This window comes from Geotrypetes seraphini, chromosome 3 (genome assembly GCF_902459505.1).
Source record: "Geotrypetes seraphini chromosome 3, aGeoSer1.1, whole genome shotgun sequence".
Taxonomy (NCBI): Eukaryota; Metazoa; Chordata; class Amphibia; order Gymnophiona; family Dermophiidae; genus Geotrypetes; species Geotrypetes seraphini.
This window is the reverse complement of record NC_047086.1, coordinates 122,009,107-122,147,145: the sequence shown is the minus strand read 5'-3', so window position 1 is coordinate 122,147,145 and position 138,039 is coordinate 122,009,107. Positions and strand designations below refer to the sequence as shown.

Genomic DNA, 138,039 nt, shown 5'->3' with positions numbered 1-138,039 from the left:
TTCTCCCCTACTCCCATCTATCCATAAGAAGCATTTCTTCTTATCTCTTCCCTGTTGCTCCATCGCTGTGTATCATCTCCTCCATCTGTCTCCCCCCCCCTCCATCCCTATGCACCATCTCATCCCTCTCCCATGGTCAGACATCTCTGTCTTCCCCCTTCCCTCCCCCTCATATGGTCTGGCATCTTTCTCCTCTCCTTCCCATAGCCTGGAATCTCTCTGAGCTCCCATGGTCTGGCATCTCTCTCTCCTTCCCTCCCTCTTCCAGAGGTCTAACATCTCTCTCTTCTCCTTTCTGCAGTCTGGCATCTCTCTCCCCCTACTTCCCTTCCATTCTGTGATCTGGCATCTCTCTCTCCTTCCCATTCCAGTGGTTTGACATCTCTCCTCCTTCCCAGTGTAACATTTCTACCTCCCTCTTCTCCACCACTATCATGTCCAACAATTCTCCCTCTTTCTTCCTTTCCCCATATACATCATCTCTCTTTCTCTCTCACACCACACACCTCTGTCCAACAATTTTCCGTTCCTTTTCCCTCCCCCACCGGCAGCATTTCTTTCTCTCCCTTCCCACTACTCCATCTGTGCAGCACCTCTCTTTTCCTCCTTTCTTAACCCCCCTCCCCCCCCCCAGCATCTGCATTTGTCCTTCCCAACCCTCTCCCAGTATGTGCAGTATCTGTCTTTCCCAACCCCCTGAGCATCTGTTCTCCCTGCCTTCCCAACTCCCTACCCCTCCACCCAGCCTCTCTCTGCCAGGCTCTGAAACCAGCAACCTCCCTCCCTCTTCAGACTCTGCACCCAGCCCCCTCCCCTCCCAGCCACCTCCCCTGTCAGACTTTCACCCAAAACAAAGAAATTAACCCTGGGAGATCCATAGAGAAGAAAATCCAAGAGAAACCAAAGGACACTGTGGAGTGATGATGTTCCTGAAATGGACTTTATTAAAAATTTAAAAGTTCCAAAAGTCAACATGAACAATCCACATATAAGTAAAATAATCCACATAAAAACCTTAAGGACCTAGTTTGCTGAGAGCGTAGGGGAGGGTTGTTAGTGCTTGAGTCTTACCTTCCAGTAGTCTGTGTTGGATAAATTCATAAATTATTTTACTAACAGTAAAATAATTTATGAATTTATCCAACACAGACTACTGGCTTCTTTTGCGCAGATTTTGTAAGCTTTACTAATTTGAGCTTATCCCTACGAGGTAAGACTCACACACTAACAACCCTGTCCCTTATTAATCACCACCCATTTAAAGTTGGTTATGTGCTTCTCATTATTTATAATTATTTACTATTTTTTTAGTTGATAATGTATGTTATCATTTTCACTTTCAATCCGTTTCTTATGCACTGTTTATTTTTTCTCCTGCGATGGTTCTGAGTTCTTTCATACCTCTCGTCTTTGTCTTGTCATCTTTCCCTCCGGTTTCTCAGTTTTGTCAATATCATGTTTGGTTTATATATGATTTGATCTCATATTGTTTTTACTTTACTCCTTCCTCACCCTTTCCCCTTAAGTATTATATTTCTTTTTATGTCTCACTCCCTTTTGTGTTTTCTTGCAATGTAATGATATTTCAACTTTTTAGTTGCCTTGATGATAACTTTTGTTTCTTCTTTACATAGGTCTTTGCTAACTTGTTTTAGTAATATATTTGGCTCACATATGATTTTATTTCCTACTGTATAGTTTGGTCAGCTTGATTCAGTTATACATTTCCTTTTGACATGCTTCATTCATTCCGTTTCTATTTTTCTTTTTAGATATGAGTTTCTATTGGATACATCTATTTAATACATATTTTATTTTTCCAGGGCTTTGGATGTGCCACATGTGTTTTTAATAATTCAAATTTTAAATTGTAGTTCTTTTGGATTGATTAGTTATTCCACATATCTACTACCATAGGACTATCAGGGTATGTATCTTGTCCTGTATAGTGATTATTTCTTTCCTTTCTTTCTTCTTTTCCACACCATTGTGTTTTCATAATTAATTTCACATAATGGGTACCGTATATAGTTCATCGGAGTTACTTTACATTTTTCATTCATCATCTTTATATGTAGATATTCCATTGGATATATATGTTAAAACCCATTACAAAAGTCAAAAAGAACTGTAGAATGTATTTAATTTTTAAATTTAATATGCAGGGACAAGCCTCAGATTATGAAGATTATGGGAATTCTGGAAATATAAGCAACTGCCTTGGTTTCAAAAAGAGCAAAGTTAAGCTAAGTATTTTAAGCATTGAAAAATACTACATTGAATATAACTGTATGAATTGCAGCGAATTGAATGAATTGAAGTATTTATAGCACACAAGCACTTTTAATGAAGCACTTTAAAGCATTGATGCACTTTAAAAGAGAAAAGCTGAGCCAAGTACTTTAAGTAGTGGAAGAAAACTGAACTGAATAGGGTTGAACTAAATAAACTGAACTGAATTGAAGTATCTACGCATATAAGCACTTATGAAGCACTTTAAAGCATTAGTGAACTTTATATTTACAGCATAGTTCTTTTGTCAGTTTCGAGTGTCAAAATGATATATAGACTTTTTAGAGTTAAATGAATCCCATACCACAATGAACAATTGAGTTGAGGTTTTATATTTGACTAATTAGAGAATGAAATAAGAATGAAACAAAATTGGATAGTATTATTTATGAATTAAAGGAAGTAAGATTTATGAATTAAAGAAAATAATATAATTAATATAGAACAAATAATTAATTAAGTTGGTAGGGAGGTTGGGTTCAAGCCCGTGATGTTATTAGGAATGAGAGAAAAGAAGTTTCCTTTCTCTTGGGAAGATTTGCTCCATAATCTGAGGCTTGTCCCTGCATATTAAATTTAGAAATTAAAAATTAAATATATTATACAGTTCTTTTTGACTTTTCTAATGGTTTTTAACATATATATTTAATAGACAACCATTTAATTTGTAGTTTCTTGTGATATTCCATTGGAACCACTATCCACTTTCCATTTGTCACCTTCATTCTTATTCATCACCTTCACTTTTATAAGCTTGGTCACATTCCTTCACTAGTTTCAATAATTCTTAGATCTCACCAGTAACCTTTTGACTCTTGCACCATATCACTCCTATGCATGATGCCACTTGCATCCTTAGATTCACCAACACAGAGTCTGTCCTTATTTGCTTACATATTATTCCAATGTTACCCTATCATTTATAAGACCCCTGAAGAAGACTATCTTGTCGAAACATGGACCGTGTTAGGTCCTACGCTCTCAGCGGACTAGGTCCTTAAGGTTTTTATGTAGATTATTTTACTTATGTGGATTGTTCACGTTGACTTTTGGAACGTTTAAATTTTCAATAAAGACCATTTCAGGAACATTGTCACTCCACAGACTCTGCACCCAGCCACTGTCAGACTCCACTCTTTGTTCCTTTCTCCACCCCATCCCCACGAGCTCGTCCCTGTCCCTGTGAGCTCCGTCCCCGTCCCATTCCCGTGAGCTCAGTCCCCGTCCCGGCAAACCATCTGATCCCATCCACACAAGCCTTGAGCATGCGCAGATGCTCAAGGCCCAGGCAACAGGAAGGTCTTCATTCACCGGCACATCCTGTGGGCTGTGTACTGGTGCCAGATGGGGTAAGGCTTCTGTTCGGGCAATGGGTGGAGCGATGCCAGTTCTCTGGGAGGGGGGTGCTCGCAAATCGAGTCAACGCTCAGGTTGCGAGTCACGATTTACGAGAATGTTTTGCTCATCTTGCATAACACTCGCAAACCGCGTTACTCGCAAACTGAGGCTTGACTGTACATCATTTCTGCAGTTTCCTTTTTTGGTTCCTGTTGGTACACGTAGGCACCAATGACATAGGAAAATGTAGGAGGTAGGTTCTGGAAGCCACATTTAGGCTCTTAGGTAAAAAGCTGAAATCCAGACCCTCCAGGGTAGCATTTTCAGAAATGCTTCCTGTTCCACGCGCAGGACCCAAGAAGCAGGCAGAGCTCCGAAGTCTCAATGCGTGGTTGAGACGATGGTGCAGGGATGAGGGATTTATATTTGTTAGGAACTGGGCAACCTTCTGGGAATGGGGGAGCTTGTTCCCAAAGAATGAACTCCACCTTAACCGGGATGGAACAAGGTTGCTGGTGCAAACATTTAAAAAGGAGATAAGAGTAGCTTTTAAACCGAGATGCGGGAAAGCCGACAGTTACCCATGAGCGGATGGTTCGGTGTGAGGTATCCTTGAAGGATACTATTGAAACAGGATATTTAGGGAGTCCCAGTAGAGATGTTTCAATAATGGTGAAAGAAAGCCAGGAGAGTTTGTTAAAGGGATATGTTAAAGGGAAGCAGCCGACTAGAGAGGAAGTGGGACCGCTGGACGACGGAGACAGGAAGGGAGTGGTGAAGGAGGAGAAGGTAGTGGCAGAAAGGCTTAACATGTTCTTCTCGTCTGTATTTACTAACGAAAACACGTCCAACATACCGGAACCTGAGCAATTCTTCAACTGAAGTCAGGCAGAAAAATTAACATCCATAGAAGTGAGCCTTGAGGATGTTCGCAGGCAGATAGAAAAACTAAAAACTGACAAATCCACGGGTCCGGATGGCATACATCCAAGGGTTCTGAAGGAATTAAAGGAGGAGATAGCGGAACTACTGCAGCAAATTTGCAACTTATCCCTGAAAACAGGGGAGATCCCAGAAGATTGGAAGATAGCCAACGTTACGCCCATCTTTAAAAAGGGATCAAGAGGTGACCCGGGAAACTACAGGCCGGTGAGCCTGACTTCGGTTCCGGGGAAATTGGCAGAAGCACTGATAAAAGAAAACATCGATCAACATTTTGAAAAACATGAACTTCTGATAACCAGCCAGCATGGTTTCTGCAAGGGAAGATCGTGCCTAACGAACTTATTGCACTTCTTCGAAGGGATCAACAAACGGATGGACAAAGGAGACCCCATAGACATCATATATCTAGATTTACAAAAAGCCTTTGACAAGGTGCCCCATGAACGCCTACTCCGGAAATTGAAGAACCATGGGGTGGAAGGAGACGTACATAGATGGATCAGAAACTGGTTGGAGGGTAGAAAACAAAGGGTAGGAGTGAAGGGTCACTACTTCGACTAGAAGAGGGTCACGAGTGGTGTCCCGCAGGGCTTGGTGCTCGGGCCGCTGTTATTTAATATCTTCATAAATGATCTAGAAACAGGGACAAAGTGCAAGATAATAAAATTTGCGGACGACACCAAACTATTTAATGGAGCTCGGACAACAGAGGACTGCGAAGAATTGCAAAGGGACTTGAACAAACTAGAGGAATGGGTGGCGAGATGGCAGATGAATTTCAACATTGAGAAATGTAAAGTATTACATGTGGGGAGCAGAAACTCGAGGTACAACTATACAATGGAAGCGATGTTATTGAATAAGAGTACCCAGGAAAGGGACTTGGGGGTAATGGTGGACATGACAATGAAGCCGTTGGCACAGTGTGCAGCAGCCGCTAAGAGAGCGAATAGAATGCTTGGTATAATCAAAAAGGGTATTACAGCCAGAACGAAAGAAGTTATCCTGCCGTTATATCGGGCGATGGTGCGCCCGCATTTGGAGTACTGCGTCCAATATTGGTCGCCGTACCTTAAGAAGGATATGGCGTTAGTCGAGAGGGTTCAGAGGAGAGCGACACGTCTGATAAAAGGTATGGAAAACCTGTCATATTCTGAGATTGGAGAAGCTGGGTCTCTTTTCCCTGGAGAAGAGGCGACTTAGAGGAGATATGATAGAGACTTATAGGATCATGAAGGGCATAGAGAGAGTAGGGACAGATTCTTCAAACTTTCTAATAATAAAAGAACAAGAGGGCATTCGGAAAAGTTGATAGGAGACAGATTCAAAACAAATGCTAGGAAGTTCTTCTTTACCCAACGTGTGGTGGACACCTGGAATGCGCTTCCAGAGGACGTAATAGGGCAGAGTACGGTACTGGGGTTCAAGAAAGGACTGGACAAATTCCTACTGGAAAAGGGGATAGAGGAGTATAGATAGAAGATTACTGCACAAGTCCTGGACCTGTTGGGCCACCGCGTGAGCGGACTGCTGGGCACGATGGACCTCGGGTCTGACCCAGCAGAGGCATTTCTTATGTTATGTTATGTTAGTTCAAGAGGAAGGCAGAGTAAAAGACTCAAATTTTCCCTGTTACAAGGAAAACACACAATTTGAAGTGTCTATATACAAATTCTAGAAGCCTAAAAAATACAATTGGAGAGTTAGAGTATATAGCACTGAATGATGAGGTAGATATAATAGGCATCTCAGAGAACTAGTGGAAGGAGGACAATCAATGAGACACTGTATTACCTGGGTATAAATTATATTTCAAGGGTAGAGTAGATAAAATTGGAGGGGGGGGGCTGGTTGCGCTATATGTTAAAGAGGGAATTGAATCAAATAAAATAAACATTCTGCATGACATACTGCCTCTTCTATCAAACTGCGCTAGCAGTTTTTAGCGCAGAGAGCCTGCGCTGCTCCCAACGCTCATAGGAACTCTATGAGCGTCGGGAGCAGTGCGAGCCATTTAGTGCAGCTCACCGCGCTACAAACTGCTAGCGCAGTTTGATAGAAGAGGTCCATAGTGTGGAATCCATATGGATAGAAATTCCATATGTGAAGGGAAGGAATATAAAGGTAGGGTTATACTACTGACCCCTGAGACAAAATAAGCAGACAGATGAAGAAATGTTTTCAGCGATTAGGAAAGCTGGAGAATTGGGCAACAATATAATGGGTGATTTCAATTACCAATATATACAAAAAACTTTTATCTTCTACTATTGAGATAGGACTTCCAAAAATTAGATGACAACCTGATGGGGATAAAAAGAGCTCACAACTAATGAGGTACTTATCAAGCCAGCCAAAGCTGCAAAGTGAATAAGCCCTCAGTTCATCACAGGTCATAAAAGAACTCCCCCGCAGACTAATTCAATGTATCCCATTCAGCAACAAGAAAACACAAAATAGAAGAAGTTTCTTCAGTACATGTGAGACGTGAAACAGCAAGTCAAGAAACACAGCATCTACAAGAAAGCAGCAGTCAATACTCCAGACAACGGTGCATAATCCACAAAAAAACATAAATTCCAACTACTTAGTACAAAAAAGAGGGTCCCTTTGTCACTGAAGAACCACTTCTTTCTGCCAAATCACTGAAGAGTTAGATGACTGTTCATTCATCCAGGTAGAGCTGAATGACGCTACAGACCAGCATCATGAATCCACTTTGACTCCAAGTGCAAAAGAATTGTAAATCCATACGGGAGTACCCCGTTTCGCTTACGCGTCGTCAGGGGTTGAAAACATAAGCACATCTCAATACTGCTAAATCTGAAAAACTGCCAGAAAAAGATTATATAGCTACTCACATCAGTACCTTACAGGAACGCCTTTCACTCCACAGCATAATTCAATTCAGCTGGAATCACAGAGTTTAACATGAAAATCCATCACTGTGATACTGGAAATTAGCCATCTGACTCCAGTCTGTGAGGGACGGTTCCTCCCTCTTTTCTTCTCCAGGTCTCTCACACCCCAATTACCTTATTCACCATTGTTTCAAACAGTTTACAGAAAGATACTGGGACATACAATAGTTGCTTTTTAAAAAAATAAGACTCCAACCTATAAAAGCCCCCTCTCTGCAACACCCCCTCTCTTCTCTGTCTGGAACATCACCCCTCCCCTCTCTCTCTTTCCTCTGGACTCTGTATGGAAGGTCTTTTCTCTCTCATTAATTTTAATGCTTGATATATCTTTATAAATCTTGCTTTTCTGTAATATTAAGCTTATTTCTGCACAATATATATATTCTTTATGCAACCACTCTTAGCTGTCTTTGTCAGTAATTTTACTGCTGACTGAATCTTCAACAAGGGTATTGAACCCAGGACCTGGCGGGTTGTAAGGCTGCCTTGGATTCAACATTACCCCTCCAAACTCTTACATTTGGGGGGCTTGTCTTGGTTCCTCATGAAGATTTTCATCTGGGTAAGTAGATTTTAATTTTTTCTTGTATGCACTGTGCAACAGGTAGGATTATAGGCTGCATAAGCAAGGTGAGAGATGGTATTTTACACTCAAAAGTCCTTGTGCAGTTTTGATTGATGACCGAGTATAGTCAGAGTGAGATAGGAATCGAAAGACCTTGGGAAACCCTTAGACTGGATGACACACTGGTGAAAAGTTCCAGTAATATTGTGGGTTTTATACTTAGTGAGATTTTACTTATCAAAAGGCTTTGTAGTTTTACCTGTGTCGGTTTGCATTTTATGATTTGCTATTAGGGGCTTGCCAGAGTGTGTTGCATGTAAGAAAATTTGGTTTAATATTTGAGCTGCTCTGAAGAAAAGTATGGTCCAAAATTAAAACAGTCACTCAATTAAAACACGCCACATCTTCAGTGTTCCCGCTAAGCTGCGCTGGGGTGCGCTGACGCACAAAATATTACCTCGCAGCGCACAAGTTTCTCGTCACAGCGCACACAGTGTAGAGCACAGTTCTTCAACCGCCGGTCCGCAAACAAAATCTTGCCGGTCCGCGAAGGATTCGGTCCCCGCCGCAACGAAAGGCCGGCGTCAGCTGACTTGCAACTTCCTGTTGCAGTCGCTGTGCCGGGACTCCTGCCTTCGCCGGGACTCCTGCCTTCCACCGCGTTTGCCTCCTGCCTTGTCTCCGCACCTCCAGACCAGCAGCGGCAGCTGTGTATGCTTTTAACTTCGGCACAGAGCTGCCCCTAATCAATAGTTTAGCGCGGTTTCATAAGGCAGCCTCGGGGCCTTTGCTAGGCCGGCCCACATCGCATCATCGAAGCGGGCCAGCTATCAAAGGCCCCGAGGCTGCCTCATGAAACCGCGCTAAACTATTGATTAGGGGCAGCTCTGTGCCGAAGTTAAAAGCATACAGAGCTGCCGCTGCTGGTCTGAACTCTTGGGCCGCTGAAGGAGGGCAAAAAGCAGCTGTCCTGGAGGTTTCCCTTCCTCTCGCCTTTACAGGTTCCTTTTTTCCACCTTTTTTTTTTTCCTTCAAACGGCAACGGGCCCCAGCATCGACATCAATCAAGTAAGTTCCACTGTCAATCAAGCGGTTCTGCTCGGCCAAAGCTTCCCCTGTGACATGAGCCACCCTCAGGGGAAAGAAAGTGACCCACAAAGGTGAGGGGAAGGGGGGCAGATGATGGAAGTTGGGGGGGGGGGGAGAGAGAGAGAGAGAGAAGGGGCAGATGATGGAATGGAGGAGATGAGAGAGAGAGAGAAGGGGACAGATGATGGAAGTGAGAAGAAGGGAGAGAGAGCAGAAGGCAGATGGATGTCAGTTGAGAAGGGAGAGCAGATGCTGAATGGAAGTGGGGAAAGAACACATACTGGATGGAAGGAGGAGATAAATAAAGGGGGAAGAAAATAGTAAGATAATGGAGGGGTGAGGGAAAGGGGTGACAAGCTGTGTGTAGACACAGTGAAAAGAGGGAAACGGGACTAAATAGTAAGAAAGAATTTAATTTAGATGGAGGCAGAAAATAGAGAAGGAAGACCAGAGAAGAAAAGGGAAGAGAGAGCAGAGAATGATCAGATCTGAGTGGAGGAAATGAGAAGAGAGATATGCTAAAAACCACAGGGGGGAGGGAAGGATAGAGATGCCAGACCATGAGGGGAACAGAAGGAAGATGATGGATGCTAGACCAAATTGGGGGGTGGGGGGGGGGGCAGGAGGAGAGATGGCAGGGAAAGACAGACAGTGAATGGAAGGGGCAGATGCTGGACTGAAGAGACAGAGAAGGTTATCATGCTGCTGTACCGGGCCATGGTACGCCCTCACCTGGAATACTGCGTCCAGCACTGGTACTTTAAGAAGGACACGGTACTACTCGAAAGGATCCAGAGAAGAGCAACTAAAATGGTTAAGGGGCTGGAGGAGTTGCCGTACAGCGAAAGATTAGAGAAACTGGGCCTCTTCTCCCTTGAGCAGAGGAGATTGAGAGGGGACATGATAGAAACATTCAAGGTACTGAAGGGAATAGACTTAGTAGCTAAGGCAGGGAGAACGAGAGGGCACTCTCTAAAGTTGAAAGGGGATAGATTCCATACAAACGTAAGGAAGTTCTGTGGTAGAAAGCAACATATTTATTTGGCTCATAACTTGCTGGCGCCCGATATTTTTAGCTCACAGTGAAAAAAGTTTGCTCACAACACCCGCCCGCTTAGAGGGAACACTGGTTCCTAACAACTTTTACTTTCTGCTTTTAATTCTATTCCTTGTCAGTCTCTGTCCTGGTGAAGGACCAGGGCAGTCTGGGCTGGAACTGGCAGCTGGCATCTCTGTTCTTTTAACAAATTTCTTATATTTTTTCCTGCTAAACTACTACCTGTAAATTTCAGGTAGTAACCTTTGCATTTAAAGTGTGGGCAAATATGGGCATAATATGGGACTCTTGTTTAACATGCTTTACCTTCTTTTTTCTACCTATTACTAAAGTTTCCTTCCTTCATAAGTGGGAACATTTCTATCTGAAAGGCTACACATAGACAGGGCGCCATTTAGAAGGCCATATAAATATATGAGCAAGGCCCACGTACCAAGGCAGACTTCTGCAGCCTCAAATATGGATGCATTTGATTTTCAACAACTCACAGATATTGTACAGAAATATTTTGACAGAAAGGGTGGCCCATATGAGGTACGATGGGAGATTTTGTCCATCGGGAGCTGCAAAACCAAGCACAAACTGACAACGTGGAGAATATGTGGTCGACTCTGAAATCCACCCTGCATGAAGCAACAAATCACTATGTAAAAACGGTCAGCAAAAGTTGGAGAAACAAAAGACCCCAGTGGTTCAGTACTGAAATTTCGGACCTCGTTAAGGAGAAGAAAAAAGCATTTATTGCCTATAAACATTTAGGAAAGCAGGAGGCAAAAGAAGACTATCTGGACAGGTCTAAAGCTGTCAAGAAGGCAGTCAGAGAGGCCAAGCTCCGAATAGAGGAGAATCTAGCGCGGAACATTAAGAAAGGGGATAAATCCTTCTTTAGGTATATTAGTGACAGGAAAAGAAACAAAGATGGGATAGAACGACTCAGGAAATCGGACGGGAATTATGCAGAATCGGATTCCACTAAGGCCGAACTACTACATGAATACTTCTGCTCGGTCTTCACATGTGAGGCGCCGGGATCCGGTCCACATTTATGAACAAGGGAAAGCCAGAAAGACCCGCTTTAAGACTTCAAGTTTACGCCCAGTAGCGTCTACTGTGAACTTTCAAGACTCAAAGTAAACAAAGCCATGGGACCAGACAACCTACACCCCAGGGTGCTCAGAGAGTTGAGTGAAGTCCTGGCGGAACCATTATCCGTGTTCTTCAATCTCTCCCTAAGCACGGGAAGAGTCCCCTTGGACTGGAAAACAGCTAACGTTATTCGACTCCACAAAAAGGGCTGCAGGACAGAGACGGCGAATTGCAGACCGGTGAGTCTCACATCCATAGTATGCAAACTCATGGAAACACTGATCAAACAGAAACTTGATACAATCCTGGATGAAGAAGATCTACATGATCCCCATCAACATGGATTTACCAAGGGCAGGTCCTGGCAATCAAATCTGATTAGCTTCTTCGACTGGATAACAAGACAACTAGATGCCGGGGAGTCCCTGGACGTAGTGTATTTGGACTTCAGCAAAGCTTTTGATAGCGTCCCACACCGCAGGTTATTGAACAAGCTGAAATCGCTGGGATTAGGGGAAACACTAGCTGCATGGGTTAAGGATTGGCTGAGCGGTAGACTTCAGAGGGTGATGGTAAATGGTACCCATCCAAAACATCAGATGTGACCAGTGGAGTGCCACAGGGCTCGGTCTTGGGTCCAATCCTATTCAACATATTCATAAGTGATATGACCCAAGGGCTCAGAGGAAAAATATCATTGTTCGCCGATGACGTCAAACTGTGCAACATAGTAGGTAAAAGCATTATGCCTAACAGTATGACACAGGACCTACTACTATTGGAACAATGGTCATTGACTTGGCAGCTCAACTTCAATGCTAAAAAAATGTAAAGTGATGCACCTGGGTAAAAGAAATCTATGCAGGACTTACACGTTAAATGGTGAGACCTTAGCTAGGACCACGGAAGAACGGGATTTAGGAGTAATCATTAGTGATGACATGAAAACTGCCAATCAAGTGGAAAAGGCTTCCTCCAAGGCAAGGCAAATGATGGTTTGTATCCGTAGAGGTTTTATCAGCAGGATGCCAGAAGTCATAACGCCACTGTACAGATCCATGGTGAGACCTCATTTGGAATATTGTGTTCAATTCTGGAGACCACATTACCAGAAAGATGTGCTGAGAATAGAGTCAGTTCAGCGGATAGCCACCAGGATGGTCTCGGGGCTCAAGGATCTCCCGTATGAAGTAAGGCTGAATAAATTGCAGGTGTACTCACTTGAGGAACGAAGAGAGAGAGGGGACATGATTGAGACATTTAAATATATCACGGGCCGTATCGAGGTGGAAGAGGATATCTTCCGTCTTATAGGACCTTCGTCCACCAGAGGGCATCCGCTGAAAATTAGGGGAGGAAAATTTCATGGTGACTTCAGAAAGTATTTCTTCACCGAGAGGGTGGTCGGTCATTGGAACGAACTCCCACTGCAGGTGATTGAGGCCAACAGCGTGGCAGATTTTAAAAATAAATGGGATATTCACGTGGGATCTCTAATGATGTAAAGGCAGGGGGTGGTGAACAAATTCAAGGCGAAGGGTCACTAGAGTGGGCAGACTTGGGCTTTGGCCCTTTTCTGCCATCATTTTTCTATGTTTCTATGATATTCAGAAACAATGGTTAATCATTCTCAGGAGTTTAGAAAGAAAAGAAATAAACGAAACTGCCTTTTCACCCAAGGCCTATGTAGAGGACTTATTAGCATAAGACAAGAGAATACTGACTTGAACACTCAGTGCCATCAGTTGTCCAAAGACTTAGATGAGGCACAAATTAATATATCCATGCTACGAAACCAAATTGTTCAAGTTACAAATTCCTTTTTAGCTATAAATGAACAATTGGAAGAGGCTAAGGCAGAATTAAAGTATTTAAAGTCAAAATGTGTCTCACAGGGAAAGGTTAATGCTGTCTCCTCACAGATTTTGCTTTGACACGTGTGCCTTCACCATATAATCCATGTAGACAATTTATAGAGAAACAGAACAGTTTTTTTAGCAGGCCAAAAAAAAAAGGAGACCAGCTGCAGACTAAGAACAAATGAAGGTGATGAAAATTCACTACCATTCCAGAGCAATACTAATAGTGCCTCTATAAGACACAGCACCAGTAACAGTAGTGCTGCAGGGACATATGAAAGACAGTGACATTGAAAGAATAGTGGAGAAAATGGGCCCTATGTCTTTTAACATAAATGAATGGTGCAAATGGGCTACTGATATACTGATTCACTGGGGTCTAGGGAAATATAAAAGGAACAATGCAGATTTTGATAAGCTTATGCACCTAGCCCTGGGACCACACTATTATAAATTTGGCTCTCTTATTCACCCATACCAGTTTGTAAAGATGGGCATTGAACAACTACTTTGCTGCACTTCTTTGCAAGTACTTAGAACTCTTTCACCCCTGCCAACTGATACACTAGAGCAGTTTGCATATAGGGTGTGGGTAATACGCTGTACTTAAAGAGCAGTTCAGCAAATTATGGTCAGAGAGAGCATAAAGAATTTCTATTAGAATTATTATCCCCTGAGATTCCTAAACACCTTCTGTTGTTTTCTGAGAACCCTAAAGCTACCCCTTTCGACACTTTACTGCTCAGGATTGGGTCTGCGTGGAAGACCCAGCCAGCTCAAATTATTTCAGTATCAGAAGCCAAGAGGAGGCATGCTGATGGGTCTCCCCAATACAAAGAAACCACACACACAGGAAATATAGGGTATGGCAAAGGTAATTACAGAAATTCTTCTACTTACATTCCTTTCCATGAGCTCAGACCACAGAAAGAAGCATTAGAAAAAGAGAAAATTAAATGGGAACAGGATAGACATACAATGCAGTTAGAATTGGACACAGTAAAGAGTGATTTGACAGCCAGAAAAATAGCACTACAACATAGGGATGTCCTGATTCTCTATGTCCAAATAGCAGGGTGACTCAAGCCTTCACAGCCCTGCCAGACTCCTTTTACTTACCTGTTGATTCACTTCTGGAGACACAGGATAAGGGAAAGAAGTCTGACTCCGAATTCAGCTTGAGGTATGTGGCACCTTTGATATTGTACACTTGAGGCCACCCCAATGTTAATACTACCATAGGGGGTCAGGATAAATTAGCTTTGATTGATACAGGGGCTACAATCAGTTTTAAAGATAGAGCGCCTCCTATTGGAGATCAGAAAAATGTGGAAATTTGTGAAATTCAGGGTATAAATGACACAGCTTCAAAGTGTGCGTCTATCCCTGTAGAAAAGGAACAAATAAGAACATAAGAAATGCCTCCACTGGGTCAGACCAGAGGTCCATCGTGCCCAGCAGTCCGCCCACGCGGTGGCCCAACAGGTCTAGGACCTGTGCAGTAGCCCTCTATCTATACCCCTCTATCCCTTTTTCCAGTAGGAAATTGTCCAATCCTTTCTTGAACCCATGCACCGTACTCTGCCCTATTACACCCTCTGGAAGCGCATTCCAGATGTCCACAACACGCTGGGTAAAGAAAAACTTCCTAGCATTCGTTTTGAATCTGTCCCCTTTCAGCTTTTCCGAATGCCCTCTTGTTCTTTTATGTTCTGAAAGTTTGAAGAATCTGTCCCTCTCTACTCTCTCTATGCCCTTCATGATCTTGTAGGTTTCTATCATGTCCCCTCTAAGTCTCCGCTTTTCCAGTAGAAACTACTGCCAGCACGAGTGAGAATACAGGCAAAGAAATAGTTGAGGTGGTTGGTCTTGCATTATGGCAGGGTACCAAAATTCCAAATGCTTCTAAAACTTTGGTTCATAAGGTTATTGCCAGTGCAGCATCATGATCGTAGTGTAACTCACTCAGATGCTGCAGATGTTTCAGTTTGGGCACAAGAGAAGTTAGATTCTGGGAAAAGGTACACAGAAATTTTATTAGAGGGTAAAGGTCCTCAACCACAAACACAGCACCCAGTACTTCCTCCAGCAACAGAACTGGTGCCTAAGATGGAAGAGAGGAGTCTGAGTGGACCTATATCTTCAGCTTGTGGCTCTCCAGCTTGGTCATTTGCTAAATCAGAGGGCTCCAGTAGGCTCACTATAGACTCTCGGGCCCTAAATAAGGTTTCAAAAGTCTGTAGTACCAGTGGCAGCCTCTTACTCTGAAATTACTGTGAAATTTAACCTTAAATGTGCATTTTTCTCTGTCCTAGACATGTCTAATGATTTTTGGAATCTGCCCCTTGCCTCTTAATGCCAGGACACAACAGTGCAGACAACAGAAGATGCATCTAGCCTGCACCTGACCTCTGCACAGCAGTGCCCACTCCTCAGAGTGCAGTGGGACCCAAGTGGCAGACATGTGGACTCAGTCGGCCTGAATGGAACAGGGACAAATTTTGCTGTAAGTAGTCCTGATGATGTTGATTTAAAATGCTTCTTTTTCTTAGCAGCAGTTAGAATACACACATAGCGAGACTTCAGTGCGCTGACAGTGCAGCGCAGACAATTTGGCGCAAGACCCCAACGCGCCGACGAAAAAGTTACTTTTAAAGAGCTCCGATGGGAGGTGTTTTACTTCATAGTCTTCGCGCTGCCATTGGGGGGTGTGGGGGGTGCAAAACCCCCATTATAGAGAAAACTTTTTCCTAAAAAAAAAATTGGGAAGAAGTTAAGTTTACTCTATAACAGAGGGTTCCAACCCACCCCCCCAACGCCAGCGAGAAGAGTATGAAATAAACTGGGGGGGGTTCCCCACTCACACCCCACATCGAAGCTCTTTAAAAGTAACTTTTTAGGTGGTACGCTGGGGTCTTGTGCCGAATTGTCTGCGCTGCAATGTCGGCGCTGAGGTAGGAACTTACACCAAGATAGAGACCTCGCACTCTATATACTAGTATCAATCAATAAGTATATTTATTAGTAAATCAGTAACAGCTTACAAGAATAAATCATTCAGCATATAGAGTAACAGAATGTGATCTTCAGGCCTAAGGATCCTCTGATGTCTGTTCTACCTACTTCCTCTTACATGCCTGTTTTTATACATTTCTTGATGGCTAACACCACGTTGGTCTAAATCACATGACAAATCTTTTATTGGTTATTTCTTACACATCATTACATCTGTTAATTTATTAATTGGTTTATATTATTTGTGTCATGCTATATGTCTGTCCAGTTTACCGTAAGGCCTATCCTTTTCCCGCAAATGTCCCTCTAATCTACTACATCAGCAATTCCAAGCCCTGCCTTTATCACAAGATACTCTTGCTAAATAATTTTCTTTAGAATTCTATTCTTGACCAGGATTTGGTCATCCTTTTATAATATCATAACAGATGTGATGCCTGTTGCCATGCAGAAAAGCTGGATCTTTGCTTGTTTTTTGTTAATCATAAGTTTCACTTCTCCTAGCTCATGACAGCTGATAAGTGTAGTCAGAAATGTCTCATAAATCATTTTTTTAGACTTTTAATACACTGATTTATTATAGTAGGAGAGGAGAGAGGGAATTTTTCCATTGTGATGTCTGTTTCTTCACCTTTAGCTGTATCTAAAGAACTTGCTGTGCTTCACCTGTATCATACAAGGACTTACTTACTTACTTAGTGTATTCTCCTTCATACAAGAGCTTACCGCATTTTCCTCTTCCTCTCAGCGCGCTGAAGTCTCGCGTGTGAATGACTATGAACCAGCCATCCCAGACCAGTTTTGCACGAGATATTTTTAATGTATTCCAAGGATCCTCTTTATCACTGCAGCGATAAAGACGCTCCAGAGACATTAGCTTTATGCCTTTTCTGAATATGAGATGGTTATGCTATGCTTTATTTGTACATATACTTTGCTCATGTGTGCATTTTTTGGCTTGGTTTTTTTTGTCGTATAACAGTGTGTTTATTTGCAGATTTAAGTTCACCCCTGAATCCTAGACAGATGGAAGAAAAGTTTCAAGCCTACTGGAACTTTGTGTTTTTTGTTCTGTCTGTGCCATGTAGCCTCTGTTTTTTGTCTATTTGTTTTAGTTTATGGGGTACCCCAGGATACATAACATTGGCCATTTCTAGAGCTCTTTTTCCACTTTTTACTAGCCCAATTGCGCAATGTTCTTTTAGCTATAGTTTTCATAGCCTAGGTGTAGCTTAGTTAGGGGTTATATTATTAAGACAAGGTTTTATACAGTGTTTATTCCATGGTGATCATTAGACATGATCCATTCAGCACACATTTATGACATTATTATTTTTTTGTTCAATACACTCAGTACATAATTATGGTCTCTCTGAAGTGCAATAATAGTTGTGTGCGGCACACACACACAAAAAAAAAATATATATATATTTTGGATTAAGTACATTAAGTGCCTGAATACGGTGTTATTTATATTCTGCCACTATTCATGAAAATAAAGTTCCTACATGTCGATTAGGTGTGAGCCGTCAGAAAAGATTCATGTCATTTCTGGGACTGTTAGTTTGAGGGGGTGCACACTATTGACAACATATGAAAAAAATATAGTGTTTACTTGTTTGCCAACAGGAAATGCCAAGGATCTATCCCATATCATTTTAAATGAATGTACATACATAACATTTATCTTCAGCGTCTACTATTATTACTACACGCTCTATTTTCAAAATAATAGTTTAAGACTTATCAGAGGTAAAAAATGCTCCTTTTGACATTTTGCTCTTAACATGCACTCTTTCAATAAGTCTGTGTTTCTATGCTGCAGCTGCTGAACTGCTTCACCCATAAAAATAGACTAGACTCTTTTTTGGTCATGGTGATAGGGGGGGTCCTATTTTTAACTCTAGTCCAGTGGTTCTTAAACCTGTCCTGGGGGACCCCCAGCCAGTTGGGTGTTCAATAAATCTCTAATGAATATGAGGCAGATTTGAATATAATAGAAATAACAGGCATGCAATAATAGAAGTAACAGGCATGCAGGACAGGTTTAAGAATACCTGCTTTAGTACTTTCTGGAATTTAATGCAGCTTTTCCCTGGTATATCCACAAAAGCCAGTTTAATTATGTTTGGTTTTAGAGTTATTTTGCCCCCAGATGAACAGACAAGCATTCTCAGCCACTTGCACACAAAATATTTCTTTCCAAGCCAATGGAATCTTGGATAAAATTAAAACCAAACTGAATCCTCACAAGTGATCCCTATTACTAAGCCAAGCTAAGAATTATCCAAAAGCTACTATGTCTAAGTTTGCAAAGGTTAGTAATACCTTCATTCAGAAGGTGATGGAATGACGAACAAAACAAATCCAGGGAAAAGGCATTTATTGGCACAAACTTATTGTTTACACATAAATTCACATGAGTGAATGAAGTTTGGAAGAAAATAAAACCAAGAAAAATGTGTTAGTCTTGAGTCTTAAGGGAACAAAATGACATTTATGACCACAAACTAGCAGACTACTTCAAAACCAGCCGAAATTGAATTATTAAACAAAATCAGGATTAACAAAAATAAATTTCTAAAAAAACAACCCCACACAACCCAGGAAAAACAACTCCCATCTTCTCCTGCTGTTGCCTAAAAGTATTCTGTGACAAGAGGATACATTAGCAAAACGTTGCAGGCTTCAATTCCTCCTTTCTGAATGTTGTGCCTATCTATGTGATGTGAGTCAGGTGTTACATACAATACAAAGGAAAAACACAACCCCACGGGTGAACTATAGGAACAGAAAAAGAGTGAGGAAGGGACACACTTCAAACCACTGTGTGGACAAATACGTTTATTTAAAATGTCAAACAATAGTGTATTTTACATTGTTTGGCAATCCACTATCCTCAGCCTTTGCATTTATGCTGTAGGTGGCCAGTGTAGCATTTCTTTCCACAGAAATAAATAAATTGTATTTTAGGGAACTTATTTCTCCAGGCTGCTCTGTATGAGGACTGGGAATTGTAACCACTTGCAAATATGTATTAGAACACCTGACTCAAAAGAGTGGGGAAGGGACACAGGTCAAACCAATGTGTGGACAAATACGTTTATTTAAAATGACAAACAAATCACAATTAATTAAGATGTGGCAGGCATATAAAGTCCTTTGTAATAAAGCATATACTGGACCCCAGGATATGTTTTATTATAAAGGCCTTTCTATGCCTGCCACGTTTTAATTAATTGTGATTTGCTTCTCAATATCCGAGGAGGGAGCACATTTACAAGTCTCCATCGTGCATGTACACATGATTGTCAGGATATTTAAAATGCACTAGTTGCCTCAAATTAAGAAAACCTGATACTGTCACCCCAGAAAAACCAAAAAGAAAATCCCAACTCTTCTATACATCAGACAATAACTGATAGACTATGGAAGCAGACAGGAGCTGCAGAAGGTTAGAAAGGAGACAAAAATCAGTAAGACAACCCTCATTTTCCTGAAGAGTTAAAACACATCTCAATCTGTTCACTTCTTGGATACAGGATTTAAAATTACCTTTTTCAAATCCAAGTTCAAGGTGAGTTACAGTTCAGGTACAAAGGTATCTTCCTGCCCCCAGAAGGTTTACAATCTAAGATGGTATCTGAAGCAATGGAAAGTGAAGTGACTTGCCCAAAATTACAAGGGGCATCAACAGAAGTGGGATCTGAACCCTAACTTCTCTGTCCACCTTTTAAACCACTAGGCTACTCCTCCATTCATCTATTACACTACAGCAAGACGTTTGCCGAAAGTAAAATTTCCCATAAAATTAAAAAGACATTCTTCTCATACAATCTCAATTAAAATTGTTCTAGAGATAAAAACTTTTCTCAATTTAAAAATGCTAAATATGATTATTTCTGCTTAAATTGCACTCTTTCATGGGGTTTGCTGCTATTTTCCAGTCTCAGTACACCTCCTTTTTGGGTATTCCAGCCACCATTTCAGATTCTATACTACAGTGGTTCTCTCCTCGCACAATCTTGAAATAACCTAGGGAGAAGGAAGAAATAAAAAAACACAACCCAACACTATTACATACACTGGAAAAAAACTAATGCATCCTAGTACACTTTAGAAAATATGATGTCTAAAGAAGCATTTGCCATGGAAAGCTGCTATAAAGTCTTGTCTCCTGTTCACATCCATGCAATGGTTTGCCTCAGTTTCCAGATGTGTAAGAGCAGAGCAGATGATACAGTCCTGCAAATATGAACAGTCATCTTTCATAGCTAGATGGACATCACCTAGGTGACGCATAGCCAGGGGAAAGTTCTTTACTTTGGAAGCAACTGCATAGTGCTAACAGGCAGCGAAGGGCAGAGCGGAGACAGAGAGGAGGCGCTGGGAGGCTCAGCAGCAGCGTGCTGAGACTCGGGGAACCAGCGAAGGCGCGCGGCAAACCTTTCATCGCATCGGGGTAGGCGAGAGTAGCTCCGCCCACCCCCACCGCGTCAGCAGTAGGCGCCCGGGCCCCCCTCCTTAAAAGGAGGCGAGCCGATGGTCCAGCCACTGCTAACAGGCAGCGAGGGCAGAGCAGAGACAGAGAGGAGGCACTGGGAGGCTCAGCAGCAGCATGCTGAGACTCGGGGAACCAGCGAAGGCGAGCGGCAAACCTTTCATCGCATCGGGGTAGGCGAGAGTAGCTCCGCCCACCCCCACCGCGTCAGCAGTAGGCGCCCGGGCCCCCCTCCTTAAAAGGAGGCGAGCCGACGGTCCAGCCACTGCTAACAGGCAGCGAGGGCAGAGCGGAGACAGAGAGGAGGCGCTGGGAGGCTCAGCAGCAGCGTGCTGAGACTCGGGGAACCAGCGAAGGCAAGCGGCAAACCTTTCATCGCATCGGGGTAGGCGAGAGTAGCTCCGCCCACCCCCACCGCGTCAGCAGTAGGCGCCCGGGCCCCCCTCCTTAAAAGGAGGCGAGCCGACGGTCCAGCCACTGCTAACAGGCAGCGGGGGCAGAGCGGAGACAGAGAGGAGGCGCTGGGAGGCTCAGCAGCAGCGTGCTGAGACTCGGGGAACCAGCGAAGGTGAGCGGCAAACCTTTAATCGCATCGGGGTAGGCGAGAGTAGCTCCGCCCACCCCCACCGCGTCAGCAGTAGGCGCCCGGGCCCCCCTCCTTAAAAGGAGGCGAGCCAACGGCGTGCGGCGAGCCTTAGCGAGAGCGTCTTTGCGAAGGGCCTTGAGAAGGGCCTCTAATAGGCCGAATCTATACTCTAAACTCTTTTTATAAAAAAAAACAAAAAAAAAACAAAACATTTCCTCCACACTCTAAACTCTTATACACACTCACTCTCTCCACATACGCTTTTCTTACACACTCTCATCCAGGCAGATAGTCTTCTCCTGACACTCTTCTCCTGACACTCTCTATTCTCTCTCCAACTCCCTATTCTCATTACTTTTCTATTTTACACCTAATCTCTCTACCTTTGGATATGGCAGGGAGGACGCGGAGTACCAAGACTACCATCCAGTTCATCACGCCAACGTCCGGCGGGATCCAGGGGATGGTGCAGAAGGAGGAGGGTGGCACTGGACGGAGGGCAGAGGTTGCTGTGCAGACTGAGGCCGCCCCCCCCAAACCACGCTACAGTTTCTACTCAGACAGAGGAGATGGAGCAGCTGAACAAAGACATCCTACAGCAACTATGGAGCCTCAGGGAGGAGGTGCAGCGCTTAAGGAGCATCAGGGAGGACGAGGCCTTCATCGACGGAGCCATCAAGGAGATTTCCCATTTGGCAGAGCTGACCCATGACGGATCCATCCTCGAGACACCCAAGTCTCCAGTTTTAAATTCCACGATCGGGGTGCAAGAAATGATAGGGGATGCCGGCCCCTGGCAGCTGGTAACCTCCTCCACGGGAAAACACAGAAACCTCCCCCCCTTTTCTCACTTCCTTTTTCTTCTTCTTGTCCCAAACAGGGTAGTTCTACTTCTTCACCACAACTTAGCCTGAAAAACAGATACCACATCTTGCAGGACATTACTACTGAGGAGGTAGCGGAAGAGGCTCGGGTAGACACCCAGCGCACAACTTGGACTCCAAAACACGCTGATCAGCCCCCCCGGAAGGAGCACAGAGTGGTAGTCATTGGGGCTCCATGCTGCGAGGAACCGAGGGTCCAATTTGCAGACCAGATTTGCAGTCAAGGGAGGTCTGCTGTCTCCCTGGAGCCAGGATTCGTGACGTCACCACCTGTCTCGATAAACTACTAAAACCTAATGATCATTTCCCTATGCTTCTTATCCATGTAGGTACGAACGACACTGCAAGGAACACCTCAGAGAACATACCCGATGACTTCAGAGCCCTGGGTAGGAAGGTGAAGCAAACAGGTGCACAGGTGGTCTTCTCATCCATCCTCCCAGTTAGAGACAGAGAAAGAGCCAGGGAAGAACGCATCCAACGTACCAACGAGTGGCTTCGCAACTGGTGCATAGAGATGAACTTTGGATTCCTAGACCATGGAAAGGCACTCCAGGGACTGCAGGGACCGGACGGACTTCACCTGACCAGAAGAGGTAAAAACGTACTTGGCCACCGTCTAGCCCGCCTACTTCGCAGGGCTTTAAACTAGGTAAGTTGGGGGAGGGTATCCACTCACATTCCAGAGCAGTAAGGAATCATCCTGTGGAGGCGAGACACAACCGCTCTTCTGAGCCCAAGGTAAGCACCCATAATAAGCATGACAGCCCTAGCAAACACAAGGGATGGAGGGCCATGTATGTCAATGCACACAGTTTAGGCAATAAAATTCTGCAATTGGAGACCGAGATAGTGAATACCGACCTAGATGTGGTGGCGATATCCGAGACCTGGTTCACGGACTCTCATGGGTGGGATATGGCTATACCGGGTTACAGTTTACTTCGTCGAGACAGAGAGGGCAGGTTAGGCGGAGGGGTAGCGCTATACATTAAAGAAGGCATCAAAACCACCAGAATCACGGACGTTAAATACACCGGGGAATCCCTCTGGGTGAACCTGGCCAGAGGGAGAGAGAAATGCCTGTATCTTGGTGTAGTATATAGACCTCCAAGACAACCGGAAGACAAAGACACGGAACTAATCGAAGACATAGAAAATATCGCTCTACGGGGGGACGTTGTACTAATGGGAGACTTCAATATGCCGGATGTAGACTGGAGCACACCTTCAGCAACAACCAGCGGCAGCAAGAGGCTATTAGCCTCCATAAGGGGAGCACGCCTCAATCAAATGGTAATGGAGCCCACCAGGGCCCAAACGATCCTTGACCTAGTACTCACCAATGGGGAAAGCGTCTCAGAAGTCTTCGTGGGAGATAAGCTAGCCTCCAGCGATCATAACATGGTATGGTTCCACCTGAGGAAAGGTTTCCATAGATCAAACACTAAAACAAAGGTACTCAACTTCCGAGGAACAGACTTTGCACGCATGGGAGTTTTTGTCCATCAGGCGCTCCAGGACCAAACTAAGACAGGGAATGTGGAGGATATGTGGTCATCCCTGAAATCTGTCATACATGAGGCAACCGGCCGTTACATAAAATCATCACATAAACGGCGAAGAGAAGACAAACCCCAGTGGTTCACCACAGAGATCTCACGTCTCGTTAAGGAGAAGAAAAACGCATTTGCTTCCTTCAAACGCACAGGGAAAAGCGAAGATCAACTGCTACACAGGATCAAGTCCACAGAGGTCAAAACGGCAGTCAGGGAGGCCAAACTTCGAGTGGAAGAAACTCTAGCAAACAACATTAAGAAAGGGGACAAATCCTTCTTCCGGTATATCAGTGACAGGAAAAAAAACACAGACGGGATAGTACGCCTGAGAAAAACGGATGGGAATTACGCGGAATCGGATCCCGAAAAGGCTGAACTACTGAATGAATACTTCTGCTCGGTCTTCACCTGCGAGGCGCCAGGGTCCGGCCCTCAATTGAAGCCACAGTCAAACACAAAAGACCCGTTTCGGAATTTTAAATTCACACCTAGCGAGGTTTACTTTGAGCTAACAAAACTCAAGGTGGACAAAGCCATGGGACCGGACAATCTGCACCCCAGAGTGCTCATGGAGATAGGTGATGTCCTTGCAGAACCGTTGGCCGAGCTATTCAATCTCTCACTGAGTACAGGGACAGTCCCCTTCGACTGGAAAACAGCTAACGTCGTTCCTCTGCACAAAAAGGGTTGCAGGACAGAGGCTGCAAATTACAGACCGGTGAGTCTGACATCGATAGTATGAAACTTATGGAAACACTGATCAAACGCCAATTGGACACGGTCTTGGACGAAGGGAATCTACGGGACCCCAATCAACATGGATTCACCAAGGGTAGGTCCTGCCAATCAAACCTCATCAGCTTCTTTGACTGGGTAACAAAAAGACTGGACGAAGGAGATTCACTGGACATAGTGTACCTAGACTTCAGTAAAGCTTTTGACAGCGTCCCACATCGCAGACTGTTAAACAAGATGAAATCGATGGGGTTAGGAGAGACTCTAACGGCATGGGTCAATGATTGGCAGACTTCAGAGGGTGATGGTTAACGGTACTTTCTCTGAGACATCGGAGGTGACCAGCGGAGTGCCGCAGGGCTCGGTCTTGGGTCCGCTCCTCATCAACATATTCATAGGAGATCTGACTCAAGGGCTTCAAGGTAAAGTAACATTATTCGCCGACGACGCCAAACTATGTAATATGGTAAGCGAGAGCAATTTACAAGATAGTATTGCGCAGGACCTGCGTACATTGGAATGCTGGTCCTCAACCTGGCAGCTGGGCTTCAATGCTGGGAAGTGTAAGGTCATGCACCTAGGTAGCAGAAACCCGTGCAGAACTTATACCTTAAACGGGGAGACCTTGACCAGGACTTCAGCGGAACGAGATTTAGGAGTAATCATTAGTGCAGACATGAAATCTGCCAATCAGGTGGAGAAGGCTTCCTCAAGGGCAAGGCAGATGCTGGGTTGCATCCGTAGAAGTTTCGTCAGCAGAAAGCCTGCTGTCATAATGCCACTGTACAGGACCATGGTGAGACCTCATCTAGAATACTGCGTGCAATTCTGGAAGCCACATTACCGCAAAGACGTGCAGAGGGTTGAGTCGGTCCAAAGGATGGCCACCAGAATGGTCTCAGGGCTTAAAGGTCTCTCGTATGAAGCAAGACTAAACAATTTGCAGCTCTACACTCTCGAGGAACGCAGGGAGAGGGGAGACATGATTGAGACGTTTAAATACGTCACCGGACGTATAGAAGTGGAAGATAACATTTTCCTTCTCAGAGGCCCCTCAACCACAAGGGGGCACCCGCTCAAACTCAAGGGCGAGAAATTTCACGGTGACACCAGGAAGTATTTCTTCACGGAGCGAGTGATTGATCAATGGAACAAGCTTCCAGTACAGGTAATCGAGGCCAGCAGCGTGCCAGATTTTAAGAATAAATGGGACGCCCATGTGGGATCACTACGTGGGTCAGGGCAAAACATTGGCTAATCTTAAGGGGAGGGTCTATAGAGTGGGCAGACTTGATGGGCCTTGGCCCTTTTCTGCCGTCATCTTTCTATGTTTCTATTTTGCATGAACTTCACTAAGGTAATAATACCAACCAGCATGAGTTAAGTTTTTAACAGCACTTTGTATAACTTTATAAGTTATTCATACACAGTGTTACTTGCCTCTTTTTACTTTATATGCTCAATTACACTCCTCTCCCCTTAATTTTAAATCCCATCTCTGAAATGTATCTAAATCCAACCCATTCTTGAACAGACCATTTTTGCCTATATATTGACTCAAACAAGCAAAGTTTTAACCTTCTATGGGCAGAAAAAACAATTACTAATCAATGCCAAGCTTTTAAACATAAAACATGCAAATCATTTAAAAATGATTGAAACTATATTTAAGCTATTTGGAAATGCTACAGATAATTAAGCTATTTGGAAATGCTACAGATAATCTATTAGATGATACTATCTCTGAAGATTTTCTGTTGGTATACTAACTAGACTGAAGTATGGATAGTTTTTAATACAGTCACCGAGAAAGAATAAACTATTCGAGAATTTATCTGCAACGGGTTGCCAATGTATGCCCATCATATCTGTATTGTGATATGTCAGAAATAGTACTTGTTTGATGAATTGGTCAATTCTACTGTGAAGAAAGGATGGTTTTCAGAGTCATTTGGTGAAATTTTACTTAACCCGTACCAAAAGGAATAGATTAAAACTTCTCTCATGCCATTAGTTATAGGGCAATAGCAAGCATAACTACTTTTATGATAAAGTTGATTTGTAGTTGCCTCAGCTGAAAAACTGTATTATGTGTTGGAATCTGCTGTTAACTCACTCAACATGATTTTAGAAATTCACACATTATAGAGACATGCTGGGTTGATTTATTGCTTAGAACAGTGTTCTTCAACTGCCGGTCCGCAAAAAATTCCTGCCGGTCCGCGCAGGGCCGGCGAGATCGGATTGAGGCCATCAGCATCTGGGCTGCAATGGCGATGGGCGGCATTGGGCCCCCCCGTGACGCAATTCAAGATCGGCAACAGGTCTCTCCCCCTCCCGTGACGGTACTCAAGTTCGACAATGGGCCTCCTCTTCCCCGGGCATCAACAGCACTTCAGATCGGCAACATGGTGCTCAGCCCAAAGCTTCCCCTCTGACGCAGCTTCCTGTTTCCACCCAGGCAGTTCGAGTCAGAGGGAAGCTTTGGACTGAGTACCGCGTTGCCGATCTGAAGTGCTGTTGATGCCTGGGGAAGAGGAGGCTCGTTGCCGATCTTGAGTGCTGGGGGGGGGGGGCCGTTACCGATCTTGAAGGTCATCGCGGGGGGGTGTTGCCCATCTTGTTGTCAAAATTGGAAAGGTGAGAGGAAGGGAGAGAGAGATGGGCCTGTGGTAGATGGAGAGATTGAGAGAAGGGGCAGATGATGGAAGTGGGAGGAAAGAGAGAAAAGAGGGCAGATGAGGGGTGGGGAGAAGGGGGAGATGAGGGAAGTGGGGAGAATGGAAGAGCAAATACTGAATGGAAGTGGAGCAAGAGAACACATACTGGATGGAAGGAAGGATAAAGAAAAAGGACATATGCTGGATGTGGGAAGAAGTTAGAGTTAGTGAGATAGTGGAGGGGTGAAGGAAAGGGGTGGCATGATGTGGGTAGACAGTGAAAAGAGGGAAACTGAGGACTGCATAGTAAGAAAGAATTTAATTTAGACGCAGGCAGAAAATAAAGAAGGAAGACCAGAGAAGAAAACGAAAGGGAAGAGAGAGAGATGCCAGAGAACGGGGAAGGAGAAGGAGACAGAGATATCAGATCTGAGCAGAGGAAATGAGAAGAGAGAGATGCTAAAAACCACAGGGGGGAGGGAAAGAGAGATGAAAGGAGAAAGATGCCAGCCCATGAGGGAACAGAGGGAAGATGATGGATGCCAGACCAAGGGGGGGGGGGTCTAGAGGAGTGATGGCAGGGGGAGACAGACAGTTTCTGGAAGGGGCAGACAGTGGATGGAACAGGCAGATGCTGGATTGAAGAGACAGGGCAGACGCTGGAAGGAAAAGAGTGAAAAGAAGATGAAAGCAGAAACCAGAGACAACAATTTCTATTTGTCATTAGAATATATCAGATTTCAAATATATATCCTGCTAGAGACATAATTGGAGACTGCTAAGCCCAGGCAGTGCTTCTTTAGCTTCCACCTGGCTTAGGGCTCTCTGACCAGGGGGCACTCCCCTAACACTATTCCTGCCATGTGTGACTTCAGTATACTGTCAGCATGATATTTCTGTGTAGCATTCTGTAATAATTTGGCTTGTTCAGTTTTCTTGATAGTAGAGGGGATATATGTGAAGGGAAGGGGAGACAGGGGTTTTGTTGGTCCTTGCTCTGTATATTTGTAGTTATAAAATCACAATTGTACAGAATATTGTTTCTTTTTATACTTTAATAAAATACGTTCAATAAAAAATCATTAACTGAGGCTTGTGCGGATGGGATCAGATGGTTTGCAGGGACTGAGCTCGCGGAGATGGGGCGGAAATGGGTTTTTAAAATTTCAGTCTTAATAGTTTGCCGGTCCACAAAATAATCTTTTATTTCTGCCGGTCCACGGGTGTAAAAAGGTTGAAGAACACTGGCTTAGAGTAACAGCAGCATTAAGTATGGGTGAGCAAATGCTGTTACTGCACTTCGATATCTCTGCAGCATTTGACACAGTAAATTACTAAATAGACTATCTGAACTAGAAATTTCAAGACCTGTTCTACAATGGTTCCAAGGTTTCCTGTTACTAAAAGATGGACTCCACCATGCGAAGTATCGCAAGGATCACTTATTTCACTGTTACTATACATCATCTTTTATGACCACTCTAAATTCAATTATTCTGTTACGTCCTTTCCAGATTCCATACTACCCCTTGCAGTTTTCAATTTCTGCAAGCAATCCATGCAGAAGTCTTCTGATTTGCTCTGCTTCTTTTTCTTATTTTAGTCGCTTAAAGTTCTTTTTTTTGTGTGTGTGTAGTTTCAGTGCCACAAGACACTTCACGATGTACCCTGCTGGAGGAAAGGACGCAGTCCCATGGAGCCGGACTGCTGCTTCACAAACTTTGGTGGACTAGTGGAGCTAGCCTGTTGTGTGCCAGCCTTCTCAGACTCAGTGTCCATTCCCCTGGGAGCTCACTTGCCTGCTGACCTGGTCAGGGGTTTAAGCTCAGGCTGTATGTGTCCTGTGTAAAAGTCCCTCCAGGTTTCAGGGTGCAAGCTGCATTTTCCACCCTGGTCTTGGGGGGGTTGTGGGGGGGGGTGGAGGCTACAGTCTGACTGGCGGTCTGAAGATCTTCAAGTCTAGTCATTTTGAAGTTCTGAGGAAAATCCTTTTCCTCCATTCAGCTGCAGTGTACAGAGCTGGCAGGCACTTCAGAGACTGAGTACACCTCCATTATTTCCTGTCGGAGCTTAACAGTGGTCATAGGAACTCTGTAAAACTCATTTTTGAGAGTTTCTGAGGGTAGGGGTTCAGGTTTCCCACCTCCCTAAACCCCTATTTTTGGAAAGTGTTTATTTTTACAATTTTTGGCGCAAATCAGCTGGTGGCGGCCAACTTGGATTTTTATTGATCTTTTTTCTAAGCTTTATTTCTGCCTCAATACCCTTCCATTTTGTTAAAAAAAACAATTGGGATGGACTCCTCAGCTACTACTCTATAGACTACATGTATAGATTGCACCGAATTGGTGCTGGAACAGCTTCTGTGTACCGCGTACCACAGCATGCTGGGGGAGGGGGTGGTAATTTTGGGCTTCGCCTCCTCTGGGTCCTCCAGGGCTAGGGAACCAGCCTGGGTCCATGATATGGGCAAAAAGTCTTGCCCGGGGCCTTTCTGGACACTGGCATCAAACATCTGTGTACCAAGTCTGGGGACTCCTTTGGTGCAGCAGGACCCAGCAGTGCAGTGGCCACAGGGTACAACTTTTCCACAGATATCATTTGGCTCCTCTGGAGAGCGTATACTTTGGACTCAGCTACTTTGACGCGACCTTGAGCCTTAGCTTTCCAAATTTAGTCCTGTAAAATATGAGATACAGCTATTTGTGCTTCGAATATTCTGATCTCTCTCAAAGAAACTAGCAACTAAAAATAAGGAAGCTGAATTTGACTCAGAGTAATCATATATGCAAGGAAAAAATTTAATATCAAATTATATGTGTGTAGTAGAAATTGCTTGTAGCTGCTAGAGAATTTTTTTTTTTTTAAATTATAGAATCATTTATTTATATGAGATACATAACTATATTTTATGTAATGAAAACGGAAATATTTTTGTTTGAGACTTCTTGTTTCTACCTTCTTGTTATGTTTCCTGCAATTTTTTTTTTTTTTTTTTTTTTGGGGGGGGGGGATTATTGTGAATAAAAGAGGGGAAAAATGGACTGAAATCTTTGAATTATTTAAATTGGTTTCCATTAAAATCTCAAATGCATATTATTAGAGTTATATATGAAATGTTCCAGATGTCTTGCTGTTGCTCTCCCTCCCCCCATTTAAACAATTAAGTGGATCAAATAATTGTGTTATTTGCATTCACAAGAACATCAAAGGCTTGATTCAGGTCTCAGAAGATACTTAGGGATGGGTTTACTTATAGACTACAGGCAGGCAGAAGTGGAGTGAAAATTTTGGGCTCAGGCCCACCCAAAATTGGTCATCTAGTTACACCACTGTTTCATTTTACTTCTACTTTCTACACTTCTCCCTCCGTATTTGTGGTTTCAGCAATCGCGGTTTCGATTATTCACGGTTTTTAGCTTGCTTGCTGGCTTGCTCCTCCCCCAAAATTACATCAGCTTGCATAGAGAAATTGCTGATTCCAAGCGTTTACAGAGAAAAATTGCTGATTCCCAGCACTTTCTTCACCATGTTTTTGCCTCGCCTTCAGGAACAGGCCAGGTCTCCTACCATGTTATTCGCGGTTTCACTATATTCATGATGATTTTTAATAGAAAACAGTGAATAACATATGAAAAAGTTATTCGCGGTTTTTCTGCATTCGAAGGTCTGTTAATTCCCTATCACAGCGAATACGGAGGGAGAAGTTTACTTACCGAAACAAGTAACACACAGAAGTGTGATGAGTGGGAGTGTGATTCAGCTGGGAAAGATTAGACAGAAGGCAATCAGAGGCATATAAACTGTCCATTCATGTAACAATGAGTAACTGGAAAGATAACGCTCTTCAGGAATGAATTTGATAAGTGGTCAACATTTGTTAACATCAACTTTTAAGTTGTTATGTATGATATTTTGTACTGAATGTTTGTTGTTTGTATTGAATGTGTTGGGTGTGTATTGAGGCTCGTTGGGGGATGCAATGTAAACTGTAAAATGGAGAGAATTGCAAAGATATTAAAAGTACTATAATTAAAAGTAGATTTTATAACTGAATTAATTTGGTAAAACAGTTTCTATAGTGTGTTTCAGTGGATACTTTATTGAAGCTAGTGTTTAATTTGTAAGTAACCCCAATTATTAGTGATTAGGATGCATATTCATTAGGGATATCTTGAAAACCCGACTGGCTGGGGGGTTCCCCAGGACAGGTTTAAGATCTACTGTGCTAAGGGATTAAGCCAATGAGGGTAATGTTGAGTATAAATTCTGGTTGAATGATCTAGTGTAGATCCCTTTGCAATAGCATCTGTGCACATTCTGACTTTCTTACCATTGTCACCCCAATCGGTGTTCCAAGAATTGGCAATCAGCCAGTACTTTGTGCCATCTTCCACACCCCAGCCCAGAACCCTTATGGCATGACCGCCAACCTGCTCTCCAGTGACATGGCGATAAACACCTGGATAGGAGAAAGACAAATTATAAACACACATACATACAGGATAGTATGTGAAGAATGTTTTATATGGTAATTTCATAACAATGGAGATGTAGAAACAGAAATATAAAAACATGACTCCAGATAAAGGCCAAATGGCCAGTCTCCAATTTGCAGCATCCACTATTCCCTCCTCTCCATAAGAAATCCCACATGCCAGTCCTAAACTTTCTTGAATTCAGCCAATCTTTGTCTCCACCACCTCTACCAGAAGACTATTCCACACATCTACCACCCTTAGCTCACCTCTTAACTTCAGCCAATGTCCTCTCACGCGGGACCTTCAATTGAAAGACTCACCTCGTGTGCTTTAATGTCACGTAGGTATTTAAACGTCTCTATCACATCTGCCCTTTCCCACCTTTCCTCCAAAGTATAGGCAATTCCCGAGTTACAAACACCCGACTTAAGTACGACTCATACCTAAGAACTCGGTCGTGGCTTCATCTGATTTCATTGAGCGGTATTTCCAATGACATAGACTCCTACACTTCTCCTGCAGCAGATTCAGGAATGATGCATGGCCACATTAAGAACAGTATGTGGTTGTGCATGCTGTACCTTAGAGGGAACACTGGTAGGGACAGTTGGCCCTTTTGTCAACTGGGAGCAGAGGTAAGCAGCAAGAACCTTAAAATCTACAAGTTCTGAGTTATATAAAAATCCAACTTAACAGCTTTAAAAACGTTAACTCATTCTTAACCTGGGGACTGCCTGTATTACATACTGAGATCTTTAAGTCTGTCCCCAAACACCTTGTGATGAAGACCTCTGACTGTTTTAGTAGCCTTCTTCTGGACCAACTAATATTAGCCAGAGAAGAGCGACTAAAATGGTTAAGGGGTTGGGAGAGTTGCCGTACAATGAAAAATTAGAGAAACTGGGCCTCTTCTCCCTTGAAAAGAGGAGACTTAGAGGGGACATGATCAAAACATTCAAGATACCGAAGGGAATAGACTTAGCAGATAAAGACAGGTTGTTCACCCTCTCCAAGGTAGGGAGAACAAGAGGGCACTCTCTAAAGTTAAAAGGAGATAGATTCCATACAAACGTAAGAAAGTTCTTTTTCACCCAGAGAGTGGTAGAGAACTGGAACACTCTTCCGGAGTCTGTTATAGGGGAGAACACCCTCCAGGGATTCAAGATAAAGTTGGACAGGTTCCTGCTGAACTGGAATGTACACAGGTAAGGCTGGTCTCGGTTGGAGCACTGGTCTTTGACCTAGGGGCCGCCGCGTGAGCGGACTGATAGGCACACTGGACCACTGGTCTGACCCAGCAGCGGAAATTCTTATGTTCTTAATGTATTAGAAAGCAATGCCCCTGTCAATCTGGCGACAACAGTACATATCAAGTTTCAAGTTTATTAAAAATCTGATTGATCACCTAATCATGGTTTCTAAGCGATATATGTTAAAATATGGGAACATAAGAAACAAAAACACATGAAATAAATTACATGGCCAAGGACAGACTGACTATCACACAAAAGAGAAGAAGTTGAACTACAATAAATTCAAGAAAGGTAAGCATAAAGAGGTTAGGTTAGAACAGGAGGAGGAGGGAAAGAAGGGGTTTTCATGGCTCTGGCTTACGAAACTGGAAAAGAAGAGGAGTTATCATAGCTCAAAAGCATCTTTGAAAAGGAAACATTTTAATGCCCCTTTAATTTATCTAAGTTTTTTTCTTCAGCTAAGTATATAAAGCCTGTTTCTTTATGATGATTTTTAATTACAGCCTAGTGCCATTATTAATGTGTTTTGATGACAACTATGGTGCATGCAGTGTAATTATAATAATAATAATAATTTATTTTTTGTATACTGCCCTACCAGTAGTTCTGTGTGGTTCACAACAGTGTAATAAATAAAACAAAAAAACATTTTAGTTAATAAAAACAATCACATACACACTTCTATGAGCAAATTTATACATCATGGTTAAAATACAATTTCAAACATACAGCTATTAATATCTCAAGTAAACCTAGTTAGTGGAAAAGGTTACAAGTACAACCTAATATAAAATATCTTTAAAAAACATATAATAAAAATCAACACTCTTGTTTATCGAATAAACGAGTTTTAATAATTTCCTTAATATAGGGTAAGAATGAGCCTGAGCAATCAGCGGGCTTATCCAGGAATTCACTTTCCCCACCTGATATTCTAGAGCAGTGTTTTTCAACCTTTTTACACCTATTGACCGGCAGAAATAAAAGAATTATTCTGTGGACCAGCGGTTGAAGAACACTGGACTAAGTCGTGGGCCAGACCCCGCCCATCTCTACCCAATCTCCACCCCAGACCCCACCCCCATAATAGTACTAATTGCACCTTGCACGTCCCGTGCCTCATCTGGAAGCCTTCCCTCTGACGTTGCAACGTCAGAGAGAAGGCTTCCGGTTCAGGCGCAGGATGCCCTTGGCTTTGTGCACTGAATCAGTTAGGAAGAGGGAGCTGGCTTGAAGATAACGCTGCATCGATCGCACCGTGGACCGGTGGTTGAAGAACACTGTTTTGGGCCTGATGCACGTGCTGGCCCTGTGGACCGGCAGGAAATTTCTGTGGACCTGCACTGGTCCATGGACCGGTGGTTGAAGAACACTGTTCTAGAGTCCTGTCAAAGAATGTTTTATAGCGACATGCCCTTGGGGTAGGGAAGATAAACATACCCGAATTCCTGGTATGTTTTTTTGAATTAAACAGTTTCACATATGATACCAAATAAGAGGGTAATAGTCCAAAAAGAGCCTTGTAACAAACACACCCAAATTTTAAAAAACACTCTGGCCCCAAACGGCAGCCAATGTAATCTAGCATAACAAGAACTTACACTTCTCTCTCCATATTCGCGGTTTCGATTATTCACGGTTTTTAGCTTGCTGACTCCTCCCCCCTCCAATTATATCAGCTTGCATAGAGAAATCTGATTCCAAGCGTTCACACAGAAAATAGCTAATTCCCAGCACTTTCTTCACCGTGTTTTGCCTCTCCTTCAGAAACAGGCCAGGTCTCCCACCATGTTATTCGCGGTTTCACCATATTCGCGATGGTTTTTAATAGAAAACAGCAAATAACATATGAAAAAAAGTTATTCAAGGTTTTTCTGTATTCGCAGGTCAGTTAATCCCCTATCACAGTGAATTCGGAAAGAGAAGTGTACATGATCATATTTTTAAGACCAAAAATGAAACTAACCGCAGTATTCTGAACCAGTCGGAGTCTTAATAAAATCTTTTTTGGTAATCCTAGATAAACAATATTACAATAATCTAAAGTGGACAATACTGTAAACTGAAAGGATTACATGTCAAAATACTTCTTAATAGTCCTTAATTTCCACAATAATGCATAGCTTTTTTTGATTAAAAGGTCTGTATGCTTCCTGAAAGTTAGATTACGATCCAAAGTTATACCCCAAATCTTCAAATTAGACGCTATCTCAGTTTTGACTATTGAATTGGATTGTTGATTCCTGAATTTTATCATTAGGGCTAGCTAAAATGATCTTAGTTTTTTTCAGAATTAAGGGCTCCTTTTATTAAGGTGCGCTTCGGGGGTTAGCGTGTCTGACATTTCATCACGCGCTAACCCCCGCAGCAAGCCAAAAAACTAACCCCTCGTCAATGGAGGCGTTAACGACTAGCGCGGCAGGCAGTTGAATGCGCGGTATTTCGTACATTAACCGCCTACCGCGCCTTGATAAAAGGACCCCTAAGTTTTAACCTAAACTGCATCATCCATGATTCTACCTTTTCTAAAACATTGGAAATCTGGGTAATTCATTCATTCAAAATGGTCTTGCAGGGTAACAAGATAGTAATATCATCTGCATACTATGTAAAGCATTACGTTCAAACTTTGTAATTTTGTATTGCATTATCTTATTATGCATTGCGTTATCTTCACGGCTCTGTAGCCTCTGAGTAATGTGCATCAGCAAGACCAAGGGCGCGAACACAATGAGCTAATCTACATTTAAAAATCACGTGCCTCTTTCGCCAACAATAAGAACTGGAAATTAACTACTAGAGTAGGAAGGTTGGAAACATCAGAATACAGTATTTAAAGGGGACTGGCCCTTTCTTGATTCACTTTGTGTCCTGGAGTTTCATCATCTATTGCAGGGATCTCAAAGTCCCTCCTTGAGGGCTGCAATCCAGTCAGGTTTTCAGGATTTCCCCAATGAATATGCATTGAAAGCAGTGCATGCATATAGATCTCATGCATATTCATTGGGGAAATCCTGAAAACCCGACTGGATTGCGGCCCTCAAAGAGGGATTTTGAGATCCCTGATCTATTGCTATTGCTGGAGTGAAGAAAGTCTGCTGTTGGTCTGCAGCCTTTTCTGCTCTGCACTAGGGCTGTCAATGGTGAAGCAAACAGCTTCTATACCTGCTAACACCTAATCAATGAAACCGAAAGCAGCAGTGACAGCAGCTCATGAGAGCTGCATCCTGCTTCCAATCTAGGGACCATTTTCATATCTTAATCACCACACACACATATGACAAAAACAGAACACTAAGATAGCAAGGAGTGCTAGCAAAGCATATAGGGGTAGAGGATGACTTTAGGATAAAAGCTGATTAACAATGTCAGGTTTTATACCTAAAGGAAGCTATCAGAATAGACCACTATAGGGGGCGTGGCTTGGACGCGCATGAGGAAGGTCGGCTAATAAGTGAGCTCCAGAGAAAAGACCTTGAAAGTCCGGAAAAAGTCAAAAAGATTTAAAATTGGATTAAAAAAAAGTGCTTAGACTAAATAAAGAAGATAAGATAAAAGGATGGCAACAGGAAAACAAAACAAGAATGACTTTGCGATGTCTGGAAGCAGTAAGAGAGCAAAACCGGAACAGGAGTCAGGCTTAAAGATGGCAGATGTAGAAGTAATAAAAGAAATAAAAGAAATGTTATCAATTTTAACTAAAAAAGTAACGAATATATCGGAGGAAGTTTCCACATTAAACAAAAAAATGGATCTCCTGGAATTAAAATCTAATAACCTAGAAGAAAGAATGATGATTGTAGAAGAAGAAGCATGCTGCAGTCGAGCAGATAGGAAAAAAATAGATCTACTTACTAAAGAAATTGAAGATTATTCGAACCGAGAAAGAAGAAGTAATGTCCGTTTGATTGGATTACCAGAAGGAGCAGAGAAGGGAAATCCGGTAGCCTTTATTGAAAATCTGCTTCCCAAACTACTTCCGATAAAAACAAACTATCCCATAGAGGTAGAAAGGGCACATAGAGTGCCTATGAAAAAAGGAGAAAATCAACATCTGCCAAGGCCATTTATATTCAAACTATTGCGCCACCAACAGGTCTTAGAAATACTTCAGCTAGCAAAACAAAATAAAGGACTTAAATATCAAGATGTTTACATCCATTTTGTTCCTGACTTCGCTAAAAACACAGCAATAAAAAGAAAAAAGCTGTTGGAATTGAGACCAAAGCTAAGAGAATTGGGAGCAAAATTTGGTTTAATGTATCCTGCAAACATGAAGGTTACCATCGGAAACAAAACTTTAACATTTGATGATGCAGAGAAACTAGAAAGATTTATTCAAACTCAAGAAGTGCCTATGTCATCCTAATTTGATTAATATGTCTTTAAATATATTGATTAGAAATGATAAAAATTGAATTATATTAACATATATTGATTATATAGCATATATTGATTATATAGCAAAAAAAAAAAAAAAATGAATTATTTTATTTTATTTTAAAGGAAAAGATTTCTGTGTTTTAAAATACAACGATTTAGAATGCTTAGATTAGCTTCAAATGTATTTTTTTCTAACGTCTCTCTTACAGTAGAACTAGAATGTAATAAACATTCTAAAATGCAAATGAAATTTATTAAAAGGCTTAAATACAATTTATATAATAGAAAGTTAACAAAATAGATGTTATAATATATGATATGAAAATAAAGAAAATAGACAGGAAATTGAACGATTTAATATAAAAAATATTTAATTATATTTAAAAGACTATTCTGCAAATTGATTTCTGATAAAATAGAATGATGAAATATGGGGGAAAAAAAAAAATGAATGAGGGGAGTGGTTCTTCGTGTGGGATTTCTCTCTTCTGGGGGGGGTTGCTGCGGAATTACACACCGCAAATAAGAAAAGGTTTGTTGGATTTGTTTTCCCTCTACTCTCTCTCAAAAGTTTTAAAACTTAAAAACTCAGAATCCCGAAAGTCTGTGCGAAAAGGAAACAGGAAATGGATTTTTTCTACATACACCGGAACATAATATGAACTTACTCCATAAAATACAAGAAGAAAAAGAAGGAAAAGGATATTAGAACTTGAACTACAAGAAAAGGGAAACTTGTAAAGACCTATTTAAACTGTTCTCCTTCAAGGGAAAAAAAGAAGAAAGAAGATAAGGACAGTAAAGAAAAGAAAAGGAAAAAGAGAAGAGAGAGGAAGAGAGATAGACAAAAAGAGAAAAATACATAATAGCTGGTGTGTGGTTTCGTGGTGATCTCTCGTAGGGGGGAGGAATCTTTGCTCGTGGAATCACTTTTCACATAACATTATACTCCCATATTAATAATATCACGATGATAAAGTAAAAGATGAAAAAAAAAAAAAAACAGGGAAAAAAAAAAAAAAGGGGGAAACGTTTTAAAGTTTTAGAATATAAGTAAAGATAAACAATATCTGTCTGTGATTTCATTAATGCTTTCAGTTTCTGCCAAAACCAAGCAGCTAATTTTGGTCGCAGATTCAATTGAGGCATAAATCAAAGATCTTTGCTTGGACTCTAACCATCAGCTTGGACTACTGGATGCAAAGAAACACATTAAAAGGCTGTAAAACCAGAGACAAAGCTGCAAGTAAAGATAAACAATATATATTTATTTGTTTTTACAATAAACAATTTATATTTAACATGGGAAAAAAAAAAGAAATATATATAATAATAAAAAGATATTAAAGATTTAATAATATTGAATATAAAAATTTTGATATATTAAGAAATATATATGAAATTTATTTAGTTAATTCATGATTACTAAAATATATGAATTATTACTTACATTTTAATATAATTTTAATATTCAGATGACTTAAATTGAATATTGAAAGTTTTAAGGTCTTCTTGGAGTGTGTTATTGCTGATCTTGATATGCGTGAGGCCAAGTGTACACAACTTTTGTTAATTGGGGAGGGATGGGAGGGGGATGGGAAAAGGGGAATGGAATTAGATATAAGTAAGGAATTGATAATAAGAAAAGGAATAAATATTAAACATGTGTGGATGTCTGATCTAAACTTTTATTATAGAGTTCTAATTCAAACATTACTTATTAATTTAGATGGCTCTTAAAATTTATTCTCTTAATGTCAATGGTCTTAACCATCCAATCAAAAGAAAGAGAATACTGAATTTTCTTCATAAGCAAAACGCTGACATATATTTCATACAAGAGACCCATCTGACAGGACTTGAATCTAATAAACTAATAGGGGGTTGGGTGTCCAAATGTTTTTTTGCACCTGCTATTGGTAAAAAAGCGGGAGTAGCTATTCTCATAAATAAGAAATTCATAGCAGATTTCAAATTAATAAAATTTGATCCACTAGGAAGATGGGTACATATTAAAATGAATCTGAGAAATACAACCCTGGATTTATTTAATTTATATGCTCCTAATTCAAATCAAATGGAGTTTTTCAAAAATATTCAACAGATATTACTACCACTGGCTGCTTCTAATTTAATAGTAGCTGGAGATTTCAATGCTGTAATGGATCCTATTTTGGATAAAAAACCAAGTAAAATTATGAAATCATTAGGATTAGACAATTTGATACAATCTTGTGATTTAGTTGATATATGGCGTATCCTTCATTTTAATGATCAGGAATATTCTTTTTGTTCTCAGGTCCATAAATCCTTTTCAAGAATTGATTATATATTTGTTTCTAATAATATTGCACAAAGAGTGATAAAAGCAATTATTGATCCTATAATTATTTCAGATCATGCTGGTGTGTGGGTTGATCTGCAGGATGATATATCAGTTTTTTCTAAACCAATTTGGAGATTTGATAATGCTTTGCTTGCAGACATGAACTTTATAGAAGATATTAAAGTAAAAATGGATGAATTTTTTCAAATTAATAATTCAGACAACATAAATATTGAAATTTTATGGGATGCTTATAAAGCAACAATGAGAGGAAATATTATATCATATTCCGCATTTAAGAAAAAACAACTTAAAAAACAATTTATAGAATTGGAGCAAGAAATTAAATTACTAGAACATAAATTAATTATAAAATGGGAACATGATACATTACAGAAATTATTAAAAACAAAAGTTAAATATAATGAGATTTCTTCTCAATTTGTAAGAAAAGATATGTTCTATAGACAAGTACAGTATTATGGAAATTCAAATAAGGCTGGAAGATTGTTAGCAAATTTTATTAAAGCAAAAAAAAGAAAAACTAAAATAATTGCAATTAAAGATAAGCAGGGCAAAACACACCAACATTGAAGAAATTATAAAACAATTTCTTGATTTTTATAAGGATTTATATACTTCTAATACTTATGAAAATAAAGAACAAGATGGTTTAGAGTTTTTAAATTCATTTATTGGACCAAATGTTCCGGATCATATAAAAAGAAGCTTAGAAGAACATATATCTTTAAAAGAAATAGAATCAGCATTGAAGGCTCTTAGAGTTGGATCCGCTCCAGGTGGAGATGGATATACTGTTGAATATTATAAAACATTTCAAAATACTTTATTACCTTATCTATTAAATTTATACCAATATCAAATGAATAATGGAAATATATCAGGAACTATGGCTGATTCTGTTATAATTGTCTTGCCAAAACCAAACAGGGATCCGACATTGATAACAAACTATAGGCCTATATCTTTGATGAATGTAGATGCTAAATTAATTGCTAAAGTGCTAGCTATAAGGCTAGCAAAAGCTCTTCCTTTTATCATTGATGTACATCAAACAGGATTTGTTGCTAAAAGACACTCTTCACATAACACTAGATTAGCATTTCATTCTTTAAATTTAGCAAAAAATTTGAATGATCCAGCTTTTCTAATATCATTAGATGCAGAAAAAGCATTTGATAGAGTAGAATGGAAGTTTATGTATCAAGCTCTAGAATGGTTTGGTGTAGGACCTGGTTTTATTAAAATGATTCAAACATTATATAGCTCCCCTGGAGCAAGATTAAATATAAACAATAACTTATCTGATAAATTTAACTTGCTAAGGGGAGTTAGACAAGGTTGTCCTTTATCTCCCTTACTTTTTGATATCGTTCTGGAACCCTTATTAATTGCAATAAATCAAACTAAGGGAATAAAGGGAATCACATTTTCTAATTGGGAATTTAAATTATCTGCGTATGCAGATGATATTTTATTATATTTAAGAGAACCAGAAGACACCATTCCAGATCTACTTAACTTAATAGAAAAGTTTGGAAAGTTTTCTGGATATAAAATCAATTGGGAAAAATCTGAAGTTCTTCCAATTAATATCCATTGTACCAAAGGATTATTTGATTCATATTCATTTAAATGGAAAGAGGAAGGACTAAAATATTTAGGTATTCTTATAAAAAATACAATTGATGACACAGTAAAAGAGAATGAAAAACTTTTATTAAAGAAAATAACAGAAATGTGCGAGCAATGGAATCCTTTACATCTTTCTTGGTGGGGAAGAGTTCAAACAATTAAAATGATGATTTTACCTGTGGTTTGTTATCAAATGAGTATGATCCCAATATTTTTTCAGGGGTCATTTTATAAAAAGTTAAACAGTATACTAACAAAATTTGTTTGGTTTGGGAAAAGACCCAGAATCGCTTTAGCATCATTACAAAAAACAATTAAGGAGGGAGGGGTAAATTTTCCAAATTTCTATAGGTACCATCAAGCCTATATTTTAAGACAGGGTATGTATTGGATCCTCCCAGATCTCATGGAAAATGTACCTGATTGGTTATATTTAGAATGGCGCCTCATGTTCCCTTTACATCCAGAACATTTCATTAGTATAACAATGCCCAGGAGTTATAAAGATCATAGAATTCTAATAGATACATGGAAAACATTAAGATTTATAAGCAATTTATCAACAAATCCATTGGCTAAATCTTTAAATCAATCTATTTGGGTAAACTCCAGGATCAAAATTGGTGGATTTAAAATAGTATGGAAACAATGGATAATAGCAGGTATACGTACTTTAAAAGATGTAATAATAAATGGATCACTGCTTAGTTTTTCACAATTGCAACAAAAATTTGGATTAGAAAAAACACAATATTTTAAATGGATGCAATTGAAGCAGGCTATTCAGGAAGGGTTCCCTGAATGGAAGAATCTTAATAATCAATATAGTTTGCCAATCCTTTGTTTTCAAGCAGATTTTCTAGGACACCAAGCTGCAAAATGGTATAAGATTATATATGAATTTTCAAACAAAAAAAAGAGAACAGGACTTAGGGACATTTGGAGTATTGAGATAGGACAGACAATTTCTGCATCTCAATGGCAAAAATTTTGGTCCTGGAGAATACATACTACAAGGTCAGCATCTATGAGTCAAACATGGATGTTTTTATTACATAGAGTTTTATGGACCCCTACAAGATTACAGAAATTAGATAGTAGTAGATCTAATAGATGCTGGCATTGTAAGATAGAAGTGGGGACATTAGATCATTTATTATTCTTTTGTCCCTGTATTAATTCCTTTTGGAAATTAATTTGGCCCCAAATTAATAAATTATTAGAAAATCATGTTGGACTATCATATGATACAATATTATTTGGAACAACAATGAGAACACAGAGTCCGATATCAGCTAACAATAATAAACTTTTATTAATTCTAACAGGGGTCGCCATTCAGCAAATTACTCAGAATTGGAAAGATTACACTAAATTAAATTACACTTTCTGGTGGAATTCAATTTGTCATATATATAAAATGGAAAAAGTAATGGCATTACAACAAGGTTATATTAAAAAATTTAATAAAATATGGGGACCATTGACAAATTATTCTACTGATCAGATATCATAACACATGTATAGAACATATAGAGGGGGTAGGGAAGGGAAAAATATTGTAATAATAATATGATATAAAATTTTGATAAAGGGTTTCTTTAATTTACAATGTAAGAACATTTATTGATAATTTCAAGTGTTTCTTCATAATTGAATGTAATACATGTATTTCACTTGATGTAAGAATTTAAAAAAGAATAAAAATTATTTACAAAAAAAAAAAAAGAATAGACCACTATATCAGATATATTTTGCTAGAACGAGCTTGCCTATTATAATGGTCCAACCATTTGGATATAGACATACCTATCCTGACAATAGGAGACCAGGGGATAACCAGGTGCATGTACCACATATATCCTAAGCACCATGGCACAGGAAACAGAACACAACACAGCAGCTGTCATAGGCAGCTCAATTTAGAAAGAGGAAAGGCTAGAAGAAGGGAAAGGGAAGGGGCCCCAAGTAGTTTCCAAGTTTATTATTTCTTTGATATACTGGCTATCAAAAAAAAGTATCTAGACGGTTTACAATCAATAAAAAACATTCAAACAAAAGTACAGTATAAGCGATTAAAATGTACACAAAAAAAAGAAGAGGAGATTACAAGACCAAGCAGCGCATACCTGATTTGTACAAGAGGAAGTCCTCATAGACTTCAAATGCTCCTTCTGCAGGTCCATGCTTATAAATCTCTGCCATGATCTCCTGCTCAGAACTAGGGACAGTATAAGAGGAAGAACCTAAATAATCAGGGCAGAAGGGGGTGGGATGGAGGGACAAAAAGCTAAGAGTTAAATCCTCCAATAACCAAACACAACAGTGAAAAGAGCAAAAAAAAGCAGACTCTGATCTCCCTCCCCCCAGAGCTCTTTATCTATTAAATGATTAGAAATGCCTGCCATTTTGATCTGGTTTCATATGTTGGTAAAAGTTCTTCCATGCCTCCAGGACAAGGTATCTCAGTTGGCTCTCCTTACAGTAGTGTCATGCCAAGGGCAGGGAGGGAGGGCGGACCGTCCCAGGTGCACACTCTAAGGGGGTGCACAGCCAGCCGGGTCCAGAACCTCCTACCCTACTATGCTACGGGACCTGCACCTCAACGCGGCTGCAAGTCCACCCCCGCCGACATACTTGTTCCGGAGCAGTCAGCAGCCATGGGGAGGTGCAGCAAGGTCCCGCGATGACTGCGTCTGCCGGCTCTACGTCGGAACAAATGATGTCATAGGGGGTGGGCCAGCAGCCATGCTGAAGTGCAGGAAGATCCCATGATGGCCGGTGAGAAAGACATGGTAGAGGCAGCACAGGGCTCTATTGAGATAAACAAGGAGATGGTATGGCGTTCGTCAGCGGTGGGAGCCTGACTGCGCGCACTCAAAATTTTTTCTCTTTCGTTTATTCCCACCTTCTGGACCTAGGGTGCACGTGGGTTTTGGGCATGTTTCTTCTGGGAGTGAGTACTGCAACGAAGGGCTAGTTCAGAAGGATTTAATTTTTTCCCCCTGCATCCAGTGTTTGCAGAAATCCAACACTTTTCTCACTATGTGCTCCTCCTACTACAGAGAGAGACAGAGCCACCCCCAGTTATGTCAAAAAGCCAAGCAACCAAAAGAGAAGGCATAGGGATAACGCCCCAGAAACATAAGTAAGGTCTGTTTTGTTTTGCTCTACAAGACAAAATGGTATAATTAACAAACACAAATCTCTATATTAGGCAAAAACGTCCTCATATGAAAACCAATCCAACTCACACACAAGAGGACTAAAATCAATCCTTGCTAGTTGTAATACCGCTCTCAGAAACCTGTGCTGTCCTCACACAATGTTCAGGACCGTATTCACAGGTAAATGATATCTTTCATTGAGACAGTATTTTCTGTGTAAACACCACAATGCGAGCTCATATAAAGTGCTGAGTGCAATAAATAAGTGACTTTAAAACAGATATCAAAAAAACTTTTTGCACTTATCTTATGAAGAGCTGGCTTGTAGTTCAGTTCTTAGTTATTCATAACATGGCTAAACTAAGAACTGAACTACAAGCCAGCTCTTCATAAGATAAGTGCAAAAAGTTTTTTTGATATCTGTTTTAAAGTCACTTATTTATTGCACTCAGCACTTTATATGAGCTCGCATTGTGGTGTTTACACAGAAAATACTGTCTCAATGAAAGATATCATTTACCTGTGAATACGGTCCTGAACATTGTGTGAGGACAGCACAGGTTTCTGAGAGCGGTATTACAACTAGCAAGGATTGATTTTAGTCCTCTTGTGTATAATTAACAAACAGCCAGCAAACCACACAGAGAACATTCATAAATAATGCAGAACTAACTTGCTGTGTGCAATGAGCACCCACTAGAAACCTGCCATTGGTAACAATTGGAGCCACATAAGTGGGAAATCCCTCCCAGGGCCCATCTGCTGGCTGGAAGATACTTCGCCCAGTAAAGAGAAAAGACTGAGGCAGAAAAAGGCAGGTAACTCACCAAAAATTAGGCTGAGAGGGCGGGTCATATAGAATCCTCCAAGGACTACCAGAAAGATTTCCAAAGGTGAGAACCAAGATCAAATTCTATAAGAAGTGCCCAAAAGTTAGGCGCCAAATTAGATCCCATTCAGCGCGATTCAAGTAAAATTGGGTGCTGTTTAGTGAATCATGCTGAGCGGCACCTATTTTGGAGGCGCCCAATAAATAGGTCAGCTCTATGGACAAAACTAAAAGTTAGGCGCCCATGCAAGCGCTTAAGCACGCTTAAGAGAAGCAATTCTGTAATAAGGCAGTTAACACAAAACCACGCCCATGCCTAACATGCATAGCGCCAATTTTTTGAGGTGCCTTGTTATAGTATCGCTCTTTCTTGATAGGCATCTACGTTTCAATTAGTGCTGATTAAAATGCTTAATTGAGCTTGTTATTCAATTTAGATAGGCGCCTATCTAGTTGGGCACCTCTAAAATAGGTGCCTAACATTAGGAGCTGATTACAGAATTTGGACCCTAATCTTTTATTCTGGTATGTCCAATCCGGATTCTATACTCAAGGTAACGTACCAAAGCAATGGCATTGTCTAGGGAGGGACAGAAGAGTCTACCCTAAACACTGAGATCCCACAAGTGGCATCAGAACACGCCATACCATTCACTTAGTAAAACCTGGTAAAGAGTATGAAGAGAAGACCAAATAGTCGCCCTTCAAATTTCATCTGGCAAAACAGTTCGAGTCTCCGCCCATGATGGCACAATACTCCTAGTTGAGTGAGCCTCGAGAGAAACCGGTGGCTGCTTCACACGGTCAATGTAAGTCGTGTTGGGTCCTTGTTTCTTTATCACAAAGGTGGACCACATTTAAACAACGTTTATTGATTGTAATAAAGACTTGGCATCAAGTACATCATATCTGCAGGACTTCTCTTTGGTCCTCTGTTGCTCTGCATCTACGGAGTTCTGTTGGATTCCTTTTTGTGAGTTGATGAAAAAGACCATATGAAACCAACATGCGACAGAAGCAGTAGTTGCTGACCTATCTTAATGAGGCTGGGCCATCAGGACAAAAAATATAATCTGACAGGTGAAAATCATTAGTTTTCTCTAAATAATGGAGGAGGACCCTCCGCAAATCCAATTTGCGCAAGTTCTGATCCTTTTGCATTTACCCCAAGGTGCAGAAGGCAGGTAAACGAACCTCTGGGTTAACATGAAAATAAAAACACACTTTTGGCAGAAAGGAAATGGCCATATGGAGAATAACTCCCGAGTCTTATGAGCAGAAAAGGCTCCCTATACAGTCTGAAACTCCTAAAGCTTTCCATGCCTTGACATAATTATTTCCATGCCTTGACATTAATTATTTTCTTATGCCTTGACATAAGAAGCCTTAACAGAACGTTTCTTGGACTTCAAAAGCTGCAGCAAGGCTGTAGATTCTCCATGGAAACCAGACCTGTCTGAATAGATCACGATGAAGGGGGAGTTCAAATTTCCTATCTTGATGAAGATAGACCAGATCCACATACCAAGGATGGTAAGGCCAATTTGAAGCTACTAGGATCCCCCAGCGCTCTGCGGCACACGGTATACAGACACTCCTGCATCGACCATTTGGTGCAATCCAAACATGTAATCGACAGATTAGCAGCTGAGGAATTCATCCCTATCAATTTTGAACAAAATTGAGGGGTATTGAGGCAGAATTTAAGCTTTGAAAAAAAGATTGATAAAAATTCAAGATGGCCCCGCCAGTGAATTTGCGCCAAATATGGCAAACCCCTCCCTCTCCCACCCTCACCCCCGAAAATCCAAAAATAAAAAATAGCAATTTGGGGTCTGGGGAGGTGGAAAACCTGAACCCTACCCTCAGAAACCCTTAAAATTTGATTTTATAGGCCATCACCGATTTTACCCTAGGAAATAATGAAGGTGTACTCGCAGTCACTACTTGCCAGCTATTTTTACTGCAGCTGAATGGAGGAAAAGGATTTTCTGTCCCAGAAAAGCTCCAAAAGGAGCTATCTTTAAGATCTTTGGACTGCCAGTCAGATGGACCCCCGACTGAGACTTCCGCCCTCTTAGAACCTCTCCACACAATTGGGGGCGGGAAACGCAGCCTGTGCCCTGAAACCCTAAGGGCTGTTACTCAGGATGCACCTAACTTGTGCTTAACCTCTGACATGGTCAGAAGGCAAGCTAGCTCCTAGGGGGACAGACTCCGAGCCCGAACAAGGTGACACAGCAGGCTGGCTCTACTGATCCACCAAAGTTTCTCTGTGAAGCAACAGTCCGATTCCGTGGAACTACTTCCTTTTTTCCGGTAAGGCAAGGCACCAAAGCCACTGAAAATGAACTTGAAATCACAAAAAATAAGAAAAAGAAGCAGACTTCTGCATGGATCGCTTGCAGACATTTAAAACTGTAGGTGGCTCCGTCTCGCTCTCTCTGTAGTAGGAGGAGTACATGATGAGAAAAGTGCTGGATTTCTGCAAACACTGGATCGTGTTTACAGATTAAACACCTCAAGTATAGAATCCGGAAGGGATGTACCAGATTAGACAATTACAGCATTAAAATTATTTAATTATATGGTATAACATAATACATTACTAAATGAAAGATTTATTAGCTGTAATCAATCTCATATGAGACAACAAACTCCTCCCCCAAAGAAGCTCCTACCATAGTGCTTATCCTGCTTATAGGAGGGAGCATAACCCGTCTCACAGTTTTTCACACACTTAGGAGTATCTCCTTCTTCACCAGTGCAGGATGGTCGAGAGCCATTTACATGGTGCTCACAGGGTGGGATTGAATATGGTCTGCATCCTATGGAAACAAATATCAACCATAAAAAAGTGTGTAAAAAAAAAAAAATGAATAAGAAAGTAGAATAGCAGGGAAACTGATATGACAAAAAACTACTAGATCCAATAAATTAATAAACAGACCAACAATAAGTATGCATATATCCATACATAAAATTTCAAAACATGCAAAGCCACAGCTGTAAATATTTAGTTGCTTTATATACCACAAAATTTTACTGCTGTATGATTTACAAACAACATATTAAAGAAAAGGGGAAATTTATCATCATAAAATTAATTTAAGATTTCTCCCTCTTTCTGAAACAAATTCATTTATTAAAGCTCAACATGGCGATGCTTTTGTACACTGCATCTGGGATTTTTTTTTTTTTTTTTTAAAAGGCAACCCTCAGACAAATATGAGTGTGTCACACTTGTTTGTCAGTAGCGCCATAGCATGGCAGAGTACCTGGTCTCCTATTGGGCTACTGAACATTCAGGTGTAGCATTCATCTTAAGCAAATGCAGGACTGAAGCACCTACATTACAACTGAAGCCAAAAGGCAATGGAGCAGAAGCTTTACTAAACGTTCTTCAAGAACACAGACAGCAATACAAGGAAATTTATATACTGGCAATTAGAATATTAATACAACCAAAAAGCAAGCATCTTTCTACTGTACCAGACTACCTACAGCTAAACAAGGACATTGTACCCCTGGTCTGATGTCTTCTAAACTGCACAATGGGCCCTGTACTGAAGGCTTGAAACCTAAGTGAAAGAAATTTTAAATTAAGGACACCACTGGGGGCCACCCAATGGTTGTGCCGTAAAGTGCTGCATGGAAAGCACAGTTACTTACCGTAACAGTTGTTATCCAGGGACAGCAGGCAGATATTCCCACATATGGGTGACGTCACCGACGGAGCCCCGCAGCGGACAGCCTCGAAAGCAAACTTGCTTGAAGATCTCGAACTTTCGAGTGCTGCACCGCGCCTGCGCGCGTGCCTTCCCGCCCGAACTAGAGGGCGCATCTCCTGAGAGGATCCTCAGTTCAGATACCTAGCCAAGAAGCCAACCAGGGGAGGTGGGAGGGTTGTGGGAATATCTGCCTGCTGTCCCTGGATAACAACTGTTACGGTAAGTAACTGTGCTTTATCCCAGGACAAGCAGGCAGCATATTCCCACATATGGGTGACCTCCAAGCTAAGTAAAAAGGGATGGAGGGAAGTTGGCAATTTACGAGAAAAGATTATGCAAAACAGATTGGCCAAAATGGCCATCCCTCCTGGATAAAGTATCCAGACAATAATGAGAGGTGAAAGTATGAACCGAGGACCAAGTGGCAGCCTTGCAGATTTCCTCAATAGGAGTTGATCGGAGGAAAGCTACAGATGCCGCCATAGCTCTAACTTTATGGCCCGTCACTCGACCTTGCAGAGGAAGACCAGCCTGAGCATAACAAAAAGAAATGCAAGCAGCCATCCAGTTGGAGATGGTACGCTTCGATATAGGACGACCCAACCTGTTTGGATCAAAGGATATAAAAAGTTGAGGAGACGTTCTGTGAATCTGAGTGCGTTGCAAGTAGAAAGCCAAAGCACGTTTACAGTCCAAGGTATGAAGAGCCGCCTCTCCTGGGTGAGAGTGAGGCTTTGGAAAAAATACAGGTAGAACAATAGACTGATTGATGTGAAATTCTGAAACGACTTTAGGCAAGAATTTAGGATGAGTACGGAGAACAACCTTGTCATGGTGAAAAACTGTGAAAGGTGGATCAGCCACTAGCGCTTGTAACTCACTGACACGACGAGCAGAAGTGAGAGCAATCAGGAACACAACTTTCCAAGTGAGATACTTGAGATGAGCTTTGTCAAGTGGTTCAAAAGGAGATTTCATAAGTTGAGCTAAAACAACATTGAGATCCCAAACCACAGGAGGTGGTTTAAGAGGAGGATGTAGATTGAGAAGTCCTTTCATAAAACGAGAAATCATAGGATGTGCAGAAAGGGATTTGCCCTCCAAAGGCTGATGAAAAGCAGCTATAGCACTAAGATGGACTCGGATAGATGTAGTCTGAAGTCCAGATTGTGACAAATGAAGTAAATAGTCCAGAACTGATGTCAATGAAGCAGATCTGGGTGGTAATTTATGCGTAGAACACCAAGCAGAAAATCTTGTCCACTTTTGACCATAACATTGCCTAGTGGATGGTTTTCTAGAAGCAAGTAAAATATCTTGTACAGACGGAGAGAATTGAGAAAAGTCTGTTACAGAGAAAGGTACCAAGCTGTCAAATGTAGAGATTGTAGATTGGGATGAAGCAAAGATCCTTGATGCTGCGTGAGTAGAGAAGGAAATATTGGTAGAAGTAGGGGCTCCCTGGTGCTGAGTTGAAGTAGAAGGGAGAACCAAGGTTGCCTGGGCCACCGAGGAGCTATCAGAATCATGGTGGCCCGGTCTGATTTCAACTTGACTAGAGTCTTGAGAATCAGAGGAAACGGAGGAAAAGCATAAAGGAACTGATTCCTCCAGTCCAGTAGAAACGCATCCGCTCCGAGACGTTGAGGAGTATAGATGCGGGAGCAAAATTGAGGCAGTTTGAAGTTGAGAGGTGACGCAAACAGATCTATCTGCGGAGTCCCCCAACGAGCAAAAATTTGGCGAAGAGTAGGAGAATTGAGTGTCCATTCGTGAGGTTGTAGAAGACGGCTCAATTTGTCCGCCAAATAGTTGTGTTGACCCTGAATGTAAACTGCTCTGAGGAAGATGTTGTGGAGAATCGCCCACTGCCACAATTTCAGAGCCTCTTGACAGAGGGAGTGAGATCCCGTCCCTCCCTGTTTGTTTACATAATACATGGCTACTTGGTTGTCGGTACGTACTAGAATCACCATGTCGTGAAGAAGATGCTGAAAAGCTTTGAGAGCATAGAATATCGCTCTGAGTTCCAACAGATTTATAGGACACCTCCGGTCTGCTTGGGTCCAGAGCCCTTGAGTGCAAAGACCGTCCACATGGGCTCCCCAGGCATACATTGACGAGTCGGTTGTGAGGACCTTCTGATGAGGAAGAGGGTAAAACATTAAACCTCTTGAAAGATTCAAAGAGAGCATCCACCAACGGAGAGACTTCTTTAATGAAGGAGTGATGGAAATTAGTCGAGTTGGTGGATCCACTGATTGTTGCCATTGAGATGCCAGTGTCCATTGAGGAATGCGAAGATGAAGCCTGGCAAAAGGAACCACATGAACTGTAGAGGCCATGTGACCGAGCAGAACCATCATTTTCCTTGCTGGAACAGTGGAAAGTTGGAAGAATTGTTGAGAAATTTGAAGGAGTGCATCCTGACGTGGTTGTGGAAGGTATGCTCTCAGTTTGATAGTGTCCAGAGTTGCTCCTATGAACTGGAGAGACTGAGAAGGAATCAGTTGAGATTTGGGAAAATTGATGTGAAATCCCAGACTTTGAAGAAAGAGAATAGTCTGTTGGGTCGCTACAATAACCCCTGAAAGAGAGGGAGCCTTGATGAGCCAGTCGTCTAGGTATGGAAATACTTGGAGACCCTGGTTGCGAAGAGCTGCAGCTACAACCACAAGGCATTTTGTGAAAACTCTGGGGGAAGAAGCCAGACCGAAGGGGAGAACTTTGTACTGAAGATGAAGATTTCCTACTTGGAATCTGAGGTACTTGCGAAAAGCTGGATGAATGGGGATATGAGTATAGGCCTCTTTGAGATCGAGGGAGCACATCCAATCCCCTTGATCCATCAAAGAATATAGAGTTGGCAGAGTGAGCATTCAAAATTTCTCTTTGACTAGAAATTTGTTGAGAGCTCTGAGATCCAAAATCGGTCGCAAATCCCCCGTCTTTTTGGGAACTAGAAAATAACGGGAGTAGAATCCCGAGTTCCTTTGGGAGAGAGGAACTTCCTCCACAGCTCGCAGGAGAAGAAGAGCCCGAGCTTCTTGAAGAAGAAGAGGAAGATGCGACTGATTTGAAAGACACTCTCTTGGATGGCGATCTGGAGGCACCTGAAGGAGTCGAAGAGAGTATCCCTCTCTGATAATGGTAAGTACCCAGAGATCTGATGTTATGAGCTCCCATTGATGATAAAATTTGGACAGGCGACCCCCTATGGGGAGGGGAGAATTTGGAAACAGAGAAATTGGAATGCTCAAGTGGAGATTGTCAAAAAGACTGAGCAGGCTTAGTGTTAGCAGGGGTCTGTGATTTTTGTTGTCGTTGTTGTGGAGGAGGCCGACGAGCAGGAGGTCTAGAAAAAGCAGGAGTTGTTTTCTGTGGATAGCGACGTGGAGTTTGTTTGAAACCTCTAGTTGGTGCAGGTTTAGGTTTTGGACGGATGAGGGAAGCAAAAGAGCGCTCATGTTCTGAAAGACGCTTTGTAGCTGCCTCAATAGAGTCATCGAATAATTCATTTCCTTGACAAGGAAGATTAGCCAATCTATCCTGAAGGTTTGGATCCATGTCCACTATCCGTAACCATGCTAATCTACGCATGGCTACTGCAAAAGCCGAGACTCTAGACGAGAGTTCAAAGGCATCATAGGAAGCTTGTAGCATGAATAGTCTCAATTGGGAAAGAGTCTTAAGGATATTTTTAAATTCCGATAGACGATTGGTGGAGACATCCGGGTAAAAGGAAGACAAAATCTTTAAAAAATGATTGAAATAGGACGTAAAAATGTAATTATAATTTAGAACTCTATTTGCCATCATAGAATTCTGGTATAAACGTCGACCAAATTTATCCATGGTACGGCCTTCCCTACCAGGAGGAACTGAAGCATAAATTTTGGAGGGATGTGCTTTCTTCAATGAAGACTCTACCACTAGAGATTGATGAGAAAGTTGAGACTTTTCATATCCTTTAGATGGAACCGTTCTGTAACGAGATTCCAATTTAGAGGGGATGGCAGTGATAGAATAAGGAGTCTCCATGTTGCGAGTGAAGGTCTGCTGTAGAACAGGAGTCATAGGCAATCTGAGTGATTCTTTAGGAGGATGGGGAAGCTCCATATCCGCCAAGTACTCAGGAGTATACTTAGAGTCTGAATGAAGGTCTAGCTTGAGAGCTTGGCCCATGTCAAAAATAAATTTGGCAAAAGAAACTGATTTTGGGTCAGATGATTCTTCAGGAGAGCCACTGCGAGATTTATGTTGTACTGAGTAGGATGGAGAATTTTCTCTAGAGTATGTGGAAATGTCTGATTCCATACGCACAGTAGGAGAAGAAGTTGTACTGTGAAGTGGAGTAAGAGAATGTTTCCTCTTTAGACTCCTGGATGGAGAAGTACCTGGTGTACGTGGTAGAGAATGAGTCGAGGCGTGTGGAGAACTGTCTCGACGGACTGGCTTCGATGGGGTTCTGGATCGAGAAGGGCTTCGAGTGGAGGCTCGATGTCGAGAACCCTGCTTCGCCTTCGAAGAACGAGACAAAGAAGCCTCGGTATCCATCGTCGAAGACTCTCTCCGAAGCTTGGAGGCTACATGTCTGGAATGCTTCGACCGATGCTTCGGAGGAGGTGAGCCCGGAGACGACTCCGATGAAGAAATGTTTTTCGGTGTCCGGGATCGGCTTCGAGAGACTGGAAGCTCCGGCTGAGTAATAGGCTGGTCAGCCCGAGGCAAGGTCGAGGACGGGACCAGTTGAGCTACCAAAGAAGTAATTTGAGTAGTGAGGATAGATTTTAACATGTCCTCCAGCATCGGCACCGAGACAGAAGGTTCTGACCTCGTAGGTGCAGCAGTACGCTCCGAAGAGGGCGACCTCGAAGGTGAGTATTCCCTTATCTTGGAGGTACGCTTTGAAAGTGGTCGCGCCGAGGACTCTGGTGGCTTCTTGGATACGGCACCTGAAAGGGAACTCGGAGACTTACCCCCCGTAGAAGGCTTCGTGGAAGACGTCGTCTTCGAGGCAACCGAAGTAGAAGAGGTCGAGGCCTTCGAGACCGAAACTCCAGCCGGAGTCTGGGTCGAGGCCTTCGAGACCACAGGTGTCGAGGTCGTCGGAGTCGAGGCCTTCGAGACCGGTGCAGCCGCCACGGTCGAGGCCGGCTCCGAAGATTGCTCCATACCAAAAAGTTGAAAAAATTGAGCACAACGCCGCCGAAAAGCTCGTGGAGTAAGAGTAAAGCAGCGATGACAATCTTCTGGGGAATGAGAGGAACCCAGGCACTGTAAACAACGGCAGTGGGGATCGGTGACCGAAATCACCCGATTACACTGTCGGCAACGTTTAAACCCGGTAAGAGGCCGGGACATGGAAAAATAAAGTCCGTGTCGAACGAAGGAGCCTAGGCCTAGGCCCAAAGCTCGACGGCCGAACTGAAAGGAAAAAAAGAAGAAACTTTTTTTTTTTTTTTTTTTTTTTATTACACTAAAAAGAAAAGATAAAATTAAAATGAACACAGCGACCGACTTTAAATGAAAAGAAACAGCCGCGGTGATGAGAAGGCAATGCTGCAGAGAAAGAAAACGTGTCTTCTTGTCTCCGCGGAAATAAACGAACTGAGGATCCTCTCAGGAGATGCGCCCCCTAGTTCGGGCGGGAAGGCACGCGCGCAGGCGCGGTGCAGCACTCGAAAGTTCGAGATCTTCAAGCAAGTTTGCTTTCGAGGCTGTCCGCTGCGGGGCTCCGTCGGTGACGTCACCCATATGTGGGAATATGCTGCCTGCTTGTCCTGGGATAATAGCAGTATTCAATACCAAAATCTGGCCTGGTTCTGTCCCAGCCATTACATAGCAGTTACATACAACAGTCAACCTTAGTGTATAGCCTACAAGGTTGTGGTGGTTGCACTTTTAGCTCTTTGCTGAAGAACCTTGATTTTTTGATTTACCTATTTACCTGTCTCTGGAGACTTTACAGTCTAACGGCCCCTTTTACAAAGCCGCGGTAGTGATCCTTCCACAGCAAATGCACCAAAGCCCTTTCAATTCTTATGGAGTTTGATGCATTTGCCAGAAGAATCGCTACTTCGGCTTTGTAAAAGGGGGTTCTATGTTTGTATCTGAGGCAACGTGTTGTGAAGTTGGATCCCGGCCCTGCCGCCACTGAAACGCCAGAGTCCACTGAGGGACCCGAAGATGCAATCTGGCAAAGGGCGTGACATGAACGGTGGAGGCCATGTGCCCCAAGAGAATCATCATCTGCTTGGCCGAGACTGAAACCTCAGGGAAACCTGCCAACTCAGCCGTACGAGCGCATCCTGTCAAGGCTGAGGCAAAAAAGAGCGGAGGTGAACCGTGTCCAGGACAGCCCTGATGAACTGCAGAGATTGAGAGGGGCACAGCTGGGACTTTGGGAAGTTCAACTCTAACCCCAGATGTTGAAGGAAGATAATAAAGCAAAAAACCAAATCCAAGGAGGAAAACAAGGTTCAACTGTCTGCAGTGAAAAACAATCCAGAACAAACAAAGCAAAAAACTGCAGACCTTGTACACGATGCAGGCAGGCTTTATTATGACAAGTAAATTTTAGGTTAAAAACCTTTTACCAGGTGAGGGACCCAACACGGTCCGTGTTTCGGACTAACCTTCGTCAGGGGTCCAATTTTTGATAAAGCAGAAAATTATCAAAAGAAAAAAGCCTTGGGTAAATAGCCGATAGGTGACATGCTGAAAAAACCGCCCGAGTCACTCGGGCGGTTTTTTCAGCATGTCACCTATCGGCTATTTACCCAAGGCTTTTTTCTTTTGATAATTTTCTGCTTTATCAAAAATTGGACCCCTGACGAAGGTTAGTCCGAAACACGGACCGTGTTGGGTCCCTCACCTGGTAAAAGGTTTTTAACCTAAAATTTACTTGTCATAATAAAGCCTGCCTGCATCGTGTACAAGGTCTGCAGTTTTTTGCTTTGTTTGTTGAAGGAAGATAATAGTCTGACGGGTCGCTGAAATAACCCCCTCCCTCGACGGGGCCTTTATAAGCCAGTCGTCGAGGTACGGGAAAACCTGCAGGCCCTGCAGGCTGTTGCCACTACCACGAGGCACTTCGTGAACACCCATGGGGACGAAACAAGACCGAACGGGAGCATCCGGTATTGCAGATGTAAGTCCCCCACCTGAAACCGGAGGAACCAGCGACAGGCCGGATGTATAGGAATGTGAGTGCAAGCTTAGGAAGGGAGCTCTCTCTGCGATTTATCGGTGTCTTAATGGTCGGGGGGCTCCCCTTCCATACATGAAGGCCTGGGAGGGTGATTGTGGCTCTGTAATTTCCTGGGACACTTGGGGCGACATATGGGCGGAGATCTCCTCGGCGGGTATAGCTGCTTTGCTAATTGAGAACGGATATAAGGTTCTTTTCCGATGGTATTATACTCCTCAGACTGTGGCTCGGTGGCAGGGGGGTGCGAGTGTGCTTTGCTGGAGGGGCTGTGGGGAGGTAGGTACCTACATTCATATGTGGTGGCAGTGTGGGAGGGTGTGTGGATTCTGGACTGAGGTCTTTGCTCGGGTGTCCCGGATCCTGGATGTCCAGATTCCGGCCGATTGGCGACACGCCTTGTTGTTTTGGCATCAATTAGACCTGGCTCGGGGGGATTCTCTGTTCTGCAAACTTGCATTCACTGCTGCTCGATTGGCCATTGCCTCTCGGTGGAATCAGGTACTTTCACCCACATGGGCCCTGGTGGAGCAACGCATGCTCACTTGGCAGAATCTATATTACTTAACGGCTTTGAGGCATGGTAAACTGCATGGCTATGCTCATGTGTGGCGCCAATTTCGGGCCTCTGCGGGGGGGTGTGGTAGGGGTGGTCGGGGACCTTGAGCTGATCTTGGGGTTGGCCTGGGTGGGCAAGGTTTGGGGGGACCCCTTCTTTATATTCCTTTTTAATGTTTGGGTTGTGTCTGGAATTATCTAGTTTCGACCTTATTGACAGCTGTGGGTATGGTGTTTTGTCCCGGGGGGGTGGATGGGGGGTATTGGTTGTGGTGGGGTGGGTATTATAGATTGTTCTTTTCAGTTTGTACGCTTTGCACATGACTACATTGCTGATTGTATTTTCGTGTGTGCTTTTGGAGTGGGATGTTCTGCTCTTTGATTTTTTGTTCTTGCATCTCATGTGCTATTGCAATGTACTGTTTGGAGTGTTTTCTTAATAAAAGCTTTTCAATTTAAAAAAAAAAAAGGAATGTGAGTGCAAGCCTCCTTCAGATCGAGGGAACACAACCAGTCCCCCTCGTATATCAAGGTATACAAGATAGGAAGCGAAAGCATCCTGAACTTCTCTCGAACGAGGAACCAGTTCAGCTTCCAAAGGTCCAAGATATGACGGAGGTCCCCAGTCTTCTTGGGAACCAGAAAGTACCGGGAATAAAACTGCTGATCCGGGGGGACCTCCTCCACCGCCCAAAGGCGGAGGAGAGCCCGGGCCTCGAAGAGGAGCAAGGGAAGCTGCGCCCGAGCGGAAAGAGACCGTCCTGGGTGCCCTGTCCGGTGGCAACATCCGAAAGTTCAGGGAATATCCCTCTCTGACAACCGAGAGGACCCAAGAGTCCGAGGTGATCTGCTCCCAGCCGTGATAAGACGGCAAGGTGATCCCCGATGGGAAGAGACAGGTCCCGGGCGGCAGCCCCCACCCGCCCAGACCGTCAAAAGGACGGCGCCGGCTTAGCCGCTGCAGGGGCCTGAGGCTTAGAGGGAGCCTTCTGCTACTGTTGCCGCTGAGGGGGAGGCCTGGAAAAGATCGGCATAGACTTCTGTAGATACCGCCTGGGGGGCATCTGATAGGTCTTGGGAGGGGTGGGCTTGGGCTTGGTTCGAACCAGGGAGGCAAAAAAACGCTCATGCTCCAAGAGGCGTTTGGTGGCAGCCTTGATAGAGTCAAAGAGCTCATTCCCCAAATTGGGAAGGTTAGCCAACCGGTCCTGAAGATTGGGGTCCATATCGACAATGCGGAGCCATGCCAAGCGGCACATGGCTACCGCAAAGGTGGAGACCCTGGAGGAAAGTTCAAAGGCATCATAAGCCGCATGGAACATGTAAAGCCTCAGTTGTGAAAGAACCTCCACCAGCCGCCAAAACTCCCCCCAGCGCTGGGCGGGCAAGTCATCCTGAAAGGCAGGCAAGGATTTGACCAAGAACTTGAGAAAGGATGTGAACGTAAAGTTATAGTTCAAGACCCTGTTCGCCATCATCGAGTTCTGATACAGACGACGGCCAAACTTGTCCATAGTCCACCCTTCCCTGCCCGGCAGGACCGCAGTGGACACCTTGGAAGGGTAAGACTTCTTCAGAGAGGATTCCACCATCAGAGACTGGTGGGAAAGCTGAGTCTTCTCAAACCCCGGGCAGGGGACAGTCCGGTACCGGGACTCCATTTTGGACGGGATGAACGGGACCGCATAAGCGGTCTCCAAATTGCGGAAAAAGGCCTGCCACAAGACCAGGTTCAAAGGGAGCCGCAAGGACTCCCTAGGGGGACCGGGAAGATCCAGCTCCTCTAAAAACTCCTTAGTGTATTTGGAGTCCGACTGGAGGTCAAGATGGAGCGCCTTCCCCATGTCCTGAACGAACCGAGTGAAGGAAGAGGGTCGGCTGTCCGACAGACCCTCTAGAGGGGTAGTCGAGCGCGACCGCACAGCAGCGGAAAAGGAGGGCGAAGCCTCCCTAGAATAGTGAGGTTGCTTATCCGTGTCCATATGCCCCGAAGCAGAGGAAACCCCGCTAGGAGAACGGGGCGGGGTCAAGGATAGCCTCCGCTGCAAGGTCCTCGTAGGGGAGGACCCAGGGGTCCGAGGCACCGAGGCTTGATGACGCCGAGGCAACAAGCCACGGGAAGGGGAGGGAGACTCCCTCACAACTGGCACCTCCCGGCGCAGAGCCCCAGACCGGGAAGGGGATCTCAACAACCGAGGGTTGGACAAAGTCAAGTCCGAGACCCGAAGAGATCCCATCCTGCGCGGGCCCGGAGACCGACCCCGCCTCAGGGAAGAGTCCCGGGGCCGCTTCAACATCCGTTGAGACGAGGTCGAGGACCTCGGGTACCCCGAGGGTGAGGAACGCCTCGAAGGGAGAGGCGAGGAATCCGAGAATGAAAGAGGTTGGGACCGACGCACCTTGCCCCGGCGGCCCGCAACACGACGCTCAGGCTGCTCTACTCGCAAGGTCGTGGTCGGGGCCAAGCGAGCCAGGGCCAAGGAGAGCTCTGAGGAAATCAAAGCTTTGAGCATTTCCTGGAACATGGGAACTGAGACCATACTAGGTCTATCAGATGCAGCAGTGCATTCCACCAAGGGCGACCTCGAAACTGAGTATTCCTGAGTGGTGGAAGCACGCTAAGGCTGCTTGGCGGGTCTCGTCAAAGCCGGCAGGGCTACATTCGCCACCTGGACAGCCGGAGACTCCGAGTTCGGCTTCTTCACTAGCACTGACCCTGCAGGAGGAAGAGGGGATTTACCCGGAGCCGAGGTCTTCAAGGTCGAAGGTGCCGATCCCTTCGAGACCGAGGGCAACTTGCTCAGGGCCGAGGCCTTCGAGGCCGACATCGAGGCTGGGGCCGAAGCGAGGTCTGGCTCCACCACAAAAAGTTCCGCCATGCGGGCCCGACGACGACGAAGAGACCGGGACTGAAAAGTCGCACACCTGGGGCAAGAGTCCGTCGGATGATTAGCCCCCAGGCACAGAATACACCAGCGGTGCGGGTCGGTCAGGGAAAGCAGCCGACCACACTGCGAGCACTTTTTAAACCCGGAGAGAGGCCGGGACATAAGTAAGGACAGGCTGTGGCCACACGAAGCCAGGCGGCCACGGCAACCGGGAGCCCCCGGTGCCAAACCGAAAGGAAAAAACCAAAAGAACTTGACAGAAAACAAGAAACAAAACCGCACAGCGACTCCCGAATAAAAACAAAGAAGCCGCGGTGCAAGAAAGGCACTTTGAACGGAGAGAGAAAAAAAGACAGGGCTTTCTGGCTCCGCAGAAAACTAAGAATTGAAGACCACGACGAGGGGATGCACCCTCTAGTGGAGCAGGAAGGCACACACATGCGTGGTGCAGCACCAGCAAACTTGAAATCTTCAATCAAGTTTGCTTGAAAAGCTGTCCGCAATGGGGCTCCGTGGATGACGTCACCCATATCCACATGTAAAGAATATGCTGCCTGCTTGTCCTAGGATAAAAGGCAGCATTCCCCTTCATTCCCTAAACAGGCACCACCAACTCCCTCCTGGACCCAGAGGAAAGACCCCAGGCCTACCTTGTTTCCCTGGTGGTCTAGAGGCAGTGCTGGGGCAGGAGCGATCCAACTCACTCATGCTCATGCTGTCAGTCAGTGACAAAAAGAGCTGCCGAGATTTCCAGGAGCAGTCTCACGAGGTTAGAGTAGCCTCATGAGACTGCTGCTGGAAGGTATTTTTTATCAACAATTATTAAAACCAAAGAAAAAAATTAATGTCCAATCATTCGGATTTTTGATTATCCGGACTACCCTGCATTCCACTGTACATCCCAAATCTTTATTTTCAAATTTAGTGCAATAGAAATAAAATAAAAAGGTACTTTCTTTATTTTACTAACAAATACATATTTTTACTACTACTATTTATAATTTCTATAGCACTGAAAGGCATAAGCAGTGCTGTACATTTAACATCCAATAGACAGTCCCTACTCAGAAAGTTTACACTTCCCTCTCTGAATCCACAGTTTCAGCATCCACGGATTCAGTTATTCACAATTTTAAAACAAAACACCATTTTAATTTTTTTGGGCTATTTTAAGCCCTGTAAACCCCCCCTTAAGCCTTACCTGGTAGTCTAGCGAGTTTTCGGGGCAGTCAGCAATCTTCCCACACTCCTGCCCTGTGCAGATCACTCATAGGAAATGGCTGCCTTGAGCTCCCAAGGTCTCTTGAGGCTACGACAGGAGCTCAAGGCAGCCATTTCCTACGAGTGATCTGCACAGGGCAGGAGCGTGGGAAGATTGCTCCTGCCCCGAAAACCTGCTAGACCGGGGGTCGGCAACCTGCGGCTCCAGAGCCGCATGCGGCTCTTTTCCACCTTTGCTGCGGCTCCGGTAGTGTGTCACGCAGGCATGCACCTTAAAAGTCCAGCGTCGCGGCGGGAAATAGCCATGCTGAGCAGTGAGCTCAGCACATACACAGATGAAAGCCTTGCTTGCTGATTGGTCCGGCGGCCCCGCCCCGCCGTGCCGCCGGACCAATCAGCAAGCAAGGCTTTCATCTGTGTAGTGCTGAGCTCACTGCTCAGCATGGCTATTTCCCGCCGCGAAGCTGGACTTGTAAGGTGCCTGAAAAAGAAATCATCCTGGCCGGGGTCGGTGTCATGCTCCGGAGATCTACAGCCTTCCTATCTCCCTCTCCCTTCTACCTGCTTCCGGCCACATCCCCTGCTCCGCGGCTCTCTTCGGCAACTCAGCAGCAGCGATCGACACAAGCTTCTGACGTCGGGGCCTACCCTCTGCGAGTCCCGCTTGTTTCAACTTCCTTTTTCCACAAAGGCGGGACTCGTAGAGGGAAGGCCTCGATGTCGGCAGCTTGTCTTGATCACTGCTGCTGACGAGTTGCTGAAGAGAGCCGCGGAGCAGGGGGGTGTTGCCAGGTGCAGGTAGAAGGGAGAGGGCCAGATGCAGGACTCGTGGGTGAGGGAGGAGAAGAGAGAGAGAGAGGGGAGGGAAACAAAAGGAAATCTTTCATACTGGGCTGAGCCGGAGTGGAGGGAGGGTGGAAAGATTCTAGCTACAGGGTGCAGTAACAAAGGAAAAGGGGGGAAAGCTGAAAATGGAGATAGTGACACAAAGAAGAGAAAGGGTAAGCAGGACCTACTGAATAAGGATAGAGATACAGAGGGGACATGAAGAGGAGGTGAAATAGAGACATAGAAGTAATGCTGAAAAAGTGGGGGGGGGGGAGATAAAGACATTGAAAGGGCAAATGGTGAACATGGCGTAAAGATAAGGACAGAGACAAATGAAGATTCTGAAAAAGTGGTGAGATAGGGATATAGGTGAGATGGACACAAAGAAGGGTGATGCTGGAAAATAGGTGGAATGGTAATTCTGACAGACACAGAAGGGAAATGTTGGATCAAGGAGAGATGGGGCTCAGGCTGGATGGAATGAAGAGAAATGCCTTGTTGGCCCGGAACTTCCTCTCCTACGTCAGAATTGACGTCAGGGAGCGGAATGCTGGTCAGCGCAACACTTCTGCAGGGAAAGCTTGGGACGGCGGTGGCTTGGGGGCTGTTCCCCGATTGCGGTGGCAGCAAACCGAGTGGCTTGGGGGAGGGCACGGAGACAGAAAGAAGGGGGAACAGGGAGACAGAAAGAAAAAGTTGGGGGAGAGAATGAGGTCTGGAGGAGAGGAAACATACAGGAGGCTGAAAGAAAGGAAGAAAGATTGGATGCAGTCAGAAGAAGAAAGTGCAACCAGAGACTCATGAAATCACCAAATAGCAAAGGTAGGAAAAATGATTTTATTTTCAATTTAGTGATCCTGTATATAGCATTAAGATAAGAAACAATATATGCAGTGTTAGATTTGTTTTATAATGGTTTTGCGGCTCCAAGTTTTTTTTTCTTTTCGAAAACGGGTCCAAGTGGCTCTTTATGTCTTAAAGGTTGCAGACCCCTGTGCTAGACCATCAGGTAAGGCTTAAGGGGTGGGCTTACAGGGCTTAAAATAGCCGGGGGAAGCGGGGATTAGGGGCAGAACCAGCCCGAATATTATTTGCTGTTTTTTAAATATTCGCGGGCCAGCTCTGCCCCTAACCCCCGTGGATACGGAGGGAGAAGTGTATAGTCTAATTTGGACAGACAGAATATCTCAGGAATGAGGTGTTTCTAGCAGAAGAAATGATACGATGGGTAAAAGTAACTGATGGTGAGTTAAGAGTTGAAAACAGCTCCATAAAAGTGGGCTTTTAGCTTGGATCTGAATACTTTCTTCAGAGGCTTTTGAAAGCTAGTCCAATTTTAAAAAGTACCTTTTTGTTTTATTTGTATTATTCTACATTTGGAAAATAACGCTTTGGGATCTTCTGCTTCTGTAACACACAATTACTGTAAGAATAGCTGGCTATTTTATTTTAAATTTTATGCATCGTTTCTGTCAGATATTTTAATATGCTGAATCTGGGGCCATAAGATTTATACCAGTGTGCTCCTCTCTTCAATGGTACCTACCAATATGAGAGTCATACAGGCCACCAGACACAAGACCCCTTTTCGACCAAAAATTCCATGCTCCTGAAGGATAGCCTCCATTGCACCTAATGGGGAAAAGGGATCAATAGCACATAAGAAAGCAGGCAGACTGTTTTGAACTCCCACCCCACCCCCACATCCAGGAACCTTAGGCATTGCTTCAGCCCACCTGACCAGCAAATATGTATCCTTGTGCCACTCCTCTATTTAGATATGCAAAGCAGATATCTAAGCACTTTTGCTGTATTGCTTCTGTCAGGTTACTTAAATATGAAAAAGTGCGGTTTACTGGGATTTCTAGAGGCTTCTTTTATATAAGCGCTCAGAGGTTTACAAAGCTAAAAACAGAAACTATAGTATTTAAGTAATGCTTAAATCACAGCATTTAAAAACTGCACATTTACTCATACAACAGGTGTTACTACTAGTGTTAAAAGGTGCTGACACTAACCGCAACATACACCTGTTTTAATAAACTTTGCCTGTATCTTATACTCTTGTCTGCAGTTTTTCTTTGTTCAGATTTTTGTTTTCATTTGCTCCTTGTGTTACTCATAATGGCCATCATAGACTAAAGATGGGATTGAGGACCAATAGCACTATTATTTGTGCCATATTAAGAGAGTTGGGCATGACACCATCTGCGATCATAGAGTTGAACATAACTGTGAGTGGGCATGCAATCTCAGCTTTTAACAGTTTGTAAAATTCTCCGCTGAACCCAACTGGGCCAGGAGCCTTCCCTAAGGGACTGCACTGTATAACCCATTCAACCTCTCCCTGTGTTACAGGCAGGGCCGGATTAAAGGGTAGGCACATGCTTAGGACCCAGAATTGTCAGGGGGGCCCCAGGGCCGGCGTTAGGGGGGAGCAAACAGGGCAGCTGCCCTGGGACCAACATATCCAAGGAGCCCCGCGGTCCAAACTTCTTTATTAAACTTCTAAATTTTCCTTTTCAGCCTGCTGGCACACAAGCTGCTGGCAGCTGCTCCAAAGCTCCCTCTGGAGCGATCTGCCCTGTCGGAAACGGGAAGTTGCAGCAGAGGGAAAACTTCAAGGCAGCCACCAGCAGCTTGTGAGAACAGCAGCCATGTCGGGGCCCCTCTGAAAAGGAAAATTTTGGCTGCGGGAAAGAAGCAATCTCTTGTCTTGCCTCTCCCCCCCTCCCACGTACTGTCCAGCTTTCCCTCCCCTGCTGGCTGGAACTCCTCATCTTCCCCCCAAGAAATTCAGCAGTTTTTCTTCCTCCCTTCTCAGCTGTATTGGTAGGCAGGGACAGCATTAGGGGGAAAGCAAGGAGAGCAGCTGCCCCGGGCCCTTGCCTTCTGTTTTGGGCTGCGATGGTCATCTGCTTTCTCCCTGCTACCCCGACATCAATTCTGACATCGGAGAGGAACTTCCTCTCTGACATCAGAATTGATGTCTAGGGGAAGGCTTGTGGGCCTGCTGCGTTGGGGAAGCAGGGAGAAATCGATGGCTGTGGCTTGGCAAAATCAGTAGCAGCGGTGGTGGCGGTGGGAGGTGGGGCAGAGAGAGACAAAGAAAGAAAGAAAAAAAGAGGGGACAGGGAGAAAGAAAGAAAGGGGGAGCAAGGCCTGAGAGAAAGAAAAAAGAAAGGGGAGGAGGACATGGAGAGAGGAAGAAAAAGTTGGACTCATGGAGGGACAGAGAGATGTTGGCTGGGGAAAGGAATGAGGTCTGGAGGAGAGGAAGCTTGCAGGAGGAAGAAAGAAAGGAACAAAGAAAGAAAGATTGGATGCACAGTCAGAAGGAAGTGCAACCAGAGACTCATGAAATCACCAAACACAAAGATAGGAAAAATGATTTTATTTTCAATAGGGATCATAATGTGTCAGTTTCTTCAAATTTACACCTGCTATATTTATATTTTGCAGAATATTAGGGGGCTATGTGTCACTGTTTCTGTGGTGCTTCACTGTATGCAGTTTGGCTTCTTGGCGGTTCAATTTAACCTTTATATTTCTATTTTTAGTTTGTGATTACTTATTCCATACTGGGTGTATCTGTGTTCTGTGTGTATGAAAGACATGGTTTTCTGTTAGCGCTGACAGCATTGTTTGGTAAAATGCATCAGGCATGGTTCTTGGGAGCACCTTGAATAACCCTGATTTGAATCTCCTTATTGTCTGTCGATATTCTTTTGTTTTACGTTGGATTCTTTGATGGAATGCTTGGCTTGTTGTTTCGTTACAAGTTAACATACATGGAGTGGAACGTACTAGAGGAGTTACAGATTTGGTCGACATAGAGTGAGGCAATTGAGAGGCATTGTAAACTTGGTTATTAATATAGACTTATATTTCGGATAGTATTACTGCTTTACAATATATTTGAACACTTTTATATACGTACTGAAAGGGTTCAGAGTTAAAGTCCTGGGTAAGTAGATGGGAAGGGAAGGAAGGGGAATTTGTCTAGAGATGTTTGGGGGTTGCAGAGAAGAAAAACTGTGCACTGGTATGCTAATCTTTGTTTGTTTTGAATTTTAAAAAAGAAATACAAGTGGAAATAAAGAAGTAAATAAGAAAACAGGTAAATGGGGGCGGGGCAAGACCAGGGGAGCCCAGTGTACTTGTGTGCCTAGGGGTCCTCGAAGAATTAATCCTTCCCTGGTTATAGGGCATTGGAGCTTAGAACGCTCTGAGGGCATTACCGAAGGAAGAGACAAATTATAAAGATACATCCTACTATCCATAGGAAGAGGATCCGGAGTAGAATAAAGCCGTTCATAGTAAGCAGTGAAAACCTGTACAATCTCCTCGTCTGAATTACACAAAGAGTCGTCCACCCTACACAATACAGAAATCTTAGAAGGCCCCCTTTTTTGTCAAATTAAGCGTGCCATTAATTTCCCACTGTTATTCGCATGCTTATATAGCCGATATCTATAATATTCTGTAGATTTACGAGCATACTGAAAAAGTAGCTCATTAAGCTCTTCTTGTACTTCCAAAAGACTCTATGAGCCACCGTTGGGTGTTGGCCATATTGTCTTCTGCCCTGTTGCCCTGCGCTCGAGATGTAAAATAGCCCGATCTCTAGCTTTCCGTTGATTTCTTTACACAATGTGTAAACTCTGGAATTCATTGCCGGAAAATGTGGTGAAATCATTTAGCTTAGTGGGGTTTAAAAAAGGCTTGGATAACTTCCTAAGAGAAGTCCATAGGCCATTATTGAGATGGCTTGGGGAAATCCACTGTTTGTTCCTAGGATAAGCAGCATAAAATCTGTTTTACTACCAGGGATCTAGCTACCGTGTTTCCCTGAAAATAAGACAGGGCCCAATAATAATTTGGGGCCCAAAAAAGGCACTAGGTCTTATTTTCGGGGTATGCACATGACCGTCTCTCCCTTCCTCTCTTTCACCCCAATTTTTCCTCTTTCCTTTCTCTCCCCCACATGTGCAGCATCTTTCCTCCCCTCCCTCTCATCCCCCTGTGCAGCAGATGTTTGCCCAGCTTCTATCCTTCCCTCATTCTCATCCCTCATGCAGCATAAGGGAAGGCACAAAAAAAGATTAGTTTTACACGCTTGGAGAAACTTCAAAATAGAGAATGACACAGGGAAAAAATCTGTCCCCGTCACTGCACCGTCCCCGACCTACCATCCTCTGCACCGCCCCGTCACCATCACCGCCATCCCTTTCACCGCCCCGTCACCGCCACTGCCATCTCATTCACTGCCCCGTCACCGTCCCCGCAGCATCCATATAAGCCTTAGTACTGCAATATTTAGCTTATTCCTTTCTTATAAATCAAAATTCCTGCTGATGAACTAGAGAAAGAGATGTTCAGCTGGCAGGGCTTTGTTTATAAATTTTTATCAACACAACTAATATACTACTTTATCCTAAAGCAAAAAATAAATAAATAAATAAATAAATAGAATTTTTTTTTCCTACCTTTGTTGTCTGGTTTCTGCTTTCCACATCTTCTCATTCAATTCCTTCCATCCACTGTGTGTCTTCTCTCTGCGTCTTCCATTTGCTGTTACTGTGCCTCTCCCTTCACCCCCTCCCACAATTGGTCTAGCACCCATCTTCTTCCCTCCGCTCCCCCATAGTCTGGCATCTGTCTTCTTCCCTTCCAGCATCTTCTCCCCACTCTGCCTTCCACATTTCCAAGGAAGAGAAACTTTTCCCTTTCACCCCCTTCTTCCTTGTGTGAGCCGGAACACGCGGTCCCCGCAGCCCCCACCCGCACGCCGGCTCGATCGTTTAACCAGCTTCCTCTCTCCAGCTCTCCTTAGTTTGCCGGCTTTCTTTATCTTCTTTCAAAGAGCCGCGCAAGCGCGGCTGCTCAAAGTTCAATCTTCTGCTCTGCTGCTACTTCCTGTTTCCGGTTGGGTCAGAGCAGAAGATTGAATACTGAGCAGCCGCGCATGTGCGGCTCTTTTGAAAGCGTTCCGGTCGCCGAAAAAGAAAGCCGGCAAACTAAGGTGAGGTGGAGAGAGGAAGCTGGTTAAACGATCGAGCAGGGGTGGGCGGGTGGGGGCTGCGGGGACCACACAATCCTTTATGCCTCACTGCGGTGACAAGACCATTCACCACTCCACGGGGCGGTGATGGCCTTGTCCCTGTCCCCGCAGAGGCTGCTAATTTTCATTCCCCGTTTTTGGCGGGTTACCCGCGACTAAACGCGGTAGCCGCGGGTAAACCGCCACCGTGTCATTCTCTACTTCAAAACACAGCTTCTCAGCTCTGTGGAAAACTGAGGACAATCCCACATGCATGGTAAGGGTAGTCTTGGTCTTCATTTTTTTAGTGACTACACTTTTGCACTGTCCGTACCAGGCTCTGTGGATGACGTCACCCACATGTGAGAATATGCTGCCTGCTTGTCCTGGGATAATTTACATTATGGGGGTAGAGGAGGTGACAGCACAAAGCAGTTCACAGAAGAGAATGTACTCTTATCAAGCTGCAGAAGGATTCTTCCCCAACTATTCAAGGCAGTTGACTTTTTGGAAAGATATGGGTACCATATCCACACATTAAAGTCAGACACTAGGTTTTTACTTGAACTAATGGGAACTGAAGGGCTAAGGAGACTGCACAATTTGAGCAGCCACAGTGTCATGGTCACAAATTCACTGAGTTTCCAGTCATTGAACTGTGTGGTGGATGCTTGGAGCCTCAGGAGGACCCAACAATGGTAAATCAGTGCTTACTTGCCTGGTAACCAGCTCCTGGCTAACAGCATGATAAAATCTGGGCTATGTCATACAAATCAATGAGAAAGGTTTGCTTAAAAAAAACAACCAAAAAACCCAAAAAACCGGCTCTTGGAGGGAATGAAACAAGATGTTAAGCGATGAGCAGAGATTTGGAAAGGAGCATTTGATTTCAGTTTTAAAAGAAATCAAGTAATTTTTTGGGGGGGAGTGAAGGAGGGAAGACAAATTAAAAAAAAACAAAACACCTTACCCCATTCCACACTGTAAGCCACAGCAAGACAGCAAGTCTTCTGCCGAGACTTCCACATTTACCTTCCCATTGGATTGAACGCAGACTCTGTCAGAAATTGCCTCCACAGCACCAAAGGCCTGTCAAAATGAAAAAGGAAAGTTAAAATATTGTACTGCAGAACAAAAGCAATAAATAAAATAGAAAGATAAAGGTTTTTACCTGGTTAATCATTTTTCTGTAAATATACATAGGAGTTTGTACATTAGTTGATTAATCCATACTCGCAAACAGTTTGCAGAAGGGTGTCAATCACATCTTTCAGCTCCTCTACTACCACCAGTAAAGTGTAGCTCTCTCTTCAGTTTTAACCAAAGCAATCGAGTTTCACTATAAATGGGAGAAAAAAGAGAAGGAAGGGCATGGGGATCTTCCCCAGAAATAACATACATTTCTGTTCTGCTCCGTAACTCATGAAAAAGGTCAATTATTAGCATGAACTTGCAACATAGGTGTATCAACGAACCAACCTGCTGTGTGCAACTAGCATTAACACAAACTGCAAAGCTTAATAACTCAGTACTTTATTAGTAAGTAATTCATGTTCATCCAACTGACAGGAGAAGAACTCCAGTTCCAGGCCTTAGGGTTCACCGAGGCAGAAAGCAGGCAAATTGCAAAATGTACAGAGTGAGCTGTCTGGAATCCTGTGTATTAGAGAATGACATGGGGACAAATTTTTCCCCGCCCCCACAGGAACTCATTTTCCCATCCAATCCTGCAAGTTCTTTTCCTGTCCCTGCCCCATTCCTGCAAGCTCTGTCCTCATCTGTACAAGTCTCAAACATTTTAAAACCATAAATGTTCGAGGCTTGTGTGGTTAAAAGATAAGAGCTTATAGGAATGGGACTGGGACAGGGACAGCGACAGAACTTGCGCAGATGGGAAAATTGAGTTCCTACAGGAACAGGGGGAAAAATTTGTCCCTGTGTCATTCTCTACTGTGTATATTAACAGAACAAGACTATCCAGGTAAGCACCTAATCTTTCATTGTTACATATACACAGGAGTGTGTACTTTAGGTGGCATACTAAAAGCAGTGCCAGATGTCTAGGGAGGGACAGATGAGTCTGCCTGCAAGACTGAGGACCCAAAAGCCGTGTCCTCTTGAACTGTCACATCCACTCTATAGAACTTTGTAAAGGTATGGAGTAGACCAAGCAGCTGCTTTACAGATCTCTTTGGGCAGAATTGCCCAGGACTCCACTCATGAAGATGCCACACTTCTGATCAAATGAGCTTTGACAGAAATAGGCAGCTGTTTGTCATAGCCATCATACGCCAACGAAAATGCCATGCGAATCCATATGGAAATAGCCATGGAAGCTGGTCTGTCGATACTGGATTGATTAGTCAGCACAAAAAGATGGTTAGAAAGGCGAGACTCAATTTGTCCTTTCCAGATAATAGAGTAGAACTCTTCGCACATCTAGCCTCTGCAATATCTCATCTTGCTTGTTCAAAACTGTAGGATAAATAGCAAGTAAAAGAACCTCTTGGTTGACAATAAAAGATAACCTTTGGAAGGAAATAAGATACCATGCGCAGAGAAATCCCAGCCTCTGAGATCCTTAGGAAGGGCTCTCTGCAAGAAAAAGCCTTCAATTCTGAAATCGCACAAACTATAACCACCAGAAATAGTCTTTACCATGAATTCCAGAAGAGATGCCTCATATGGAGGCTTGTACCGGCTCATATGGAGGCTTGTACCGGCCCTTCAAAATGACATTAAGATTCCAGGACAGAAAGGAAGTTCTTCTTCACCCAGAGAGTGGTAGAAATCTGGAACGCTCTTCTGGAGGCTGTTATAGGGGAAAGCACCCTCCAGGGGTTCAAGACAGGGTTGAATAAGTTCCTACTAGAACAGAACATACGCAAGTAAGGCTAGACTCAAATAGGGCACTGGTCTTTGGCCTAAGGGCCGCAACTTGAGTGGACTGCTGGGCACGATGGACCACTGGTCTGACCCAGCAGCAGCAATTTTTTTGTTCTTATATGGGAGGATGCAACCTTAGCGCTCCTTTCAAGAACCGGATTATAGCAGGGTCAGATGCCAGAGATTATTTTTCTCCTTGAGCCTGGAAGCATAAGAGGCCTGCCACCTGGACCTTGAGAGATAACACTGCTAGGTCCTTTTCTATCTTCAGCTTGAAAAAATGCCAAGATCACAGGAATTGGTGCCTTGAAAAGGCTCAACCTGATTTTTGGAGTACCAGAGCTGGAAAGCTTTCCAGGCCTTAGCATAGGCCACAAACGTTGATTGCTTCTTTGCTCGGAGAGTAGCAATGACTACCTCAGAAAGGCGCTTGCGGGTCAAGACCATGTGCTCAATAGTCCTGCCTTAAGACCAAAGCAATCTGGGTTCTCCATGGGAACTGGACCCCGACTGTGATCAGAGAAGGTTATCATGCCGCTGTACTGGGCCATGGTACGCTCTCACTTGGAATAATGTGTCCAGCACTGGTCGCTGTACATGAAGAAGGACACGGTACTACTCGAAAGGGTCCAGAGAAGAGCGACTAAAATGGTTAAGGGGTTGGAAGAGTTGCCATACAGTGAGAGATTAGAGAAGCTGGGCCTCTTCTCCCTTGTAAAGAGTAGACTGAGAGGGGACATGATCTAAACATTCAAGATACTGAAGGGAATAGACTTAGTAGATAAAGACAGGTTGTTCACCCTCTCCAAGGTAGAGAGAACGAGAGGGCAAATAAAGTTAAAAGGGGATAGATTCTGTACAAACGTAAGGAAGTTCTTCTTCACCCAGAGAGTGGTAGAGAACTGGAATGCTCTTCCGGAGTCTGTTATAAGGGAAAACACCCTCCAGGGATTCAAGACAAGGTTAGATTAGTTCCTGCTGAACTAGAACGAACGCAGGTAGGGCTGGTCTCAGTTATGACACTGGTCTTTGACCTGGGGGCCGCCGCGTGAGCGGATTGCTGGGCGTGATGGATCACTGGTCTGACCCAGCAGCAGCAATTCTTATGTTCTTATACCCATATGCACTGGTAGCTTGAGACATCTGTCTCGTTGGAGATACACAAGATCTGCCTATCAAGGCTGGCAAGGCAACAGATCTGCCTACCAAGATCACAAATCCTTGGTGAGACGTGATTCTGCAGATGACCCGGCTCACCATGGGCCATGGGGAAAACATAGAAGCCACTCTTCCTGCCAGGGTTGAACCAAAGCACTTCTTGGTTTGCCTCTTAGGCTGTAAAAATGTTACACCTTTGCATTCTTGATGGATGCCTTAAGGTCTATCTTTGACCCATCCCCAGCATTGCACAATGAGGCTGAACGCTCTTAGGGACATGGACTACTCCCTTGGGTTTAGAGTCTACTGGCTGAGAAGTCAGCTTGTACGTTTTCCACTCCTGCTACTTAGGCTGCTGAGGGTGCCTGAAGATATTGTTCCAATGGTTAGAAGCCTATCTGAGCCTCTAGACATAAGGGAGCACTTCTGGTGCCTCCCCTATCTATTTACTTAAGCTACTGCGGTGGCAAACTCAAGACTGCCTTTCCTTCCAGGTACTGTTCCAACTACCATAATGCTAGGTGAATGGCTCGGAGTTCCAGGCAATTTATAGACCACTTCCTCTGTGGGAGGGTCCATTGACCCTGTACTGGATGATTGCTATAATGGGCTCCCGAGCCAAACAGGCTGGTGTCGGTCATTAGGGTCAAACCAAGAGACAAGTACTATGGAAGTGTCTGAATATTTGAAAACAGCAAATTCACTTCTCAGGCAAATACTAGTGACTAGTTATTCAACATATAAATGCCAAGCCTCAGAGACCGATTATTCAAGCCAACAATGCTGAATAAATGGATTCGGTCAAGATCTCAATCATTGGCCAATGGCATAAGTAGACAAGAACTCTTATTTTATACTTTTTAGTTCTTTTTTTAAATATTTTTAATTGTTTTAAATATTATTAGAAAATTTAAGAAAACATCCAATGATGCAAAGAATAGTGCATAACTTTTAAGAAAAAGCACTTATCTTAAATGTGAGACGGCACTGCATTCAGACCCAACGGGGCCGCCGTTTCACCTGCGAGGGCTTCGTCAGGGGAAAACCATACACAGTGCCTAAAAGAATAAAGTTAAAGCAAATTTCAATACACGTGAACTGGATGTAAATATTTCAAAGCAGTATTTTGAAAAAAACAGCAAACTTACGGAACAATTGCGTTCTAATTCCTTACTGAAAATTAGCTCAAGAAATGGCGTCAATGTAAAAAGACGCTAAGCCATTTAAATACCCCAATCAAAAGACTGTCGGCAACAAACGTATCTCTACGTAAAATACGTAAAGTACGTAAAAAACGTAACAAACGTGATGACGTGACACTAAAGGAGACATACAAAAAAAATTTTCTTTCTTCAGTCACTATAGAAAAGCAGGACAAAATCAAAAAATATCAAAATAAACATCAAAATGAACATTAGTAGTAAACAGACCAATCTATCTTGTCATTAAGACCAATGGGTTGAAGTGATTGTAGTGTGAAAATCCAGTAGGTCTCACGACGTTTTAACACAGAGGTACGATCTCCCCCTCTGTCATTCTTCTTTACTGTGTCTATGATGCAGCCTTTAAGTGTGTTAAATGTATGGGATGCATCTATATCTAATGTTCATTTTGATGTTTATTTTGATATTTTTTGATTTTGTCCTGCTTTTCTATAGTGACTGAAGAAAGAAAATTTTTTTTGTATGTCTCCTTTAGTGTCACGTCATCACGTTTGTTACGTTTTTTACGTACTTTACGTATTTTACGTAGAGATACGTTTGTTGCCGACAGTCTTTTGATTGGGGTATTCAAATGGCTTAGCGTCTTTTTACATTGACGCCATTTCTTGAGCTAATTTTCAGTAAGGAATTAGAACGCAATTGTTCCGTAAGTTTGCTGTTTTTTTCAAAATACTGCTTTGAAATATTTACATCCAGTTCACGTGTATTGAAATTTGCTTTAACTTTATTCTTTTAGGCATTGTGTATGGTTTTCCCCTGACGAAGCCCTCGCAGGTGAAACAGCGGCCCCGTTGGGTCTGAATGCAGTGCCGTCTCACATTTAAGATAAGTGCTTTTTCTTAAAAGTTATGCACTATTCTTTGCATCATTGGATGTTTTCTTAAATTTTCTAATAATATTTAAAACAATTAAAAATATTTAAAAAAAGAACTAAAAAGTATAAAATAAGAGTTCTTGTCTACTTATGCCATTGGCCAATGATTGAGATCTTGACCGAATCCATTTATTCAGCATTGTTGGCTTGAATAATCGGTCTCTGAGGCTTGGCTAGTCACTAGTATTTGCCTGAGAAGTGAATTTGCTGTTTTCAAATATTCAGACACTTCCATAGTACTTGTCTCTTGGTTTAACCGATCTTTATACTACAATGACTTCAAGCAACTGGAACACTACATATGGGTTCAATATTGAACAAACTGAATCCATATTAAGCTTACCCTCTCATTTTGACATCAGTTCGGCTAATACTGACACCTTATCTACTGACTGGAATTTATTTTTTAATCAGCAGAAAAAAATCATTAAAACTGAATTAAATAGTGGTATCCTGATAGAATATTGCAAACATGAAAGGATACCTAGGGGTCTAAGAATAAATAAAGAACCTCAAAACTTTAAGGAAGACGTTGAATTTTTACAAAAATGGAATATGATTTTGAACAAGTGTTCGTTTGATTTAATGCTGCTGATAATTGAAAGAAGCAACAAACAGATAGAAAGTTACAAGATAGATCTTGATAAAACCATTTCCACATTGAAGACCACTCAATCTATGGAGTCTTATCAAAGTGAGTTAGCTAAGACGAACGATAATTTGGACAAATTCAAAGAGAACATCAAAAAGTTTAAATTAAAGAAATTCCATAGAGATGAGAAAGATTATTTGAGCAATAGAGTTTACCATTGGATGATTCCTCACACTGATCCTCAAAATAATGCAGCTCCTACTAATAACACAGAATTGAGTACCTCTTCAAGCAGCCTTAGTTCTTCTGGAAGCACTGGTTCTGGAAAGCCTTTTTTAGGGCCACGAACTGGATATCAATCCCGGAGAGGCAGACGAGGAAGGAATCAAACAAGAGGCAGACCGTGGACAAGGTCTCAGCAACAAAGTCAACAGTAACTGTTAATCTATCACAACACAATCTTGAGTCCAGTGAAATAGAATTATTAGAACATGGACTTTCTTTCGTACCGACAGTTCCCTGCAACGAATTCCAATTTAACATAGATTTTGAACGTTTTACTAGACTCCTAGAAATTAAAATATTTTTTGCTGCCAAGTCCAATTATCCTGATAAAACAGTCATAGCCCCCAAGTCCACATGGAAGCCAACTGGACCTGTAGATGCAACACTTAATGTGTTCAAACAATTAGTTTTTCAAGATTGTCAGAAAATGTTTAGTCAGCCGACAAAACATAAGTTTAAATCTAATCTTACATCGAATGAACATAGAGCGCTTGCTACTTTACAACAAAATGATAACATCATAATAAAAGCTGCAGATAAGGGGGGGAGCCATCACAATTCAGGATATGACCACATACAAAAAGAAGGCTTTTGAACATCTCCAAGACACCGAGACATACTTAAAAATCAAATTGGATCCTACAAAAAGGATTCAAAATAAAATACGAAAAATAACTGATTCAGCACTTAAGGCAGGTTTTATCACTAATCGTGATTATCGATTTTTGAATAACAAACATCCAGTTATCTCCAACATTTATTTTTTACCGAAATTACACAAGGACCATATCAATCCGCCTTACAGACCCATTACATCTACACGAGGCTCAATCTTAGAGCCCTTATCTAGATATGTTGATGAATTCATTAAACATAAGGTCCCCAAAAGCAAATCCTATATTAGGGATTCAAAAGATTTCTTGAACAAACTAGATGCCATTGAAATTCAAGATGGCCCATTTATAATGGCCACCCTAGATGTTTCTTCATTGTATACATCGATCCCACAGCAGGATGCAATAGATGTCATCAAGAATGTTTTGGAAACACAACCGAAACCACAAACTGTACCCACAGATTTTGTTGTTAACTTAGCTACTTTGGCTATGTGTGAGAATTTTTTTAGTTTTGATGGCAGCCTCTTCAAACAAATTAGAGGCGTAGCCATGGGGGCGACTTTCGCCCCCTCTGTCGCCAACTTATTCATGATTTCATTTGAAAAAACATGGATAGACAATTCTCCTTTTGAACTTTTGATCCACACGTGGTGGAGATACATTGATGACGTTTTCCTCCTATGGAAGGGATCTGAAAATTTGTTGTTATCATTTGTCACGTGGCTCAACACATGTAACAGTAACATTCAGTTTACCATTTCTTTTTCAAATAAACACATTCATTATTTAGATGTCGAGATTACCATGGAAAATCAACTATTCACTACAAGAACATATGAGAAGCCTTTAGCCAAGAATACTTTTCTTGAATATTCGAGTTGCCATCCGAGACATTTAAAAAACAGTCTTCCGTTTTCTCAAATGTTGAGATTGCGCCGAAATTGCACTCTCAGTTCTGATTTCAAGATACAGGCAAAACATCTAAGTAAGAAACTTAAAGCCAGAGGCTATCCATCTCAAATTATTAGAAATGCCTATAAAAGAGCAAAATATAACAACAGAGAGCTCTTACTCAAAGATCAAGAAGAAGATAAAATTTGCTCTGTTTCAGAAGATCCTGTTGTTACATGTGTTTTGAAACACTCGTCTTCTAGTTCGCAAATAACCAGAATTATTCGTAAACACTGGGGTATCATACAATCTCTTCCAATGTTTAACAACAACAGACTACGTTTTGCTTTTTCACGGGGTAAGAACTTAAGAGTTTTTCAACATTAATGCTGCCCCACGGTCCGACATGTCTCTTCTTCCCATTGGGCACTATAGGTGTGGACATTGTGCTTTTAGTGATTTTTCTTTTCAAACTAAAGAATTTACAAATCCAATTAACAAAATCACATACAAACTCAAACATTTTAGCACCTGTCAATCGGATCACGTTATTTACGTCATCATGTGCCCGTGCCCAATGATTTATGTTGGCATGACCACAAGACCTTTTAGAACCTGTCTAGCTGAACATAAATCAAATATTAAAAGAATGCAAGACAAACAACCTTTGGTACAGCATTGTATAGATGCATCCCATACATTTAACACACTTAAAGGCTGCATCATGGACACAGTACAGAAGAATGACAGAGGGGGAGATCGTACCTCTGTGTTAAAACGTCGTGAGACCTACTGGATTTTCACACTACAATCACTTCAACCCATTGGTCTTAATGACAAGATAGATTGGTCTGTTTACTACTAATGTTCATTTTGATGTTTATTTTGATATTTTTTGATTTTGTCCTGCTTTTCTATAGTGACTGAAGAAAGAAAATTTTTTTTGTATGTCTCCTTTAGTGTCACGTCATCACGTTTGTTACGTTTTTTACGTACTTTACGTATTTTACGTAGAGATACGTTTGTTGCCGACAGTCTTTTGATTGGGGTATTTAAATGGCTTAGCGTCTTTTTACATTGACGCCATTTCTTGAGCTAATTTTCAGTAAGGAATTAGAACGCAATTGTTCCGTAAGTTTGCTGTTTTTTTCAAAATACTGCTTTGAAATATTTACATCCAGTTCACGTGTATTGAAATTTGCTTTAACTTTATTCTTTTAGGCACTGTGTATGGTTTTCCCCTGACGAAGCCCTCGCAGGTGAAATGGCGGCCCCGTTGGGTCTGAATGCAGTGCCGTCTCACATTTAAGATAAGTGCTTTTTCTTAAAAGTTATGCACTATTCTTTGCATCATTGGATGTTTTCTTAAATTTTCTAATAATATTTAAAACAATTAAAAATATTTAAAAAAAGAACTAAAAAGTATAAAATAAGAGTTCTTGTCTACTTATGCCATTGGCCAATGATTGAGGTCATTAGGGTCACTCATAAGGAGATTCAAAGGGGTAAGCCTTTCAATAAGGTGTCCACTTGGTGCCACCAATGCAATCTGTTCCTCGCATTCCCTGTCCAGGGAAGCTGCTGCTGTAAGGAACGCCTCTGCAGGGACCATCTGGAGAGCAGACCATCCTGAAGATGGCGTATATGCAACCTCACCCAGGGAATTACCTCCAGGGTGGTCACAATCAAGCCCAGCACTTGAAGGTGATGCTAGGCTGTGGGATTCGGCATCACTAAGAGATCTGAAATCTGCTTCCAGAGCTTCTGTCTGCATGGCTCAAGAAGAAAGACACAGCCTTTTGTCATGTTGAAGCAGACTCCCAGATACTCCAGGCATTGGGTCAGCTCTAGATGACTCTTCTTGAAACTGACAATCCAGCCCAGATCCTGTAGGAGAGCCACAACCTGTCGCACTGCCTGCCTGCCCTCCGGCCTTGATGGTGCTCTGATCGGCCAATTGTCCAGGTATGAATGCACTTGTAAACCCATCCTGCTGAGGTGAGCTGCGACCACTACCATCACATTGGTGAATGTGCTTGGGGCTGTTGCCATACCAAAAGGCAGGGCTGCAAACAGAAAATGTTGCTGTAGGACATAAAATTTCAAGTATTTCCTTTGGTCTGGGAAAATGGGAATATGAAAGTATGCCTCTGTCAGATCTAGGAATTCCCCAGGAGGCAACGCCACAATGATATGATGGACCGAACAGTCTCCATGTGGAAGTATGGTGCTCTCAATGCTGCATTTATGGACTTTAGGTCTAGGATCGGTCTCCAATCTTCTGTGCCTTTCTTGGTCACTATGAAGTATATGGAGTATCTGCCATAGCCCGATTCTTCTTCGGGAGCTGGTTCTATAGTCTTTGCAATGTCACTCGAACCCTGACCTTTTCCAGCCATCCAGCTGGAGAGTCAATAAACAGATCTGAAGGTGGGCGATACAACTCAATCTTGTGACACTCTTGAATAAGATCTAGAACCCAGTGGTCTGAGGAAATTCACTCCCACTACATCCAGAATGCAGGCAGTCTCCCACCAAAATGCGGAAGCGCAGCAGCCAACCTGGCATCATTGTGATTTCTTGGAGGTTGTGCTGACACAAGACCCTGAGGGTTGCTGGCATCTAGAGTTGCCAAATCGCTGTCTGAACCCCTGATAAGATTTCTAAGCAGAACCTGCAAAGAATTGGTGGGAACTTCGTGAGGGATGAAAGCTGTCTGCTTCCCCCAGCAGATTGGCGAGGTCTTTTATCGGGTAGAGATTTGGAGCAGCAATCTGCCACGCTGGCTATAAGGTAGTCAAGGCCTTTACTAAACATTTGCCCTTTGAAGAGCAGTCTGCTTAAGATGACTTTGGAGGCTGAATCACCAGCCCATTGTCTGATTCAGAGCATGCAGTGGGCAGAAACTGCATATGCCAACACCTTGCTTATGACTAATATATCATATAGAGCGTCTGCTACATAATCTACCCCCTCCAGCACTAGCTGGGGGGAAAGACATCCTCTTCCTAGGCCATACTTCGCCATAACCTGGTATGGCAAGCACATGCCACAAATGAGGATGTCGCGGCTGCTTTAATTCTCAAAGCTAACGCTTTAAATTGCCTTTTAAGAACCACGTCCATCTTGCTATCTTGTGCAAAGCTTCAGCTGACTAAACAGCTGCTGACATTCCAGAATATAGGGTAAAGTTTGGACATACTTTTGGCCACTTTTAGGGAGCCTTTTGGAGTCTTCCATTATTCAGTGATCAGCAAGATGATGTCTGGATGCAAGGGAAAATGTTAGTCTCAGCATTTTTGTCGTTCATGATTGCACTGTGAGATGAATGACTGTCGAGACTCCAACTTCAACACCCTAAGTGCATTTGTAATGCCATATGGGACAGTAGCCAATCTGAATAGTTGCCACACCAATGAATTGTGAGTCTGACAGGGAACCGGAATCCTCCAGGAAGGAAGCTGAGCCCTGAGACAATAAAGGCATGCAGCCTGATCTCCAATCACCACCCCTCCCCCAATCCTGCTCCTCTTGGTCACACAAGCTGGGAATTGGCCTTCTGTCCAGTGGAGAGACCTCCTGAAGAGGCATCTCTCCCTGGTCCAATAGCAGCATGCCCCCAGGCAATGCAATGCATCACAGGCCCGTCAAATAAGCTTTCCACAGAAGATTAATAAATTCTAGAATAAATCTTTGGACAGGAGGATGCAAGGACCCCTGCAGAACCTCAGACTGGCTTCTTTTGAGCTCTGCAGTGTCCGCGCACTTGCATTTTGTTCCTTTGCTACTTGAGGACTCGAGAAGGAATTTTCTCCCTACCACTCAGTCCCTCTGAGGTTCCTCAGCCCTAGAGGAAGCGAAGCTCAAGGCTCCCCCACCCCTAAATCGTATGCACCGCTGCACACGGTACATGGACGCTCTTCACCTGACCATCCAGTGCAAAACTGGCATGATATAGGGGTATAATAGCCTGAGGAGGCCATCCCAGTCAATTTTGAGTCAAATTGAGGAGTTCTGAGACAGATGGAGGCTTTAAAAATAATAAAATTAAAAAAAAAAAAGCTAGTTTAAAATCCAAGATGGCTGTCACCAGAACAATCATGCCAAAAACGACCCATGGGAACTTCCCTGAAAGTTAAAAACTCCAGAGAAAGGGGTTTTGGAGGTAGGGGACCCTATCTCTGGCCCCAGAAATGTCAGGTTTGCTTCAGCCTGACTGAAGTAGAGAGAACTTTCTTCCTTGAATCTTTGTAAACAGTCCAGACCTGGAAATCTTCGAGCTGCCAGTTGGACCAGAACAGACTGAAGGCTCAACCCCCCACAAATCCTTGTGGTGCGACAGGGGAGAATAAAATGTTGCCAGCTCCCTCAAGTCCAAAAGGAACATGGGCCCCACAGCCTGTGCTCAAGACTCTAATAAATCAAAAGGTGAGAAGGCTCCCATGGGAATGGACCTCGATCCTTGAAGTAACACAAAGCAGGCTGGCTCATTAGGTACACCCAGGAGTTGCACTGCGAGCTGCAGTCCACCCTTGCAGAGTCTATGCTTTCTCCCAGGCAGAGTAGCCCCAAATATGGGGTCCTCTAGCACCAAAGCATCCGAAAAATGGAGTAAAAAGACCCAAAAATAATAAAAACTGAACAGAGCAGATCAGAACACCTCTTCTTGGTTCGCTTGGAAAAGGAAAAACAGAAGAGAGTGCTATACTTCACTGCTGAAGAATGAGCTGATACATGTGATTGACACCCTTCTGCAAATGGTTTGCAAGTATGGATTGATCAGCTAATGTACAGACTTCTGTATATTATGTAACAGAAGTCAACATTATAGCACCCTATAAAAAGACAGGCAGAGCCCTAGCATACAACACTGGCTGCCATGCCCAGACTATATATGTGCCTGGGGAAGGGGAGAGCAAGTGGCAGAGACTCTGGGATTTGGATAATTGATGTAGTTTAAATTTAGAGACCTTTCCAAATAAGCACTCAAGAGTTATCTCCCTGGCCAAGGCATCACAATCTAAGTTACACCCGAGGCGAGACTGGGTGTGATAGTATGTGATGATCTTAAGGTCAAACAAGTTAAAAAAGTGACAGCGAAAGCTAGAAGGATTCTTGGGTGCACAGAGATGAATGGCCAGTAGGAAAAAGGAGGTATTGATGCCCCTGTATAAGACTCTGGTGAAACCTCATTTAGAATATTGTGTATAATTCTGGAGGCTGCACCTTCAAAAGGATATAAACATAGGGCATACCGGGCCAGACTCAAAAATCTCAATATGTATACTTTGGAGGGAAGGCGGGAGAGGGGAGATATGATAGAGAAGTTTAAATTCAATAATTCAAAAAATATATATTACTCGCCAGAGATGGGCTGTGATCCCCCAATAAGCATTTCATGCAAAAAAGGCGGAGAAAAAGCCTCAAAATTTCCATAAACATTCAGCAGTCACACATCAATAATGATTTAATGTTTTGAATCTGCTTAATTTCATATCATTTTGAAATGTCCAGAAATCATGCCCAGATTTCTGGACGTTTTATCTCATAGCCACCGTGCTGTTTCATCAAAGTCTGGCCAGACATTTGCAGCGACGGCGATTTCAGATCATGGTTCCCAGCTAAGTAAAACTTTTTATGTTCCCTGTGCACAGTGATGGGTGTAGTATGCTAGTGATAATTACATTTTTGCGGTGGTGAAGTTTTTTTTGTCAATGATATGAAATTAAGCAGATTCAAAACATTAAATCATTATTGATATGTGACTGCTGAACGTTTATGGAAATTTTGAGGCTTTTTCTCGGCCTTTTTTGCATGAAATGTTTATCGGGATCTTAGCCCATCTCTGGCGAGTAATATATATTTTTTTTAATTATTGAGTTTAGAGTGTTACTCTTGACATTTTTCTTGAGAGATGTTTAAATATCTACATGGCATAAATACGCACGAGATGAGTCTCTTTCCATTGAAAGGAGGCTCCAGAGAGGGCGGGCATAGAATGAGATTAACAGGTGATAGACTCAGGAGTAATCTAAGGAAATTTTTTTTTTTTTTACAGAAAGGGTGGTAGATGTGTGGAATAGTCTCCCAGTAGAGGTGGTGGAGACAAAATGTCTGTATTCAAGAAAGCGTGGGACAGGCACGTGGGATCTCTTAGGGAAGAGGAGGAGATAGTAGATGAAAACTGGATAAGCCATTTGACCTTTATCTACTGTCATATTTCTATGTTTCTAAAATGCTTTCCACCAAGGTCTCAAAACAGCATCAGTGTGAGAAGTAAACTTTGAACTTGACTTTCTTGGTTCTCTGTCCACTGTGATAACCATTAGCCCTGGTTCTAACTGAGCCAGAAGTACAAGAGTCCCTTCTTTACCAGCTCACATACTTACCCAGCAGGAACCACAGGAACCCTGGTCTCGGATCTCTCTAATTGTTGGGCAATTAGGCCACTGTTCTCGAGCATCAAAGCTATCTGGCAGCTTTAGATTCTCGGCAAAATGAGCCCTGGAGAGGGGAGGGGGGAAGAGAAAAAAAAAAAATAAGTTAGCAGAACACAAAATGAGGGGGTGCAACTATTGGAACAAAGAAACTCAACAGTACCAGCTTGTGTCACTATTTTGGAGAGGAATACACATCAGCATTATTTCGACTCTTTCAATAGCAAAGTGGTGTACAATCAAGTATAGAATATAAAATTATTAATAAAGCCATTAGTCAAAAGCACACTTAAAAAGCCAGGGGAAAATCCCCACATGGTAAATATAGACCATACAATTTATCCAATGTGGCCATCCATACTAACTACTGAGTTCAACAGTCCCCTCCTTGACAGTTCTCTAGTTGTGTCATGATTTTTTGATTTCAGATGTAGGCCTCATCTCCATTACTTCCACTGGGAGGCTGACCCAGAATCCATCATCCTTTCGGGGAAAAGGATTTGCACTCGCATGCCGCCTTGTTCAAGATTTCTTTCCAAACTGAAAGGGAACATCTCTTGTGAATTTATATCTCGGAAGATATTTAAAAGCCTCTCTTAACACCTTTCTTTTGCAGTATACATATTTAGTACTATGTCTGCCCTTAAATTCTTTATGAAGGCCACTGACTGTTCTAGTTGACCCCATCGTGTTCATATACATTTGGACAGCACACTCCAGAGGTCTTAGATTTACACAGATACAGTATCACCACATTTTTCCTGCTGGCCATTCCTCTCCCTATATACCCAAGCATCCTTCTGACTTTGTATATTTTTGAAATCTTGAAAAAGCAAAACCAAAATCACATCATAAATGCAACTGAGGAAATACAGAAATTAAATTTAGAAGAAAACAAAAGAACATAAGAATAGCCTTACCGGGTCAGACCAATGATCCATCAAGCCCAGTAGCCCGTTCTCACAGTGGCCAATCCAGGTCACTAGTACCTGGCCAAAATCCAAGGAGAAGCAATATTCCATGCTACCGATCCAGGGCAAGCAGTGGCTTCCCCCATGTCTTTCTCAATAACAGACTATGGACTTTTTCTCCAGGAAATTGTCCAAACCTTTCTTAAAACCAGCTACGCTATCCACTCTTACCACAACCTCTGGAAACATGTTCCAGAGCTTAACTATTCTCTTGAGTGAAAAAAAAAATTTCCTCCTATTTCCCTGTAACTTCATCGAGTGTCCCCTAGTCTTTGTAATATTTGACGGAGTGAAAAAAATCGATTCACTTTTACCCGTTCTACTCCACTCAGGATTTTGTAGACTTCGATCATATCTCCCCCTCAGCCATATCTTTTCCAACCTTTTTAGTCTTTCCTCACACGAGAGAAGTTCCATCCCCTTTATCATCTTGGTCACTCATCTTTGACCCTTTTCTAGCACCACTATATCTTTCTTGAGATAAAGAGATCAGAACCAAATACAATACTCCAGATGAGGTTGCATCATGGAGTGATACAGGGGCATTATAATATTCTTAGTCTTGTTAACCATCCCTTTTTTAATAATTCCTAGAATTCTGTTTGCTTTTTGGCTGCTACCACACACTGGGCAGAAAGTTTCATTGTATTGTCTACGATGACACCCAGATCCTTTTCTTTGGCGCTAACCCCCAAGATGGACCCTAGCATCTGATAACTGTGATTTGGGTTATTCTTCCCAATGTGCACATTAAATTTCATCTGTCACTTGGACGCCCAGTCTTCCAATTTCCTAAGATCTGCCTGAAATGTTTCACAATCCGCATGCATTTTAACAACTTTGAACAGTTTAGTGTCATCTGCAAATTTAATCACCTCGCTTGTCGTTCCAATTTCCAGACATTTATAAATAAGTTAAACAGCACCGGTCCTAATACAGACTTCTGTGGCACTCACTGTTTACTCTCCTCCATTGAGAAAAATGACCATTTAACCTTACCCTCTTTTTCTATCCAATAACCAATTCCTAATCCACAACTGAACTTTGCCACCTATCCCACGACTCTTTAATTTTCTCAGGAGTCTCATGAGGAACTTTATCAAAAGCTTACTGAAAATCTAGATACACTATATCAACCAGCTCACCTTTATCCACATGTTTATTCACACCTTCAAAAAAGTCAAGCAAATTGGTGAGACAAGATCTCCATCGGCTGAACCCATGCTGATTCCTTCTCATTAAATCATGTTTGTCTATGTGTTCCACATTTTTATTTTTTATAATTGTTTCCACCATTTTGCCTAGCACTGAAGTGAGACTTACCAATCTGTAATTTCCCAGATATCCCCTTGTGCCCTTGTTAAAAATTGGTGTCATATTGGCCACCCTCTAATCTTCAGGTACTACAGACAGCAGGTCAGCAATTTCATGTTTGAGTTCTTTTGGTACCTTGGGATGTATGCCATCTGGTCCAGGCGATTTATCACTTTTTAACTTGTCGATTTGGTTTAGTACATCTTCCAGATTCACTGAGATTTCTTTCAGTTCCTCCGCATCATCACCCTTGAAAACCATTTCTGGTTCAGGTAGGTCTCTTACATCATCTTCCATAAAGACTGAAGCAAAGAATTCAGTTTGTCCGCTATAGTCTTATTCTCCCTGAGCACCCTTTTTGCTCCTTGATCATCCAAAGGTCAAACAGATTCCCTGCTTCTGATGTATCTAAAAAAATTGTTATAAGTTTCTGCCTCTTTTGCAAGTTTCTCTTCATATTGTCTCCTACTGTCTTTATCAATATTTTTCATCTAATTGGCCAGTGCTTATGTTTCTTCATTCTGATCCTTTTTCCATTCTTTAAAAGGATTTTTTTTGGCTCTAATAGCCTCTTTCACGGCTCTCGTTTCCTCTTCTTTCCACCTTTGCTGATACGTGGAATACATCTGGTATGGGATTCCACAATGTTATTTTTAAATAACATCCACGCCTGGTTTACAGTCCTAACCTTTACAACTGATCCTTTTAGCTTCTTTTTAACCATTTTCCTCATTTTATCATAGTTGCCATTTTGAAAATTAAAACACCTCTATAGTAGATTTCTTTTGCGACGTCACTCCCGACCTCGGCGGTTTCTGCCTTTGTTTTTTTGCTTTTTTCTTTGTCCGTTGCAGGGCCGGAGAGGGCAGGAGAGGCGAGAGGAGGGAAGCCAGAGCAGGCAGGAGGACCGGCGAGAGATAGCTCCGCCCCCTCACCGCGTCATAGGTCGCATCGGCGCCCGGGCTCCCCTTTAAGAAGAAGGGAAGCCAGGGCACGAGGCAGACCTCGGCAGTTTCTGCCTGTTTTTTTTTGCTTTTTTCTTGTCCGTTGCAGGGCTGGAGAGGGCAGGAGAGGCGAGAGGAAGGAAGCCAGAGCAGGCAGGAGGACCGGCGAGAGATAGCTCCGCCCCCTCACCGCGTCATAGGTCGCATCGGCGCCCGGGCTCCCCTTTAAGAAGAAGGGAAGCCAGGGCACGAGGCAGACCTCGGCAGTTTCTGCCTTTGTTTTTTTTGCTTTTTTCTTTGTCCGTTGCAGGGCCGGAGAGGGCAGGAGAGGCGAGAGGAAGGAAACCAGAGCAGGCAGGAGGACCGGCGAGAGATAGCTCCGCCCCCTCACCGCATCATAGGTCGCATCGGCGCCCGGGCTCCCCTTTAAGAAGAAGGGAAGCCAGGGCACGAGGCAGACCTCGGCGGTTTCTGCCTTTGTTTTTTTGCTTTTTTCTTGTCCGTTGCAGGGCCGGAGAGGGCAGGAGAGGCGAGAGGAAGGAAGCCAGAGCAGGCAGGAGGACCGGCGAGAGATAGCTCCGCCCCCTCACCGCGTCATAGGTCGCATCGGCGCCCGGGCTCCCCTTTAAGAAGAAGGGAAGCCAGGGCACGAGGCAGACCTCGGCGGTTTCTGCCTTTGTTTTTTTGCTTTTTTCTTGTCCGTTGCAGGGCCGGAGAGGGCAGGAGAGGCGAGAGGAAGGAAGCCAGAGCAGGCAGGAGGACCGGCGAGAGATAGCTCCGCCCCCTCACCGCGTCATAGGTCGCATCGGCGCCCGGGCTCCCCTTTAAGAAGAAGGGAGCCAACGGCGCCCAGCCGTTCGGCGCACGGCGAAGGCGAGCGGCAAAGGCGCTCGCCTTAGCGAGAGCGCCTTTGCGAAGGAGCCTTGCGAGGGAACCAGAAACGCCAAGTAATACACTTTCTTTTCTCTTTTCTCTCTCTCTTACCCACAGCAGGAGCACACCAGCACTTCACGAGAGCGATGGAGGACCCAGGATCCCAGAGGTACTTTCCGGTATACTGCACAGAGTGTAATATGTACGACTACCTCCCCTTGGGAAGGCGGGAGTACATATGCAGTCGGTGTCAGGAACTGGAAAGCCTGAGGATGGAGGTCGGCAGATTGAGGGTCAGGGTCCAGGAACTGGAGGGACTGCGCAACGCAGAGGAGACGAGCTGGTCAACCAAGGACACAGACGGAGCAGGCCCCATTGTGGACCAGGTGAGGGACCTCGAGAGATTCATCGAGGAGGCCTATAGGAGGAAGGTGGAGGGACAGGACCAGCAGCTGCACAGACGGATGTCGGCAGACGAGACCCAGGATCCACAATGCGACACCGGGGAAGGACCTAGCGGAGGAACCACGCAAGAGGAGGAGACCGTGACACACCGGGACCCCGAGGGAGAGACACTGCACTACACCGAGGACATGGACCTGAGACAGAGGAGGTTGCTGAGGAAAGGGAAGTCTGCTATTGTGGTGGGAGACTCGATCTTGAGAGAGGTTGATAGTCACATAGCTGGAGGAAGGGAGGACCGGCTGGTGACTTGTCTCCCAGGGGCCAAGACACGAGATGTCACTGATAGGATCGAGAGGATCCTGGACGGAGCAGAGACAGAGGAGACTGCGGTGATAATCCACGTTGGAACAAATGATGTGAGCCGGAGGAACTTCAGCATGGCCACACTGACTGACCAGTTCAGGGTCCTGGGACGAAAGCTGAAGCGGAGTACCCGGAGGATAGCATTCTCAGAGATCCTGCATGTACCGAAAGCAGATGCAAAGAAGCAGGCAGACCTCCAGGCTGTGAATGAATGGTTGAGGAGATGGTGCCAGGAGGAGGGCTTCCACTTTGTGAGGAACTGGACGTCCTTCTGGGGAAAGAGTAAGCTCTACCGGCGGGACGGCCTGCACCTGAGCACAGCGGGAACTAGACTACTGGCAGCCAATGTGAGGAAGGAGATCGAGAGGGAGAACTGAGGAGAGGGGGAAAGCCGACAGCTGATCTGATGTTGACGCTTCGGACAACAGTATCCAGAACAGATGCTGAACGGGCTGACTGCAAGGAGGAAGTAGAGAGACCGGTGGATCTTATGATCAGACAGCGAGGGAAACATCAGGTAAAGGGAGCTTGCTGGGAGGAGACTAAGGGGCATGGAGACACAAGGGGACTGGGTGGCACAAAGGCAAAAGCTGAGGGCAATATAGGGGTGCCACAAGGCGAGGGGGATCAAACGGAGGTTCAAAAGATGATAGCCCAGGAGGGGGCCGGTAGGGCTAGAAAACCCAGAGGAAAAGCGGGGAAGTGGGGTGGCGGGAATGTAGGGAAACCGAAAGCTACGAGGATAAAGGCTGAGGGCAAAGCAGAAGCACAGGGAACAGGAGAACTGCCCAAAGTTCAAGGGGAGGCGGCCCAGGTAAATACAGAGGTGGAGGAAAAACGACAGGACCTGCGGTGCTTGTACGCAAATGCAAGAAGCCTCATGGCCAAGATGGGTGAACTAGAGGTCGTGGCCAAGGGGGAAGACCTGGATATAATTGGAATTACAGAAACATGTTGGACAGAGGAGAATCAATGGGATGTGGCGCTGCCGGGGTACAAGCTCTACAGGAGGGACAGGACCCACAAGAAGGGGGGAGGCATAGCACTATATATAAAGGACTCTATCTACTCGGTCGGGATGGATATGGCAAAGAAGGCAGAGGGGCTGGAATCGCTATGGGTCAAATTGCCGGGAAACAAGGGTGCAGGCATAAAACTGGGGCTGTACTATCGCCCACCTGGTACGCCGGAAGGAGTCGGACACGACTTGGAAGCTGAACTGAGACAAGAATGCAGGACTGGAAGTGTAACAGTGATGGTGGACTTCAACTACCCGGGGATTGACTGGAGTACGGGTCACTCCAACTGCACTAGGGAAACAGGATTTGTAGAAGCTGTGAGGGACTGCTTCATGGAGCAACTAGTCAGGGAACCGACGCGAGGGAGTGCTACTCTTGACCTCATCCTAAACGGATTAGGGGGGCCTGCAAGAGGGGTAGAAGTGGGAGGACCACTAGGCAACAGTGACCACAACACGATCAGATTCACGTTGGAAAGGGGGACACCCACGGTAAGGAGGACCGCAACAACTGCACTCAACTTCAGGAAAGGGAACTATGTTGCTATGAGGGAAATGGTGGGGAGGAAGCTCAGAAACATCCTTAGGATGGAGACTGTAGGAAGCGCCTGGACCCTATTCAGGGACACCCTGCAGGAAGCACTAAGAATGTACGTCCCCAGTTTCAAGAAAGGCGGCAAGAACAAGCGGTCAAAGGACCCGATTTGGATCTCAGCAGAAGTAAAGAGGGCAATAAATGACAAAAAAGTATCCTTCCGGAGATGGAAAAAGGACCCAACGGAGGAAAATCACCAGGCGCACAGGAAATGCCAAAAGGAATGCCACCGAGAAGTTAGAAAAGCAAAAGGGAAATACGAAGAGGGGCTGGCCAGGGAGGCGAAAAATTTCAAGGCATTCTTCAGTTACGTAAAGGGGAAGCGACCAGCGAGAGAGGAGGTGGGGCCGTTGGACGATGGAGATAGGAAGGGAGTGATTAAGGAGGATAAAGAGGTAGCTGAGAGGTTGAACACGTTCTTCTCGTCGGTTTTCACGAGAGAAGACACATCTAATATACCGGACTCAGAGGAGCTCATGAGTGGGGAACAGGCTGAAAAATTGGAACACATAGTAAGTAAGGAGGATGTCCTCAAACAGATAGACAGGTTAAAATGCGGCAAATCGCCGGGCCCAGACGGGATCCACCCAAGGGTTCTAAAGGAACTAAGACAAGAAATAGCGGGCACAATCCAGCATGTTTGCAACCTATCCTTGAAAACTGGAGAGGTACCAGAGGACTGGAAATTGGCGAATGTCACACCTATCTTCAAGAAGGGATCGAGGGGTGACCCCGGGAACTACAGGCCGGTGAGCCTGACTTCAATTATAGGGAAGATGGTGGAAGCTATGATCAAGGACAGTATTTGCGAGCACATCGAGGGAAATGGCCTACTGAGAACAAGCCAGCATGGATTCTGTAAGGGAAGGTCATGCTTAACGAACCTTCTGTACTTCTTTGAGGGAATAAGCAGTCGGGTGGACAATGGGGAACCTATAGACATCATTTACCTCGATTTTCAAAAGGCTTTCGACAAGGTGCCACATGAAAGGCTGCTTAGGAAGCTGTGGAACCACGGGGTGGGAGGGGATGTGCACAGATGGATCGAGCACTGGTTGTCGGGTAGACTGCAGAGGGTCGGAGTAAAGGGACAATACTCTGACTGGCGGGGAGTCACGAGCGGTGTGCCACAGGGATCGGTGCTGGGGCCGTTACTCTTCAACATATTTATCAATGACCTGGAAAAGGAGGCAAAGTGCGAGGTTATAAAATTTGCAGACGATACCAAACTGTGCGGCAGAGTTAGGTCCAGGGAGGAGTGTGAGGACCTACAAAGGGACCTGGACAAACTGGAAGACTGGGCAAACAAATGGCAAATGCGCTTTAACGTGGAAAAATGCAAGGTCATGCATATAGGGAAAAAGAACCCGTTGTTCAACTACAAATTGGGGGGGGGCATTGTTGGGAGACAGCAGTCTTGAGAGAGACTTGGGTGTGCTGGTGGATGCATCACTGAAGCCATCTGCACAGTGCGCAGCAGCCTTGAAAAAAGCCAACAGGATGCTGGGCATCATAAAGAGGGGCATAACAACCAGGACACGGGAAGTCATCATGCCATTGTATCGAGCGATGGTGCGTCCACATCTGGAATACTGCGTTCAATATTGGTCGCCGTACCTCAAGAAGGACATGGCGGTACTTGAGAGAGTCCAAAGGAGAGCAACGAAACTGGTAAGAGGACTGGAACACTGCCCATACGCTGAGAGGCTGGATAGGCTGGGACTCTTCTCTCTGGAAAAAAGGAGGCTCAGGGGAGATATGATAGAGACCTTCAAGATCATGAGGGGCATAGAGAGGGTGGACAGGGACAGATTCTTCAGGCTGAAGGGGACAACAGGTACGAGGGGGCATTCGGAGAAACTGAAGGGAGATAGGTTCAAAACAAATGCAAGGAAGTTTTTTTTCACACAAAGGGTCGTGGACACTTGGAATGCGCTACCGGAGGAAGTGATCAGGCAGAGTACGGTACAGGGATTCAAACAGGGATTGGACGGATTTCTGAGGGATAAAGGGATCGTGGGATACTGAGAGAGGTGCTGGGATGTAACACAAGTATAGAAAGCTAACCAGGTAATAGGTATAGAAACCAAATCAGGTCGTGCATGTGTAAGACCGGAGGGTTAGGACTCCGATGGGAAGATAGGACTTCAAATGAGAAACCAAGGTGGCAAGGGAGCCCCTTCTGGTGATTCAGACAGGTCGTGACCTGTTTGGGCCGCCGCGGGAGCGGACTGCTGGGCAGGATGGACCTATGGTCTGACCCGGCGGAGGCACTGCTTATGTTCTTATGATATCAGATATCAGCTCAAATTTGATCACTGTTTCCCAGTGGACCCAACACAACTCCTGTACTATGTCTTACATTCCACTAAGGACTAAATCTAAAATAGCTCTCCCTCTTGTCAGTTCCCAGACCAGTTGCTCCAAGAAGCAGTCTTGGAATTTTACCTCCCTAGCACTTGCCGATGTAACATTTTAACCAGTTAATGTTGGGGTATTTGAAATCTTTTGGATAGCTGCTTAAGGGGACTCTATAGCAGAAGATTCCTAAAGAAGTCAGGGATGACACTGTAGAATCTCTGCATTTGCCTCTGCGGTTTGTGGAAGATGCCGCCGGCAGAAACACCTGATGAGGGTTTTAAGGAGCATGGCTGTGAATTTAAGCAAGCTAAGTTGATTTTGATATTTTTCTGCTGCTTTGCTTAATGTTTGGGGACATACTGCCTGCATTTCTTAGAAACAGAAACATGATGTCAGATAAAGGCCAAATGGCCCATCCAGTCTGCCCCTACTGAAACTACTGAAGAATGTTTAATATCAATTGAAGAATCATTTGTAAAACTATATGACTAAAATTAGCAGAAGTTTGGGAGTTTATAGGCCTATGAAGCTCAACTGAGGCCTTTTTTCTCCTAACATAGGGATTGTTACTGATCAGTTATTAGTTTGAATGTGTTAGACAGTGAACCCTTATTTTTTATTTGAGTAAGACACTGGAAGCTATTGGTAATTTGAGAAACTTACTCTTTCTCCAATATATATTGTGGTAATTGAAATCACCCATTATTATACTGTCGCCTAATCTCTGAAAACATTTCTTCATCTGTCTGCTCATTTTGTCCCAGGGGACGGTAGTATAACCCTACCTTTATATTCTTTCCCTTCCCACATGGAATTTCTATCCATAAGATTCCACACTGCTATCTATGTCATGCAGAATGTTAATTTTATTTGATTCAATTCCCTCTTTAACATACAGCGTAATCCCTTCTCCAATTTGATCAACTCTATCTTTGTGATATAATTTGTACCCAGTAACACAGTGTTCCATTGATTGCCCTCCTTCCACCAGATCTCTGAGATGCCTATTATATCTATCTCATCATACAGTGCTATATACCCTAAATCTATTTTTTATGCTTCTAGCATTTGTATACAGACACTTCAAATTGTGTTTTTTCCTTGCAACTACAGTCTGCTGAGAAGACACCATTATTGGAACATCTCTACTGGGATTCCCTAAATATCCTGTTTCAATAGTATCCTCCAAGGATACCTCACACCGAACCATCTGCTCCCGGAGATAGTGGATGCTGCGGATGGGCAGATCGGATGGGCCATTTAGCTTTTATCTGTCATCATGTTTCTATGTTTCCACCAAAGCAGTCCGCTGAGTCTAGGGTGGGGCAGATGAACCTGCTGCAAGCACCAAGGACCCAAAGGCAGTGTTCCTTTGAGCTGCCACATCCACTCTGTAACAGCATGAAGGGTGGGCCATGTAGGTGCTCTACAAATCTCCTCTGGCGGAACTGCCCAGGATTCTTCCCATGAAAAAGCCATGCCTTTGGTGGAATGTGCTTTCAAAGAAATCAGAAGCTGTTTTACCACAGCCAAAGTACGCCAACAAAATAGCCATATGAATCCATCTGTAAATGGGACACCTTTGAGGCTTGCTTTCCCCCTTTGCTAAGGTTGGTTATCACAAAACAGGTGATCTACAAGACAATATTAATCTGTCATCTCGAGATAAAGGAGAACTCTCCTCCTGTCCAGTAACACCAAAATGTTGTCCATTTCTTTATGTCTGTGGCATGGAAAGCCGGAAGCCGGACTTCCTGATTTAAGATAGGCTGATACCAATTTTAGTAGAAAGGAAGGCACAGTGCATAGAGACATGCCTGCCTTCGTAAATCTGAGAAAAGGCTCTCCTGCATTATAGAGCCTGGAGCTCGGAAAACCTTCTCGCCGAGGCAATAGCCACCAGGAAAACCATCTTTAAAACTTTAAGATCCATCAGTGACGCATTCTGTAAGGACCCGTAAAACAACATTAAGATAACACATAGGGAATAGTTGTCCTATCCCCGCGAGTTTTCTCGCCGTCCCTGTCCTTGCCTCATTCCTGTAAGCTCTGCCTCGAACACTTATGATTTTAAAGTGTTTGAGGCTTGTGCAGATGAAGATGGAGCTTGCAGGAATGGAGCAGGGACAGGAGAGTTCCTGCAGGGATGAGGAAAAATTTGTCCCCGTGTCATTCTCTAGATGCAGCCTTGAGAGAACAAATTTCTAGGCCCTTTCCAAGACCATCCTGAAGGAACAACAGGATTACGGATATGGAAACTGTGTACGGCTCTAACTTCTGATCAGAATACCAGCAATGAAAAGTCTTTCAAATACTTAGCATATGCCACGACAGTTGCCAGCTTCTTGGACCATAGAAGAGTAGTTATGACTGTGCTAAGGCTGTGCGCACAAACTGATTTTTGCCTCAGAAACTGAAACAAACAAAAAAAAGATGACAACTCGCCCTGCGAGTTGCCAAAGAAGAACCAAAGAAAAGGGCAGCTGAAAGGTCAAATCCAGTCCAAAGTGATTTTTATTCTTATGAGTCCCAACAAGAATCCAAGTTCCAATAATATACAAACTGCCTTCCTCAGGGGAAATAGCACAGTTACTTACCGTAACAGGTGTTATCCAGAGACAGCAGGCAGATATTCTTGACTGATGGGTGACGGCACCGACGGAGCCCCGGTACGGACAATTTTAGAGTGATTGCACTCTAAGAACTTAGAAAGTTCTAGCTAGGCCGCACCGCGCGTGCGCGAGTGCCTTCCCGCCCAACGGAGGCGCGCGGTCCCCAGTTTAGATAAGCCAGCTAAGAAGCCAACCCGGGGAGGTGGGAGGGACGCAAGAATATCTGCCTGCTGTCCCTGGATAACACCTGTTACGGTAAGTAACTGTGCTTTATCCCAGGACAAGCAGGCAGCATATTCTTGACTGATGGGTGACCTCCAAGCTAACAAAAAGAGGGACGGAGGGAAGGTTGGCCATTAGGAAAACAAATTTTGTAAAACAGATTGGCCAAAGTGTCCATCCCGTCTGGAGAATGCATCCAGACAATAGTGAGATGTAAAAGTATGAACTGAGGACCAAGTAGCAGCCTTGCAGATTTCCTCAATGGAAGTGGAGCGGAGGAAAGCTACAGACGCTGCCATAGCTCTAACTTTGTGGCCCGTGACAGAACCTTCCAGTGTCAGGCCTGACTGAGCATAACAGAATGAAACGCAAGCAGCAAGCCAATTGGATAGAGTGCGTTTAGATACAGGATGACCCATCTTGTTAGGATCAAATGACAAAAACAGTTGAGGAGATGATCTGTGAGGTTTAGTGCGTTCGAGATAGTAAGCCAAAGCACGTTTACAGTCCATGGTATGCAAAGCCTGTTCACCTGGATGAGAATGAGGCTTTGGGGAAAAAACAGGTAGGACAATGGACTGATTAAGATGAAAGTCAGACACAACCTTAGGGAGGAACTTTGGGTGTGTACGTAGAACCACCTTATCATGGTGAAAAACAGTAAAAGGTGGATCGGCCACTAGTGCATGTAACTCACTGACCCTCCTGGCAGAGGTGAGAGCTATAAGGAAGACCACTTTCCAAGTGAGAAATTTGAAATGTGCTGTGGCCAAAGGTTCAAAAGGCGGCTTCATTAAAGCAGAAAGAACCACATTGAGATCCCAGACAACAGGAGGGGCTTTAAGAGGTGGTTTCACATTGAAAAGGCCCCTCATAAACCTGGAAACCAAAGGATGAGCAGAGAGGGGTTTTCCATGGATTGGCTCATGAAAAGCAGCAATGGCACTGAGATGAACTCTGATAGAAGTAGATTTGAGACCAGAGTCAGACAGGGAGAGAAGATAGTCCAACACCAGTCCCACTGCTAGAGACGTGGGATTATGATGATGTAAGAGACACCAGGAAGAAAACCGAGACCACGTCTGTTGATAACATTGAAGGGTGGCCGGTTTCCTGGAAGCATCAATGATAGAACGGACAGACAGAGACAGAAGTGAATGAGTCGAAGTCAGCCAGAGAGATACCAAGCTGTCAGGTGCAGAGACTGTAAGTTGGGATGTAGTAGGGACTGCTGATGCTGAGTAAGCAGAGAAGGAAACAGTGGAAGAAGTATGGAACTGAGTTGAAGTAGAAGGGAGAACCAATGCTGCCTGGGCCACCGTGGAGCGATTAGAATCATGGTGGCTTGTTCTTTCCTGAGTTTGAACAATGTCCGCAGCATGAGCGGAAGAGGGGGAAATGCATATAGGAAGAGATTGGTCCAATCCAGGAGAAATGCATCGGGTGCCAGACGGTGAGGGGAGTAGAGTCTGGAGCAAAAGAGGGGCAATTGATGATTGTGAGGAGCTGCAAAAAGGTCCACCTGAGGAGTGCCCCATTGAGCGAAAATGGACTGGAGAGTCAAGGGATCGAGAGTCCATTCGTGAGGTTGGAGAATTCTGCTGAGATTGTCTGCTAAGGAATTCTGTTCTCCTTGAATGTAGACAGCCTTCAGGAATAAATGACGAGCTGTCGCCCAAGACCAAATCCATTGGGCTTCCTGACACAACAGGCGAGAGCCCGTCCCTCCCTGTTTGTTGATGTAGTATATTGCAACTTGATTGTCTGTGCAAATGAGTAGTACTTGAGGAAAGAGAAGATGTTGAAAAGGCATAAAACATCGCTCGGAGTTCCAGGAAACTGATGTGGTGTTTCTTTTCCTGGGCAGTCCAAAACCCCTGAGTTTGGAAGTCGTTCAAGTGAGCTCCCCAGGCGTAAGGGGATGCGTCTGTGGTGGTCAACCACCAAAGAAGCGACTGTCGAAGAGACGATGTCAGAGATATGTGTTGTGTGCAAGGATCCGTCGCTTGGGACTACTGGGTCGCTAGGGTCCATTGAGGAGTGCGCAGGTGGAGACGTGCAAAAGGGGTGACATGCACTGTTGAAGCTATGTGCCCCAAGAGCACCATCATGTGATTTGCTGAAATGGTAATCTGGTGAAACATCTGCCAACAGAGATGAAGGATGGTCTGAAGGCGGTTGGATGGAAGAAACGCCCTCATCAGAACAGTGTCCAGAATGGCTCCAATGAATTGGAGACGCTGGGTTGGAATGAGGTGCGACTTGGGCAGGTTGATTTCGAAACCCAACAGTTGAAGGAAGTGAATGGTCTGGTTGGTGGCAAGCAGAACCGCCTGAGGAGAATGAGCCTTGATCAACCAGTCGTCCAGATAAGGGAAGACCTGAAAATTGTGAGAGCGGAGATAGGCTGCTACCACAATCAGACACTTGGTGAACACCCTGGGAGAGGAGGCCAGACCGAAGGGTAGCACCTTGTACTGATAATGATGTTGATTGATGAGAAAGCATAGATATTGCCTGGACGTTAGATGGATAGGAATATGTGTATAGGCCTCTTTGAGATCGAGGGAGCATAGCCAGTCGCCCTGAGTGAGAAGAGGATAGAGGGTGGCAAGAGAGAGCATTTTGAACTTCTCCTTGACCAAACATTTATTGAGATCTCTGAGATCTAGGATAGGTCTGAGGTACCTCTTTTTGGGGACTAGAAAGTACCTGGAGTAGAATCCCTGACCTCGCTGATCTGGAGGAACTTCTTCGATGGCATTGAGAAGGAGGAGGGATTGAACCTCTTGAGCGAGAAGGAGGGACTGAGACTTGTTGGAAGCAGACTCTTTTGGCAGGCCTAACGGCGGAGGAATTTGAAAGTTGAGGGAGTAGCCGTGGGCGATGATAGAGAGCACCCACTGATCGGTGGTAATTACCTCCCATCGAGCCAGAAAAATGTTTAATCGACCTCCTATAGGCTGTGGAAGAGGACATGAGGGAGGGAGACTGGCTATGCCCTGGAGAAGAGAGTCAAAAGAGCTGAGTTGGTTTAGGCTGGGCAACAGGTTTCATAGCAGGCGGCTGTTGTTGACGAGCCTGTTGGTGCTGTTGTTGCCGTTGTCTCCGAGGTTGAGGAGGATGTGGCTGAATTGGCCGAGCAGAGAACCGGCGCTGGTATGACGCCTCCTGCCTGAAAGGATGAGTAGGAGGAGGTTTCTTTTTATTTTTCAATAAGGTATCCCACCTCGTCTCATGAGCGGAAAGTTTCTGGGTGATGGAATCCAGAGATTCTCCAAACAGCTCATCACCCAGGCAAGGAGCATTGGCAAGGCGGTCATGGTGGTTTACATCAAGGTCTGAGACACGAAGCCATGCCAAACGTCTCATCGCTACAGACATAGCAGTAGCTCGGGATGTCAGTTCCAAAGTGTCATAGATGGAACGGACCATGAACTTCCTGAGCTGCAAGAGACTGGCAGTGCATTGCTGAAAAGCAGAAAGCTTGCGGTCAGGAATGTATTTTTGAAAAGTGGCCATCTGCTGGATAAGATGTTTCAGGTAAAAGGAAAAGTGGAATGCATAGTTACCTGAACGGTTGGCCAACATAGCATTCTGGTAAAGACGTTTACCAAATTTGTCCATAGCCTTGCCCTCTCTGCCAGGAGGAACAGAGGCATACACACTTGAGCCTGCAGATTTTTTGAGGGTCGATTCCACCAATAAAGACTCGTGTGGAAGTTGAGGTTTGTCAAACCCTGGAATAGGAATCACTTTATAAAGAGATTCTAATTTCCTTGGAGCTCCTGGAATAGTGAGAGGAGTCTCCAGATTTTTGTAAAAAGTTTCCCTTAATATATCATGAAGGGGTAACTTTAAAAATTCCTTGGGAGGTTGGTCAAAGTCCAAAGCATCCAGGAATGCTTTTGACTTCTTAGAATCAGACTCCAAGGGAAGAGAAAGGGTATCTGACATTTCCCTAAGAAATTTGGTGAAGGAAGAGTGCTCTGGCTTACTAGCAGGATCCTGCACCGATGGGTCAGCCTCATCCGATGAAAAATCCTCCTCGGTACCGAGGGGATCCTCGGAATCATCCCATAAATCAGGGTCACGTACCGATGGAAGATGGCCCTGAGATAGAGGAGTAGAGGTTTTGCGTACCGATTTGCCTGAACGCATTGACACCGTACCTGGTGACTGTAAAACGGTACGGGTGTCAGAGGGCGGTACCGGATCAGAGGCCAAGTGAGCAGTACGTCGAAGAGACTTTGGCTCTGCCGATAAAACAGGCATCGACATGGAAAAGGCAGATTTAAGCGGTGCCGATAACGTCAATACCGACAAAATAGGCTGGTCGACGATCGGTACCGTAGGCTCAGAGGGGACCGACACCGGAAGGTTCGGAGTGAGTTGAGCCGGGAGCAGGTGTTGTAATTGCTCCTTAAGCTGGACCTGGAAGATGGATGCTATACGCTCATCCAGAGACGGTCCCGATGGCACCGGTACCGCTTTTTTCTTGCTCGGTACCTGCGGTGCAGCTCGACGCTCAGGCGAAGTCGATGCCGATGAAGAGGCAGTGACTTCTATGGGAGCGGAGCGTTTGCGGGGCCGGCGCGCAGTCTGCAGGACTTGGCTCACTGCATGTTCGACTGGCGGGCCAAGAACAGTAGGGGATGGCTTCTTAGCCGGCTTACCTGTAGGGTGCGACACCGAAGATACATCTTGTGGTGTCGAAACCACCGGTGTCGATTTGGAGGAAGTCGCCGGAGTCGATGCCGGTGGAACTTCCATAGCGGCACCGAAAAGAATCCGCTGTTGAATTTGGCGATTCTTCAAAGTTCTCTTTTGAAGAGAACTACAGCGGGTGCACGTTTCTGCCCTATGGTCCGGACCCAAACACTGAAGGCACCACTTGTGCGGGTCGGATAAAGAAATAGGGCGTGCACACCGCTGACACTTTTTAAAACCCGGTGAAGGGGGCATGAAGGGAAAAACGGCCGTAGCAAAATCGAAGCCCGAGGCTTCGATGGTGCCAACAGGCCCCGCCGGGGCCGACCGAAAAAAGTCAAAAAAAATAGACTTTTTTTTTTTTCAAGAAAAGAAATAAAAAAGAAAACGTGAAGAATTTCACGAGAAAAAATACGCGAGCGGGAAGGCGAAAAAAAGAGTATCCAACAGCCGTTGGAAACACGCGTCTTCTTAGCTCCGCGGAAACTAAGAAACTGGGGACCGCGATCCTCCATCAGGCGGGAAGGCATTCGCGCATGTGCGGTGCGGCCTAGCTAGAACTTTCTAAGTTCTTAGAGTGCAATCACTCTAAAATTGTCCGTACCGGGGCTCCGTCGGTGCCGTCACCCATCAGTCAAGAATATGCTGCCTGTTTGTCCTGGGATAAAAAATATATAAAATAAAATTTAAAAAATCATATAAAACATATCTATAAAACAGCCAATTTGAAATCATATCATGTTTTTTTAGTCTAGTTTCATTCACTACCACTTTGCATGTCCTATAATTAGGATTTTATTATTTACATACTCATCTCTTTTGTTGTTTTCACATAAAAACATATTTTATTGCAAATATCACATTCATATTTGTGTTGCTTTATGGTTTTATAGATATGCTTTATATGATTTTTTTAATTGTTTTATATATATATTTTGTATTTTTTTTTTTAGTATTTTATGTCCCCCGAGGAAAGCAATTTGTATTTTGTCGAAACTTGGATCCTTGTTGGGACTCATAAGAATAAAAATGGACTGGATTTGACCTCTTAGCTGCCCCCTTCTTTGGTTCTTCTGCCTCAGAAATTGAACAGACCACAGCCGTCAAAGGAATTCTTCAGGCTGCCGGTCAGCCAAATCACGACCACTGCCTCCCACCCCCAAGTTTACTCATACAGCAACAGCAGGAGAAATTACACAGCCAGTTCCCTGATACAAAGAGGATTCTTAATCAGGGGCCACACAGCCTGTGCTCAAGCCTCTGACCCCGAGCTCCTGATGGGACACAAAGCAGACTGGTTCTATAGATACTCCACAAGATTGGTCTGGGAGCAGCAGTCCTCCTACACGGGACTGCGTCCTTTCGCTGATAGAGTATGCCCGAGAGGGGACCTCTGAGCACTGAAGCCATGAAGAACTTCAAAAATACCTGAAAATAATAAAGAGAAGCAGAGCAAAAGACGCCTTCCGAGTTTGATTACAGTTCAGAAAAACTGAGGAGGCTGCTGTTCTCCACTGCAGAAGGGGAGGAGTTTCAAGTTGTTAAGGTGATACCCTTCTGTAGTTAACATAATAACATAAGAATTGCCGCTGCTGGGTTAGACCAGTGGTCCATCGTGCCTAGCAGTCCGCTCACGCAGCGGCCCTTAGGTCAAAGACCAGTGCCATAACTGAGACCAGCCCTACCTGCGTACGTTCCGGTTCAGCAGGAACTTGTCTTGAATCCCTGGAGGGTGTTTTCCCCTATAACAGCCTCCGGAAGAGCGTTCCAGTTTTCCACCACTCTGGGTGAAAAAGAACTTCCTTATGTTTGCACGGAATCTATCCCCTTTTAAACTTTAGAGAGTACCCTCTTGTTCTCTTTACCTTGGAGAGGATGAACAATCTGTCTTTATCTTCATTATCTTGAATGTTTCAATCATGTCCCCTCTCAGTCTGCTCTTTTCAAGGGAGAAGAGGCCCAGTTTCTCTAATCTCTCACTGTACGGCAACTCCTTCAGCCCCTTAACCATTTTAGTCGCTCTTCTCTGGACCCTTTCAAGTAGTACTGTGTCCTTCCTCAAGTACGGCGACCAGTGTTGGTCGCAGTATTTCAGGTGAAGGCATACCATGGCCTGGTACAGCGGCATGATAACTTTCTCTGATCTGTTCTTGATCCCTTCTTAATCATTCCTAGCATTCTTTTCACCCTTTTTGCCGCCGCCGCACATTGCGCAGATGGCTTCATTGACTTGTTGACTACTTCTCCTAAGTCTCTTTCCTGGGGGGTCTCTCCAAGTATTGCACCAGACATCCTGTATTCGTGTATAAGATTTTTGTTATCGACATGCATCACCTTACACTTATCCACATTAAAACTCATTTGCCTTATCGCAGCCCATTTCTTGAGCGTGTTTATGTCACGTTGCAGTTCCTCGCAATACTCCTGCGTCTTCACTACTCTGAATAACTTCGTATCATCTGCAAATTTAATCACCTCACTCATTGTACCAATTTCCAGGTCGTTTATAAATATATTGAAGAGCACGAGTCCAAGCACCGAACCCTGCAGCACTCCACTCGTGACGCTTTTCCAATCCGAGTATTGTTCATTTACCCCCACTCTCCGTTTCCTATCCGCCAGCCAGTTTTAATCCATGTGAGTATTTCACCCTCGATTCCATGGCTCACAATTTTTTGAAGTTGTCATTCATGCGGAACCTTGTAGAATGCCTTCTGAAAATCCAGATTAACAATGTTGCAGGAAGTGGGAATCAACAGCTCAAGTGCGGACTCCTGTGTATTCCCAACACATCCTGGCTATGCCTCTGGAGGTAGGCTGACAATATGGCCTCCCCAGTAATAATAAACTGTTAACATGCCAATTTATGATATCCAGCTTAAAAAGGCCAACTGGTATTTGGTATGCAAAAATTTATTCCCTTTTCTGTTCTAAGTATGGCACTGTACACCTGTAAGAGTTGACTAGACTGAACTGCTTTCAGCATTAGAAAGGGGATAATATTTCACTATATGCTTACCTTTCTGGAAGCTTTGGTCCACGCAAGAAAGTTCCACAAAGTTTCTTCACATAACTCATATCTACATTGTAGAAGTTGTGTCCAGCCTGAAAAGCAGGCAATAGAAAATTAATCACTGTACTGTATTTAAAAAATAATCCTTTTAACCAACACTGAAAGCAAAAATAATTATCAGCCGGAAGCTGCACTACCACAAAAAGATAAGCATACTAGCAATCCTACCCATCAGAGAGATTAAACGTGCTACAGTATACTGACTGCAGCCAAGTACAGCCCAGCCACTACGAGGCTATGCTTGTGTACTGCTACTGTATGATAGTTCAAAGTCTAATAGATGCTGGCACTGTCATCTCGAAGCTGGGTCTATGGATCATTTATTATACTATTGTCCCTTGATACTTAAATTTTGGAGATCTATCTGGGATCAAGTGAACAATATATTGGAAAATCCTGTGGCATTGACGTACGATAACATCCTCCTATTTGGTTAATGAGAGCTAAAAGTCAAATATCTGCTAGGAATAACAAATTTTTCTTTGTAATGACAGGGGTTGCCATACAACTTATTTTGAAGAATTGGAAGAATTGGGATAGGTTAAATTACACTTTCTGGTGGGAATCCCTTTTAAAATGGAGAGTCTGATGGCTATACAGCAGGGAAGGTACAGGAAATTTATGGATGTTTAGGAGCCACTGACTAAATTTTGTAAGGAATGATAACTGACTTTATTTTACTGACCTTTAAACATACACATCCAGGGTGAGAGGGAGGGGGAAGGGGTTTGTACTGGAATTGTTTTGGGGAATTTTTAGATAGTTTCTATTGGGTATTTATTTTCTTGATTAATAGGTAGGAGGATGGGGGAAATAATTGCTTATTACTATTTTTTATTTTATTGTGCTTTTCTTGTAATATTATATGTACATGAATTATTTGTATGCACAATTGTAGTTGGAAAATTTAATAAAGATTATAAAATTTAAAAGAGAGATTCAGCAACAACTAAACAAGCATACTCAACTTCTGCTTTTTATACTCCCTTTGTGATTGTAGCCCTTATAGATCCTTAAGACAGAGGAGGACACCATCACTGACCAAAGGCAACCAGAACATTGAGTTTGATATTAAGTTGCAATATGGGCCCACAATTATAAGCCTGGTGCGGAGACATGGACAACAGGCAATTGCTCGACTTCCTGCTTATAAAAGCCATAAGACAATCCTTCCCTGTTGAGGTAGCAGAAGAAATCAGTATATGCCTATTCGATCAAAAAGGGGGGGGGGTTTAAAATGAGAGTGTTAACATTTCTTGAATTTTTCCAGTACGCTGCTTCAATATGTTTTCCAAGCAAGTCTTACAAAGTGAAGCAGAACTTGAGAATAAAGCTGAAAGACTAAGGAATCTGATTTGAAAGAAGTGGTGATGAAGAAAAGTATGGTTAAAAAAGCCTTGCTAAGAATTAGTTTGGATTCCTAACCAACTCTTTCATTTCAGATTGAGATGTGGAGGTATAGTATAGCAGATTTTCCTCTATATTTTCTATGCATTTCTAGGTATTAAAGTACCTATGGCCTCAGTAATATTTTTCAAGGCAGACTATTTCAGAGGTTTGACATCTTCTATAGACCACAGCACCTGATCTTTCCTGGTCCTTTCCTATCTACCTACTAGAGAGGCTCAACCCTGCTTATCTTCCATGAGTCCAAGCTCTTCCAGACTTGTGCTGCTGTTGTTTCTTGTATTCTTGGGCAAATCACTTAGGGGCTCTTTTATTTATTCTATTTTTTATTTCTTCCATTTGTGCGTCGCACATACCTATACAAGCTCTAGGCGACATTACAGAGAAAGGGGTTAGAAGAGGGTAGGGAGGACTGTAGTAAGATTTATGGTTGTACTAATCAGTTACATAAACAAATACGTGCCTGTTAGTTTTCTAGGGAAGACCATAATATCTCATCCAGGGTTCGTTATTTTGCCAGTTTATACTAAGAATAGAGACAAGGCTATGAGAAATACGTTATTATGAAAATAGAAAAATATAATTCATAAGCCAGCAGCAATAACAAATTATTGTTTACATAATATCCGAATACATATATGAAACTCAGTACATAATTATCACACCACACTTGTTAGATAAATGAGTAAAACTAATTCCTTATTATAATAATTCCTGATTAACAGCACTAAAAATAGAGCTTATCAACCCAGGTGCTTCACTTCCTTATCCCAAAAACAATAGGATTCCCTCTCTAACCCAGCTGAAAAGACAATAGAATTCCTTATTCTCACCATCCAATTAGGCCGTAGCACAGAATCAGGTGAACTGGAAGACGTCTTTCCTCCGCTTAGCAGAATAGAAATTCATCTGCTTAGGAACAGTCCGTCAGCAACTGGAAAAGCTGTAAATTAGGTTGACGACAAAGGTTTCTTTTATGTGATGGAATCCAGATGTATAAAAATTCCGGTTCTCTCTCTCAGGCAGAGAGTCACAAGAGGTAACTTTTCAGGTCTTAATTATTATAGAAGATGTGCAGAAAACACCTATGATAAAATGCGAGTTCCCTCACATCCTAACACAGACTAAATTAATAATTAGGCACATTCCACTTGGTTCATTAGATGACCTCTCTGGACAATCCAGAAACATAACTTAGATGAATAGCCTTTCTGTATAGAGTCTCGCTCAGGCCGTGAAACAGAGGCACCTTCGTTAGATAAGAAGCACAGGAGCAATTCCTCCCCCAAGATTCACACAGGCTGAGCATGTAGGCATAGCTGGATGTCCTTGACTAGAATACAGTTCTGGTACATACACAGAATGCATCAGGCATAAACAGCAAAGATGTTTTCTTCTTTCTCTTCTTGCATTCATGGTTCATGCTGGAAAGATTTCTTGCAGACAATGGATCAGGCTTTATGATGTCAGAGAGGCCTAACCTTCAGGTGCAAATAAGGAAACACCCCTACAGGACTATGGTGGGCAGGAAGGAGTGGAGAGAAGCATGTAGAATATTTCATACATCATCAGTGACGCAGCGGCAGAGGGAAGGCCCCGGCAGGGAAGGCTGTGTTCAGTGCTGCCACCGCCGCCGTTCGAAACAGAGGTACGTCGGCCGTCTCGGTGGGAGGGTCGGTGGGGTTCTGCTGAATGTGGGGGGATGGGAGGGAGAGACAGAAAGGTGCTCTGCAGAGGGATTGGTTGGCGGGGTCATCGGGGTTCTGCTACACATGGGGGATGGAAGGGAGAGATGCAAAGGTGCTATGAAGGAGGATGGAAGAGATGGAACGATACCTGATGACATCATCAGTGACGCGGTGGCAGAGGGAAGGCCCCAGCAGGGAAGGCAGCGAAGCAGCCTGTTCAGTGCTGCCACCACCACTATTCGGAACGGAGGTATGTGAGCCTCATAGAAGGGTCGGCGGAGTTCTGCTGTGTGGGATGGAAAGATGTTGCACAAGGGGATCTCTCACAGTCCGGCGTGTCACCGTCTTTCATCATCTGCAGATGGGATCATCTGGTTGCAGGAAAACAAGCTCAGGGCTCCCACTGATTCTACATTATGGTAAATTGTATAATTTCTATTATGATATTATAACTTAATAATAATAGAAATGTAATGTATATTGTGTATAAAACTGCCCTACGATCCCGCCCCGAATCCTGGCCCCTACCCCCCCGGCACCTTTACCAGTCCCTGGAAAAATTTGCTTCTATAAAGCAGTCCTTGGCGTCAAAAAGGTTGGGGACCACAATCCGGGACTCAGAGAGGAAAACTCATCCCCCAACTATCCCTTAATGAGATAGTCAGAGGCTGAACCCGAGGTTCCCGCCTCCACATTTTGTGCGACATAACATATGGCGCAAATGCACTTTTCCAGTGCCAAACAAAACAAACTTCACATGAATTCATTATATTGAAGCCTGAGGACTCCATCTCTGTTGGTTAGAATTTTAAAAAGGCTTTTTAAGGAAATCTGAGAACTTAGAATTCAAAACAGGAAAAATCCAAGATGGCTGTCACCAGGATGTCCCTGCTGAAAAAATGGCTGTAACTCCCAATGAAGGGCAGCCAAAACTAGTGATTTTTGGGGTGGGAGAACAAGACTACATCAAAATATATTCACAAACACAACAATTTCAGACCCCCCCTCCAACACCCGAACTGCCCTGTGGGCTGTGACAGCCCTACTCACAGACCAGACACTGGGAAGGAGTGTTGCAGCCTGCCTAAGCTCCTCTAAGTGTAGCTGGAAACCGGAGAGGACCTCTGCCTCTTTTGAATCTTCAGCTGCCAGTCGGGCCACTGCTGGATTGAGCCTCAACCTCCAAGACCAGTATCCAAATGTCATGAGGAGAGAGGAGGAAAATGCAGCTAATACCGTATGCACGCCAAAGAAACGCAACTGGTGTCTGTACAACCTTTGCTAGCACTCCTGATCAAGTCAAGGAGTGAGCAAATAGCAGTGGGGGAGAACCCAAAGCTCCATAGTTCAAGAAGACTGGCTGAGCAGGTCACCGCAGAATCCACCTGTCAGCTGCAGACCAAAGTCTGCTCTTCTTACGCAGGCAGTCACTGGCGCTTTACTGGAACACAAAGTCCCATGCAAAAACTTCAAAAAACAAAAAAAGCTGAGCAGACCAAAATTGCTCCTGCAGACTCGCTTTCAGAAGAAATAACTGACTGGGAGCAGCAGAGAGCAGGGAGGAGGAGGTGCTGAAAACAGTTATCAGTATCTCCTGCAATGGATAAACAGGAGCTGATAGAGGACCCTTGGCTCAGCATACCATCCCGATTGCACTGGAATAACTAATTAGCAAGTCCATAATATAGGAACCTTTAGTGCCTCCTACATAGGAGGTGTTTTAAGTGCCTCTATGTTAATTTATTTCTTTAAAAGGCTGTGCCTTAATGCTAACATTAGCACCTATCCAGAAATCCGATAAATAGAAAACTGCATATTTTATAGTTAAATTAGTAGCGTATGGGAGAGTCTACTTTAAGGTATACTAAGCCCATTTATTAACACAGCTTAGTTTTTTTTTTAAAAAAAAAGCCCCTTAAGATTGTAATCCCTCGAGGGGGGGGGACAAGGAAATTTCTAGTGTACCTGAACGTAAAATAAACTTACCTTGTGCTGCTACTAAAAAGTGTAAGCTAAATCTAAATTTAAGTGAACCTGAAAAAGCAGCTCAATTCTAGAAGCAGGTGAACAACCTATAAAAGTACCCTGTAAAAGTGAGTAATGACTGCAATTTAGCGCTGAGATATAAAAAGACAGCATTATTCACCTTCCATGTAGTGTTGATCTTGTTGATGTAGTTAACCATGTCATGAGACAAGGGAGCGAAGTACGGCACATTGCGGGAGTTTGCAAAGACTGCTAGGAAGCACACAGCTATCACTGAAGTCCACATGTCAACAGCAATCCACAGAATTCACCACCTGTAATTAGACATTATGGATGAATACTAAGGCAAATAAACCAGACAATCAATCCTTCAAACAATGGAAGCTAATAGATGCTCAAATCAAGTTTTGGGGGGGATTATGAATCTTCATCATATCCATTATTAGTGTCAAGGTTTCTTTCCTTGCTGAAAGTTAGTTACCAATTTAAAACACCAAGACTAAATTTACCATACTTAATGAGGAATTTTGGAAGGTAATACATACAAATCTTATACATATTGTAAAACAACAACAAAAAAAACCCCACACAGATTGTCCAGGTGGTCCCATGGTGACAAACCACCAACTTAGCCCAACACATAACTACCACTTTTCATTTCTATAGTGCTACTAGACATATGCAGTGCTGTACATCAAAACATAGAAGAGACGTCCCTGCTCAAAAGAGCTTACAACCTAGTCAAGACAAACTTAGAAGGTGGGGGAATTACCATACAAACTTGAATATAAACCAACCCAAATATAAACCGAGGTAACCATTTTTCCTACCCAAAAAGGAGGAAAAATAAGGTTGATCCAAATATAAACTGGGGGGGGGGGGGTAATATTCAAGTGCCCTGCCCGGCTCTGAACCCTGCCCCCCTCCCTCCCAATGCCTTGCAGGCCTCCATCAGGCCTGCCGTAAGACCTGGTGGTCTAGCGTAGACCGGGACAGGAGGAATCCCTTCTGCCTCCTGTCCAACTAAGAACTTTTATCTCCCACCTGCCTCCCTGGCATACCTTTGAAATCCCAGGTGGTCAGGAGGTGAACCAGGGCAGGAGCGATCTTCCTTTGCTCCTGCCCTGTGCAGAGCCACTAGTTGAATGGGTGAGAATTTGCAGGAGCCATTCAGCGAGCGGCACTGCACAGGACAGGAGCGAAGTAAGATCGCTCCTGCCCTGGTTCACCGCTTGACCACCAGGGATTCAAAAGGTATACCAGGGAGGCAGGTAAAAGTTCTTAGTTGGCTAGGACAGGAGGCAGGAGGGATTCCCTGATGGAGGCCTGCAAGGCATCGGAAGGGGGGCTCGCAAAGTTGCATTATTAGCTCTGCACGGGGCAGGAGCAATGGAAGATTGCTCTGGCACTGTTCACCAGTGGATGACCAGGGATTTGAAAGGTAAGCCAAGGAGGCGGGACGGAAATAAAAGTTCTTAGAATTGGCGAGGACAGGAGGAATTCCTCCTGTTCTGGCCCACCGCTGGTCCACCAGATCTTACAGCAGGCCCAGCAGAGGCCTGCAAGAGGTCCAGAAGGGGGTGGGGTGGCAACTGACCTGAATATAAACCGAGACCCCCATTTTTGGTCCAGAAATCTCGGTTTATATTCGAGTGTGTATGGTAAAGAGAAAATAAGACAGATGGAGAAATTAGGTTCTTACCTGCTAATTTACTTTCTTTTAGCTTCTCCAGACCAGTAGAGGTTAACTTTACGATTGGGTATATATCTAATCATGACCAGCAGGTGGAGACTGAAAACAAAACTTTGGGACAGTATATCCTAGCCCCTCCTCTCTATTTCCCTCAGTCTGCCGAATAGCCAAGCAGAACCAAGAACTGGAAACAACAGAGAGAAAAAACAATACTCCGAAAGGAGTAACCAATAACATACCCAAAAAATGCTGTTGGAAAATGCAGAGGAGAAATTCCCGAAGGAAGAAGGTCCCCACAGCTCGCCAGCTAAGCCAGCCGAGCCACAGCCGCTGTTCTTCAATTCTCCCCGGCCCTAGAAAAATACTAGAACCCGCAGCAAAAACCAAAAACTGCCCGCGCAACAGCCCCAACAACAACAACAACAGACAGGGTGGGGACCTCTACTGGTCTGGAGAAGCTAAAAGAAAGTAAATTAGCAGGTAAGAACCTAATTTCTCCTTCTTTAGCACTCTCCAGACCAGTAGAGGTTAACTTTACGATTGGGACGTACCAAAGCAGTCCCTCTCACGGGCGGGACCCCCGAAGGGCCGATACCAGAACACGCTCACCGAACACCGCGTCCCGACGCGCCTGAACATCTACCCGATAATGCCGAACAAATGAATGCAAGGAGGACCAAACCGCAGCCTTACAAATATCCACCGGAGGCACGAGCGACGACTCAGCCCAAGAAGCCGCCTGACCCCTAGTGGAATGAGCCTTGAGAAACTCCGGAACCGGCTTCTGACTCAGAAGATAAGCGGAAGCGATCGTCTCCTTGATCCAGCGCGCAATAGTAGCCTTAGAAGCGCCAGCCCCCCGACGAGGACCCGCCAGAAGCACAAAGAGATGATCGGAGCTCCGAAAATCCCGGGTCCGCTGCACATAAGCATGGAGGACCCGACCGACATCCAACTTGCGCAGCTGTCGTTGCTCAGAAGAACCCTCCCGACTACCCAAGACCGGGAGGACCACCGATTGATTGACATGAAAAGGAGAAACTACCTTCGGCAGAAAGGAAGGAACAGGCCGCAAAACAACCCGCTCCTTTGAAAACTCCAGGAAGGGAGCCCTACAAGAGAAAGCCTGTAGCTCCGACACCCGTCTAGCGGAAGTAATGGCCACCAAAAAGACCGACTTCAGCGTAAGGTCCTTCAACGAACAGCCATCCAACGGCTCGAAAGGAGGGCGCACTAGAACAGAGAGAACCAGATTGAGATCCCAAGAGGGAATCGAGGGCCTTATGGGAGGCCTGAGCAACTTGGCCGCCCTAAGAAAGCGAATCACATCAGGAATGGCTGACAAACGCTGACCTGTCACCAGCCCCCGAAAAGCCGACAGGGCCGCCAGATGAACCCGAAGAGAAGACCAGGCCAGGCCCCTATCCAGGCCATCCTGCAAAAACTCCAGAATGTTAGGCAGAGAAGCGCGAAAGGAGACCACTCCCCGCGCTCGGCACCATTCCTCAAACAGACGCCAAACCCGTACATAAGCCCGAGAGGTAGAAAGCCTCCGGGACCCCAAAAGTGTAGAGATCACCTTGTCGGAATATCCCTTCTTACTCAGGCGGCCCCTTTCAAGAGCCAAGCCGTAAGACAAAAGGGAGACGGGTCGAACATGGGAATGGGACCCTGCGTCAGAAGATCGCACTCGAGAGGCAGAGGAAGAGGATCCGCCACCAGATGCCTCACCAGATCCGCATACCACGGACGACGAGGCCAATCCGGAGCCACCAAGACCACCAGCCCCGGATGGCGAACAATGCGAAGCAGTACTCTGCCTACTAATGGCCAAGGAGGGAACACATACAACAGCCCCTCCGTTGGCCACGGTTGGACCAGAGCATCCAGACCCTCGGCCAGACCGTCCCTGCGACGACTGAAGAAGCGGGGTACTTTGGCGTTGCCACTTGTAGCCATCAGATCCATCAGGGGCTGCCCCCAAGCACGCACTAGCAACTGAAACGCCTCGGCGCCGAGACACCACTCTCCCGGATCCAAGAAGTGACGACTGAGGAAGTCCGCCTGAACGTTTTCTACCCCGGCAATGTGAGAGGCCGAGAGGTCCAGAAGATGCGACTCCGCCCAAACCATGAGCCGAGCCGCCTCCTGCGCCACCAGAGTGCTCTTGGTGCCCCCCTGACGATTGACATAAGCCACTGCCGTGGCATTGTCCGACAGGACTCTGACCGACTTGCCCAACAAAAGGGAGTGGAAAGCCAACAGCGCCAGCCGGACCGCCCTGGTCTCCAACACGTTGATCGACCAGGAGGCCTCCTCCGTGGACCAGGTTCCCTGAGCAGAGTGACCCAGACACTGGGCCCCCCAACCCAGGAGACTCGCATCCGTAAGGAGCACCGTCCACTGCGGAAGATCCAGACCCACCCCCTGAACTAGGTGAGGGGTCCGGAGCCACCAACGCAGACTGCAGCGCGCCAAGCCTCGCAGGGGAACCGGAACATCCATCCCGTGCCTCTGGGGAGACCACCTCCGGAGCAGAGCATACTGAAGAGGACGCATGTGGGCCCGCGCCCACCTCACCACGTCCAGGGACGCCGCCATCGACCCCAGGACCTGGAGGAAATCTCGCGCCCGAGGACACCGGGACGCCAAAAGCAGGCGAATCTGAGACTGCAATTTGCTCACCCGGGCCTCTGGGAGGAAGACCTTCCCCAAGGAGGTGTCGAACAGCACCCCGAGGTACTCCAGACGCTGAGCCGGAACCAACCGACTCTTGGAAAGGTTGACCACCCAGCCCAGCGACCGGAGAAACTCCACCACCCGAGCCGTAACCCGGTAGCTTTCCTGCAACGACTTGGCCCGAATTAACCAGTCGTCCAGGTAGGGGTGTACCAGAATGCCCTCCGACCGCAAGGCTGCCGCGACGACCACCATCACCTTGGTGAACGTCCGGGGAGCCGTGGCCAGCCCAAAGGGAAGCGCACAGAACTGATAGTGCCGACCCAAGATCGCAAAGCGCAGGAAACGCTGATGAGAGGTCCGAATAGGAACATGCAAGTAGGCCTCCGTCAGATCGAGAGAAGTGAGAAACTCCCCCGGCTGAACCGCCAGAATGACCGACCGCAGCGTTTCCATACGGAAAGAGGGAACCTTGAGAGCCCTGTTGACCCCTTTCAAATCGAGGATGGGCCGAAAAGTCCCCTCCTTCTTGGGCACCACAAAGTAAATGGAGTACCTGCCCGTGCCCCACTCCGGGGGGGGCACCGGAACTACTGCCCTGAGATCTAGCAAGCGCTGAAGGGTCTGGCGAAAAGCCTGCTTCTTCCCCGGAGTCTGACACGGAGAAGCGAGGAAAAAATCCGGCAGAGAGCGGGCGAACTCCAGGGCATAACCGTCCCGCACCACCTCCAGGACCCACTGATCGGACGTGATCTCGGCCCATTTGGGAAAAAAGTCGCGCAGCCGGGCCCCCACCGGAACCAAGGGGGGCGCCGGCAAGGCGTCATTGTGCAGGACGGGAAGCGGGGGAACCGGCGGAGGGGTTCCCTGCCCCCCGACGGGCCCCCCGAAAGGGCTGCATGCGCTGGAAGAACCGACCCCGGGAAAACCCCGGAGACTGGAAAGAAGCAGCCCCACGCCCAGGGCGATACTTGCGAAATTCCCGCAAACGCCCCCGGGCCGCACCCCCCCGAGACGCCGGGCGGGCACGGTCCTCCGGCAAACGGGGAACTTTCGAGTCCGACAGAGTCTGAATTAACTTATCCAAGTCCTCTCCAAATAAAAACGACCCCCGAAAGGGAAATTTAGTAAGCTTAGCTTTGGACGCAGCATCCGCCGCCCAAGCGCGCAGCCACAACACACGCCTTGCGGCCACGCCAAAAGCCATGGACTTAGCCGAGATCCGCACCAAGTCATACAGAGCATCCGAGAGGAATGAGGCAGCCATCTCAATCTTTGCTACCTCCTGATCCACCAGAGACCAGACGTCAGACTCTCGATCCAAGACCCGCTCCGCCCACCGAAACACGGCGCGAGCGACCAGTCCCCCACAAATAGCCGCCTGGACCCCAAAAGCAGAGACTTGAAAATTTTGCTTAAGGATGTTCTCCAATTTGCGCTCCTCAGAGTCCCGCAAGGCAGAACCGCCCTCAACAGGCACGGTATGCCGCTTGGAAATAGCCGAGACCACCGCATCCACGACTGGCGAAGCTAACGTAGCCCGATCCCCTTCAGGAATGGGATACAGGCGAGCCATGCTGCGCGCCAGCCGAAACGGCGTCTCCGGCGTTTTCCACTGCTCAAGAATAATATCCCGAATATCCTGATGCATAGGAAAAGAGCGGGAAACGGAACGGATCCCTCGTAACAGAGGGTCCCCCACACGCGGAGTCTCCGGCGGCGCGTCCTCAAAACGCAAAGCCGAAGAAACCTGTTGAATAAGGTCAGGCAGCTCATCTCTCTGAAAAAGGCGCACCACGGACGCCTCGTCACTGGAGAACGGGAAACCCGACAACCCGCCGCCAGCTTCCGTCCCCTCCAGAGGGTCCTGGAATTCCTCAGAAGGGTCCAGGTCCTCCTCCATACCGACACGTTCCTCCGACCACAAATCCTCGTCCCACGACACCCGCGGACGCTTGGACAAGAGAGGCGGCGGAGGGGACGTCACGTCAGACGAGAGAGGCAAAGCCGCAGGGAGCGCGGAGGAAACCCCACCCCCCGAGACCCCCTGGGCGCAACCGGGACCCCCAGCCGCCTGAAAATAGGCTTTGCATAATGAAAAGAAAAAATCAGGGGAAAAACCCCCCGAGGGTCCCAAGGGACTCCCTGCCACAGCAGGGGACCCAGCAGAAACCTGCCCCTGCTTAGACAAAACAGGGGGAAGGTCACCTGAGGTGGAAGACAAAATGGAGGGGCCAGACAGAGAAGATGGCGTCTTTCCCGCCAAAACAGCTCCCTCCACAGCCTGAAGCGGCTGAGAGACCTGAATAGTCTCAGCCGCTAAAACAGGCAAGCCGGCATCAGCTGTCAAAATATCAGCTGAGAGGGAATCCTCTAAAACCCGACCGTCGGCGGCTCGGGGAATCCCTCCGTGGGCGGACGGAGAAGACCGGGCTTCTCCACCGTTCCCTGCCGACTCGCGAGGCACCATCGGCGGGGAGCTCTGGGCGCCTGCAGCCGCTGCCGACGGAGCTCCTCCACCGCACCGGCCTGAACACCGCTTGCACAGGCCGGCCGCGAGTGCCTCGCGTCTGGAGCACAATGAGCACTTTTTCCCTTTAGAAGTGCTCATTGCTCCATACGCGACCTAGCTGTAAAAAAGTGCCGGTTAGTTGAAAAAATACAGTAAAATACAGTTTTCTTAAAGGGATACAACCCTCCAGACCAGCACTACCTCAGGATTTTTTTTTTTTTTTTTTTTTTTACAGAACAGACTCCACAGGCTCTCGAAGCAATATGCCTTGCTTGATTTAGGGGGCAAGGCTTACTGCTGAGGCTCCTCTAAAAAAATATGGGGAGGTGGAGGAAGTGGGGGGAGGGACCCCGCTCGTGACCCGCCGGGTTTGACACCCCCGAGGTCGGACGAACCCCCAAACAGAGTCCGTCCAAGCTCCGTCCGGCTAAAAACAGGGACAATAAACCTCTAAACAAATTCCAACAGCCCTACCAAGGGAGATGGGTACAGATCACTCAACACCTGCTGGAGACTGAAAGAAGACTGAGGGAAATAGAGAGGAGGGGCTAGGATATACTGTCCCAAAGTTTTGTTTTCAGTCTCCACCTGCTGGTCATGATTAGATATATACCCAATCGTAAAGTTAACCTCTACTGGTCTGGAGAGTGCTAAAGAAATTGGTGCTTAGCAGGTAGGTTGTCATTTGGAATTGAAAGCAGTTTCAAATAAATGGGCTTTGAATCTGGATTTGAATACTGCCAGAGATGGAGCTTGATGTACCAAGTCAGGCATTTTGTTCCTGGCATACAGTGCAGCAGCGTAGAAGGGACAGAGTCTGGAGCTGGCTGTAGAAAAGAAGGGTACAGAAAAGAGAGACTTAGCCGATGAGTGGAGTGCCCAGGGAGGGTGGAGTCTAGGGAGAGATGAGAGAGGACAGATACTTAGGAGCTGTGGAGCAAATGCACTTGTAGGTCAGTTAAGAGGAGTTTGAACTGTATGTGGATACAGGTGGAGAGGCATAATCAATGCAAACATCTAAGTTGAATTTGGTCGCATGGTGTTAGATGCCCAAAGTCAGCAGTGGGAAAATGTCCATTCTTGAGAAATACGTCCCACCCAATTTGTTTTTCCGAAAATCATCTATCTGGACGTCCAGGCTATTGTTTGTCCAGACTGCCAGTATGTCCATCTTTATACCATATTTTGGACCAAAATTTCATCCAAGTCCCTAACACCCAGAAGACTCTGCCCATTAAGAGGCGACACAGCTTGGGGAATGCGCCTTGAGAGACCGGAAGCTGTTTACTACAGGTAATGTATGCTGAAGGGGCCTTAATCGCCTGGGCTAATCAGAACCTTAGGCTCACATTCCAGGATGCATCAGGAAGAAGCAGGCCCACCATTTTGTAAGAGGTGAGTGAGTCTGTCAGCTGTTGCAGGTGGGCATCCCTCCAGCCAGACTTTGTCAGTAAGGTGGGGGGGGGGGCATCAGGGGCATTGTCAGGAAATGGGAGATTAGGCAACGGTGGGAGGTAGTGGGTATCTCTCCCACTGCAGTGTGTGGGGAGGGGGTAGTAGTGTCGGGGGATTGTGCAACGCAGCAGAAGAGAGTGGGCATCTCTCCTGCTTTTCTTCGATTTGGGTTGTTAGTGGGTTTTTTTTTTTTTGGGGGGGGGAGGTTTAATGCACTTTCTTGTCAGTGCCTGAGCCAATCAGCGCTCAGGCACAGATCAGAAAGTAAGGCTACAACAGCTCAGACCTGTGGGCAAATTTTGGCTGCAAATGTGGCATAACAAGGTTAGGAAATCACTCGGCAATGATAAGAGAATCACTAAATCGCTAGGAGTATTCATGTTAATATTAATGACCTCGATGTACTATATTTGCAAGGCAGAATCAGAGACTGCTAGGAAACTCAGAAAAGACCATAAGAAACATAAGAAGTTGCCTCTGCTGGGTCAGACCAGAGGTCCATCGCGCCCAGCAGTCCGCACCCACGGCGGCCCATCAGGCCCATGACCTGTACGGTGATCATTGTCTGAACCCTTAAATCCCCTTGGTCTCTATCTATACTCTCTCTATATCCCATCTCTACCTCTATCTGTATCCTTCAATCCCCCTATCTTTCAGGAATTATCCAATCCTTCTTTAAAACCCTGTAGTGTACTCTGTCCTATCACAACCTCCGGCAGTGCGTTCCATGTGTCCACCACCCTCTGAATGAAAAAGAACTTCCTAGCATTGGTTCTAAACCTGTCCCCTTTCAGCTTCTCCGAGTGCCCCCTTGTACTTGTGATCCCCATTAGTCTGAAGAATCTATCTCTGTCTACCTTCTCGATACCTCTCATGATCTTGAAAGTCACTAACATGTCTCCTCTGAGTCTCCGCTTTTCCAGGGAGAAGAGCCCCAGCCTTTCTAACCTGTCTGCGTTTGAAAGGTTTTCCATGCCTTTTATCATTTTCGTCGCTCTTCTCTGGGCCCTCTCAAGCATCACCATGTCCTTCTTGAGGTACGGCGACCAATACTGGATACAGTACTCCAGGTGCGGGCGCACCATCGCTCGATACAGCGGCATGATGACTTCCTTCGTCCTGGTTGTGATACCCTTCTTAATAACACCCAACATTCTATTTGCTTTCTTTGAGGCTGCTGCACATTGTGCCGTTGATTTCATTGTTGTATCCACTAGCACACCCAAGTCCTTTTCAAGGTTGCTTTCCCCTAGCACCGATCCCCTCATTTTGTAGCTGAACATCAGGTTCTTTTTCCCTATATGCATGACCTTGCATTTCTCTATATTAAATCGCATTTGCCATTTGTTTGCCCACTCTTCCAGTTTGTTTAGGTCCCTTTGTAGGTCTTCGCATTCCTCCACGGTTCTAACCCTGCTGCAGAGTTTGGTGTCATCTGCAAATTTTATAACTTCACACTTCGTCCCCGTTTCCAGGTCGTTTATAAATACATTGAACAGCAGCGGTCCGAGCACTGACCCCTGTGGAACACCGCTCGTGACCCTCCGCCAGTCCGAGTATTGTCCCTTCACCCCAACCCTTTGTTTTCTGCCTGCCTGCCAACCAGTGTTTAATCCATCTGTATATATCCCCTTCCACCCCGTGGTTTTGCAGTTTCCTAAGTAGTCGCTCATGGGGTACCTTGTCAAAGGCTTTTTGGAAGTCGAGATAAATGAGGTCTATGGGTTCCCCTTTGTCCATCTTGCTGTTTATTCCTTCAAAGAAGTGCAGTAAGTTTGTTTGGCACGACCTTCCCTTGCAGAAGCCATGTTGGCTCTCTTTCAGTTGTCCGTTTGTTTCTATGTGCTCACAGATGCTGTCCTTTATCAGTGCTTCCATCATCTTGCCCGGAACTGAAGTCAGGCTTACCGGCCTGTAGTTCCCGGGGTCACCCCTTGATCCCTTTTTAAAAATAGGTGTGACGTTAGCTATTTTCCAGTCCTCCGGGATCTCCCCAGTTTTCAAGGATAGGTCACAAATTTGTCGGAGTGTTTCTGCTATTTCGTTTCTTAGCTCTTTTAGAACCCTTGGGTGGATTCCGCCCGGGCCCGGCGATTTGTCGCTTTTCAGTCTAACTATCTGCTGGAGGACATCCTCATGGCTTATCTCTATATGCGCCAGTTTTTCTTCTCGATCTCCACTTATGATCTCTTCGGGTTCTGGTACATAGGATGTGTCCTCGCTTGTGAAGACCGATGAGAAGAATTTGTTCAACCTGTCAGCTACCTCTTTTTCCTCCTTTACCACTCCCTTTCTGTCTCCATCATCCAACAGTCCTACTTCCTCCCTCGCCGGTTGCCTCCCTTTAACATATCTGAAGAACGTTTTGAAGTTTTTTGCTTCCCCAGCCAGCCTCTCTTCGTATTCTCTTTTTGCTTTCCTAACCACTCGGTGACAGTTTTTCTGGTGTGTTTTATGTTCCTTCTGGTTTTCCTCGGTTTGGTCCTTTTTCCATTTTCAGAAAGATTTCTTCTTGTCACCTATCACCTTCTTCACTTCATTTGTTATCCATACCGGGTCCTTTGTTCGATTTTTTTTGCATCCTTTCCTAAACCTGGGGATGTACAGGTTTTGTGCTTCTTGCACCGTGTCTTTGAATAGGGACCAAGCTTTCTCTACGGTCTCCATCCGTATTGAGCTGTTTTTTAGTTTCTTTCTCACCATTTCTCTCATAGCATCGTAGTTCCCTTTCTTGAAATTGAACGTCGTTGCTGGGGTTCTCTTCACTTTGGATGTTCCTACCTCTAATTTGTACCGGATCATGTCGTGGTCGCTGTTTCCTAGTGGTCCTCCTACCACCACTTCCTTTGCAGGTCCCCCTAGCCCGTTGAGGATTAGGTCAAGAGTGGCATCCCCTCGCGTTGATTCCTTGACAAGCTGTTCCATTTTGATAATCCGCCATTAAAATACATGCATGCTAAACCAGCTAGAACGTTTAAATTTTGAGGCATGTTTAAGTTCTGAGAATCTTCCCCTCAGTCCTGTGGAAGTGGCTGCCTGTCTGTCAGCTATTTCAGTGCAGCTGAAGAGGACAGGACTTTCTGCTTCAGATGCTTCTAAATCGAAGCCTCAAACCAAGAAATCTTCAGGCTGCCAGTTGGACCAACCCAAACCGAGACCTCCATCCCACAGAACCTTGCAATACAACGGGGCAAGCTATGCAGCCGGCGCACCGATACCCCAAGGGTTCTTACAAAGGGCACCCACAGTCTGCACTCAAGCCAGTGAGAAACTCAGAAGGCGAGCTGGTTCCTAGGGAAACAGGCCCAGAGCCCTGAAGACACACAGCAGGCTGGCTCCTTAGGACAACCGAAGGCTTGCCCTGCAGAGCTGCAGTCTAATCCAGTGGAACCTGAGTCTTTTCCCAGGCAGAGGATCCCCAAAAATGGGGTCTCAGGGCACCAAAGCATCAGAAAAAATGAACTTAAGGCTGAAAAGAAAAACAAAAAACTAAACAGAGCAGATCAGAACACCTCTGCACAGTTTGCTTGCAGAAGAAAACCTGGAAGGGGACACTGTGCTCTGCCTCCATTTAGGAGGTACTCAAAACTAAGTATTCACACTTCTGCAAGTCCAGTTCACGGGAACAGATTGATCACCATATGTATGGACTACTGAGAGAACTCAAGCAATCAGCCAGCGGCCTCAAACGGGACAGGAGAGCAGGAAGATCGTTCCTGATCCATGTACTGGCTGGCTACCAGGGACCCGAAAGGAACGCTGGGGAGGTGGAATCAACCAGCGGCCTTGAACGGAGCTGGGAAGGAAGATCGCTCCTGCTCTGTGCACCGGCTGGTCACATGGGACCTGAAAGGTATGTGGGGGAGGTGGGATGTCCAATTTCAGCAGGCACAGGAAGCAGAAGGGATTCCTCCTCTCCCGCCCACTGCGAGGTCACCGAGGTCTTGTGGGGTGTGCGGGGAGGCGGGGTTTTTTTTCCAGCCAGGACAAAAAGTCTTACGGCAGGCCCTGTGGAGGCCTGCAATAGGTCCGGGAGGGGGGCGGGTAGGCGATGGCCCGAATATAAGCCAAGATCCCTGTTTTGGGGCCATTTTTATGGCCCAAAAATCTTGGCTTATATTCGAGTATATACGGCAATAAGTCTAATTTCTAGAACACAGGCATCTATTTGGATACTAAAGTACACTCCTCGACCTTTCCTGACAATTTGGTGGTAAGGACAAAAAAAAAAAAAAAAAAGACTTGTTGGCTGCTGGCCCACCTTTCCAAAAACGATTTATGCAGTCACCAAGACAAGCTCGCCTCTATGGGAACATAATGGTTAAAAGAGCACACAAGTACTATAACATTTACTTCAGGACATTACTATGAAGATTTTACATTCCAGTTTCTTCTCTTAAAAACACAGAGATTTAGAAGAATCTTCATCTCAACACTTAACTGTGAAATAGCTATTCAACCGGGCACTGCCTGTTAAATCTGAAGTGAAATATTTTCAATTCTATCCCATTGTTAGACCTGTTGACAGTCCTGGTACTTGACACTGCAGTCAAGAGAAGATATTTCTAAACAGCACAACAATGCCAAAGCCTGGAACTGATGGGCTTCACCACCAACTATAGATGAAAGAAAAACATTCTGGAAAAACTTATATAAAGACCCTGTAGAGACATGAAATAGCTATTACACATATATCAGAATTTCAAAAAAGTTAAACTAAAAAAAACTAGGAAAACTTACCAAATATAGGTTCTAGAAGAAGAGCTATAGAAATAAATAGTAGCACACTTCTCCTTCCGTATTCGCGGGGGTTAGGTGCAGAGCCAGCCCGCAAATAGAGAAAAATCGCATACGTTTTTGGGCTGGCTCTGACCCACCCCCGCCTCCCTCTCCGCAATCTCTGGAATTGGCAAGGCATTTACCATATATACTCAAATATAAAAACGAAATTAAAATGGGGATCTCAGTTTATATTCGGGATAGTGCCGACACACCCCCCCCAAACTTCCCAAACCTCAGACAAGAGGTCATGGACTGAAGCTGTGGGGAGACAGGACCAGGACAAATGTCAGAAAGTTCTGCTTCACACAGTGAGTGGTGAACGCCTGGAACACTCTCCCGGAAGAGATTGTGGAGGAAACCACCATTTCAGGATTTAAGGGCAAGTTGGATGCATATCTTCTTGAAAGACACATTGAGTAACTAAGATATTCACCAGGGTAGACCTGGCTGGGCCTCCGCGTGTGCGGATCGCCAGACTAGATGGACCCATGGTCTGATCCGGTGCAGGCATTTCTTATGTTCTGCCATGAGACCTGATGGTCCAGCTGTCAGCCGGGACAAGAGGGATCCCTTCCGTCTACTGTCCTGGTCGACTCTACTAACTTTAACATCCTCCCCCTCCCCGGTGTACTTTCTAAATCTCTGGTGGGCCAGGACAGCAGAAATCCCTCCCACCCCTGTCAAAGCCAATTTTAATAATTTTTACCTCCCTCCCCCCCCCCCCGCGTCCCTTTAGAATCCCTGGTGACCTTGGTTCTTGTGGGACTGCAAGAACTCGCAGCAGCCAATCAGCTAGCGGCTCTGCTTAGGCAAGAGCGAGGGAAGGTCACTTTTGCCATGGTTCACCGCTGAACCACCAGGGATTCTAAAGATATACAGGGGAGGCGAGAGGGAGGTAATAATTCTTAGAATCGGCTGGGAGGTGGTAGGGACGCGATAACTGACGGCAGCCAATCAGAAAGCAACGTAAGTCCAGGCAGGAGCGCGGAAAGCTCACACCTGACCTCCGCTGCTCCTGTCCGGGAAATAGGAGACGGATAGCGAGGGAGGAATCATGCTAGGCCATCAGGATGTTTTTAACAAAGTACGACGGCGGTGGGTGTTTGCGGGGGGGGAGGGGGTGAAAAAGTTGTGGCAGCAGGTGTTTGCGGGGGGGATATTTTTAAAAGGTGCGGCGGCAGGCATGTGGGGAGGATGTTTTAAAAAGGGGCTTGCAGCGGGGGGGATTTTTAAAAATGGTACGGGGGGAGTTAAAAAAATTGTACCTGCAGGGGGAGGGGGTTCTGGCTGGCTGGTGGCTGGCTGGCATTAGACTGCCTACCATTAGACATGCCCACTTCTAGACGTGGCCTGTACCCTGTCCCGGCCTACCACTAGACCACCAGAGGGGGATAGGGTACAGGGCACACCATTTAGTTCAGAATTTATTTTTATTTTTTTTCCTCCTCTACAGGTGGGTGCGTCTTATGGTCAAGTGCGTCTTATGGAGCAAAAAATACAGTACATCATTATCCCTTCCAATAAATTCTGTTAGGGTAGAGGGTTGTTTGTATCGATAAATTTTTTCATCATTGTGTTTAATAACTTCCTCTAATCCCCAAAACAACACAAATGGATTTAAAAGCAAGATCCCCTCCCTCAGCATTCTGGAGCTGTGATTATTAAAACCCTAATCAAAACCACCTTTCCCACAGATTGACAGAAGAGCCTGCAGTGGACATCTGACTCCACTAATTCTACCCAACCCCAACTGTACACAATCAAAAAGGTCTATAGACCAGAGCATGCCACATCAAGGACTGAAAGGCAAAAATTTTAAAACCACCCCAAACCTGAACTAATGCTGGGAATGTCACTTAAATGCTCCATTGCCCCAGATACCATAGTTACATTGTGAGCCTGCTGGGACAGATAGGGTGATTTCAAAATGCCAATAAACAAACATTTCCTTAGAAACCTGTCAAGACAGATGAACAAACTGACATACCAGTTCTTCTTATTTGCTTAGCAGTATATCAAGCATTCCAGGAAGTTCCTACAGGGCTTAATCCAAAACTGCCTTTTAAATAGAAAGGAAACTTACTTGAGACAGAGAGAGACGCTGTTGGAGTTAGGTTGGGAAAGGGAACAAAGGAAGAACAATGTATAATAGGCTGAAGAGATTGGTAAAGAGTTGTGAAATAAAAGTAAAGAGTAGAGGAGGGAAAATGATGTAAATAATAGAGAATGACAAGGGGACAAATTTGTCCCCGTCCCCGCAGAAACTATTTCCCTGTCCCATTCTTATAAGCTCTGCCTTAACCACACAAGCCTTGAACACTTATGATTTTAAAGTGTTTGAGGCTTGTGCAGATGAGGACGGAGCTTCCAGGAATAGGGACGGGATGGGAAAATGAGTTCCCGCAGGGACGGGGAAAAATTTATCCCTATGTCATTCTCTAGTGAACAGTTACAAGATAAAACAAGCTAGAGAATATGGAGACGATAAGTTATAAAGTGAAGAGAACAAGCAGAAAGATGAAGTTCTGGTCTGTGGTGGCATTCATAGGGATGTGAGCACAGAAATAGCACACATAGAGAAGCCCCTTGCACATTGGAAGTTGTGTACCGTATGTAATAGTAGTGCACATCCTCTGTGAAATGCTATGTGGAACACTGGGCGAGTACTCACCCCTACTCTTGTTCATGACCAAAACATGTGCCCAACAGCCTAGCCATGTAAAGGAGATTAAGAGACAAAAAAAAAAAAGCCAAGTTTTTGGGGTGGGGATGAAATAAAGCCATAGGTTCCATCCACATATAGATATTAGATAATAGTATGTCCATCAAGAGCAACCAAATGGGAGCAGCCTCACTGGGGCTTTGGAGAAAGGATCCAATGGTAGAAGAGACTTTATGCTGGTGATGAGGTAGCATCAAGTTCAATTTGATATACAGTATACCCCCACAAATTTGTGGTCCGCAGACTCAGTAATTTGCGGGTTTTTCCCCTCAGCCAGCGTGCACTCTGCAATGAGCACAGCTCCTCCCCCTTCCTTTCTAGTAATCACATGAGTACAACTCCTCTCCTTTCCCTCGAGCACTGTCCCAGCGGTGTCAGTCACACAGTGGAGGAGTTTCTTTTTTGCAAGCTGTCTTGCATCTGCCCCCAGTCGACCTTCTCTTCCACCACCCAGAACTTGAGGTAGCGCTGAGCATGCGAGTCTGACATAACGCAGTCGAAAGGGGTAGGCTACAGGGTCGATAGGCCCACCAATTTTGCCTAGTTCAGCATCAGCACTCCTTCTCCAGTGCCCGTCCCCTTTGATACAACAGCTGTCCCCTGGAAACAGGAAGCAACCTCGGAAGAGGACAGGACCCCAGAGAAGGGAATGATATGGGTGAAGTAGAGGCGAGTTTACAGTATTTGTGGTTTTTTGAAATTTGCGGGAGCTACAGGAACTTAACCCCCGCGAATTTCAGGGGAATACTTTACCACAAATATAAAACCAGGGTAAATCTAAGTGGTTTACAATAAAATGTTATTTAAAAAAAGAAAATAAGAACAAAAAACAAAATAAGAAGAGAAAGGGAACAAAATAGACAAAACACAAAATTCTGACAAACAACATGAGGAAAGGAAAGAATGGGTAGGTTATAATAAAAACGAAAGGGTGGGGAAGGGGAGGGAGTAGAACAAATAAGGTAGGGATTAAAGAGCATATCTGATTTCTGCCCACGAAACAGAAGGTTAGAGTTAAGAGCAAAAAGCCAAAGAAAAATAGTATGCTTTTAATTGCATCTTGAATATCACAAATGATTTTTCAGAACGGAGGGCCAGAATATATACTGGCCCAAGCAACCGGGGGGGGGGGGGGTAAAAGAGAAGTCTTTCAGACGTTCTAACCTCATCTCCTAACTTGGCCCAGGTGGATCATTGTTAATTCTCTAGATTTGGGAAGAGTGAAAGGAGTGAAGTGGTATAAGAAGAGCATTTTGGGTGTCAACAAAATTTTAAAGGTGGTGTAAGCAGCAGAAAACACCTTATGAAAGGCTCAACTTCATTCATAACAGGAATCAGGCACAGTCTGACATAGAACATAAGAACATAAGCAGTGCCTCCGCCGGGTCAGACCAAAGGTCCATCCCGCCCAGCAGTCCGCCCCCTTCTGGTGACTCAGAGTTCAGTGCTGTATGTCTCACTGTTGGGGGGAGGGCCAGGGAGTAATCATCCTGGAGGCCAGCTTCCATGCACTTGCAGCACTTCAGCCTGTGAGGAGTTCTGAGGGTCATCAGTACAACCCAAATTCAAAATGCTTTCAATGACAGAGATGATGCGGTATACAAACCTAAGGATTAGATTAGATTAGACAGAGGACCAAACAAAACATCTTAAACAAAATTCTAACAGCCCCCCCCTTGAATTTTCGCTTTAACTGCATTATGGGCAACTGGTTTGGGGTTCCAAAGGTACCCCAACCCGCAAAGGTTCTTTAAAAAGACGCCATAGGGTGATGGTTCATAGACAAAACCGCGCGCCGACAACTGAGCGCAAGACGGAGGCGCGCACCGAAGAAAATGACCGTTTTTAGGGGCTCCGACGGGGGGTTTTGTTGGGGAGCCACCCCACTTTACTTAATACAGATCGCGGCGGCGTTGTGGGTGGTTTGGGGGGTTGTAACCCCCCTCATTATACTGTAAACTTAACTTTTTCCCTGTTTTTAGGGAAAAAGTGAAGTTTTCAGTAAAATATGGGGGTTACAACCCCCCAAACCCCCACAACGCGGCACGGTCTGTATAAAGTAAAGTGGGGGGTTCCCCCCCATACACACCCCCGTCGGAACCCCTAAAGTTATTTTCTTCGGCGTGCACCTCCGCGCTGCGCTCAGTTGTCGGCGCGCACCTTTGTCTTCCGCGGTTTTGACCTGATACCCAGGGTGCTAGCAGCTGACATTCAGTTGTCTGTTTCGTCTTTCTACATTCTCTAGTCAACCCATACTACTAGTCTGTGGGGTATTCAAACTTGTCACTTTTCCGTTAGCTGGCAATAATTTGGGCTAACTTTTACTGTGCAAGGTGAAACAGCATGGAACACCTTATGCAAGGAGGCTGGACAAAGAAACATACAGAACTGAACTAGCTTAAAATGAGGTTGTAATATACAAGGATTCTTCAAAAAGTTTATACACTTTTATATTTTTGCAAGAAATGATTGAGACGCAAGAAGTAGTAATAGGGAGTGCTGTAGAATGTCATGTGACCAGACAGGCAGGCTAGCTCCCCCTTAGAAAAGTGATGTAATTTGCTTTTGAGATATTTAAGTGTTTAAAAAAAATAAAAAGTGCTAAAACTTTTTGAAGATCCCTCATACTCGCAAATTTCCACCATCCTATCAACTGGATCCTAGAGTTGGCCAATCTCAATTTTACTGCTTATTTTTAATAATATTGGCAAAACATATCTAGAACTTTTTTGTACTTCAGGAGAGAGAAGCTTCCTGAATTTGTTTTCCTTTGGAAACTACTAGTAGTTTACTATTTTACTTTCCAGGATCAAAAGACAAGAATACACCATTCTATAGACAATTAAGTTTTGAGCTTATCCACATGGTTATTCAAGCTCACAGCTGAAAAAAAAAAAATGTTCTCCACTTAAGCAAAGCAGCTCAATTCCCAGTGCTTCACACAGGCCATCTCACATTAATCAAAACAATGAAATCAGATCTAAGAGTTACAGAATGCATGCTCTGCTAATAACAAAAGGTGGTTTGCTTTAAGCTTCAGTTTTATTTTTAACTTACGGTACTATCCCACTCATTGTGAAACCATCTGCATGGCTTACAAGCTAAACGAAAAGAAAAAGTATAGTAAAAACAAGACATGATAAAGGAGGGGAGGAGGGATAAACTACAAAATTAATGACCGGAAAGGGGGGAAAGAGTACATAAGGGAAGTCGATGTGTTGTCCGATTGCTCTACCTCCCGAGCCTGCTGGGGAAATGGTTGAGTTCATCTAAAAGTTTTAAGGTCTGCTTTAAGCCTATCAAGAGTCATCTGACATCTTAAATGTTCTGGCAATTTGCTCTAGAGCAGTGTATCGCAAACTGTGTGCCGTAGCAGATTCCAGGTGCGCCACCGCCACTGGCTAACTGCTTACAGGACATGCCTCTCGTGGCAAGAGGCACGTCTTATAGGCAGTCGTCCAGTGCCTCTCCTGCTATCCACACCTCTCCCTCTCCAGAACCCCACTACCGGCGGCAATAGGAGTATCAGGGCCGCGGCTAGAGCACATCTGCGCATGCGTGGACATCTATGTGATGACATGATCACATTGACATCCACACACTTCTGGATGTCCTCCAGCTGCAGCCCTGCATTTAGTGTCGCAGCTTTAAAAAGTTTGCAGCACACTGTTCTAGAGGTTGGGGCCCTACACTGAGAAGATGGACTATCCAGCGATGTCATACACTATTATTTCTCTAAAAAGTGGGGACCTTGAAGCGATGCTGTGTCGACAATCTAAGTGATTGAGAGGGGATACACAGGTACTTGTGACTTGGCTTGGCCTCCGTGAAGACTGCATACTGGGCTAGATGGACCACTGGTCTGACCCAGTAAGGCAATTGTTATATTCTTTTGATACAGTGCGTCAACTTCTGCCAACACAGACTGCATTACAACACAAAATGATTTCCCCCATAGCAAAGCACTCTCTTCAAGGAAATCAGCTAACAGCCCATTTGGGATCTAGGCTCACTAATGGGCCGATGCTCAAAACCTAACACCAGAAAAAAAATCACCACCAGATCTGGGGCAGCAATAAACTTTACACTTAAAAAAATTCCATAGCGATCCAGTGGCCCTCCCACTACCCCCTCATGGCCCTGATGGTGTCTTTTCTGGTAGCCGAAGGTAGCCCTAGCCCCACCACAATCCCACATACCTCACGTTGGGAGTAGGAGGAAATAAGAATCTTTCCCTCCTCCCTCCTGGGTGGCAACAAAATGGATCACCCAGCTCCACCCAGTACATTTTGGAATGCACAGGGCAGGACCTAACTTGCAAACAAGGTCTTTTTCCCCTTATTTGGGAGTCAGGCCCACCCAGTGCATTTCAAAATGCACTGGGTGGGCTAAGTGATGCCTAAGGATTCCTATTCCCTCCTACTACTCTTGAGGTATGTCAAGTTGTGATGGTGGTGGTGGGGCTACCTGGGCCATCAGGTAAAATGGGGGGAGGGGGGTTGTTGGGGGTCTGGTCTGTCCTGGTCAGGTCAGGGGTCCCTCTAAGGGGGCCAGGAGGGTTCCACCAGGGAATTTTATTTTTAAAAGCAGGAGAGAGTCAGATCTTTAAAGAATTTGGGCCAGCTGTATGCTTTTTTATAATGTCAGTGTTTATGTCAGTGGATAAGCCAATCAGCGCTCAAGCACGGACAGAACATTAGTGCAGAATAGTGTGCAACAAAATTTAAACCATGATTTTAATGTGGCATAAACTTGCATGCTCATTCTGAGCATGCCGTGGTAATTTTGTAGTGCAAAATTTGGGGTAGAATTTGATTCTACTGTGAACCTTTCAGCATCAGCCCATAAGCAATTGAAAAAATAGCACTTGACAAAAAAATGTCTGATTTTGTTTTACTAGGAATCTCTGAAGACTGATCTCTATGGTTGAAAGTTGTTTTGGTGCACAAATTGATGATACATCTGCAAGAGTCATGTTTCTCTCCAGTAACAGGCTGCCTGAAGTGCTCTTTGTTTTGCTGACAAACTACAAGGAAGTTCAGAAAAAAAGGAAGGTCACACTAATCCACTGCCAGCGCTAGCTATACTGGTCAATGTCCAGCATATTGACAGAGCCTGGAACCGAGTTAAACACATATGCAAAAGCACCGAGGAAAACTAGATAAGTGCTCATCAGTCTTTTTGTTTTTGTGATCCCAAGATCACCGCCAAATAAAACTGTGTGACCCCTAGATGTGTAGAACAGTGATGCATCCATGGAGAGCCCACTCAGGTTGCAACCCGAAAATGTAAAGTTTGTGATCCCATTTTGGGTCCAACCCACAGTAGGACACACTGATCTAGATAGTATCTGGTTATTTAAATCAACATGGGGGAATTGGGGTTTGATATACTGCTTGGACAAGGTGTATTAAGTGGTTGACAATCTGTCCAAGTGGGCTCACAGTCAATCTAATGTACCTGGGGCAGTGGAGGATTAAGTAACTTACCCAGGGTCACAAGGAGCAGCGAGATGTTTAAACCCACAACCTCAGGGTGCTGAGGCTGTAGATCTAACCATTAGTCACTTAATCCCCTCATTGCCCCAGATACATTAGATAGATTGTGAGCCCACCGGAACAGACAAAGAAAAATACTTGAGTGCCTGAATAAACTCATGTAAACTGTTCTGAGCTCTCCTGGGAGAACGGTATAGAACATTGAATAAATAAATATGCCACACTCTGATACACACAGGACTTTGGGATGATATTGTTTTTCCACCTTCTTCGGATACTGTTACAAGGCAGTGGCCAAAGCCAGAAGGACTTAAGAAATGGTGGACGATCCAAGATGGCCACAGGGACGGTTTGCTGAGCGTCCTGGCTGAGACTTTCGGGCGATTAAACGATTTACCTGCTCCTCTAAAAAACTTTTTCTTCGTTTTAAAATGCCAAAACGAAGGGGCCGAAGCGCCGCTGCAGCCTCACGGCGCCCAGACCCCATCAGAGTCGGCAATGTCGACGAACTTCTTCGCCGGATGCAAGCGGTATCAGTGGCGGCGGCGGCTCACCCGATGGAGGCACTTGGAGGCGGGCTGCAAGCGATCTCCACGGGACTAGAGATCTCCCTTAGCCCCGACGCCAGAGCACCTCCCCCACTACCTCGGACAGCCAGCTCCCCACAAGAGGAGGAGTTACTGGAAGGCGGTGAGCTCCCCTCCTGTGAGGCTTCGAAAATCAGAGAGGGGAGCTTGGATTTAGAGCAGGACTCCCGTTTGGAGAGCCCTGTGGTGTCTGAGGTTATTTCTAACAACAGCACTCAGGAGGGACACCTACAAGAAATGAGGTCAGTTGAATTGTCTAAAACTGTGCCTAAAAAATATACCACAATAGTTAAGCCCCAAGAAATAACCCTTGAAGCAATTTGGGATCTAGTGGCAGATCTGGCTAATTCTATTAAGCCTCAATCGTGCCAAGTTGAACAAAAACTAAAAACCCATGAAATACATATAACAAATATACAGACTGATATGCAAGAATTAAAAAACTCAAATACGGTCACAAAACAGCTAACAGAAACATTAATGCGACTGCAGTATTCTATTATTATATTTCTATGTAGCATTCTTATAATAACTTGGCTTGTTCAGTTTTCTTGATAGTAGAGGGGATATATGTGAAGGGGAGCAGAAACAGGGGTTTTGTTGGTCCTTGCTCTGTATATTTGTATTTATAAAATGACAATTGTACAGAATATTGTTTCTTTTTATACCTTAATAAAATATGTTCAATATAAAATCATAACTGAGGCTTGTGCGGATGGGATCAGATGGTTTGCGGGGACCAAGCTTGTGGAGACGGGGCGAAAATGGTTTTTTAAAAAAATTTCAGTCTTAGTAGTTTGCCGGTCCACAAAATAATTCTTTTATTTCTGCCGGTCCATAGGTGTAAAAAGGTTGAAGAACACTGCTCTAGAGTCTGTGCCACACAAATAGTAAGAGACAGGTGAAGTTATGACAACTCCAGTGAGTTAGATCATTTAATCATCACATACTGCAAGTGGGGAGGGAAAGCATCCTGACTAAGTTGAATACTGTCAGCAATACTTTGAGACTTGTTTATAATCACGTATCATCCCCATCATGTTTGGCTGCCTATGTGGTTGGCATGGTGGTGACTTCTGAAAGAAGTTATAACCAGCATTTAAACGGGAGACTGAGGTCTGCTCACCTTAAGAGCCTCTTTCTACCAGCATTTACTGTGTTTGATCTTGGAGGCTGTAACTTGTCAAAGACATAAAAAGACTTGAAAGCAGTTCAGAGAAAATTAAAATATTGAGGTTTGCACCAAACACATGAGAAGAGATTAAAAAACCTTAATACTTGTATGTATACCATAAAGAGGAAAGGAGGGAGAGAAGATGTGATACAGATATGTAAATACTTCAAAGGAATTTAATATATAAACAAGTCTTTTTCAGACATGAGGAAGCAACACACTAAAGAACATGAATTGATGCAGGGTGTGGTAAAATTAGAAGAAACAACAGGAATTACTGTTTCTCCCTTAAAATAAGGCCTACCCCAAAAATAAGCCCTAGCATGATTTTTGGGGTAGGTCCTAATATAAACCCTACCCCAAAAATAAGCCCTAGTTGGATTGACTCCCGAAGCTCCTTCCAAATGTCCCCGACACTCCCCGATTCGCCTGCGGCAACACTTTCTCCCCCTTCCCCATGTGTAGCATCTTTCCTTCCCTCTCACATCTTTCCATCCCTACTTCCCATCCTGCGCAGACCCCCACCGACCCTCCCACCGCAAAGCTGACATAACTCCGTTCCAAAAAGCAACGGTGGCAGAACTGAACAGGCTGCTTTGCAGCCTTCCCCATGCCTCTGCGTCACTGATGACATACATCATAAGTGATGCGGCAGAGGGAAGGCCCTGGAAGGGAAGGCCACAAAGCAGCCTGTTCAGTGCTGCCACCGCTGCTGTTTGGAATGGAGGTATGACAGCCTCACAGTGGGAGGGTCGTTGGGGTTCTGTTGCACGGGGGGATGCGAGGGCAAGATGGAAAGATGGGTTAGCGGAGTTGTCAGGGTTCTGCTACACCGGGGGGGGGGGGGAATGGCTTTGTGTTATGACATCTGAAATTCAGTTTGTTTAAGGATGATCTGTAATTTATTAACCATTTTATAAGGAAGATGTGGCATACAAGAACAATGCTTAGATTAGATCTTCTAAGGCAACATAATGAAATTGCTTTTAGGGTTCTGCTGCAGGGGGGGGAGGGAGGGAGGGAAGGGAGGGACAGAAAGATGCTGCAAAAGGGGGATGTGTGAGAGATGATCGTTGTATACACACACACACAAAAAAAAAAAGCCATTCCCCCAAAATAAGGCACTGTCATATTAATTTTGGGACCAATAAACGCACTAGGGCTTATTTTCAGGGAAATGTGGTATATATTTCTCACAGAAAGAGTGGAAGGTGCGCGGACAAAGACACATAGGCAAGAATAGTGGAATTCTATATATAAAGAGAGAATGGATTAAAAATAACTAAATGACCTTCACTCTTCAAAAAGGGCAAAGAGTGGTGCAAACATAAAGTTGCTTTGGTGGGCACACTGAAAGGACCATACAATCTGATGTCATTTACTATGGAGGGGATAGAGAGAGAGAAATATGCCACAAAACAGCTTGAAACACGAAAAAAAATCACTATTCTAGACACCTAGTTTCTGCTGATTACATTTCTCTAAAAAAAACAAAAAAAAAAACAAAACTTATACTATCCTAATAGTGCTCTTTAGCACAGTAGATCATTTCCGGATTCCACTCAATAATAGAACGGTTTCAAAATACTATCCCTGAATGTAAAACTTACCTTGGTCTAAAAACAAAATTATATGATAAATAAAACCCTACTATTTCTGGGAAAACAAAAAAACAGGCCAAGGTACCCAGTTAAGAATTAAACATAACACCACTAGCCATGCCAAGCCAAAACCAGGCACTGACAATACATCTAGAACTGATGAGACCCAGAAATCAACTTTCAAATCAAAAGAGGGGGGGAAACGCAGATTCACCTTACCTGCCCCGAAAAATGCGTCTACCCCCAAAGCCCTGCGCGAGCTTCTCCTATACCGGCAGCCGCGAGCTGACTCAGGTCACGTGACCCGTTCTCCGCAGAACGGCGGGCGGGACACATCACATGCCACTGGTAGCTGCGCTCTGATTGGAGCGGATGGGATGGGGTAGGGGTGGATAACCCAACCTCCCCCTCCCCCAGCACAATAGGGGAAGATCTGTTTACAGTAAATTAGGTAGCGATAGGGGAAGAGCTGGTAATCTTAGGCGTTTCCCGCAATGTGCGTTTCTGCTGCCTTAGATGCTTGGTATATTATCCACTACTTAGCGCTTGAGCATGAATTTGGATCATAAAATAAATTACTGTGTTGCGCTTTTTCTATAGCGAATCTCTTGCCGTTTTGTGTTGTGCTTACTCATCTTTAGAGTTAGCATTTGTGGAAACAAAAAAAAAAAGAGGACGTATGACTCCGCCCCTCCACTTCTCACCCATTCCCTTAGTCTCCCTTCCCATCCTCTAGTCCGGGGCTCTCCAAACTTTTCGTTTCGAGGGCCACATTGGGTACTTAAGCACTTTTAAGCGCAGTCATAGAAAAAAAAAATAAAAGATAGTTCTAGATCAGTGGTCTCAAACTCGTGGCCAGTATGTTTATCATAATCACAAAAGTAAAATAAAACAGTTTCTTGATCATATGTCTCTTTAGCTATAAATTACAATATTATTATTAAGATTTAGCCAAAAGGAAAGATTTATAAACTATAAAGAGTTTACCTCTTTCAAAATTGTCATTTCTTTAATAAGACATTAACTTTTTTCCTGAGGCCCTCCAAGTACCTACAAATCCAAAATGTGGCCCTGCAAAGGGTTTGAGTTTGAGACCACTGCTCTAGGTATGAGTTGTTTTGTTTTTGTTTTTAATTCTTTAGTGATTTTCTAAATATTAACAGTGCAATACACAAGTATATAAACATATATGGCTCCTTTAATGAAGCCACGTTAGCGGTTTAATGCGCGTAATAGCGTGCGCTAATATGCTCTCCTCTTGAGCAGGCAGTAGTTTTTTGGCTAGCACGGGGGTTAGCACGTGCTAAAAAGGTACATGCAATAAAAGGAGCCCATAGTAAATCAAGAAACGCACATTCATCTTACAGACATACACGAGCAACCATTTTATCCCCCACCCACCAATGACTAATCAATGAAAACACAAATACATAGATTCTTTCAATAACCTTTCCCTATTTAAAATAGTAATGCAATCTCACCCTCCTCCCACCCTGGATGTGTGTGGAAATAAACAAAAATTAAAGACAAAAGATAACTACAATGAAGTTATAAGACGTCAACGGGTCCCAAACCAATTTAATAAATTTTATAAACTAATTACAGAGTATGTGAGATTAAATTATCGTATATTAATGACTAACCCTACCAGAAAATTCTCATTTTCATCACAAATTATAATAAAACCATTAATGAGAATCTTATTAAACCGAGGTTCTTTGAAATGCTAATTACAAGTAGCGACTTCAAGGGTTCCTTTTACAAAGGTGTGCTAGGGCCTTAGCGCGCGTTAAATTCCCGAGCACGCTAGCCACTACCGCCTCCTTTATAGGAGGCGGTAGATTTTCGGCTACCATGCACTATAGCGCATGGTAATTTTGTGCTCTAGCGCACCTTCGTAAAAGGAGCCCCAAATGTTCATCGGTTAAATTTGCCCTGTATTTTGACTTGATATATTTCATTCTGGGAAAAAGTTTGTTCGCAGATATGTTGTCCCAAAAATGGAGATAAATTTACAAGCAAATTTCTTCAAATTTGGAATCAATCAAGTTTCCTTCCTCGTATTTATCTTTAATATGTTCAATTGCCTGAAGTTCAATAATTTCCATTTGAATACATACCTTTAAATATAAATTTATGCAATTACAAATTGAGTATTACACTGCACCATTGCAAGTATTCTTATGGACAATTAACTGTAATGACTAGTAACGAGCTTCCAGATTCAATTTAAAGATTAATCACAGCGCCAGAGCTACCTACAACACCACAAATTGACACTGTCAATCGAGGTCGAACAAGTATGATGAAATACCACGAAGTACACAATTACAATTCAGTATTAAATAAAGTTGTGAATAATATTAATGTTAACATAATATGGAATATCAATATATTTTGAACACAATTTTAATTAATGTATTTGAAATCTATCAATGCATTTGAAATCTATCAACACCCTGTGTGGGGTTTTTTGTTTTTTTTGTGTGGATTCTCATTGGAAAATTAGTCCAATTGGCGCATTTCCTCACAATTCTTCCACGGGCTGGATTAAATCATATCCGCCCGCAAGCCGTACTTTGGAGAACCCTGCTCTAGTCTGTACCCTTTCAGCCCTCATCTACCCTCCATTGCATCTCATCGTCCTATCAGTCCCAGCTCTATCCCTATCTCTCCTTCCTTCCCTTGCCTCCAAGACAATTCTTCTTTTCCTGTCCCATATTCTGCCTCTCTGTCTAGCTTCTCTTCCTTCTTTCCCCTTTCTGCTATACCCCCACCCCAGGACTAATATCTACTCCTGGCAGAATTCTGCACTACTGCTCAATGCAGAATTTGCATAGAATTCCCCAGTAACATAGAATTACCTGAGGTCTGTGCAGAGTGCCTAAGTTGTATTCTGTACAGGTGCGCATAAATGTAAGGGTGGAGCATGGGTAGGCAAAGGATGAGGCTGCCATGTTTACACAACCATAGTTATGCCAGGTCTTTGGCTGGTGCAATTGCAGGTATGTAATTAGGCATGCTAATGCCAGGTTATGCTAGTATTTTATAACAGAATCTGGGCACCCAGACGACATTGTAGAATAGACCAGTGTTCCGCTAACTTTCTCGAGCTGCGGCACACTAAATGTAGTGGCCGCAGCTTGAGGCATCAGGAGACCCCCCCCCCCCCCTTTTTCAATCTCTTCATCTTCTCCTTCTTCTTACAAACAGGGCAGCTATACATCAACCCCTCAACTCGCCCTGCGGAACAGATTCCAGATTCTTCAGGAAGGAACTGCCGATGAGGAACAGGAGCAGGAACAGGAGCAGGCCCAACACACAGCTCCATCTCCAGGGACAACTGACCGGCTCCCCCCAAAGAAGCGTAGAGTAATAGTCATCGGGGATTCCATGCTGAGGGGCACCGAGGGACCAATTTGCAGACCGGATATGCAATCTAGGGAGGTCTTCTGTCTGCCTGGAGCCAGGATACGAGATGTCACCGCCAGTCTGGATAGACTACTCACGCCCCGAGACCACTTTCCTATGCTTCTTGTCCACATAGGAACCAATGACACTGCCAGGAACACACCGGAGACCATCACCAGAGACTTTGGAGCACTGGGTGAGAGGCTGAAGCGGACATGAGCGCAGGTGGTTTTCTCATCGATCCTCCCAGTTAGAGGCAAGGGAAGAGCCAGAGATGAACGTATCCTGAGGACGAACGAGTGGCTACAGGGATGGTGCCGGGATATGAACTTCGGATTCCTAAACCATGGGGAAGCGCTACAAGGACTTCAGGGACCAGACAGACTCCATCTGACCAGTAGGGGTAAGAATGTCTTTTGGACGCCGACTAGCCCACCTGCTTCACAGGGCTTTAAACTAGGTAAGTCGGGGGAGGGTACCCATTCACATATTAGTGCAGAAAGGAATTATCCTGATGAGGTGAGTCGAAACTCCGCTTCCATGTCCATGGTAAGTACCCACATTGCAAACAGTTCTTTGGGAGTCACACCGACTCGGGTAGGATACGCCTCACAGGGACTTAGCAAACACAAGATATGGAGGGCCATGTATGTCAATGCACACAGTTTAGGTAACAAAATTCTAGAATTGGAGGCTGAAATAAGGAATGCCGACCTAGATGTGGTGGCAATATCTGAAACTTGGTTCACGGACTCACATGGGTGGGATATGGCTATACCGGGCTACAATCTACTTCGTCAGGACAGAGAGGGCAGGTTAGGAGGGGGGGTAGCTCTATACATTAAAGAGGACTTCAAAACCACCAGGATCACAGATGTCAAGTACACCGGGGAGTCCCTCTGGGTAAACCTGGCAAGAGGCAGAGAAAAATGCCTGTATCTAGGTGTGGTATACAGACCCCCAAGACAACTGGAAGACATGGACGCAGAATTAATTGAAGACATAGAGAATATCACTCTACGAGGAGAAGCTGTACTGCTAGGGGACTTCAATATGCCTGATGCAGACTGGAACTCATTTTCAGCGACAACCAGCAGTAGCAGGAGGCTCTTAACCTCCATAAAGGGAGCACGTCTCAAACAAATGGTAACGGAGCCCACTAGGGTCCAGGCGATCCTCGACCTGGTACTCACCAACGGGGAAAGCGTCTCAGAGGTCTCAGTAGGAGATACGCTAGCCTCCAGCGACCACAACATAGTATGGTTCAACCTTAGGAAAGGCTTCCCTAGATCAAACACGAAAACAAAGGTACTCAATTTCTGGGGCACAGACTTCGCACGCATGGGAAATTTCGTCCATCAGACGCTGCAGGACCAAGCGGAGACCGATGATGTAGAAGCTAAGTGGTTAACACTGAAATCAATCATACATAAAGCAACTAGCCGCTTCATAAAATCAGTAAATAAACGACAAAGAAATAATAAACCCCAATGGTTCACCGCGGAGACCTCGCACCTCATTAAGGAGAAGAAAAAAGTGTTTCTCTCCTACAAGCGCACGGAGAAAAGAGAGGCAAAAGTAGAATATAGGACCAGGTCTACAGCGGTCAAAATGGCAGTTAGGGAGGCAAAACTTAGAGTGGAAGAAATTCTAGCAAAAAACATTAAAAAGGGGGACAAATCCTTCTTCAGGTATATTAGTGACAGAAAAAGGAACACAGGCGGGATAGTACGCCTTAGAAGACCGGACGGAAGTTACGTGGAAGCAGATTCCAATAAAGCCGAAATACTGAATGAATACTTCTGCTCAGTCTTCACCTGTGAGGCACCGGGACACGGTCCGCAGTTGAAGGCAACACAAAGCACAGAAGACCCGTTTCAGAATTTTGAGTTCACACCAGGTGAAGTTTACAGTGAACTGGCAAGACTCAAGGTGAACAAAGCCATGGGACCAGACAATTTGCACCCAAGAGTGCTCAGAGAATTGAGCGATGTCCTGGCGAAATCGTTGGCTGAGCTATTCAATCTCTCCCTAAGTAAGGGGAAAATTCCCCTGGACTGGAAATTAGCTAATGTCGTTCCTCTGCATAAAAAGGGTTGCAGGGCAGAGGCTGCGAATTATAGACTGGTGAGTCTCACATCAATAGTGTGCAAACTCATGGAAACACTAATTAAAAGCAAATTGGACACGATCTTGAATGAAGGGAATCTTCGGGATCCCAGTCAGCATGGATTCACCAAGGGTAGGTCCTGCCAATCCAATCTCATCAGCTTCTTTGACTGGGTAACAAGAAAGTTGGACTTGGGAGAGTCTTTGGACGTCATGTACCGGGACTTCAGTAAAGCTTTTGACAGTGTCCCACACTGCAGGCTGCTAAGCAAGATGGAATCGATGGGGTTAGGAGATGGGGTTATCGATGGGTAAAGGATTGGCTGAGTGGCAGACTTCAGAGGGTGGTGGTTAATGGTACCCTCTCTAAAACATCGGAGGTGACCAGTGGAGTGCCACAGGGCTCGGTCCTGGGTCCACTCCTTTTCAACATATTCATAGGGGATCTGACTCAAGGGCTTCAAGGTAAAATAACACTATTCACCGATGACGCCAAACTATGTAATATAGTAAGTGAATGCAGTTTACAGAATTATATGGCGCAGGACCTGCTTACATTGGAAAGTTGGTCCTCAACCTGGCAGCTAGGCTTCAATGCTAAGAAATGTAAGGTCATGCACCTCGGAAGCAGAAATCCATGCAGGA

The 138,039-nt window shown here is 44.5% G+C and overlaps 1 protein-coding gene across 1 annotated transcript; it reads right to left on the bottom strand.

Moving 5' to 3' along the window:
* Positions 1–18,533: 18,533 nt before the first annotated feature.
* Positions 18,534–132,237, bottom strand: CTSB (cathepsin B). Its single transcript, XM_033935519.1, has 10 exons — positions 132,094–132,237; positions 107,332–107,485; positions 102,037–102,122; positions 82,582–82,696; positions 68,637–68,755; positions 63,170–63,255; positions 47,869–48,015; positions 43,321–43,437; positions 31,426–31,554; positions 18,534–20,202 (listed from the first exon to the last, which is right to left on the bottom strand). The coding sequence occupies exons 2-10, from the start codon at positions 107,455–107,457 to the stop codon at positions 20,117–20,119; spliced, it is 1,011 nt and encodes a 336-aa protein (XP_033791410.1). The 5' UTR covers positions 107,458–107,485; positions 132,094–132,237; the 3' UTR covers positions 18,534–20,116.
* Between the last annotated feature and the right edge of the window lie 5,802 nt (positions 132,238–138,039).

Coding starts and splice junctions, on each gene's coding strand:
- CTSB (XM_033935519.1), bottom strand. CDS start 107,457: ATGTGGACTTCAGTGATAGCTGTGTGCTTCCTAGCAGTCTTTGCAAAC. Junction 43,438..47,868: donor TAAGCAGGATAAGCACTATG/GTAGGAGCTTCT, acceptor CTGATTATTTAG/GTTCTTCCTCTTATACTGTC. Junction 31,555..43,320: donor CTTCCTCTTGTACAAATCAG/GTATGCGCTGCT, acceptor TCTCCTATCCAG/GTGTTTATCGCCATGTCACT.